The 105,894-nt window shown below is 46.8% G+C and overlaps 1 protein-coding gene and 1 pseudogene across 4 annotated transcripts; both read left to right on the top strand.

The window, feature by feature from the left end:
* Positions 1-5,807: 5,807 nt before the first annotated feature.
* LOC114890796 lies at positions 5,808-7,620 on the top strand (annotated as a pseudogene).
* Positions 7,621-18,090: 10,470 nt separating this feature from the next.
* EVA1C (eva-1 homolog C) lies at positions 18,091-102,559 on the top strand. 4 transcript variants are annotated; one of them, XM_029215522.1, is made up of 9 exons: positions 18,182-18,661; positions 53,927-54,123; positions 57,929-58,052; positions 66,250-66,402; positions 82,241-82,384; positions 91,298-91,378; positions 93,096-93,185; positions 93,735-93,853; positions 101,972-102,446. In XM_029215522.1, exons 1-9 carry the CDS (start codon positions 18,502-18,504, stop codon positions 102,233-102,235), a joined length of 1,332 nt encoding a protein of 443 aa, XP_029071355.1. In that variant the 5' UTR covers positions 18,182-18,501; the 3' UTR covers positions 102,236-102,446. The 4 variants fall into 4 exon arrangements, with proteins under 4 accessions (XP_029071356.1, XP_029071355.1, XP_029071353.1 ...); XM_029215520.1 differs by having other exon boundaries at positions 18,182-18,712; XM_029215523.1 differs by lacking the exon at positions 93,735-93,853 and having other exon boundaries at positions 18,091-18,661; positions 101,972-102,540.
* The last annotated feature ends 3,335 nt before the right edge of the window (positions 102,560-105,894 follow it).

Here is a 105,894-nt window from a genome sequence, read left to right as displayed (position 1 = left end):
TGTGAAAACCCTTCGTGGACAGCACGGCGGCCTCGACATCTAAGCCACCATCATTAAAATGGAGACAGCAAAGCCAGCTGTCCTGAGCGGAGAAAATGATGCAATGCATGAAAAACTGCTCTGATGGGAAAAAAAGTACTGTGTGTTTTTGTAAGATGTTATTAATTGGCTTGAGAGTCACATTAAATGTTCTGAAATAAAATGGAGGCATAAATAAATAAGTAAAAACAGGCTGGTGCATTTCTTAATACAACTTCATCAATACTTGGTTATGTGTTCAAATAAATCATGATCCATTAGATGAGTAATTTGGTGATTGCAGGAATTGGCTGTCAGCTTGTCCTTTAGTTTCAGGAAGTACCCTCCTGTGTTCTGTAAGCAGATCTGTAGTGAGCATGTGAGAACGTGGTTTTTTTGTGGCCTGTTGGAGTTTCAGTCTCTTATAGAAAACGTCCATGGGGTTGACCCTGAGTCCCTCACCTGACAAGACTGTTGTGCTTGTGGAAATGTCTACCTTGTAGGCAGGTCAGAAGGAGTGACCTGAAAAGATCTGAGCTCTTGCAGCGGTACTAAAAGAAAGGGATATGCCCAAAATTCAGGCTGTAAAGGGCAATACTCTTGTTAGCAAAGACAAACTTAATTCTGACTAATTGTCCACATGGGTTCTCTTCTGTGGTTAATTGCCAACCACCAAGTTTGTTTTCAACCAGGGTGGACCTGACCAAAGAGACAGCAGGGAGAGGTAGGAAACACTCAAAAACTATTCAGTTTCTGCCTGTGTGGCCTTGGGCAAACAAAGACAGAGAGAGTGGGAGAACTTGGCAGTACTACCCAGATGATAAGTAGTGGACCACTCACCCCGTGTGTCCTAACCCCAATTTAAAAACCAAGAAACAGGGGCCTTCCCTGGTGGCAAAGTGGTTAAGAATCCGCCTGCCAATGCAGGGGACACGGGTTTGAGCCCGGGAAGATCCCGCGTGGCGTGGAGCAACTAAGCCTGTGCACCACAACTACTGAACCCGTGCGCCTAGAGCCCGTGCTCCACAAGAGAAGCCACCACAATGAGAAGCCTGTGCACTACAATGAAGAGTGGCTCCCGCTTGCCGCAACTAGAGAAAGCCCACGTGCAGCAATGAAGACCCAACGCAGTCAAAAAAAATAAGTGTCTATATAAATGAATATAGAGACCTGGGTCTTGAGCTTGGTTATCCGAAAAGGCAAGTTGACTAAGTATGCTGTCAAAAAGCCTCAGGATGCAGGTTTTCAAATCTACAAGCTTATGAACTGGTCCTTGGACTGTGGTGAATTAACCAAGGGAAGAGTCCAGCCTGTAATAGACAACCAGTTCATCTCCACTGGCCATATTTCTCATTCACATCTGTTAAGTGAGTGTGTTTATTTATTCCCATTTCAATCTTACAAGGTTAAGTTCAAGTTCTGGAAATGGATAAAAGGAGAGAAGCTCAATCAAAGACTGTACCAAGTTCATATTAAAGCATGTTTATCGCGGACTCTCAGGATGTGAGAATGATATATTGTTGTACACAAGCTGAGAGTTTACCCTGCATTATTTCATCTGGTTAAACGCTTGTTAATGCAATCACATTATAGAGAGGAGAGGAATGGAATTCCTTTCTCTATTCTGATACAAGTTTTAGTCTCTTTAGTGACGAATGTTTTAATATGACACTTACCTGCGATCAAAACTGTCCATTATCTGCTTGTTTAGCAGTGGGAAGAATGAAGCATTCTTTCAAAAACAGTCACTATGAACTCCAGTGAAAGATAGTGTCCATAGGCTAGAAGAGATAAGTAAACCTACAGCAATATTTGCTATGTGTATTGCATTATACAACCAGCCATAATAGATTCCAAAAAGTATTACATGGTAGACTTACCCTCAAGAGATTTACAGTATCACTGGGATGATAAGTATCATTGTGATAACCTGATAAGTTCAATCACAGTAAAGAATGTAACCAAGAACCCAAGATGATATGAGATGCTACAAGGCCATGTAATAATTATCAAATGAATTATTTGAGCAATAGATACATCACATTAGTATGATCCAGGCTAGGTTGTTGTGAGTTTCTTACCGAAATGATAGTAAAGCAGAGAAGAAAATGGAAGCATCATATTTGTCTTTTTTTTCTCCTCTGAGACAAAGTTGAAGAAAAGCAGAAAATGTTCCCCTCTTGTCCAGTATGGAACTAGCCAAAGTGTGAGGCCAGTCGATAAAAATCATGACATAGATGATGCTTGTCTTCTTAAATTTCCCCAAGTCCACTCTCTGCTCACCTCCCCACACATGAACACACAGCACCTTCTTGCTGCCCCCATCTTCCCAAAGCCCCAGTTGTTGCAGCTTTCCCAGAACTTATATCCCAGGACAATGCTTCCTCCAGAATTATTCATTTTTCTTCCTCCCTCCCTATGCTAAGTCCCCCTTCTTCCCCACACTTTCTCCTTAACCTGTTTCCTTACGAAAGCTGTTTTTAGCTAGCTATCAGAAGAGAGAGAAATTTGGTGAATTTACCATAAGATGTTGGAGAATAATATCAACTTGCAGCCAACCCATGAATATTTTTACACTTTAAAAGAGGGCATTTGGAGATCACAACTTCCCCAGTGAATTTCTAGTAGTTGCATTTTAGTCACTGTGACATTGAATGGGGGCTGGAGCTGGGGTACGAACAGGCAGGTCATGAGCCAGGAGGCAAAGAGCTTCTGAACATTCTGCGTGAATCTGCCTGTGAATTCCAGCCATTATCCCATATTCTATAGTTGGGGGGGTATGCCCCCGTGTTTAAAAATATACTTTCAAATCCATTCAGGAAGTATGCACTCATCCTACTAGGACAATTCCCATAAGAGTCATAGCCACAATAAATACGTATTGTGTTGATGACCAGGGTTTCAGATCAGACTGCTCAAAAATACTAGGTTATTGAGTTGATGGCCCTAATCTTTGAACAGTGAAATGTAGCAAAATCCATACCCAATTAAGAGATTAAAATATCAACGATAAATTTCAAAGCTATTGTGAAAACTGGTCTAACATCTTAGTCATTGGACAGAAATATGAGAAAATATAGAAAATTTAAATAACAATGTATTCAAACTAATACCTGGTATGAGAACTTTATACACACAAACAGAATACATGTTCTTAAATAACAGGGAACAGTCATAAAAATTGACTACCTCCTAGGCCACAAAGGAGGCCCTAATAAATTTCAAAAAAAAAAAAAAAAATCAACATCATGCAGACCATGTTCTCTGACCATCAGGCAATAAAATTTGACTTGATAATAAGAGGATAGGTTTTTAAAAATCACATAAGGGGCTTCCCTGGTGGCGCAGTGGTTAAGAATCCACCTGCCAATGCGGGGGACACAGTTTCAAGCCCTGGTCTGGGAAGATCCCACATGCTGCAGAGCAACTAAGCCCGTGCACCACAACTACTGAGCCTGCACTCTAGAGCCCACGAGCCACAACTACTGAACCCACGTGCCACAACTACTGAAGCCCTTGCACCTAGAGCCTGTGCTCCACATCAAGAGAAGCCACCGCAATGAGACGCTCGCGCACCGCAACGAAGAGTAACCCCCGGGCTCGCCACAACTAGAGAAAGCCCGTGTGCAGCAGTGAAGACCCAACACAGCCAAAAAAAAAAAAAAAAAAATCATGTAATTAAAAAAAAAAAAAATCCCATAAGCCTAGGAGAGGGAAAACAAAAACAAAAACAAAACTTCTAAGTAATCCTTGGGAAGCATTAGGGAAATTATGAAAGACTTGGAATGCAATAAAACGAACACTTTACATTGCTTAGTCTGTGGGACACAGGTCTTAGAGGAAAATTTATAGCTTTAAGTACATTTATCAGAAAGCAAGAAAGGTTGAAAACAAATGAACTGATAATACATATTCAAATCAAGAAATTGGAAAAGGTACGATAGAATCAACCCAAAGAAGTAAGAAGAAAAAAGTAGCAAAGATAAGGAGAGAAACCAGTTATAAAGAAATTGAGAAAAACAATAAAGAATATTCACAAACCAAAAGCTGATTGTTTTTGTTTTTTAGATTAAGTAAACAAACCTGTGGCAAGATAAATGAGGAAGGAAAAAGAAAAACTGCAGAACAACAAGACACAGGAGTAAAGGGGGAAAACAGTACACAAACATAGGTTTTTAATAGTAAATATTTAAATGTATTTAGAAACAACTATTCACAAAAACTTTCAAAACTCAAAGAAGTTAACAAATCACCCTTCTGGAAAAGGATAAGAATCCCAAAACTGACACAAAAAAACACTAGAAAATTTGGATAGACCAATAATTGTTAAATAAAATGATATGATAACCAAACCTTTCCCAAGGTACAGGTGATTTTCAGACCAGTTCTTGCAATCTTTTAAGAAACAGATAATCCCTACCTTATTCAGTTTGCTTCATAAAACAAAAAAGAAGGAAAGATTCCCAACATCTTTTATGAGGCTAATATAACCTTAAATAGAAAACTAACCATAGATAATACAAAGTAAGAAAATGATGGGCTTATTTCACTTATGGACATAGATGTGTGTAAAGAAAATATTAACTAACCTAATCCAACACTGCACTTAAAAAAAAAAGACACAAAATACAAGGATGGTTTGATGTCATGTCTATGTAATGCACCACATTAATGGATTAAAGGAGAAAAATAAATTATCTCAATAGATGGAAAATGCATTTGAAAAAATACCTAGTCATGATTTTTAAAATTCATATGAAACTAGGAATAGAAGGAACTTCTTTAACTTAATAAAGATTCTATGTACCTAAAACCTACAGTCACCATTTTACATAATGGAAAGATTTTCGATGCATTTGAATTATGACTGGGAACAATAGGAAAGACACAGATGAATTCATACTATGCTGCTCTCTATTACTAGAGGTCCTGGTTAACGAAATAAGGTAAGACAAAGAAACAAGATATGGAAGAATTAGAACAGGCAAAACTGTCATCTACTTAAAATTCAACAGAAATACAAACTAAATAAAAGTTTAGCCAGGTTGTCAGATATAGGATCAAGTTACCAAAATTGGTATCATTACCTCTACACTAGCAATAACTAATTTAAAAATGAAGGAGAAACATGACAAACACTACCTTAACCAAGGTTAACATCACCAGTGGTAAGTGCTGTTGCTATCAGGTACCCTTGACATGATGTGATGAGAAGGGCATTTCACGTCTATAGCATCCTTCCCCAAACCCATAACCCCAGCCCAATCATGTGAAAGACATCAGACAAATCTAAATTGAGGGAGTCTAAAAAATACATCACCTGTACCCTTTAAAACTGTCAAGATCATGAAAAACAAGGAAAAACTGGAAAACTGTCAAAGATCAGATGAGACTGGGGAGACATGACAACTAAATGCAGTGTGATGCCCTGGACTCTATCCTGCGACAGGGGAAGGACACTAGGGGAAAACTTGGTAAAATACGAATAAAGTTAGGAGTTTAGTTAACAGCAATGTACCAAAGTTGGTTTCTTAGTTTTAACAAAAGTACCAAATAAGCATGAAAAATATGGATATTAGGTGAAACTGGATGAGGGTGTATGGAATTCCTCTTTTCAACTTTTCTGCAAATCTAGCATTATTCCAAAATTAAAACTTTATTCAAAAGAAAACAAAGACCTTTGCATATACAGGAGCTTGATATATGATAAAGGTAGCACTACATTTTTCACAACGGGTTTTCCACCAGAACACAGCTGTCATGAAACCCACGGCTGAATCTAAGCCAAAATGGGAAAGGAAAAGAGTCATATCAACATTGTAATCACTGGACACTTAGATTCAAGCAAGTCTACCATTAATGGCCATCTGATCTACAAATATGGTGGGACTGACCAAAAAAACATCGAAAAATTTGAGAAGGAGGCTGTTGAGATGGGACGGGGCTCATTCAAGGATGCCTGGGTCTTGGACAAAGTGAAAGATGAACGTAAGTGTGGCATCACCATTGATATGTTGTATCACCATCAATATCTCCCTGTGGAAATTCAAGACCACCAAGTATTATGTGACCATCATTGATGCCAGAGGACACAGAGACTTTATCAAAAACATGATCACAGGCACCTCTCAGCCAGACTGTGCTGTCTTTTTTTTTTTTTTTTTTTTTTTCTGGTATGCAGGCCTCTCACTGCTGTGGCCTCTCCCGCTGCGGAGCACAGGCTCCAGACGCGCAGGCTCAGCGGCCATGGCTTATGGGCCCAGCCGCTCTGCGGCATGTGGGATCTTCCGGGACCGGGGCATGAACCCACGTCCCCTGCATCGGCAGGCGGACTCTCAACCGCTGCGCCACCAGGGAAGCCCTGTGCTGTCTTGAATGTTGCCGGTGGTGTTGGTGAATTTGCAGCAAGTGTTCCAAGAACAAGCAGACCCATGAGTGTGCCCTTCTGGCTTACACACTGGGTGTGAAGCAATTAATTGTTGGTGTTAACAAAAGGGATTCCTACAACAGGAAAGAGATACAAGGAAATCATTCAGGAAGTCAGGACCTACATTAAGAAAATTGGCTATAACACTGACACAGTAGCATTTTTGCCATTTCTGGTTGGAATGGTGACAACATGCTGGAGCCATGGAAAGTCGTCCATAAAGAAGACAATGCCCGGCACTTCCCTGGTGGTGCAGTGGTTGAGAGTCCGCCTGCCGATGCAGGGGACACGGGTTTGTGCCCCGGTCCGGGAAGATCCCACATGCCGCGGAGCGGCTAGGCCCGTGAGCCATGGCCGCTGAGCCTGCGCGTCCGGAGCCTGTGCTCCGCAACGGGAGAGGCCACAACAGTGAGAGGCCCGCGTACCACACACACACACACACACACACACACACACACAAAAAGAAGGCAATGCCAGTGGAACCACACCGCCTGAAGCTCTGGATTGCATTCTGCCACCAACTCATCCAACTGACAAACTCATTTGTCTACCCCTCCAGAACATCTACAAAATTGACGGAATTGATACTGTCCCCGTGGAGCCGGGTGTTCTCAAACCCAGCACGGTGGTCACCTTGGCTCCAGTCAACGTTATAATTGAAGCCAAGTCTGATGAAATGCACCATGAAGCTCTGAGTGAAACTCTTCCGGGGGATTATGTGGGCTTCAACATCGAAAAGGTGTCTGTCAAAGATACTCACCATGGCAATGTGGGTGGTGTCAGCAAAAATGACCCCCCAATGGAAGCAGCTGACTTCTGGACTGTCCTAAACTATCCAGGCCTAATCAGTGCTGGCTATGCACCTGTGTGGGACTGTCACCCAGCTCACATTGCTTGCAAATTTGCTGAGCTGAAGGAGGTTGATTGCCGTTCTGAGAAGAAGCCAGAAGATGGCCCCAGATTCTTGAAATCTTGTGAGGCTGCCATGGTTGATACGGTTCCTGTAAGCGCATGTGTGTTGAGAGCTTCTCTGATCTCCCTTTGGGTCATTTACTGTTTGTGACATGAGACACACAGTTGCTATGGATGTCATCAAAACAGTGACCAAGAAGGCTGCTGGAGCTAGCAAGGTCACCAAGTCTGCCCAGAAAGCTCAGAAGGCTAAATTAATATGATCCCCAATACCTGCCACCCCCATCTTAACCGGTGGTAAGAGAATGATCTCAGCCCTGTTTGTCTCAATTGGCCATTTAAACTGGTTACTAATATCAGTGTATCATAAAAACCTTCAGAAGGAAAGAGAATGAATGGCACGTGCGCATGTGTGTGTGTGTGTGTGTCAGTTTTAAGTTATTAGTTTTTAAAATCAGTACTTTTTAATGGAAACAACTTGACCAAAAATCTGGCACAGAATTTTGAGACCCCTTAAAACAAAGTTTAATGAGAAAAAAGAAAAAAAAAACACCAAAAACGATGGCACAAAAGATCAATGGGAAAGAGATGGTGTGGTACATTGCAGAGCTCATCCACAAATCTCTCCCAGCCTGGAGTGCAAGCCTCTTGGCAGTGAGACTTTGCAGTTCCTTCCTCCGGAGGGGGAGGTGTTTCTTCACCCATCCAGGAACAGTTTGGAGTTAGAGGTTTCAGCAGCCAAGTACCACTGCCACCGTAGCGTATTCCTGGCTTTGCTAGTTTAAGTTATGACAGTTCTGTGCATTTTCATTATTTCCTTTACTATCTTTAGTCTTTATTCTTCAGTTTACTTTTTTTGGTGTTTGTTAACATTTTCACTACATCAACACTGCAATTTTACTTTGCTGCTGTTGAAGCAATCCTGGACCACTAATTCCAAATGTAATTATATTTTCAAAGAGGTTTTGTGTGGGGCAAATCACCCCTGAAAGTGCAGAATGGTAGGCAGGTCAACTTGAGCGTTCTGGAGATGAGTAAAGCCTTGGGGTGGGGGGATGGTGACTGGTGTACACAGGGACCAGCGGACAGCCCTGAGTGAGCGAGGGTGGCAACCCATGGGGGAAGAGCATTCCAAGTAGGAGCTACAGCAAATGCAAAGGCACCGAGGGGACTTCCCTGGTGGTCCAGTGGTTAAGAATACCCCTTCCAAAGCAGAGGACAAGGGTTCGATCCCTGGTTGTGTAACTAAGATCCCAAAGATCCCATGTGCCACAGGGCAACTAAGCCCGAGCCGCAACTACTGAGCCCAGGCTCTCTGGAGCCTGTGCGCCACTAGAGAGATGCCTATGTGCTGCAACGAAAAGATCCGCATGCCACAACGCATGACCCAACGCAACCAAATAAATAAATATATATATATATTTTTTTTTAAATGCAAAGGCACTGAGGTAGCAAGGTAATCAGAGAGTTCAGGAAACAGCAAAAGGGCCATTGTGTCTGCAAGGGAGGGAGGGCCAGAGTGGTAAAAATGAGGTCAATTGGAGAGTCAGCCAGACACAGTTTATGCAGTTCTTGTTGACAAAGTAAGGTCTTCATAATATTTGGATTCTCTAGATTTGCAGTTCCCAAACTGGGCACCAAACTGCCCAGAGTGCCGCAAGAAACTCACACATTGGAAGGTTTTTATAAGTTGAGGGAAATACAACAATTCCTGACATCTATTGCAAACCATGAACTCAAGGTAGTTCATAACTTCAACATTAGATTGTGCTACTTTTCTTTTTTTTTTTCTGCCTCTGCAGTCACATTGTTTTCTCTTTTTAAATTTTTATTTATTTATTTACTTATTTTTGGCTGTGTTGGGTCTTCGATGCTGCATGCGGGCTTTCTCTCGTTGCAGCGAGCGGGGGCTACTCTTTGCTGCAGTGCACGGGCTTCTCATTGCGGTGGCTTCTCTTGTTGTGGAGCACGGTCTCTAGGTGCAAGGGCTTCAGTAGTTGTGGCACGCAGACTCAGTATTTGTGGCTCGCAGGCTCTACAGCGCAGGCTCAGTAGTTGTGGCACACGGGCTTAGCTGCTCCGTGGCATGTGGGATCTTCCCGGACCAGGGATCAGACCCATGTCCCCCTGCATTGGCAGGCGGATTCTTAACCACTGTGCCACTGGGAAGTCCCTGTGCTACTTTTTTTTCTTCTTCTCTTCTTCTTCTATTTTTTTGTGTGCTATTTTTCTATCAAAGATGTCAGAGCTTCACAAAGCTGGGATTTCAGTGGTTACTGTAATAAAAAGCAAGTACCAAGCAAAATCTACATGAAACAGAAAATAAGGGTGGCAGTGTCCAATCTGATTTCAAGGTTGGAGAGATAGCAATGTGCCTAATGGGTGTGCATACCCCCTTAGTAAATAACTGCGGTTATTTAAGAATAAAATAAAAAATATTTTTTCTTTTACATAATATACATTTTCCCCAAATAGCTACTTAATTAATTGTTAGAACATAAATACTTGCTAAGTTGTTTGGATCTAGCTATTTAATAAATTTTTAACAGTTCAATAATTTTTTTTGCCCTAGGGGCCCTGCAAAAAATCACTGGGACAATAAGGGCACCATGAACTGAGAAACTCTGGGAACCTCTGCTCTATACCCTTAAATGGAATTCAGCTTCATTGGTTCTGAATTCCTGTTAATGGACATTAATTTGTTTTTTTTTTTTTGGTTTTTGGTTTTTGTTTTTTTTGGTAGCTTTAAGCTTCCCCTTGGGAATGATCATTCAAATTAAAAAAAAATTTTTTTTGGTAGCTTTAAGCTACCCCTTGGGAATGATCATTTAAATTAAAATTTTCTTTTCTTTGTTTACCCAGGTTTCTAGCTGTATCATTCACAATAGCCAAGACGTGGACGCAACCCAAGTGTCCATCCAAAGATAAATGGATAAACAAAATGTGGTGTATACATGCAATGCAATATTATCTAGCCTTAAACAGGAAGGAAATTCTGTGACATGCTACAACATGGATGAAACTTGGAGACATCAGGCTCCGTGAAAGAAGCCAGACACAAAAGGACAAATGCTGTATGATTACACTTAGGTGAGGGACCTAGAGTAGTTAGATTCATAGAGACAGAAGGTAGAATGCTGGTTACCAGGGTCTAGAGAAAGAGGAGGATGGCTTGTTTCATGGGAACAGAGTTGCAGTTTTTGAAGATGAAGAATGTTCTGGAGATGGACGGAAGTAATGATTGTACAACGATGTGAATGTACTGAATACCATTAAACTGTACACTTAAAATGGTAAATATTAGGTTATGTGTGTTTCACCACAATAAAAAAAAATGATATATGAAATTCATGGACCGCAGTTATTATTCCTAAGGCAAATTAAGATTCTCACCTACAGAGGGCGCCCTTGTCAGTTCCTAGTACCTTTCCTTGGTGGGTTGCAGAAACTGTACTGTCTGAAGCTGCAGGTTTCTCCTCTCCCAGCACCTGTGCAGCAGTCCTCTCCCTTCCAGCCTCTCCCTCACCCTTCTGAGGCTTTTGCTAAAGGATTTTTACTGCTGTTGACCAAAGGGAAACAGACTTGGCTTATACATGACCACCCTTCTCTTTTCTTCCTTCTCGGAGAGACACAGTTACAGGAGGCGCCAATATGGTCTATATATTCACCACTTAAAAATGGTGAAGATGCACCAGTCAGAATGGCCATCATCAAAAAGTCTACAAACAATAAATGCTGGAGAGGGTGTGGAGAAAAGGGAGCCCTCTTGCACCGTTGGTGGGAATGTAAATTGATACAGCCACTATGGAGGACAGTATGGAGGTTTCTTCAAAAACGAAAAATAGAAGTACCATACGACCCAGCAATCCCACTACTGGGCATATACCCTGAGAAAACCATAATTCAAAAAGAGTCATGTACCACAATGTTCATTGCAGCTCTATTTACAATAGCCAGGACATGGAAGCAACCTAAGTGTCCATCGACAGATGAATGGATAAAGAAGATGTGGCACATATATACAATGGAATATTACTCAGCCATAACAGGGAACGAAACTGAGTTATCTGTAGTGAGGTGGATGGACCTAGAGTCTGTCATACAGAGTGAAGTAAGTCAGAAAGAGAAAAATACCGTATGCTAACACATATATATGGAATCTAAAAAAAAATGGTCACGAAGAACCTAGGGGCAAGACGGGAATAAAGACACAGACCTACTAGAGAATGGACTTGAGGATACGGGGAGGGGGAAGGGTAAGCTGGGACAAAGTGAGAGAGTGGCATGGACATATATACACTACCAAACGTAAAATAGATAGCTAGTGGGAAGCAGCTGCATAGCACAGGGAGATCAGCTCCGTGCTTTGTGACCACCTGGAGGGATGGGATAGGGAGGGTGGGAGGGAGTGAGACGCAAGAGGGAAGAGATATGGGGATATATGTATACATATGGCTGATTCACTTTGTTATACAGCAGAAACTAACACACCATTGTAAAGCAATTATACTCCAATAAAGATGTTTAAAAAAAATGGTGAAGATGCTACATTGTATGCTATGTATATTTTACCACAGTAAAAACTAATTTTAAAAGAAAAGAAAGGTTATATAGTGTCAGGCCTTTGAGGATTGGAAGAACTGATGTCAGATTCAACCAGTATTTTGTAGGGAAACGAGATCCCAAGAGCTCAGATATGTCACAGAGGGCTGGGAGACAGGGATGCTTCCGGGCAGAGGAAGAGCATGGAGGCTGACAGAGTGGGCCAGAGGTGGGGAGAAAAGGGGGCATTCAGAAACCAGAGTCAGGGAGAATTCACAGAAAGAAAAAAAATTCTGGTGAAAAAGCCCAGCCCGGTTTCCTGACAGGGGACCAGGGCCACTGTCGTCCAGAGGCACAAGTCGGAAACTATTACATTTCCATCATTACCTAACAAGGCAAAGGGCATTTGATCACAGAGGCATCCCTAGGGGTTTGAATGGAAAGCAAACACTGTCTTATGCTCAAGCAATAATAATACACTAAGGCCATGAGATGGTTACGTTTATTACCGTGTATGGGGCTTCTGCTCTGACTTGCCTCTCATCTAGGTCCGCTCGAAACTGTACCACCATCCACAACTCAAGTACCAACAGTGGCAGAGCTGGGATCCGAACCCTTGAGCTCTGATCATGGAGGCCATACAATTACCCACTTCCACACGCTGTGTCATCTGGCAGGGCAAGCTTGGTAGTTCAGAGCTAGATGTGCTTCTCCCAAACCAACTATGGAACATCCTTCCATCAGCACACTTTCCCTTCTGATGGCACAGAACGAGGTAGGAGTAGTAGGGAGTTGTGATCTCTGGAGAAAACTTCCCTGCTCTCAGGTGCGGTCCAGGCAGGCTGGATTCCCCGCAGCATTTGCTGTGTCACTGGCAACAGGAAGCAGCCTCAGGGCTTCTGTGGGAAGAGCGCTTTCCAGCCTCAGAGGGGAAAATGGTGTCTGCTCCTTCCAGGATGGAGACATGCTCTCCTCCAGAAACTGAGTTTACCACCTTGAATACTTGGGAATGTTTACGCTGAAAACTCCCAAGAATCAGAATTCAATCATTCACAATGCTTCAGGAATCCCCCCCAAGTTTGCTCATGCTACATTCTTCTTCTATAAAGAGAAAAATATGAACAACATAAAAATAAACTGAGAGCAAAAAAGAAATGAAAATGTGTATTTAAGAAAACATTAAGGAATGTCTTGGAACCAGTATCGATTTAGCCCAATTTCCTGAAATCCTACATCTAATTTAAATAGGCTGTGGGCTTTTAGAGCCAAAATGGACTTTTTGAGTCCACCATTTTCATTTTGCAGACGAAAGTCAGGGAGGTCCAACGCCTCCGTCAGTGGCTGTCTGTCAAGGGCAGAGTACAGGCTATTGCACTTGAAGCCTTTGACCTTGGACGGACACCAGTTTTGAGCCCACATTGTTAAAGGTTTCCTTCCATAGGCTTTTGGGCCAAACATTCCCCCCACAGCCTCTCAAGTGCATCCCCAGCTTTCACAAACTTCAGCAAGCAGCCCTTTGCTATCGATGTGGCTCTTTGGTGCCAGCTCTATGAACAAACCACCGTTTGTTGCTTTTTAAAAATAAGCCTTTTTAGCTCTGGACAACATTCGGCCTCAGTATCCTGAGCTGAAAGGTTGGTTTCTTTGCAGCTGACAAATGATGGCTTATGTCTTCTCAGAACGGCTGCAGCCCATCTTTGTTGAAAGCCCCAAAGCCTTACTTTGATAGCCCAGTGAGAGCACAGGTTCAGGCTGGAGTTTAAGTGCCCAGCACACAAACATCCTCCAAATCAGGTTTGGCTATGTGGGGAGGGAAGTAGCCAGGATCTCAAGGAAGGAGGAAAATAGAGATGTAACTTAGAGCTGGAAAGAAGGCACAGAGTTGCTTCAAAAGGAAGGGGAAAAAAGGCAGGAATCAAGGTGTGTAATTTACAGTATCCTGCAAGGATGCCTCTTACACACAGAATGAACGCTCCAGGTACAGAGGCACTTCTCAAACTCACATGCGAGAAGGGGCAAGATAGTCAATGGTGCCATCACATAGAAAGGAACGCTTTTAGTTAACTCCATGTTGACATTCATCCCCTAATTTCTGTACCTTTGCAGTTTAAGAGGACTTCAAATTTTGCCACAGATGATCTGTGAGGGTCGTGACGTCGGTTTCCATGTCTAAGACAGGAGATACTGGTAGTGCCTGGGCCAGCTTCATGGGTATGTGGCCTGTGTAGTAACTCAGGACCCTGTGCTCAGAGCCCACGCTGGGTTTAATGCCCTGCTATCACTATCTTGAAATTTGGGATAATTTTTCTACAAGGAGCTATGCGTTTTCATTTTGCACTGGGCCAGTGAATTCTGGAGCTGGTCCTGGTTAGTACCCCATTGTTTAGGTATTTGATTGTATAATATTTTCAGAGAGGGAAATGGGGGCGGGGAGTAACTGGCTTCCACTTTGTTGGGGGCACACAAAATATGAGGACCAGAGAGGAAAATAAACGGAATTCTTTAATTTTCTTGCAAGATTCCAAAATTCTTAAAGACATCAGGTTAGGAGTAAGACGATTTAACAGGGCGCAGCTGAGGGGCACAGCAGAGGGCAGGGAGGGACTTGTCCTCCAGCCTCGTCACTCACATCCCACAAGCACCCAGGCACACTGCGCTCTCCATCCTTCCCGAACACCTTTCCAATCTGGCCACTCCTCCCTTCTCTCTGGACCTGTAAAGCGCCAGCCCAATGCTCAGTCACAGCCTCCAGGCTCCCCTCCCCTCCAGACCATCTCCCTGGACCCACTTTGCAGTCTTTGATCTTTTAAAAAAAATGGCTTTATAAACAACAAGGTTCTATTGTATAGCACAGGGAACTATATTCAAGAGCCTGTAATAGGGCTTCCCTGGTGGCGCAGTGGTTGAGAGTCCGCCTGCCGATGCAGGGGACGCGGGTTCGTGCCCCGGTCTGGGAAGATCCCACATGCCGCGGAGCAGCTAGGCCCGTGAGCCATGGCCGCTGAGCCTGCACGTCCAGAGCCTGTGCTCTGCAACGGGAGAGGCCACAACAGTGAGAGGCCTGCATACCACAAAAAAGAACCTGTAATAAACCATAATGGAAAAGTATATGAAAAAGAAAAGAATTTTTTAAAAGAATATATATAGTATATATACATATAACTGAGTCACTTTGTTGTACAGCAGTAATTAACACAACATTGTAAATCAACTATACTTCAATAAAAAAATTAAACGAAAAAACAGTTTTATGGGGGAATTCCCTGGTGGTCCAGGGGTTAAGATTCTGCGCTTCCGCTGCAGGGGGCACGGGTTCGATCCTTGGTTAAGGAGCTAAGATCCCGCATGCCGCTCTGTGAAGCCAAAGAAACAAACAAAACCACCCCAGCTTTACGGAGATATAATCCACACACCACACAACTCACCCATTTACGGTTCAGCGGGCTTTGGCCTATTACATTATTAATTTTTTTTGAAGTTGTGGTAACTACATGACATAAAAATTGCCATTTTAAGTGTACAATCAAGTGGCCCTAATTACATCCACAGTGTTATACAGCCATCACCACCATCTATTTCTCAACTCTTGGAAACCTCTAATCTATTTTCTGTTTCTACAAATTTGTGTATTCTAGATATTTCATGTAAGTGGAACTATGCAATATTTATCATTTTCTTATTTCACCTAGCATAATGTTTTTAAGGTGCATCCATGCTGTAGCATGTATCAGAAGTTCATTCCTTTCTATGACTGGATAACAGTCCACGTTTTGTTTATCCGTTCATCCATCGATGGACCCTTGGGTTGCTTCCACCTTTTGGCTATTATGAATAATGCTGCTATGAACATGAGTGTACAAATATCTCTTGGAGTCCCTGCTTCCAACTCTTAGGAGTATAATCCCTGGACCCACTGTTGACCCCTCCAGTCCAGTTGCATTCAGAAGCCAGAGTCATCTTTTACCAACACACACCTGATTGCATCACTCATCTGCTTACAACCCTTTGCTGGCTTAAGACGGAAGGGCTCACAAGGGCTTAGGATAAAGATGGAAGTGTTCTGGGGCTTCCCTGGCGTTCCAGTGGGTAGGACTCCTCGCTTTCACTGCCAAGGGCCCGGGTTCAATCCCTGGTTGGGGAACTAAAATCCCACAAGCTGTGCAGTGTGGCCAAAAAAAAGAGATGGAAGCGTTCACCAAGGTCTCTGGGTCCCTGAGCTCTGGCAGCTGACCTCTCCACGTCACCCTGCCCTGCCCTTTTCTCTCTGCTCCATGTCCTGCATGCATTTCTGGAGCCATGCTTCTTTGGGATTTCACATATGCTGATCCCTTTTCCTAAGATGTTCATCCTCCCCAAATATTGATACCTAGCTTTTGCTTGGCCAACTCTTCCCGTCTTTCTCACCCATCTTGTCTTAAAAAGGTCCCTAACACCTCCTTCCCTTCCTCCTTCCCTCCCTGGGTCTCGTTCCCATGGCCCCTTGGCATTACCTGTTCGATGTCTGTCTTCCTCACTGTACCAATGACTAATACTAACTGAGTACTTACTCGTTCCAGGCCTTGTCCTACCCATGTCACCTGTTTCAACTCATTCAGTTCTCACAATAAGCCTGATGCCTTTACAGGTAAGGAGATCTGGGGATGCCGTCACACCTAGTAGCAGTGTCCACACTGGCAACTGGAAACGAGCGCATCCCTACGGGACAGTGGTGGCAGCCACCAGCCCTGAGGGAGCATGGTTCCCTTCCTGTGTTAGGAGTGTCCCCAGCTCCTAGCAGAGGATCCGGTATACGTAGGTACCTAATTCATATCTAAAGTAGATGGATGAATGGAATGGAAAGAACATCAGGGAACCGAGTTTTAAGCAAACGTCTCTTACTGAATGGCTGCTAAGTGCTGGGCATCCTTACCCACCCTCCCTGCCTCAGTTTCCCCAGCCTAGAAGTGCACAAGAATACTTAGGTCCAAGGGTTATTGAGAAGGTTGAATAGTCTAATGTAAATTTTAAAAATCATTGTGCCTGGTAGACTGGGTCCCACTAACAAATACTGATGTTTGCATTTGCCCCTCTCACCCCTAGCCCAAGACAGGGAGGTAATGGCCGGAATCCGAGTTCTCCTGGCCCTGCCCCTGCCCCTGCCCCTGCCGGAGCACGGTGGGAGACGCAGTGACATCCAGCTCGCCGGGATCCTTGTAGCCCACCTCTAAGAGGTTCCCCCAGGTAGGCCAGCGAGTCTCGGTTTTCTCTGTCCAGGCCTCCCCGCCGCACTCTGCGGCGTGCGCGGTGCAGTTCAGAGCCGGCCGGCGCAGGGCGCCCGGGCCCGCCCTTGGGCCTCATGATCTACATTTCCGCGTCAGTCCCGCCGCGAACTTGGCATGCCCTCCCGCGGTGTTCGGGAACACTTTGTGCCGAGAGCCCGCCCGCCCTGCCCTCCTCCTTCCCGCCGGCGCCGCCTGGCCCGGACGCCCAGCGCAGTCCGCGGGGTTTGGGTTCCTGGACCCCAGGTACCCCACCCGGCGCGCGGCCACGGAGCCCCCAAGTACTTGTCCTCGGTTCCCCCGAGCCCGAGCCGTGCAGCCCGCTCCTCGCGCACGGGCTGGGCGTCCAAACGTAGGTTGCACCGCGCGTAATCGAGAGGTTCAGAAAGATGCTGTGGCCCATTTTAAAACAAAGCCCATTTATTGCGTTCGGCGGCTGTTTGTGCCGGTCCAGTGTCAGATCCTCTGAGCGCGGCGGACAACCAGGACCCAAAGGAAACGTAGTCGCAGCGAAAAGAAACCGGCTCTGGAGCCATCTGATCCGTTTTCAGCACAATGCACATCCCTCCCCCCCCTCCACTCCCCCCAGCCCCGCGATGGTTCCCCTCCTGGCTGCGTAAGCTTTGGCGTCGGGCAATGCTCCGGGTCTCGGTCTTCTCTTCCGTGAAATGGGGAAAACTGTGCGAGCTTGGTGATTCTGCACGTGGAGCGCGCTGGGTCGCAGAGACGTCAGTGTTGCGGTCCCACACCTCCAGTACCCCACCTTCCCGCGGCCCCCACCCCGGGGCTCCCGGGCTCCAAGCGCGGCCCTGGCTCCTAAGTGCGTCACGGGTACCGGCCGCACTCCACAGGCGGCCAGGGCGAGGCTGGCACGGGGCCAGCGCGGGCCAGGCCAGGGGCGCTGAGCCGTCTCCGGGGCGGGGACCCGGGCGTGGAAGGCGCTAAAGTTGAGCGGCCCTCGGCGCGCTGTTGGGGGCGCCCTCCGCGGCGGGCAGCGCGCCAGGGACCGGCCTCCGCAGCTCTGGGCGCGAGAGGCTACACTTTCCCTTCGCCCTCCGCCCTCGTTTCCTCCCGCGCGGCCGCAGCGGAGATTTCCTCTCGGGGAAACCACGCGGACTCTTCCCGGGGCTCCTCGCCCCGCCCCAGTTCTCCGCCCCCTCCTCTTTGCTGGGGAGCCGGTGCTAGCCCGCGGCGGGGAGGAAGCTCTGGCAGCCTGGGCCAGGAGGTGGCAGGGGGCCGCGGAGCCGCTGGCTACCAACTCGCCCTGCCATGTGACGCCGCCCTCCGCCCAGCGACCCCCCGCGCGCCCCGGGCCCGCGCCCGCGCTCTGTGGCGCCGCGCACCATGCTCCTGCCGGGACACGCGCGCCCACCGCCAGCGCCCCAGCCAGCACAGCATCCCGGCCTCCGCAGGCAGGCAGAGCCTCCCGGGCAGCTCCTGCGACTCTTCTACTGCACCGTCCTGGTTTGCTCCAAAGAGATCGCAGCTCTCACGGACTTCTCCGGTAAGAAGCGACCTCCCTCGCTGTGCGCCCCCGGCGCCGCGGGGCGCCCAGGTGAGCCCTCGGTTGGGGGCAGGCGCCCGAGGGGGCAAGGCCGGGTTGGTTTAAAGTTGGAGCGCGCTCAGAGCCAGTTTTCTTGCCTGATAATAGGAGCCCTTAGCATATTAAGTAGCTGCGCATGTGGGATGGTGGCAGGGGAGCCCCCCCCCCCGAGAAGGAAGGGTGGGTAGGGTATTTGGAGTTTTTCCCTCAATGAGTTGACCTCCTCGTCAATTTCCCAGGGTCAGGGACCCGACTCCGATGGATGCGGGTCGGCTTAAAATACCTTAAACTGAGTCCTGTGCCGCGCTCAGCGCTGTTGGAACACGTGTTGTGGCCCACGCTGCACTTGGTTTGCTCTCTGCATAGGCCGGGTGTGCCCCAGCCAGCCTCTCAGGTGCCCACGTAAGGAATCCAGCCCAGAGGACACTTGACCTGAAGTCTGCGCCGACAGGCACGAGGGAAGCCCAAGGGGATGGGAGGTCTGGTGGAGATGCAGTAAGAAGATGAGTAGAAGCTTACAGAACAGAGAGGAGACTGAGGGGTAGGACTTGACCGCCAAAAGGCACCAGCGTCCCCCACCTCCATCCCCCATTGCGCGTCCCCTATCGCCTTAACAAAAAAATAACGACTTCCCCCTCCCAGTAAAGGATGAGGGTTTTCTTTGGGGGGATTGCGACCAAGGGTTCCGCAGCTGATCTCAGATAGTTCTGGCGCTGTAGGTGTGGCGCAGCAAGGTGAGAGAAGTTTCTGGGTTGACGAGGGCTATAGGAGCCGCATTCTTACGTTACGGCCGCGCTTGCTTAGAGTAACAACGTCCTTGCAATTGTATCGGACCTGGGTCTCCGTCTGGCGAGGTTGGAGGCCTTTCACCCTTTCCTCGCCCCTGCCCTGCCCAGGAAGCAGCTCTGAATCCTACTCTTCCCCTTCTCCAGCATCTTCTGCCAAGTCCAGGCTTCCCGCATCCCTGCCTGAGGGTCTTTTGCGGTATAATCATGGCAAACAGGAGTCGTTCCTCAGCCCTATTTGTGCAGTAGACTAGTACATGGCAGGGGACACTGGCAAATCAGAAGCTGAGTTGGGTTTCTAGTTTACTTACAGAGAATGTCATTGTTAGCTGAGAGCCCTGGGTCAGAGTTTCTTTGCTTTGAATATTTAATATCAAGGCAGTGTTTCCACCTAGCAAAGGAAGCCAAGATATGTCTATTTGGCAAGGAAACTGTGGTCCTTAAAATCCAGCACCACAGGATCAGAGCGCTATGGTAAATGTGCTGGGAAACTGCTGAATATCAAGTGCTATTGACTTTTTTTTTTTTGGTAATAGAACTTTCTTGGCTGCTAGAAAAGTTCTCTCTTTGCTGGTTTAAGCTATGGAAAGCAGTTCTGAATTCAGCCACCATCAAGCTCTGAATATTGTTAAGGAAAGAACTGAAAGCCAACAAGCCCTTCTTTTGTGACATCATCGTAACTGAACAAATATTGCTTTAGGTAAATTGCGGTGTAACCATTAGATTGTTTTCATAGATTAAAGACACTTAGAGTTTGTTTCTTTAGTGGAGCAGTTGCAACCCTTGAAGCAGTCTATAGGTTACCACCCAGGTTTGGAATTGTCTGTACGGAGCAACTGTTCCAGAGGGTGAACTTGAGCTCTCAAACAGGGATGCTCTGCCCTGGGAAATGGATGTTTTCATACATGTTTTTCTAAGTGACTAAACAATAAAAGGAATTTTCTCCTGCTTTGGATGGGAACCTAAATTCCAGGGTGTAAAACTCCCTGAGCCAGTGTTGGGTCGGCGGTGATATTTCCAGGTGCACCCACAAGGAGTTCCCATGTTTCCTCTGGGCAGCCTTGCTCTTCAGTGATGTGAAGACCAGGGAGAAAGAGCCCAGGAGCCTTTTGGGAAGAAGAAAAGAAAAATAAGCTTCTCTGAAACCACAGACACACTCAGGTTTAGACCTAAATTCTGTCTTGTGTGGCGTCGGGGAAATACTAGAAAAGGCTCAGGGAGAAAGATGAAGTCTTCAAAGTTGATTCATTTGATTTGAAACTTGATGAACCTTTAGGGACCCCCTAACCATGTGACATACGGCATCGAGGAAAACTCCTAAGCTCCAAAGATGACAGTCTGAGGGTTCAGTTGAATGTCTTCATTGAAGCAGTGCCTCCTGATCACGTGACTCCAACACACACCTCCGCCCCTGCCACCCCCCACTGTGGCCTCAAAGCCTGATGCCTGCTTTCCTGGGGACAGGAGGTCCTATTCCTGCACTTGGAGGGGTGTGTAGAAACCAGTGCCTGAAAAAAGACAGTGGACCGTCCCTGTCGGAGCCGGACAGCAATAGCTGAGGGCTGGAGAGCACCATTTGACAATGTAGTTACTTGCTTGTTTTTCTAAACAAGGAAACATCAAAAAGCCAGACAGAGGGAGGGTGGAGGGAACTTGGGACCCCCTTCAACCTTTGTGAAGAAGGGGATGGAAGAAGGATGGTGAATCCAGGTGAAAGAAAGTGCCAAAATGAGAGGGGTCCCAGCTATGGTTTGTACAGTACAGGGCCTCCAGGGAGATGAACGGTGCAGAGTTTTGGAAAGTTACTTAAGCCTTTCTCTTCTTTGCAGCTCTTCCTTGAGCTTTTTACCGAGGCCGTCAGCTGCTGTAGTTTTCCTGGGTCATTGATTTTTTTGGCCCCAGGGATTCCAGCATCGGATCTCACTCTTAATAAGCCAGAGGCTGCATCAGGGCCTGCTTCTCCCCCTCCATGCTCGTGACTTGTGCTAATCACCTCCAAGCCTGCTAGGAAACAGGCTCCCTAAACACCCCCTTCCCTCTCCTCCCTGAAGATGTTGAGATGCTGCCAGTGGCCGCTGAAAGGCTATCATCACGGCATTAAAAACACATCCCAGGAAGGCAAGAACAGTTCATGCAAAATCACTGCCTCTGATCCTTAAGCCCGAACTCAAATGTGCTTGGCTTTCATCCATTTTCCTCTGGGATGGTCTTCGGTTCTTTTGACTGCATTCCCAAATTGAGGATTTAGCCTGAGAGGTCCAAACTGATCACTGATTTTTTTTTTTTTAATAGAAATATCATGTCAGTGTCATCTTTGTTCAAAGAACAAGGCAGGATGAGGGCAGAGGGGAGGGAGGGGTGCCATTTTGGTTCCAGCCATAAAACGCTAAGGACCCTCTACATTTGGTCCTGCTTTAAAGTGGGATGTTTCAGTGCATCCCTGAACTTAGTTTGCCGTGTCCCTCAGGTCTTGTTCATGTTTTTGGTGGTTTTACTCTTTGCCGAGAGCAGGCACCGTCTTCTCCATCTGCTTTTCCCTTTCTCCCTCTTCTGTTTTGTTTTGTGTTTTTTTCTTTTTTTTCTTTCTTTTCTTTCTTCTCAAAGAAGTTCAAAGTGATGGATGGGCTGATGGGCAGAGAGGGAAGGAAAGGATAGAAAATTCATCAAGTTCCCACTTGGATTCCTAGAAAACTCTTGACTTTTGACAAAGTCATCATGACCATATGTTTACACGTTTGGTTTTACCCTAGGGCACGTAGTGGTAAATGTGGAAAGCAGAAAGGAAAGGAGGTGAGAAACAAGGGGAGCAGAGCAGCTTTTAAGGCCTTCCTTGTACCCAAATGTCCTCAGACCTTAAAGAAAGGGCACTGCACGAGAGAAGTGGGTCTCTGGGCTGACGTCCTACCTCCCGCCCCCGGCAATCAGGAGCCCAAGCAAACAAGATGTGGGGCTTGTTATCAGATGATTTGCAGCCCAGCAAATAAGCCCCATCCTAGCTCCTATTTCATTGGTCAGGAATTTCAGAATGTAGAAAAATGGTCATTCAGTTGATCTTGGGGGCTCGGGGGTGGGAACTTGGTCGTGATGGAGTTGTCCATTTAGCAGAGGTTGAACCTTCCTGTTCTGTTCAGAGAGGCAGTGGATCTCAACCCCGGCTGCACACTAGAACTGCTTGAGTCTAAACAACTGTACGGATGCTCTAGCAGCAACTCAAGGCATCTGATTTAATTGATCTGGGAGATCCAGGCATTGGTCTCTTTTTCAAAGCCCCCAGGCAATTCTAGTGCACAGCCAGAGTTGAGAACCATTGCTCTGGTGTCAGAGGGCAGGGCTACCTCCTGTCTTTGTGTCAGTTCATCCAGGGGGACACGGGCATGACGGGATCTCCCTTCACCCACCCCCCGCACCCCAGGGCTCACCACCAGGGAGACCAGGATGTATTTTCCCAGCTCTCAGTTTGCCACTGCATTCCAGCACACACGTATGCACACACTTATACATACATGCACGTGTGCCTATGTGCACACGCACAGCTCTTCTTTTTAGTATGCCTTGGTCACAGCATCCTTTAATTCAGGATTGCCTTCGTTTTCAAAACTTTTATGGAGCGAAAAGCCAGCTCGTAATGAAAGAAAAAACAAAGCAAATGTCTGCAGGAGTTGTCCAGCTGTCACAGAAGAAGAGGGATGAAGAGTAAGTGTCTCAAAGGGCTCGTCTGTTTCCATGGAAAGTAACAACGTTTGAAAAGTGTTCTCCCAGCTCTTTCTGTAGCCGAGAAGAGGAGTCTGGGTAAGGGAGTGGTCCTGTTATTAATGGCTTTGGTCTCCCAGGCGCTTTATTGGAAAGGGCAGCCTAGTAGCCATTTCAAAGAAGGAACAGAAAGGAAGGGAGTAAAAATTAATTGAGCACAGGGTTATCTGATTTCATCCTCATAGCAACACTGTGAGGTAAGTAGTAGTCTCACTTTACCCAGCCTCAGAGAGGTTAAGTGACTTGCCCAAGACCTCCCAGCTAGGAAGCAGACCAGAGGCAGACCCTAGCTCCAGCCCAGGAGTAGGGCCAGGCTGGGGGGCTTGGCCCGTGTGGGTGCTGAGTGGGGGACAAAGCCAGAGAAAAAGTGCCACAATTTGCTTAACCTTTCTGTATAGTCCTTGGATTGGCCGTGGTGGTTTCAGTTGCCCTCTGAGTAGACTGGCCTCTTCCCATTCCTTCCTTCCACATCTTCTCATCACAATTCATCCATAGTAGGTACAGGCACAAGGCGATTAGTGGATACAGGGGAAAAAATGTTAGAACTTCTGTTCTTTTCTATTTGTTTCTTTTCTATCTTTAAAAAAGAAGTTACGTTTTGCTTATAATTAACATAAAGTTGAGGGAGTTCCCTGGCTGTCCAGTGGTTAGGACTTGGTGCTTTCACTGCCGTGACCCATGTTCAACCCCTGGTCAGGGAACTAAGATCCCATAAGCCATGCCATGTGGCCAAAAACAAAAACAAAAAAACCCCATACAAGTCGACAGTAGAACGGTACATAATCTCTTTTTTTAAAATTTTATTTTATTGAAGTATAGCTGATTTATAACATAATTTCTAAATGTAATATAGGGGAGAAATGTTCTCAAAATATTTTTACTGATGGGGTTCATGATCTAAAAAATTTGGAGACCACTGGCCTTCTCAGCCATCCCGTCAGCACCTTTAAAATTCTTGAAAAGGCGCCACTTTGGAAATAGCATACACTGAAAGAACACCTGCTCCCATGTGACCCAGCCCTACCCCTGCCATGCTCACTACCCCAGTTAACAACTGCTAGTAAAATTTAGAGGCAGGATGTGAATCCCGTAACTGTCTTGTTTCAAAAATCCATACTCTTGTCATTCAAGCTAAGTAATGGACGTGGAAGCTAGGGACGAGGCATTCTGAACTTTTATGATACTTGGCCACTATTTTATTTTATTTTTATTTATTTTTAAAATTTATTTATTTATTTATGGCTGTGTTGGGTCTTCATTGCTGTGCACGAGCTTTCTTTAGTTGCGGCGAGCGGGGGCTACTCTTCGTTGCAGTGCGCGGGCTTCTCATTGTCGTGGCTTCTCTTCTTGCGGAGCACGGGCTCTAGGCACGCAGGCTTCAGTAGCTGTGGCACTTGGGCTCAGTAGTTGTGGCTTGCGGGTTCGAGAGCTCAGGCTCAGTATTTGTGGTGCACAGGCTTAGTTGCTCCACAGCATGTGAGATCTTCCCAGGCCAGGGCTCGAACCCACGTCCCTTGCATTGGCAGGTAGATTCTTAACCACTGTGCCACCAGGGAAGCCCTCAGCCACTATTTTAATGAGGCTGATGTGTTTGTATCTTTCTGGAAGGAAATAGCTTCCCTGAATAACATCAGTCCTAGAGTCACCTAGATTTTAACGATAGAAGGAGACTCTCAGATGGGAGGGTGGCCGACCAAGTGATTCTAATCTGTTTTCTCTGAGCTTCTCTCTTTCCCTGTGGGGTCTCTAATTCTGCTACCCCTTAGCTGACCCCTATGTGTGCACCATCTCAGTTTAAACGCTGACCCATCGTAAGGGGTATATTCTTTACTTGGTTCCCTTAGCACAAGTAAGAGAAGTTAGTTAAAAATACTATAGCGTATCAAGAACATAGAGCACTGTGTGCCACACAGTGCTTTCAGCACTTCGTGTTTATTAACTCATTTAATCCTCACAACGCTATGAAGGGAACACTGCTATGATAAGTTGAAGAAATAGCATCAAGAGAGGCTAAGTAACTTTTGGGGATTTGAATGCAGGGGGCTTCTCTAATGCTAAAACAAATAAATTACAAGTTGTTTAAAGCAGTGCCACTTCTGTAATGTTTATCTCTTAATATACCAGATCCAAAGCTTTCCCAGGACTTACAGGTATTGTCCGTTCCATGTCGTGTCTAGAGATAGCACCGTCCAGCCCCAACTAACTGATTACAGGATAGGATCTATAATTCATTTCTGGAAATATGGTGGCACTGGTGTTCTGGAATTGTTTCCCCAACAAAACACTTAGGGCTGGTGAATAAAACATAACAAACATCCTTTAAATGCATGAGTGAGTGACTAAATGCAAGCCAGGGAACAAAAATGAAGAGGGATCAGAGAACTGAAGAAGTTTGCTGGCACCAACCCCTATGGCTACACTGAGGCCTTTGATGAGCTTTACAACCAGGATTTAATAGGTACATGAGGGCAAGAGACAAGGCATTAGACCAATGTCAAGTGAGAAATTGGAATAAAGATCTCCTTATAAGGCCAGGACATGGAAGGGCTAAACACTCGTAAAAAGATGCATGAAAAACAAATCAGCCTTCTTGCAAAGAAAGATGACAAGGAAACATCTCAGCTTAGGTTCAGGATTGGAGGAAAACATAATCTCTGTTGAGACTATGTAACCACAGGTCTGCCTTTTCAAGAGTCTGGGTTTTGAATTCACATTGCCTTTACCAGGAAACCCAAGCTGAGAAACTAAAAAAGTTGTCCCAGGTTAGTAGTGCCCCAGGGTGCCTGGGAAAAACACACAAATACTCCCTGCATAGAAACATCAACACAGGCCCCACAGATTCTGATAGATAAAATTCTGCTGATCATGAACACAGTATCCAGAATTACACTATATGAATGATAATTAGCAAAAACAACAGAGTTTTTAATAAATAAAATAGGGAATATAAAACATAAAATAATAAAAGAGAATCTAAAACATGAAGAAAGAATGAAAGGCTATCAGGAAAGATCAGGCGTATTTTTTTAACAAATCAAATGTATGTACTAACATGAAAAATATATTCATTGATGTTCAAAGCTTGATGGGTAAGTTAGATGCAGCTGAAGAGAGAAATAGTGAACTGGAAAATAAAGCTGGGAAAATTATCCAGAATGCCGCAAAAGAGATAAAGACACGGAAAAAAGTTTATAAGACATGGACAATGGAATGAAGGTTCAACATACAGCTGATCAGTATTCCAGAAAGGGAGAATAGGGAAAATGAGGGAGAGGCAACACTCAAAGTGATAATACCTTAGAGTCAATTTTCAAGAGTTGATGAATGATTCAGATTCAAGCATCTCAAGCAAGATAAATAAAAATAAATTTATGCTTATCATATTAAAACTACAAAATGCTAAAACAAAGTGACAGTTTTAAAATGATCATAGAGAAAAAAATTTTCATCTATAAAGGCTTGCCCATAACAGTGAGAGCCAGAAGCCAGTCAAATATTTTCCAGGTTCTGGGGGAAAAAAAACTGTCAGTGCAGAGCTATATACCCAGCTAAACTATCTTCAAGAGTGAGTGTGAAATAAGGGCACGTTTACCACTAATAAATCCTTACTGAAAGAACTACTAAAGAATATACTTCCTGAAGAAGGACACTGAGTCTAGAAGGAAGGCTTGAGATATAAAGAAAAGAAATGATGAGCAAAGAAATGGTATAACTTCTAATGCACTTTACCTATATTTTTTGCTGTCTGCCTGCTTAGAGAGTGTCATTTCCTTGCCTTGATAGAGATGTTCTCTAAGATATCTTGTCTTTTTGGCAGCTAAAATCAAGAGATAGCTTTTTGACCCAGTTGAACTCTTCCACTGACTTATGACTTTCATCCTGAGGGTACCCAGTACTCCTTACCAGGTGGGCATCAGTTCCCTTGTGAGTACACAGTGGAAGGTCTGTATGAAAGAACAAGAAATGTTCTCAGGTCTTTCAGGTATCAGATGCTGTGCTAGGTATCATATAGGCCTACTCTAAAGAGTCAGTTCTGTCCTGAGAAAGCTTCTTTCTCAGTGGTTTCATAGTCACACAGATAACCAGCAGTTTGAGGGATGAAGAATAGATTTGGCAGGTCACATTCTCAAAATGGTATCCAAAGCACAGAGCTTGGAATTGAGGGTTTAGTAGTGTATCCATAGACCTACCAGATGACACTGCCCATGTATAGGTTTTACATTTTCACACCTGCACTTCAGGACACCTGTATCACTTGCTCACTCAGGCTCCTGGAGATGAATTTCTCCTGCATTAACAAATTAGGGAATGAAGTGATGCTTGGGGTTAGTTTCGACCTGAGAGTCAAGTTTTCTATACACAGAGAAGCAGGCAACATTAAAATTCAAAACTCAGGCCACTGACTCTGAAATGTATGTTTGCAAACTGTCTGATTTCATGTCTGCCTCAGATGTCCCATGAATACAAATCACCTCATTTGGGGTTGGAGGAGCAGGGAGGAAGAAACCTAAGAATGATCTCCAAGACAAATCTTTAATTCGGATGAAGATAATAGAATGTAATCCCATTTCAAGTCTGTCAGCATTCCTTTGATGATTACAAATGAGTCCCTTTTCCCCTGCAATGTGGGGGAATAATCTGGATAAAATAACCCTTTTTGTCTGTGAGGGCCTGAGCGATGCATACTCATGACAGCTTTCAGAGTAGTGTTTCAGAGTCTGAGAGGGGCGCTCTGCTACCAAGTCCTTCCCTTTCTACTCTTGACTTAGAAGATTTTTCCCTCTTTTCATGTTTGGCGGCTTCCGAAGGTCTCAGGCTTAGCACTCATAAATCAATCATAGTACTGTACTCTGGAACGAGAGAGACCTGGGTCACGGAGCCCTTTCTCTTCTCTGTTTGTTCAGCGGGAGACAGGTGGAGATGAGAACGCACGATCTTATCTAGAAGGCCAATTTGTACAGCTTTTGAGGGATACACTTCAAGGAGTGCGTGCAATTATAGTCTCCTTTCTATTAAAAAAATGTACACTGACTCACGTTCAGGCTCACACACCTCTTTTCTGTCCATTTGATGGTGAAATTAAGGGACAGTCGTTTTTAAACACCTTCTTCTATTTTGTGAGGCCTAAACACACCTTCCAAAGCTAACAATGCCAAATGCTTTGTGGACAAGTCAGACCGGATATAAAGACTCAGGTACCATCTGCAGCCCCAGCATGAAAAGGGGCCTCAAGGCCCCGGTGCTGCAGGACCTGCTGTGTGGAGTCTGTCCTTCAGGCTGTGGAGAATTCTGCAGAACAGAGCCTGTGGTCTTCTCTGTTTTGCCTCTTTAAACCTCAGTTTAAGTGTGAAGGTCCCTTTCTTCTGATTTCCTTTTTTTTTTTTTTTTTTTAAGCAAAGGGCTCCAAGACTTTTGTCCCCAGGATTATGTGTAAATAGTGTTATGGATCCCTAAAACCATAAACCAGTGCTTTGAGGAAAAAGGTCTCCTCTTGTCTCAGACTTCTGCGTTTCTTTCTGGCTCTTCAAGGCAGGTTATTTGGGTTGTCAGTCTTCACCAAAAATGCCATGTGGTCCCTTATAGTAGATGGCTGTCTTCACTCAAGGAAAATTTAGCTTGTCCTAATGTTTAATCTAAACCAGTGATTCTCAATGCTTAGTGAAATAAGACAGAGAAAGACAAATGCTGTATGATATTTACTTATACATGGAATCTAAAAAATAATACAAATGAACGTATATACAGAACAGAAACAGACTCACAGACTTAGAAAACAAACTAATGGTTACCAAAGAGCAGAGGGAAACGGGGGAGGGATAAGTTAGGGGCATGGGATTAATAGATGCAAACTACTATACATAAAATAGATAAGCAACAGTTACTGTACAGCACTGGGAATTATACCCATTATCTTGTAATGAGTTGTAACGGATTCTAGTCGGCAAAAATACTGAAGCATCGTGTGCTGCACACCTGAAGCTAACACAATACCGTACATCAGCTATATCTCAGTAAAAACAGAAAGAAAGAAGCCAATGATTCTCAACCCAGGGAGACTTTGTCCCCCCAGGAATATTTGGCAATGTCTGGAGGCAGTTTGATTCTTCACAACTAGGGGTGCTATTGGCATCTAGTGAGTAGAAGCCAGAGATGCTGCGAAACATCCTACAAGGCACAGGACAGCCACTACAGCAGGGAATGATCAGGTCCTCAGTCCTCATGCTGAGGTTGAGGAATGCTGGGCCAGACAAGACAACACGCCATGGCTTTATGTTCTACAAGTGTGGAAGCTCAAAAAAGTGGGAACGTTTTTTAAAAACCAAGGTTGAGTCTGGAAAACCTAGAGGTGGCTCCACGATGCTCTTTTCAAGGCCAGCTTGCCTTCTGCAGCCACCCAAAAGGGTTCAGTTCCTCAAAGCCAAGGACGTGGCAATCCAGGCACTGCTCTCATCCAGATTTTTCTTCAGGCTCCCCTCAGCCCCAGCTTCCTCTCTGGAACTTGCCTATGTCTTTGGCCCTTTTGTCCTCCTCCTTTCAAGCTCAAATACTAGCCATCGTTAATGTCAATCTAAGATAGCCCTCTGGACGCAGAGGTGTTTAGACTTGAAGTCGCTTGCTCGCTCGCAGTGCGAGGATGTGTTTGCAACACCTCTCAATTATTTCACAACTTCACTGAAACAGTCCTAGGCGCGGGGCAGGATGGGGGGGCAATTTGATTTGAATTTTTAAAAGGAAGAGAGCAAGTCTTGAAAACCATGCTCAGATCTGCTTTTCCCTGGCTCCTCTCACTGCCTCCCCCTACTTTCCTCCTCCTCTGTTCCTGCTTCCCTTCGTCCTGCACCCTGTCTAACCGCCCCCCACCGTTGCATCCACAGACTGACAGCACATATACCCGCTGACATTTCTGTGCAACATTGTGTCCCCATCTGTGCCGCCTGTTATATACTCTGTAAAGAGACCTGTTCAGAGATGGTTCTAAGAGTGTTAATTGCATGGATGAATCATCTATTACTATTTCAGTGCAACCGTGCCCACCCCTCTGTGCTGAATGTTATCACCTTATCAGGCCACATTTGAAGCTTCTGTGGCCATGGGACCGGGCATCATTGTAGGGCCCACACTGAGTAGAAGGAGAATCAAACAGATTCCTCTGAAATGATAGCTACAACCCCTGCCCAGAGGCCACCAGACCGGCGGACAGCCAACCACTGTCAGAGCTTGCCTTTCTCTGTCACCCTTCTTTCAAACAGGTTGCAACACTAATTAAAATATTTCTTTCTTTCTGCCAAACATAGAGAAAATATAGTATTGTTTCCAAAAGAGCAGGCAGGGGCACCAGCAGGAATGGGTGTGCAATATTTGTAAAGTTTCGTGACTCAGTAACTCTGAATCTCCAAGCATTTTAAGAGCTTTGTCCAAAAAAAGGTCTATTGTGTGGCTCTTGGCACTGAAGAAAATAGCAGGCCTGTCAGAACTCTGTTTCAGATTTAATTTTAAAGTGGGTGATGTAAGAATGCCGTCCAATGGGAGGGCTTTGCTGCTGCTTCTCATTTCCGCCCATTCTGGTGTGACAGAACTTGAGTGTTCAGAATCCATTTATATTAAGAAATTGAAGCATCTTCCCTTGACACCATGTTAATAAAAAGGTACCACATTCCTAAGCAAAGTACAGTATGTCTTTAAAATGAATATGACTTCCTGCAATAAAAGTAAAAACATATTTGACTGTATATGTATATTTGATTATTTGACTGTCTCTCTGTGTGTGTATATATATTTATGCACATATACAGAGCATCTTCTTGCCAGATCTTCTCTTTTTCTCAATACACTTTTTAAAAATTATAACTTTTTTCTTTTTTAATTGAAGTATAGTTGATTTACACTGTTTCAGGTGTACAGCAAAATGATTCAGTTACGTATATATATGTATATATGTGTGTGTATATATATATATTCTTTCTCAGATTCTTTTCCATTATAGGTTATTACAAGATATTGAATACAGTTCCCTGTGCTATATAGTAGGTCCTTGTTGTTTATCTATTTTATATATAGTAGTGTGTATCTGTTCATCCCAAATTCCCAATTTATCCCTCCCCTTCCCTTTCCCCTTTGGTAACCATAAGTTTGTTTTCTGTGTCTGTGAGTCTCTGTTTTAACAATACACTTTTGAAAATGTAGGCCTAGAGACATTATTGATTTTCCCAAATGCTCCAAGCATTTGTTATTTACTTCCGGATACAGATGTTATAAAAATAAGCAGAAAAAAACATTTTATGAAGATGCTCTTTCCTAGTTGTTTTCTTCCCAGGATATTAAACAGTGAACAGTGATTTTTTTCATCATATAGACATGTTAATGTAGAGTACACATTTATCCTCTATGTCTCTGTGTTAATAAAGATTATATACTGTGTTTTTAAACAAAGAACCAAGGGATTCTATTCAACCATTGGATTCAGCTGAACCAGGTTGTAAGCTTCTAGGCTGGGAAAATTTCTCACAGTGTTACCAAGCATCAGTCCATGTTATGGGAGTGACTTTCCCTGCTTCCAACGCCACTGGTCCTCAGCAAAACAGACTCTATTTCCTTCTTCCTGGTTTCTAGAAAACTCCCTTAAAGACCTGGACAGTCACTGAATTTAAGGTGGTTTCTTTTTTTTTTTTTTATAATGGGAAATTTAACGTGTAGACCCCATACGCAACATGGATCTCCCCAGGCTGGGTCCAAAATAAAATCAGACCATGTCCTGGGAAACTGAACACAGATAAACCCACCATGACTCTCCACAGCCCCAGGTTGTTACTGTGAGAAAGGTCTGGCCAAAGGGAATGTCTTAGTTATTTGCTCCTGTGTGTGTAGCTAAACGCGTGTGTGCGTGTGCGCGCACACACACACACACACACACACAAGTGAGGGGCCTTTCATCCTCAGAATGCAGTCAGACAGTGACATGTGAACCAAACTCAAACTACAGTCTTCCATGGAACCTTCTGGAACCTTCTGGAATGTGACTTGCTACTGCCTCAGGGTCTTTCATGAGAGTCTGCACCATTCATCTTCATTACCCACTTATGTATTCTCTTTCTTTGGCAAGGTAAATTATTAGGTGGAGTATACGCAGTCTGATATACTGAGGGTCTTACGTTAAGAATGTCAAATGTTTGTGATTCAGTCTCACAGATTGGGTTAAAATTGCAGGGCTAAGTACTAGTTTTAAATTACATCATCATCATCATTATTATTCGAGCAAGCTGTGAGGTATGGACTTTACCTGACCATATCTGCACTTCCGCTGGCTTTGGGGAAGAGTGAATTTGCTGGAATCACCGAAGCCTGAGAACCAGGGGAAAGGGTTAAGCATTTCTCACTGCAGGGCATCCGGGGCCCAGGGCTGATGCCATTGCATACTAAATCCTTCCTTGATTGGATTTTAATACAATTATCACCAAGGAATTAAGTCACGAAAGGATAATATGCAGACTTCAGAAACAGAGCTGTCCAATAGAAATATGACGTAATCCATGTAGGTAATATTAAATATCCCAGTAGCCACATTAGAAGAAGTTAAAGAGGTGAAATGAATTTCCATAGGAAATTTTATTTAACCCAATGTACCCAAAGTATCATTTCCACCCTAATAAGTATTTTTAAAATTATTAATGAGATAGTTTATGTTCTTTTTTGCTTATGAAGACTTGGAAATGCTGTATGTATTTTACACTTGCAGCACACCTCAATTCAGGCTGGCTGCATCTCAAGTCCCCAGTAGCCACGTGTGGCCCGGGGCCGCCGTACTGAGCGCGGCAGTGGTAGAAGGTTGAGCAGGGCACGAAAGTCTATAGGTGTCTAGAGCTGGGCAGAGTTGAGGTAGGGGATCAGCGCGGAGCCTCAGGCCTCAGCTCTTGGTGAGGGCATCTTCTTCTCTCAGAGCCCCCGTCAGGCCGCCTCATGAAGGGGCCAGTGCCAGCTGCCCCAGTTCCTCCCTGGGAGCTTGGCCTCCCCAGCTTGCCTCCTTGCCACGTGTAGGAGGATTGGTGTCCTCATGCTTCCTCCAAGCCCTTTGCCGAGAACCCTCCTAGATTTCTGTCCTTGGACAGGGAGAGGGCTGCCGGGAGTCACCAAACTCTAACAGAACCTTCCAGCAATACCAGAAATTGATCAGCCCTACTCGCCTTAATCCCTTTCTGCCACGTGGACATCACAAGGATTTCAGGCTGTCGTCCTGTGCAAACCCACCACGGGGCATCGGGGCTCAGGGGTGCAAGAGTTTTTGAACTTTGCATCCTCCTACTGGAAAGCTTATTTCCCCCAGAGGCTGCTCTTGGTTAACCTTAGCCCACAGCGGAGAGAACACAGGCTGGGTACCAGTAAGGGATCTGCCAGGATGTCTCCCAGCTTATTAGAGGCAGGACCAAGATTGGACTCAGGACTCTGCTCCTGTTCGGAGTCACTGTGCTGCCTGCAGGATCAGCTCTCAGAAGGAACAGATGAGGGCTTCCCTGGTGGCGCAGTGGTTAAGGGTCCGCCTGCCGATGCAGGGGACACGGGTTTGTGCCCCGGTCCGGGAAGATCCCACATGCCACGGAGCGGCTGGGCCCGTGAGCCATGGCCACTGAGCCTGCGCATCCGGAGCCTGTGCTCCGCAACGGGAGAGGCCACAGCGGTGAGAGGCCCGCGTACTGCAAAAAAAAAAAAAAAAAAAAGGAGCAGATGTGAGGGGTTCAGAAAGACCCCAATCCAGAACTCTCCCCTTTCCTGATAATACCACAGGCTGACCTGGCTGTTTATTATTCCTCTGGGCTCACGCTAGAATCACTTTGGGGGTGCGTTCAAATATACTGATGTCTGGAGCTCCTCCCCAGGCTAATTGAATTGGAATCTCTGGGCTGGGGCCTGGACATTGATATTTTTAAATCTCCCGAGGTGGTTCTGACATTCAGTCAAGGTTGGCATTTGCTGGAAAGCATTGCACGCTTTTAAATCTGTCCATATATTTATTCAATATTAAATATTTATTATTATTTTTCCAGACACAGAAAATTTGTAATACTAGTCCAAAGGCTTCCTTTATACTCTTCACCCAGATTCCTTAAATGTTTCCATTTTATCACATTCGCCTTATTCCTTTTTTTTTTTTTTTTTTTTTGCGCTACGCGGGCCTCTCACTGCTGTGGCCTCTCCCGTTGCAGAGCACAGGCTCCGGATGCACAGGCTCAGCGGCCATGGCTCACGGGCCCAGCCGCTCCATGGCATGTGGGATCTTCCCGGACCGGGGCACGAACCCGTGTCCCCTGCATCGGCAGGCAGACTCTCAACCACTGTGCCACCAGGGAAGCCTCGCCTTATTCTTTTCTAAGTTGCAGGTAAGACGTCCTTTACTCCCAAGTACTCCCATGTGTTCCTTAAGAACAAGGAAGGACAGTCTCTTACATAACCAAGAACAATGATCAAAATCAGGAAATGAACCTGCCACAATACTGTTTTCTAATCTACAGACCTCATTCAGATTTCACCAGTTGTCCCAATAATGTGCTTTAGAGCGAAAGAAAACCTCAGCTCATGCAGTATTTTCAGTTGTCATGTCTCTTTAGTCTCCTTGCAAACTAGAATGGCTCCCAGTCTGTATCTTTCATGACGGTGACATTTTTGAAGATTATGAGGTGGTCATTTTATAGCCTGTCCCTTAGTTTGCATTTGTCTGATGTTTTATTCTTATGCATTTGGGCAGGACGTTACAGCAATGAAGCTGTGTTCTTTTCTGTGCATTGCATGGGGAGGAATGGGATGTCGGTCACCCCGTTACTCTGAAGTGACTTTGATGTTTGGTGAAGGTGTCTTTTGGATGACAGATGCCATCATCAGCCATCCTCACACAAATTGAGTCACTGTAGGTAGCAATCTATGTAGCAAAGCTGTTAGGGTCTTGAACTCAGGAGAAGCAAGTCTTAAAGCAGAAGAGGGGAAAGAATAAAAAGGTTCTGGAACCTGGAGCTTTGGCAAAGGGAACTGGTCCAGGAAAGGCACTGCCAATGTTGCTCCTGGCGTTGGGATGAAGTGACAGGACAGCATTTGTCCTGGAAGGGGCTTCGGATTAGGGAGAGGGGCAAGAAGAGAGACTGCTTACGTGTGGCTTTGGTGAGGACTGAAATGTTCCTTTTTAATCCTCCATCTAAATCAGAGCAACTCAGTCTTTCTAAGCTTTGGTGCACCTCGCAGCTCCATCTGTCTTTTCCTTTGGGATCGATAGCTTCCAGTTTAGCCCCAGATATAATTCCTGTTAAGATCATGACCAGCTTGACACTTCCGGTAACTCAACCTGTTTATTATCTGTTGCACATCTTCAGATCAGATGTGGTTTTTACCACTTCAAAGAGCGCTAGAACTTCAACTGATGGAATGCATCCGTTTTGCTTCTGGCTCAGAAGACTTTCTTATTCCACAGACGAAGCCTATTACTTGTTTTAATAAATTATCAAAGCTTGGTTTGCCTTGTGTGTGCCTGTAGGGGACAGTGTATTGACTGAGGTGGAGTCGGAGATGGTGTTTATTTCTGTCCATCTGGTATACCAGGCCTCCCGAGGGCCCCTGAGTAGCAAGCAGTTTCCCTCCTGCACTGCTGTCGGTATTTCTGCTCATGGCTGTCTTTGGCTCATTATAAGAACGTGTCATTCCCTCTTCTTTGTTCCTTCTCCTTACTTCATGTATTTACCTTCACCTGGGCTGTTGGAGAAACATCGCATTGTCATGGAGATAGTGGCCACAACAAATTTAAGTTCCCCAAACTCACGCTGTCCCTCGGTCACTTCCTCATACCGCGGAGCCAAACAACAACTAATGGAGATAATAATGATAAAGATGAATGTTTATGCACAGCTGACTCTGGATGTCCCCCCCACGCACAAAAGATATTGGAGTCTTAACCTGGTACCTGTGACGTTATTTGGAGATAGAGTCTATATAGAAGTAATCAAGTTAAGATGAGGTCATTACAGTGGCCCCTAATCCAATATGACTGCTGTCCTTCAAAAAAGGGGAAATTTGGACACAGAGAGACCCACAGGGAGAAGGCCATGTGAAGAGTAAAGTTATGCTGCCACAAGTCAAGGAACTGCCGTAGCGAGGGGAGAGGCCTGGAACACAGCCTTCCCCAGAGCCTTCGGAGGGAGCGTGGCCCTGTCGACACCTTGATTTTGGATCTCTGGCCTCTAGAACTGTGAGGCAATACATTTCTGTTCTTCTAAGGCACCGAATTTGTGGTACCTTGTTACAGAAGCCACAGGAAATTAATACAGCAGAGTTCTGAGCACCGTGCATATAATAACTCAGTTAATCTTGACAACGGTCCCCTGAGATAAGAGTTATTATCGTTACCTTCAGTTTATAGATGCCTGTCTGAGGCTCAGAGAGGTGGGGCAGTTTGCTCAAGGTCCCTTGAGCTGATAAAACCCCGCTTTACTCAACCCTATAATATCCACCTCTGGCCGTCATCTTACGTCTCACCTCTCCTTCACAGCCGCCCTGTGCCTCTTCCTCCCTCCCGTCCTCCTTCCCTCTCGGTCTCCTCTAAGGGGCCTTCTCTGTTGTTCTACCTCTTGAAGGTCTGCATTCCCCGGTGTCCCTGCCCTCGGCTCTTCCCACACTAGCCGTTCCCTCAAGTTTCACTTGTGTGCCGATCACTTCCTGGTTTCCCTCCTCCCAGGTCCCTCTCTGGAGCTTCTGACTCCGGACCCTCCGCTGGGATGCCCCACGGGCGCTCAGAACAGGGTCACAAACCCTGCTTTTGATGCTAGATTTCCCAAGAGGACAGCATCACCGGTTCAAAACCTGGGAGGCATCCCTAAGTCTCCCTTGTCCCTGTGCCCCTCATCCCCATCCCCCGTTCCCACCGATCCTAGGGCTAAATCGCTGTCATTTCAGTCTGGACCCAGCTGCATAATCAGGACCCAAATGCCAAATGAAAATAGGGACCCCCTTGTTCAAAAATCAGGGGGAAAGAGCTGTTTAAGGCACTAAAATATGAAGTTTTCTTGTCACGCTGGTTTTTATTTGCTCTTCGGTGTTGTTCTAAGAGAAAAAAAATGGACACTTTAAATTATTAGCACGGATTTTATTGATCATCTTCGTATTAGGCTGTGCTAGTTTTAAATACAAATACAAGAGCGTTGAGCGGGTACATGGAATTACAGAAGTGACACATTCTTATTTTGTGCATATACTGCCCGTTCTGCTGCTGCTCTCTACCTTGTCTCTTACTGAGGTGTAAGGAATGATGGAAAGGAAAAGAAGCCGTGGGTTCCTCTGTCTTTCCCTTTCCTTCTGTGTCATCATGTTCAACATAAGTATCTGGCTAATGTAAACACAAGTAAAAAAAGATAACGGTGGGTTTCTTGGTTGTCCTTATTTCTTACAATGCCCTTGCCATCCTTCCTCATTCAAAGCAGATTCCTATTCTAACAGAGACTGTGGCCTCTCAGTGCTGTCAGCATCTCTGCTTACCCAGTTGGAGATGTAACACGCTTTCCTGATGCTCACTTTGAGTTTTGCTGGTCAGATCGCACTTCTGCCGGAATTCGATGCTCGGGGCATGTCAAACAGTTCATGGCAACGCGGTAGGAAACAACAGTGGAAACCTAGGTTATGGGGGTCTCCTCTGCTCGAGCACATGCCCCGTTGGCCTATGGGGCTTCGTTTACAAAACATAAGTTCAAAGATGAAATTATTGAAGAGTTTCAAGGTGGTCACAGCAGAGCATTAAACCAAGAGCTGGGCTCTTCTGAGCGTGGGGCTGGCTCTGTGCACCAGCGCGGGGCGTAGACCCACGAGGTCGACTCTTGATCTCCAGCCCTCCCTCCCCGTCCCTCTGCCCCTGTCTTAGCTCAAGCCTTCATCCTTGCCCCCCAGAGGACTGCAGCCACCCTAATTTCTTCATAGGTCTCTGCAGTCCATCTAACACAGGCCACTGGATTCAGAATTTCTCGGAATTGCCAATCTGACCAGCATCACTTGCCTGCCTTCGAGCCTGCAGTGGCTCCCATCTGACTTCAGGTTAAATGCAAACTCTGTAGGAAGACCTCGCTAACTTCGTCAGCCTTCCCTCCTGACTTCATACCCGGTGCACTGGCCACGCCGAACGTCTAGCTAGCTCCCTTTGAGCCTTTGCACATCTGCCCCTGCTGCCTGAGGCTCATTTTCACCTGGTTACCTCCTGCTCTTTCTTCAGGCATCACCTCCCACCTGGAAGCGCTCCTCGCCGCCTCCTCGGGTGGGTCAGATGTCTCTTGTTATTGCACCCTGCCCACCAGACACCCATTGTGCTCCTCTACCACAGCATTTAAAATCACTCAGCACAATACAATGACAAGGTGTGGAGAGAGAAGTGGTGAGCAGTTCCTCCTTTATTCGGCATCCTGGACTCAGGCAGGGGTAATGAGGGGCCCTTGAACCTGGAGTAGAGACCCAGGCCCAGAGTCGGAGCAGGGACTCACCCTGGTCCCCATCACCAGTGGGGCGTGAGATCTTTTGTGCCGCCGAAAGTGGAATACTTCCCTGACATCACAGCGGGCTGTCGTGGGTATCATCGTGAGCTAGGAGATGACAAGGCTTTTGTTAAAGGTTGAACATTTTATAAAAAGGAAGAATGAATACTTATATATATTTTTTGAAGCAAAGATCGAGTTCTGCCACATGGAGACTTGTTCTGAAGGTAGTCCCAGTTCTGCATGTTTGAATTACCTACAAAGGCTAGCGCTTTTGTGGCTGTGTAAATCCCACTCTATCCTTAATATAGAAATACACTGGGTTCTCATTAGTTGAGGTGGTATGTTCTGTAGAGTCCTGCTGTATAGCACTGAATTAGCAAATATTGAGACCTTGTTCCTATGAGAATGCACAGCCTAATTTTATACATGTTTCTGCTTAATGACACCTTATTTTATAAAAATTTTTATTGGAGTATAGTTGACTTACAATGTTGCATTAGTTTCAGGTGTACAGCAAAGTGAATCAGTTATACATATACATATATCCACTCTTTTTAGCTTCTTTTCCCATGTAGGCCATTACAGAGTATTGAGAAGAGTTCCCTGTGCTATACAGTAGGTCCTTATTAGTTATCTATTTTATATATATTAGTGTGTATATGTCGATCCCAATCTCCCGATTTATCCCTCCCCTCCCTTTTCTACATCTGTGGCTCTGTTTTGTAGATAAGTTCATTTGTACCCTTTTTTTAGATTCCACATATAAGCGATACCATATGATATTTGTCTTTCTCTGACTTCATTCTGTATGACAATTTCTAGGTCCATCCATGTTACTGCAAATGGCATTATTTTGTTCTTTTTCATGGCTGAGTAATATTCCATTGAATGCGTGTACCACATCTTCTTTATCCATTCCTCTATTGATGGGCATTCAGGTTGCTTCCATGAAAGACACCTTATTTAATAATACCCATTGTTGATTCATTAATGTTGAACTCACGGCCAACAGCACTGTGATTCGTGCCTGGACACAGCCCCTCTAACACGTATATTTTCTCCGTAAGGCCCATCCCAGCTTCTTGCGCTTGAGAACGTGAGACAGTGGTGCACCACCGTGCTTGGGGCTGTTCGACACAGCAGAATCACCAGCACGAAGCACAAAAATGTGACAAGCCTGGCACTAGGTAGACTATGAAAAGGACCCACGTTTATCATATGGGAGCTGAAACCGGAAGGCAGAGCGTCACCTGGTTCCACTACGGCTGGGACCACACACACTGGCTGACTCAAATTTTCCCAAGAATGGCTAGGAAAGCCCTGGGAGGATTGATTTTGGGGGTCTCAAATAAATATTAGTAGGCGAGTTTGCAAGAAACATTGCAAATTATCATGAGGGTCAGCTGTATATACCAATGAACCAGGGTTGGATTTTCCTCTACTTAGCCATCCAGAAGATGGCCAGAAGCCAGTCGGTAGAATAAGACTCCAGCACGGTGGTGAATAAAGTAGACATAACGGGATGTAATCGCTCAACTGTCACCCAAACAGTTGTGTATAAAAGAAGGCAACAGACCCAGAATAGCCAGTGTAAGCTGAGGGCCGTCAGAAGTAACAGGTGTCAGCCGGGGAAGGATACAGAAAAGTAAATAAAGAGCTCATAGGAGAATGAAGAAAGCGTGGGTCCCTGGGGCCATTGAGTGAAGCTGAGTTCACTGGAGAAGGTTTACACCAGGGGCCAGCATGCCAGGGACTCAATTAAGGATGAATATAATGATTAAGGCCAGGCCGGCCTGATTACCGTGCGGGCGCCCGTATTTCTTTACATTTGCCAGCCTCCCCTGTTTCTGCAAAATACAAAAGAAGAAATGCTGCTACTTCCCCTAATTCTAAGGTGAAACCAAAGAAGGGGGCAGCGAAATGACCTGCCCAAAATCCTGTTAAACCCAGGAGGAGGCTGTAACAGATACAGTAGGTCACCTGGCCTGTTCAGCACAGCCTCTTGGATACGAAGTTTACACCTGTCGCAAGTTTTAGAAACTTCCCTGCTCTGGTTTTGTTTAACTGCCTAGGGAACAAAGCGTGTTTAGTCAGAAGTACAGCAAATCTGTCCTGCCCCTAAATCCAATCATTTTAACCTTCCAAATAGCTTTCTGAGGTTTACAGCGCTGCTCACCAGTCATCATCTTCGAGGAAAAAGTTTTATTATTATGAGTAGTGAAATCACTATATAATTTTCCAGTTAACTGAATAAAGCTCGAAATGCATGCCCTGAAGTCTTTCTACCTTGAGCGCATCAAGCCACCTTGATCATCGTACACATCCTGAGAGTGGGCTGTCGGGGAAATTAACAGTCTGGAGTTGAAAGGCTGTTTCAGGGGCTCCTTGGAGAGGCAGCACCTCTCTGCCCCCGCATCCATGTGTTGGGCCCTCTGGTTGGTCGGCTTCCCTGAGTGTTTCTGAGAGCCTTTTGTTGTACGTGGGGATAGAGCCACTAATTTGGCCAATTCCAAGGCAGGAAAGATCAAGTGTAGATTTCACATCTGAGTTTTAAGTGCGGATTAAAAGTTGCATTAAGTTATCAAATGCACCTCCATCCTGCCTTAATCGCCAAGTGGCTCTGTAGTTTGGGGGTGACTCTGCATCCCAAAGAAAAGAAGAAGTATTCCGTGTAAAGGCTTCGGGCAAATGGGGATTGATCCAGTTACTTTTAAACAGCTCTAATCCAGATGGTGTTGGCTGAATAACTTTCTAGGGTGGGTACCTGATTACCGAATAAGGTGTTCATTCTTATAGGATGTGAAATCTTTGGTTGAAAAGGCACAAAGGAGCTCCTACCAGACTGTTCAAACATAAAATAGTGAGTGTAATCATACAGTTGTAATTCCAGTCCAACACAGCTCATTTAGAATAATTTGTGATCAATTGATTCCTATCTTTCTCTCTCTCTTTCTCTCTGTATATGTTTATATACATATGCTCATATATATAACGTATGTATGTACATATATATACATTATATTATTGTGTTGTAAATGGTGGAGAAAGTCCTCCTCTTGGGCTCTTTAAGGATCACACCAACACAGCATGTTGGAAATTACACTCAGAGAGGCATGTGAAATTAAAGGATTGATTATACTCACAGGTCCTATAGGAGGAAGGCGTGGCACACCACGCAGGGTGCCATATGGGAGAAGCACCCAGGGAGCAGCTCAGCCAAGCAGGTAGGGAGCCGAGAAAGAGAGAGGACCCATGGGCAAGTACCTTTACTGGGGGTCAGGGTGGAGTACGTAGCAGAAGTCATGAGGGGTTTTATTGGTGTGTTTGAATGTCACTGGGTCATAGTCAGAGGAGCACGTGGCAGGGACCAGCCTTATCACACCAGTGCAACTGATTGCCTGGGTGGGATGCTCACAGCCTGTTTGTGGGGATGTTGAGGCATTAGGAATATAGGTTTAAAAAACTGACAGTACCGGGGGGCTTCCCTGGTGGCGCAGTGGTTAGGAATCTGCCTGCCAATGTAGGGGACATGGGTTCAAGCCCTGGTCCGGGAAGAACCCACGTGCCACGGAGCAACTAAGCTGGTGTGCCACAACTACTGAGCCTGAGCTCTAGAGCCTGCAAGCCGCAACTACTGAGCCCGTGCGCCACAGATACTGAAGCCCTCACACCTAGAGCCCGTGCTCCGCAACAAGAGAAGCCACTGCAATGAGAAGCCCGCGCACCACAACGAAGAGTAGCCCCCGCTTGCTGCAACTAGAGAAATCCCGCACACAGCAATGAAGACCCAACGCAGCCAAAAATAAAAAATAAACACATAACTTTATAAAAAGAAAAAATTGACAGTACAATTCCCTAGCAAGATCTATAAGTACTAGGTGACGTTGGTGCCATGAGGGTTAATCAGAATCTACTACTCACCCATTCACTTCTGGTCTTCCCTTTCTCTGCCAGTCTTACTCATTTAAAAACTATTCATTGCCTTCCTACTATATGTCAGACTCTTTCTAGGTTCTGGGGATAGAGCAATAAATAAAACAACATCCCTGCTTATATTCAGAAGAGGAGAAACTGACAGTATCTCAGTGTAGTGAAATACAGCAGAATCAGGGGTAGTGGGGCAGGAAGTGCATGTTTTTCAGAGCAGCTAGGGAAAGCCTGTCTGATAAGGTTACATTTGAACAAAGGTCAGGATGAAGGGAGGGAGGGAGAAAGTACACACTCGAAGGAAGAAGCTTTCTGGTGAACAGAACAGCCAAAGCAAAGGTCCTGAGGTGGGAGTATGTGTGTGTGTGTTTTTTTTAATGAATTAATTTATTTTTGGCTGCATTGGGTCTTCATCATTGGGTCTTCGTTGCTGTGCTCGGGCTTTCTCTAGTTGCACGAAGTGGGGGCTACTCTTCGTTGCGGTGCACAGGCTTCTCATTGCGGTGGCTTCTCTTGTTGTGGAGCACGGGCTCTAGGCGCGCGGGCTTCAGTAGTTGTGGCACGCAGGCTCAGTAGTTGTGGCTCGCGGGCTCTAGAGCTCAGGTGCAGTAGTTGTGGCACAGGGGCTTAGTTGCTCCGCGGCATGTGGGATCTTCCCAGACCAGGGCTCGAACCTGTGTCCCCTGCATTGGCAGGCGGATTCTTAACCACTGCGCCACCAGGGCAGTCCCTGTGTGGCATTTTTGAGAAACAAGATCACTATGGCTGGAGCTAAAGAGGAGAGTTATAAGGATGAGGTCAGGTAGGTAGTGGAAGGGGGCTTGATCTCATAAAGACTTCAGATTTTTTTGTTTGAATGAGTCGAAAGCCAAATAATGGATTGACACGTGTAAACAAATGCTTAGACAGGCACAAGGATCTGATCCATACGTATAAATACACACCTGGTCATCCACACAGAAAAATCCGCTTAATATATATGAATATATAGGGGAAAGTATGGGGTTTGGTGAATCAGAGGGTCAGTGTGCAGAAAGGGAGAAGAAGGAGATATTGGGAGAAAAACTAACAAGATAAGAGATCATTGACTAAGTGATTGTCAGGAACCAGAGTTAAATACAAGAATTCAAAGCCCGGGGGAAGTGGAAAAATGGGACCTGGGTGCCATGTGGCACTCAAGAAAGATGAAAAAATGTTCATTCTTTAGGCAGAAAAGTCACAGAGAAGAACCGGGCAGCTGTCACTTTTCTTGTCAAATGTTAGCAGCCAACTTCCAGGGTTATTTTTTCCATTATTGTTGATCAGAAATTTGAAAGTATTTTAATCACATACACTTTGGGGTTCCTTTAAATGCTCTTGAAACAATGGCAGGCATGGAAAGTTTTGCAGGTTTTGTGCCTTTAGCAATAGTATTCTTATTTGGCTTTAAGAAAATCAAGCAGCTTTATTGTCAAAGAGCATAGCTTGAGTTTGTTGAGAAAAAGGGGTCAGAAACTGGATTTTTGGAATTTGTAGGTTCAAAAGTAACGCATCAGAAGCCAGCAGACTTTTCCAAATTTGCACTCAGCTGGTTCTTTTTGGGGAGTGTTGTGCTCATTTCTGTAAAAAAATGCTTCCATGGCACCCTCAAACCTGGGGACAAATGATCAATGGTATAATCCCCATCGTGAATATGAGCCTGTCCTTGGGGCATTTTTATAGACTGTAAAAGCAAATATCATCTACTGTTTTACCAGATGTCTTAATCCTGAATCCAAACCGAGGCTGAGCTAGGAAGCAGTGGATTTGGGGCTGCTTGTCCTTGCTTGTTTGGGGGCTCCCTTTTCCATAGAGCTTGGACTCCCAATCTCTTTTCCTCTTAGCACACTCATGCAGTCCTTAAGGAAGGAAGCTGACATGCCGAGCCACTGAGTAAGCTGCTCTACTTACGCTATCTTACGGCCTGCACAACAGCTCTGTAAAGTAGGTATGTCTTCGATATTACAGATGAGACAACTGAGATCTAAAGGGGTTATATTTAACGTGCCTGAAAAGCATCTGATCTGAGGGGTTTCAAAGCCTGAATTCCCTGCATCATAACCTGTGGGCCCCACATCTGTGCGTTGGCACTTTTTATCCTGGGCCAGCACCTTCTGGGGCACCACACCAGTCTGCCCACAGCCCCAAACCCTTCCCACACTCATCAGGACATGGAAACTTGCCTACCTGTGAGCATTCCATAAAAGCCCACTTAGTCTATGCTTTCCTCTTTTGCTGGTGCAGCTTTTTAAAGTTTTAAAAAGTCAGTGGCATTGTGAAGAGTGGTGACTAGCAGGCTAAGTCATGAGACCTCTAATTCTTTTTATCTCCTTAGTAATTCAATGGCAGCAAGGTCTCAGCTCAAAGAAAGGATTATCCCAATGAGGATTGAAGGTCATGTGAAATGGTGTCAACACCACCATCATAAATCAGTGAGATGTGTTTGGTGAAAGTTTTTGGTACTCCTCGAAGACCTACCAGCTTCCTACTTAACACAAGTACCCGTTGACAGAATGCTGGAGTATTAGTCAGGGTAGGCTATCTGCTGAAACCAACAACTCCCAAATCTTGCTGGGATAACGAGGCTGTGCTCCATGAGGTCACTCAGGGACCCAGGTTCCTTCTGTCTTGTGCCTCCCCCATCTTCTGGGTGCTCAGAATCTGTCCTTGTCCCTTCTCTCTTCCACATGTGACAGCAGATGGGGAGACAGAGGGAGTAGAGAGTCACACTGGGTCTCAAGGGCCAGACCTGCAGGAGGCAAGCATCACTTCTGCCCTTTTTCTATTGGCCAGAACTTTCCACTGGTCCACTATATTGTCAGGAGGCCTGGAAAAACTGCTCCTCCATGGACTGAGGGAGAAATGTATTGTCTCTGCCCCATCTGGACTCTCACTTTACCTCTGTCCTCGGCTGGTTTGTTTTGGGACCAGGATCTGAATTGCATCATTTAAGAGCAGCACAGCTACCTTGGTCATCCCTGTCATTGTGATTCCCCCCACCCACCCCGCAAACATCTAAGAAACAGTCCGATGGCTCTAGTTCTGCTCTTAATTAACCTCCAGAGTCAACGTTTTCATGCCAAACCTGGGACTAGAGAAGAGACTTAAAGTCTAATAGACTTTTTGATCTTAATGCTCTTGGGTGTGTGGTTCCCAGTCTGGAGCCCTTTATCCATTGTAGGGCCTTTCCTGCATCCTTAGACTCACTGACTCATTGCTCTAAAGCCGCGTGGGCTGCCCCTCCTCGAGCTTTAGCCAGTTTTCCAAACACACTCACAAACACAAAAGAAAAAATACCCTTTTCTGGAAGAGAACTTCAGACATGTAGAAACACCTTTGAGTATTTGTGAATAAAAGGGTGTGATCTCTTATCTAAAGCATTAACCGACTGGAGGGAGCTGCCTTCTTTTAAGAAAATGGGGGTGTGGGGTAGCAAGAACAGTACAATTGAATTCCATTCTCTTCCCAGAAGAAAGGTTGTGAAATTGGCCCCAGGTGATAGGGGCCTTGAGCACACGGATGTGGGACCGGGGACTGAGGTACTTACATCCTGCACTCGGGGTGACTCTGGGGACTGAGGTACTTACATCCTGCACTCGGGGTGACTCCGGGGACTGAGGTACTTACATCCTGCACTCGGCGTGACTCTGGGGACTGAGGTACTTACATCCTGCACTCGGGGTGACTCCCGCAACCTCAGGCCTTGGGAAACTTGGACTTTTGTGGATGGCTTCTGGCTTCAGAAAAGAAAGAGGAAGAATTTGCAGCCCGTTTGGCATCTTCTAAATATTAGTAGTTTTTAAACCTTACTGATTAATATTAGTAGTTTTTAAACCTTATTGATTTAAAAACTGGAGCGAGAGAGAGAGAAGGAAAGAGAGAAGGGAAGGGAGGAAAGAAGGAAGGAAGGGAAGGAGGGAGAGGGAAGGGGGGAGAAAGGAAGGGAGAAAAATTTTCTTTTCCCTCCAAGCTCAGCAGTGACATTTCTGGACCGTGACGGCAGCTACTGGGCTGTGTGCTTGTCTCTGAGTTGACCGTCTCTGAGTTGACCGTCTAACCATTGATGCTCAGAGCAGAGAGGGGCGACTGGGGGTGTTATTTACATTGCATCAATGAGTAAGTTCATGTCCTTCAAGATTTACCATATAGTAGCAATACCTTAGTGTTGTGCAATGGTTTATGATTGATAGAAGATGCTCTGCCCATTAACGTCATTTGATCCTCACAGTAAAACATGAGGACATCAGTTCTGAGAGGTGATGGTCACAGTCACACACTTTAACCCCAGGTTGAACCCTGGTCTCAGGGCTTTTAATCTTCTGCTCCCCCCACTTCTTCCCTGTCCGTCCGCCTGTGTCAGGATGAGGATTCCTCAGCAGTATGGGATTCTGAAACGCCTTCTGAAATCACCCAAGTTACACGCAGCTCTTACCACTGACCGTGCTTTACAGACTCACGGAACGTTCCCTTCAGAATGATGTGCTTAACAGTAACCCTCAGATACTTCATGCAAAAAAAAAAAACCAGGGGGTCTGGTCAAATATGTGCGAGAGATTCTACCTCCTATGTCCCTCTTCACGCCCCAGTGCACAGTGGCTTCTCTGTGGCTCTGTGGAGTCCTGCAGGGCAAGCACTGTTTGCCTTGGTTGAACCCATACATTCCAGGCTTATTTCGGATAGACTCTTCTTTTTCCCTGCACAATACCTGTTCCTCCCATAGAACTCTTTACCTCCTCCCCATTCTTGAATGGGGATTCAAGAATCCCTATTCTTTGAAAATCAGTCATTTCCATTCTGGTCCTTCAGTGGTCCCTGGATTATTTGTGTATAAATGGGTTTTCCTTGTAAATGCGATGGGGTTTATTATCCCAAGGATATCTTTCTGAAGACAGAGAAGAGCTTCTGCCCCTCTTAGGGGTTCATTTCCCATGAACTTTTCACCTACCTTTAGAAACAGGGAAACATAAAAGCCTTCATCTAAATTACTCTAAGGGCTTCCCTGGTGGCGCAGCGGTTGAGAGTCCGCCTGCCGATGCAGGGGACGCGGGTTCGTGCCCCGGTCCGGGAAGATCCCACATGCTGCAGAGCGGCTGGGCCCGTGAGCCATGGCCGCTGAGCCTGCGCTCCGCGACGGGAGAGGCCACAACAGTGAGAGGCCCGCGTAAAGCTAAATAAATAAACAAATAAATAAATAACTCTAAGATTTGCCCAACCCAAGCCTCCCGGGATGTGCCTTTGAGGAAGGTTTGAGCCACAGCAGTGGCTGCAGGAGTTTCTGCTGATACACAGCGGAGGGTTCACCAGGGAAGAGAGTATCCTGGAGTTAAACAGAAGCTCTTCCAAGGCCTCTGTGCTGTGTGCAGCTGAAGAAGCATCTACACCCTCCCACTCCTCCTCTCCCCCAGTTTAAACAAGGATCAGTGGAGCATTTACAGGCTATACCAGATTCTGAGGAGTGATTTCTTTTTCTTTTTCTTTTTTTTTTTTTGCGGTACGCGGGCCTCTCAGTGTTGTGGCCTCTCCTGTTGCGGAGCACAGGCTCCGGACGTGCAGGCTCAGCGGCCATGGCTCACGGGCCCAGCCGCTACGCGGCATGTGGGATCTTCCCGGACCGGGGCACGAACCCACGTTCCCTGCATCGGCAGGCGGACTCTCAACCACTGCGCCACCAGGGAAGCCCCTGAGGAGTGATTTCTTAACAGAGTGTGTACTTCTGCCTTCTTTCAGGGTAGTAAGTATTTGCACCCAAATGTACAGCTGGACTGTGAAAATGCTGGCAGAGAATATTAACACATAAAGCATTTTTGACTGATGGGGCATTTGATCCAGAGAGAACTGTGAACAAAAAGCTACATCTTTAAAAACGATCCCATTTGAAAGTTGGTGAGGGCATAAATGACATAAAATTGGCCGTATGTTGATTAAAAAAAAAACAAAAAGATCCCATTTGAACCAGCCAAGAAACCAAGGTGTGGGGAAGCTAAGTGCTGCGGTCTGAATGTATCTGTGCAACTAAATTTATGTATTGACATCCTAACTCCCAAAGGGAAGAGGTAGGGCCTTTGGCAGGTGCTGACGTCATGAGGGTTGAGCCGTCATGAATGGGATTCACTAATCCCATTAATCTCTTACAAAAGAGACCCGACGGAGTTCCCCTGCCCCTTCCACCATATGAGGACACAGTGAGCAGAGGCCAGCTATGAAGCAGGAAGATGGCTCTCAGCAGAACCTGACCATGCTGGTGCCTTGATCTTGGACTTCCTGCCCCCAGAACCCTGAGAAACGAATTTCCATTGTTTATTAGCCACCCGTCTGTGGTGTTCTGTTAGAGCAGCCTGAATGGACTGAGACACTAAGTAACGTGTTGACTCTACGCAACACATTGGAAAGAGTGCACGTGTTCGTTGGGGAAGCCGGGTAGCACGCTGGAAGGGGCTTTGGACTGGGAGCGGGTCATCTGTCATCTGCCCTTTGTTCAAGGTCAACCTTGGCGGAAGGCTCTTGCTGCACCCCAGTTCCTTCCTTCATCTTGGGAGATGCCTGATCCAGAGGGCATCTTCCCAGCTCCTGGCATCCTCGTTTCCAAGAACCTTCTCCTCCACTGACCTCTTGCACACTTCCGTGGCCACTTCATCACCGGCAACTGCTCTGTCTTGAAATCTGTTCAAACAAATTTTGGGCACGAGTTCCTCCCTCCCCAGCTTGCTGGTGTGCTTGCCTCCACTCTGACCTTGCTGGATCTCAGCAGGACCTCTCTGTTCCCTTGGGCCTCTCCCGTGATCATCTCCTTCCCTATATTTAGCTTGGAGCCCACAGTCCATCATTTCAAGCTCTCTCTTGCTAGCATCCGCTTTCAAATGTTTTGAACCTTAATCTACAGTAAGGAATATAATTTACATACGACCTCTGACTCATATGTACATATATTTTTACACATACGTACAAACCTGCATAGACCTCTCCCAACTTTAAAACAATCATAATTATTTTAAAATCTCTCCCTGGACATCAGTTCTTATGACTGTAGCCGTATGTCTCTCCTTATCTTCACCAAGTTGTAAGGGTCATCTGTATAAGCTCTTAGTTTCCTATGGTGCTTTAACAAATGATTACCCAGCACAGGCTTATTCTCTTACAGTTCTGGAGGTCAGAAGTCTAAAATCAAGGTGTTGGCAGGCCTGCATTCCTTCTGGAGGCTTCAGGGCACAATCTGTTTCCTTGTCTTTTCTAGTTTCTAGAAACCGCCTACATTTTTTGGCTCATGGCTGCCCCATTCCAACCTCTGGTTCTGTTGCCACACCTCCTTCTTCTGACTTTGACCTTCTTGCCTCCCTCGTATAAGGACCCTTGGAATGACACTGGTCCCTCCCAGATCAGCCAGGATCATCTTGCCACCTCAAGATCTTTAACTTAATTATAATTGCAAAGTCCCTTTTATAATGTAAAGCAACATATTTATAGGTTCTGGGGACTGGTCCCTGTGGACATTTGGGGGGGTGGGCATTATTCCGTCTACCAGATGAACCATCTTAGATTTCCTTAACTTCCACTCCCTTTCAGCCTTTTCTAAACAGGCTTCTGTTCCCCACTCACCATACCAAATGCCTCTCCAAATGGTCCTTGATGCCCTCCATGTTGCTGAAAGCAGTGGGCAGTTCTAACTGTCCTTCTTTGGACCTCTTAGCAGCTTCTGACATAGTCGGCCAATCAGAATGGGGCATGGAAAGCACCTATGGGGGCCATAAGGTGGGCGGGCCAATGGCTTGTCCTCATGAGGGTTTCCTGCTGTCACTGTGGAGGAGGATCTAGTGCGGATGGGATGGGGTCAGCTGCAGAAAACGGGGTTCCATGGCTCTCCATGCCCTATACATCAGCCACAGACTCCACAGTATCTAGACTTTCTTTATTAGTGTAGAGTATTGGTCACGAAACTGCAGGTAAAGGTTTTTTAAACAAACATTTATCTACCAACAAAAAAGTACACAGATCCTAAGTGCGTAGCTCGGTGAACTTTCACAGAGTAAAGCATGTATCCCCCCTTCAGGTCAAGAAACAAAACTTTGCCAGCACACACGCGCTCCCTGTCACGTCCCCTCCCTGTCACCTAACCCCTCTCTTCCCAAAGGTCACGCTCTCCTGGGGAGGCATGGGTGGTTTTTAAATTTTTGCCCTTTTATATAGACTTTCTTTCTGAGAAGTTTTAGGTTCACAGCAAAATTGAGCAGAAAGTTCAGAGACGTCCCGTATATCCCTTTCCCCCCCGACCCCACACACACAGCCTTCCCCACTGTCAGCATCCCACACCAGCAGTGCATCTGTTACAATCAGTGAACCTACTTTGACACCTGTTATCACCCAGAGTCCATAGTTTACACTAGGGTTCACTCTTGATGTTATACATTCTTTGGGTTTTGACAAACGTATAATGATATGTATCCCCCAGTATAGTATCAGACAGAATGGTTTCATTGCCCTAAAATTCCCCTGTGCTTCACCTATTCATCCCTCTCTCCCCCCACACCTCTGGCAACCACTGATGTTTTCACTGTCTCCACAGTTGCGCCTTCTCCTGAACACCATATAGTTGGAATCACACAGTGTGGAGCCTTTTCAAATTGGCTTGTTTCACTTAGTCATATGCGTTTGTTTCCTCTGTGTCTTTTGTGGCTTCATAGCTCATTTCATTTAGTGCTGAATAATATTTCATTGTTGGACCTAGGCGTAGGTTTTCGAAGAAGGAATTGGACCGCGTCTAGAGCAAGCTTTACTGCTGAAGTATCTTCCTTGAACTTGTATTAGTGTTAGGACTGACGTACCGGGAAGGAGGCTCCCCTCCCCCCTCAAAGTGCAGAAGGGCCTAAAAGACCTGGAGTTAGTCAATTCTATGCATTGAGCTTCTGCCTCTAGAATATCACTCAAAATGTGAATACGGTATGCAGGGGGGCTCGGGCCCCTGTGCTGCATCGTGCTGTGTTTTGATGTAAATGGTCCCACGGAGATCAAGTTTGTTTACTGGGCACAGAGTACATGACACATAGGGTGAAGAAAGGTGATGGCCCGAACACAGCAGAAGTTTCTTTCTCACTCATGTGACAGTCTGTGGAGCAGGCAGCAATTCCCTCCGTGAATCCAGGACCCAGGCCCCTTCCGTCTTGTGGCTCCACCTGCCCCAGGGCCTTATCATCACCTTCATTTAGCCAGAGTAACACATGGCCTTTTGCACAAACCATAAACATGAAGCTGAAGCCATGCTCCCAGAATTAATTTAACATTTCAGTCAGCCGATCATCTCCATGAGTGCTGCGTGATGGACAAGAAAGTTTTAATGACGAAGCTAAAGCGCGGGGGTACCCGTCTGGGAAGCCTCAGGGTGGGTGCTGGCCTGGGGGCAGCCTAAGGGCCACCGTGAGTTCCCTGGTGTGGCTCAGCTCAGCTCATAATGCTGAGATCCCACAAATGATCTTGTACAAATCAAATCATGGCTTAATCAGGGCTCACCTGTGTATCCTACAGGATGACACTGACCTGGGGCCCTAGGACCACCAAGGGGCCTCTTCCTGGCCCCTCTTGGTGCCCTGAGGGGTTTGAGTGACCTTATGAGTGACAGCATTTCGCCAAGCAGGACCTTGACTCACATGCCTGCTGCCTGATGGCAGTTTTGCTGCTCAAGCTAGACTTTGCTTCTCTAAGCAAAGTTAAATCAGGGTAGCTGATGTCTTGGCCTTTCTTATGATGATTGTCATGGGCGGGAAGGAAAAAAAGGAGTCGCAGTGAAAGACCTACGGTCTGGATGCAGTGTGCTGTCAAGGGCGCCCGGTCTCCATCTTCAGGTGGGCAGGTGTGGATTGGCTGGTGTGCCCACCGTACGGCAGAGCATCTCAGTCCCTTTTCTGTGACTGTCAGGGAAGCCCAGGGAGCTGGACTGGGTGCCTTTTGCAGAGCATTACGGCCCGGAGAGGATTTTGAAAGCCAAGCAGGACTAGCTGGAACACGGCCTGGCCGTGTGGGAACTGGGGAGCTCTAAGGCTGCCTTCCTACACTCTCCCTCTTCCCCCTCAGAGGCCGAAGGCTGCCAGACCGTCTCCCACACACCTCACCAGAAAGTCCCTGGCTTCCCTCCCAGCCGCCTTGCGACTGACCTCGTGAGGTGTGAGAAGGAGGAAAGGAATCTATGTTTCAGATGAACCTTCCCTCCTCCTTCCTGAGAAAACATCCAGGCCACCAGCGCTCCTCCGAGCCCAAGGCCCAGCTCAGCTCAGCCAGCCAGCTGGAGACGCAGGGATCGGGAGCCTGTATGAGTTTGCCGGGGCTGCTGTAACAAATGACCACTAACTTGAGTGACTGAAAACAACAGAAATACATTCTCTCAGAGTTCCAGAGGCCCGAAGTCTGAGATCAAGGTGTCCGGAGGGCCGTGCTGTCTCTGAAGTTTCTAAGGAAGAGTCTTTCCTCGCCTCTTCCAGCTCCTGGTGGCTCCCAGCAATCCTTGGTGTTCTTGGCTTGTAGAAACATGGCTGTCTGCCTCTGTGTCTCTTCTCTTCTCATCAGGACACGGGTCATACAGGATTAAGGGCCTTTCTTACTCCAGTCTGACCTCATCTTAACTAATTATGTCTGCAACGACCCTATGTCCAAATAAGGTCACATTCTGAGGTTCCGGGTGAACATGAATTTGGGGGGATGGGACACTATTCAACCCATAACAGAGCCCCACCATCCTCCCCTTCCCTTCCCTTCAGAGAAGGCCCTTATCCCATGCAGGGGGCCTGCCTTGCTTTCTTCTCCAGGACTGAGGCAGGCCCAGGAGTGGTTTCCTAAAAGAAAACGGCATCCCCTCGCCCCAGGAAGGCCTGGCCCAGCTAGTGGGAGATCAGAGAACCCGAGTCTCCCCCAGGACAGGCATCTACATGCCCAAGGGACACCTACTCGCATTTTTTTCCTGCTTTATAGAGATGCTTCGGGACTTCATGGCTCCTGACCCGTCCTTTAGTGCTTCCTGGAGGGAAGGAGCCCTTGGAGGCTTGCAATGTGCCATTCCAGACCAAGGTTTCAGGCCCAGATGGAAAAACGAGCATCCGCTCCCTCCGCCCCAGCTCCGGGCCTGTCTGGTGTCCTGTCCAGGCAGCAGCTGAGGAGGCCCCGCCCACACCTTCCTCACTGACCAGCTCCTCCCTCCGGGGAGCCGAGGTCCTCCTGCCCCAAAATCCATGAAGGAGTGGTGAACTCCTGGGCCTCTTGTAACCCGGCTGCATATTTTCTAGGCTACCTAACCAAACTCCTGCAAAACCACACCGCCTATGCCTGTGATGGGGACCATCTGGATCTGCACTGCCCTCGGCATTCGACGATAAGTGTCCAGTCGGCATTTTATGGGCAAGATTACCAAACATGTAGCGCGCAGCAACCTGCCTCTCGGAGAGAAGACAGCTTAACCTGTGTGGCGCCCACCACACTGCAGGTATTGCCTTTCCTAGATGGTTTAAGATGACAAAATGGGTTTCTCTCTCTCTCCCTCTCTATCTCTCTCTCTGTGTATATACTTGTGATTCTATAGTGTACTCAAAGCAAACCCGCTCCATGAAAATCTCAATGTAGACAAATCACGGATTTTGCAGGCGAGCTAGTCTTTGCTTCTCAAAAGGATTCTTTACCAAACAAGTCTAAATAGAATTCCTGCTTCTTGCAGAGCTCCCTTAATACACTTGCAGAATGAAGTTATTCACAGGCACACGCCTCCCTGCAATAAAGTATCATCATGTTGGGCTTTAACCTCCAGGCCTACGTTGCCTATCAGTACCCCGGGAGAGAGGAAAGGCTGTGCATTCTTTAGTGGAAACCACAAGGCAGACATCAGAAGTAATGATCAAATTCTTAGAGAATGCACTCAAGGAAGGGGAATATCACTAATTATCTTTTTTTTTTTTTTTTTTTTTATGGTTTGCTTCTCTAGTTGTAGATAATCATGTTATTCTTGTTTGGAGCTATTTTGGGCAGTCTCTGCTGGTCCGTCCTTGATAGTACCAGGAATTAGGGGTGGGGGGTGGCTGACTCATTCTTTTTTCAGTCGGCATTGGGGAAATATGTGGTCTACGGGGAGGTCAAAACTAATATAACAATGATGATTTTAGACTATTCTGGCTTTCAATTATCCAGACAACCTCTATTCTGCTCTCCCAGGCCCCTCCACGTTTATAACTAGTTGGCTAAGATTATGGAGTCACTTGGCCTTGGATTTTTTTAATGCCTCCAAAGTTCCCTATGAATCCATTGGAGTCATGGTGGTTAGAGCAGATAGGTGGCAAATTAGATGTCAGCTTGATTTTGTCAGTTGTGGGAAATGTGGGTGGTGGTAAATTTCCTCGGCGGACTGAGGAGAAATGGAATTAGCTCTGATGCTGTGCAGCTCTCCCTAAGGCCGGAAGAGGAGAAGCAAACATAAAATGATCATGTAAGGATTTTTCTATTTTGTCTACTGTGTATTACTTCCAAGCTAAGCATTGTAGTACCTGGGTGGTCATGTGATTGGTAAAGACACCAACTGAGGAGCCAGAAGAATGTGTTTGAATGAATCCCCTGGTTTCCACACCCTGAGGAGAGACAACGTGTGTCTTCTGGAGACAAGCAATTACTTTACTTGTGTGCCCCACCCTACCCCCAATCCTTCCCTGTACCTTGAGAATGTTCCCTTTCCTCCCCCCAACACTCTTGCCCACCTATCCTGGGTACCCAGGCTTTCTGCTGCCCTCCTAGGGGCATAAAAAGAACGTGGCCAGTGCCACCAGGGCGGCAGTGCCTGCTTTGTGAACGTATGAACTCCTGGCATCCTGCGGTTCCAAAACATGGGCACCTCGCCCTCCAACACGGGCGCCTGCCCCTGCCGGGCATCCCCGAGGGAAGAGGATGTTGCCATAACCGGGCAGACAAGTCAGAATTTGTGAACACGATTCTGATGCTGTGCAGAGGGTTTGTTTGCCAGAAACATCCCCGCGCGCTAGGAGATCCTTTACTTTGTCTTTTAACCTGTGTTTGGGAGCTGAGGCAAGGTGCTTCCTCAGGGGGCAGTTGCTTAACGTAGGAGAGAACAGGTTGATGTCCACACAGGAGCACCTCACCTGATCTAGCCCACGACTGAATGGCTATAGGAAGTCCCCTCTCTGCAACTTCCAGCTGTAATACAGTTTGGAAAGAGCTCTGCCCTTGGGTCCCATTCCATGGCTGTAACATGAAGAGCCATCCAAGGGCTGAGTTATTTCACGATACCCCTCGGCCGTGGAATATGCACCATCATCTGGGGGTCCTTGGGGTTTCCCTGGGCATTTTTCCTGATTTTACGCACATCCACGGGGCCCCTGAGGTGACGGGGGATACCTGGTAGGGCCAGCATCCTTCACGGAGATATTCCATGAGCCACTATGAGAACATGGCGACTCAGACAGGCCCGTGAATCTGCACTAAATTCAGTCCAATAGTAATAAGTAGATTCTTGGGGACATTTTTACTGTACTTGGTGTGGATGACCTCTGTGTTTGTCGTCGGCAGGGCCTGATCCATTTGGGAGCTGGAAGGGCAGCAGTGTGACGCTGGCCCATCTGCGACCCAGTATTGGGCGTTCCCCAAGCTTCCGCAGAGCAGACTCACTCACAAAGGTGTGATCTGCTTGGAAAAGGTCGGGAGAGATTTGAAGGAAAGCTTTTTTTAAAATTTATTTTTATAAAGGAAAAATTTTAAGCCAAATGCTCAACAGAAAGCCTGCATATTCCACCCAGAAAATTGCTCCACCAGGAAAAGTGGGTCCCACGTCCTTGAGGTTAGCGAAGGTGGGAATCAGCTTTTTTTTTTTTTTTAACATCTTTATTGGAGTATAATTGCTTTACAATGGTGTGTTAGTTTCCACTTTATATCAAAGTGAATCAGTTATACATATGTTCCCATATCTCTTCCCTCTTGCGTCTCCCTCCCTCCCTGCCTCCCTATCCCATCCCTCCAGACGGTCACAAAGCACCGAGCTGATCTCCCTGTGCTATGCAGCTGCTTCCCACTAGCTATCTATTTTACGTTTGGTAGTGTATATATGTCCATGCCACTCTCCCACTTTGTCACAGCTTACCCTTCCCCCTCCCTATATCCTCAAGTCCATTCTCTAGTAGGTCTGTGTCTTTATTCCTGTCTTACCCCTAGGTTCTTCATGACCTTTTTTTTTTTTTTCTTAGATTCCATATATATGTGTTAGCATATGGTATTTGTTTTTCTCTTTCTGACTTACTTCACTCTGTATGACAGACTCTAGGAGAAATCAGGCTCCCTGACTTCAGACTATACTACAAAGCTACAGTAATCAAGACAGTATGGTACTGGCACAAAAACAGAAATATAGATCAATGGAACAGGATAGAAAGCCCAGAGATAAATCCACGCACATATGGCCACCTTATCTTTGATAAAGGAGGCAAGAATATACAGTGGAGAAAAGACAGCCTCTTCAATAAGTGGTGCTGGGAAAACTGGACAGGTACATGTAAAAATATGAGATTAGAACACTCCCTAACACCATACACAAAAATAAGCTCAAAATGGATTAAAGACCTAAATGTAAGGCCAGAAACTATCAAACTCTTAGAGGAAAACATAGGCAGAACACTCTATGACATACATCACAGCAAGATCCCTTTTGACCCACCTCCTAGGGAATCAGCTTTTTAATTTTCATTAGTTGGCCTGTGTTTGGGTTGGGGTCTCCCAAGGCGTCCCCCAGATGCTGAGCTCCCCTGCGGCCAGCATCAGGTGTTTCTAAGGATGAAGAGCTGTGATTACGGTTCCCGCTCCCCATAGCCCTCTGTCAGCTTTAAAACCAGGGATCCCTCCCAGAAGGGGGCCTCCGAGTCCCCTCCAGTCCACACTCCGCAGTACCCTGATTTTGCTCCCATCCCTGGGAGCCTCCGTGATGCAGCACTCTTGCCAAAACTGTCAGCAGTGGTGCCAGGTGAGCCAAATAGGAGCTGGTTTTCTGAGGGAGGCCTGGCACTCTTGAAGCAGGTTTCATTTTGGGGGAGACATGGGGAGACAGGCAGCCGACCTGGTCAGCCGCGTGCGGGTGCTTCCATCTTAGACACAGCTGGTACCAGCGAGAAGGTTTTAAAACGGGAGCCCCAGGCCAGGCAGGCAGGTGCCCTTCCTCCTGAGAGCCCAGAGCAGCCCAGGTGTGGAGTCTCGCAGACACTGTGTGTGGTTCTCAAGCCTGTCCCTTTTCTACCCCCTCATTTTAGAAGGTGCTGGACGAATGCCAGAACCAGCGGACCTGCCACCTCCTGGTCAATAGCCGTGTTTTTGGACCTGACCTTTGTCCAGGAAGCAGTAAATACCTCCTGGTCTCCTTTAAATGCCAACCTAGTAAGTAACTTGCGAGGGGCACAGCATGCGCAGGGGGTGGGTTCCCTGACGACAATGCTCCTCCAGCTGACGTTCGTCCAGCTTCGAAACTCTTGTTCATAGGAACATCGGGGCCCCATCCCACCTGCTTTTTTAGTTTGTGTGTATTTGTGTGCGTGTTGTGTGCGCACGCGCACCGATCTTTGTGAATTCTTGCAAATCCCTGAATTTTAAAAAATCCTTCCTAATATGTAAAACTTGGTTGTCCTGATGCTAAAGATGCCAGGTGACAAGAGACTGCAATGGCTTTTCCCCAACATGAGGAGCTGGTTCTCCTTTGCAGAGGAAGGCTTGTTATGAGGCTCCCCCTCCCCCGGCTGCAGGGCGACTTATTCTTCTGAGGGGGCTGGTGGCACAGCTGCCACCTGAGACCCGGATTCCAGATCTTTACAGACTGGCTTCTTCCCACTTTCACCTTCAGCGGGGGCTCCTGAAGCAGCATGTTTCCTAAGGAGAAAGAAAGAGGAAGAGGACTTGGCAGGAGCAAGCTCTTCTATTCTGATTCTTGCACTTCTCTCCACTGACTTCCGCCATTTCTAACGCACACCAGTTTTGTGGTTAACCCATTGCAGGCTAAAAATAATTGCTGTTCCATGAAGAGGTCACACCTCCAGGCGTGGAGGGTCTGCCTGAGAGAAGCCATAGGTAATTACGGGTTCCTGGTAATACTTGGAAAACTTGTTGAAAGACAGCAGTGTTCTAGCAACAACATTTAGCCAAACATCAGGGAAAATAATTTGTAAAATTCTGTACCGCCACAGCAGTGCAACCGTTCTCATTGTTTTGCATCTTGTTCTGTGTTGGTTTCTGCCTCTGGAGCCCAGCATCTCCCAAGACACTGGTGGCCTGGGTTCCTGTGGCGGGTGAGGCATCAGCCATACGCATGGAACGGTCTCAGGCACACGTCTTCAGAGAAAGCCCTGGATGCTTTGGCAAATATCCAGGCTTCTGTCTCAGATCCTTTCCTTGCTGGGACCCAGATACCTTAGACCAGCCCTATGGCTCAGCGCCCCTACTCTGCATCCAAACATACACTCAAACTCACTCATACTCACACGTGCACCCATGTACACACTATCACACACTCACAATGCACACGCTATCACACACGATGCACGCACCTGGACTCTCACACGTATACACTATCACACCCATACACACTATTATACACATACGCACTGTCACACATGTAGTCATACCACATACACACACTCACTCACAAGTACACACAATCACAAGCTCTCACAAGCAGGCCCAAAGTTTGCAGAACAGCCGAAACTCCCCTGCTCCCCACCCAGGGGTTCTCAGCAACTCCTGCCCTACCTCGCAGACTCAGGAAAATCACTTCTAGATGCCCACGTTTTTAGTAGCATCCTCCCTCTGCTGAATCTCAAAAAATGACCACACCCCCTAGGGCTTCCCTGGTGGCGCAGTGGTTGAGAGTCCGCCTGCCAATGCAGGGGACACGGGTTCGTGCCCCGGTCCGGGAAGGTCCCACATGCCGCGGAGCGGCTGGGCCCTTGAGCCATGGCTGCTGGGCCTGCGCATCCGCAACGGGAGAGGCCACAACAGGGAGAGGCCCGCGTACCGCAAAAACAAACAAACAAACAAACAAAAAATGACCACGCCCTGGCCATGGTTTTGGCCACGCCCTTGGCCTCACCCTTGACTGTCTTAGCTTTCCCTTCTTTTTCTCTTCTGCCCATTTATTGTGATATTCTCTCACATTTTCTATATGTTGGAAATAGTTCATAATAAAAAGTTGGACAGGACCAGCCTTTAGAAGAAGTGAAAAGACCCTTATGAAATTGGCAGGACCCTGGATAAGCCAGTGCTGGGCCACAGTCTTGTTTCTACAGTGGGCAGTTAGGTCTGTTTGCTAATTTCATTTCCTCAAACACTTATTAAGCACCTGCTGTGCACAGGTGTGGGCCACGTTTTGGTTATGAAGAGAACTCACATCTCACAGAGGATTCCTGGATGGTGGTTCTGTCTTGGGTGATTTCCAATGTCCCTTCATAAAGCGAGCATTTATTGAGATCTTCACATAGCCAGTTGCTTCTCATTCTTTAGATTCTAGGCCAAAGACCTCCTTTCTCCAGAAGGACCTTCTCTGTCCAAAAAAATATCTAAAGAAGATCCCTGCACCCTTGGTACTGTGCAAGAAGCTCACAGGAGGAGTTGACCTCGGCAGGAACTCAGGGAAGGCTTTCCCGGCAGACGGTGACAACCTTCTGGGGTAGAGTCAGGGCACAGAAAGCTGACTCCTTACAGAGGCCTGTGGCAGGGGTGGCACAGGGTGGTGCGGGGGCCGGAAGGAGCAAAAGGAGCCCTAGGCAGAGAGCTGGAGCATGATCCAGGGCCCTGATGGCCAGGGAAGTGGGTGGAGTCTTCCTGTAGGGCAGCATTGAAGCAGGGAGGCTACTCGGCTGGGGTGGTAGAGGCCCCTCTGGCTGCCCTGTGTGTAACAGATTTGAGGGGCAGAGCCCTTGCATCTTAGTCTGTTTGAATTGCTACAACAAAATGCCATAATTTAAGTGGCTTATAATCAACAGAAATTCATTTCTGTCAATTCTGGAGTGCTGGGAAGGCCAGGATCAAGGTGCAGATTTGGTACCTGCTGAGGGCCTGCTTCCTCATAGGCGGCTGTCCTTTTTGCTCTAACCACACGGCGGAGGGGCGAGGAATCTCACTGGGGTCTCGTGTACCAGAGCACGGATCCCATTCATGGGGGCTGCGTACTCATGACCTCATCACCTCCCCAAAGCCCCACCTCCTGATACCATCACATGGGCATCAGGATTTCAGCATATGAATTGTACGAGGACACAAACATTCAGACCAGAGCCCCTGGGCTTCGCTGGTGGTGCAGTGGTTAAGAATCCGCCTGCCAATACAGGGGACATGGGTTCGAGCCCTGGTCCGGGAAGATTCTACATGCTGTGGAGCAACTAAGCCCATGCGCAACAACTACTGAGCCTGCGCTCTAGAGCCCGTGAGCCACAACTACTGAGCCGCGTGCCACAACTACTGAGCCCACGTGCCACAACTACTGAGCCCACGTGCCACAACTACTGAGCCCGCGAGCCACAACTACTGTGCCCGTGAACCTAGAACCCACCGCAATGAGAAGTCCGCGCACCACAACAAAGAGTAGCCCCCACTCACCACGACTAGAGAAAGCCTGCGCACAGCAACGAAGACCCAATGCAGCCAAAAATAAATGAATAAAAGAAACCAGAGCCCCTCGTGTGACCTGGACTTTGGTGGCCTAAAGCACTGCCGTTTAGGTGGCAGCACCTATTGCTGCTATGAAGTAGGGGTGGAAGTGAGGTCCCCGCACCCTCCTGTCTCTTTTTCTGCAACCCTGTCACCTCCTGAGGCTCTTCTCCATGGCCCCAGTTCCAGCCCCTGCATAACACTCTAATGGTCCAAAGGCCCCACGGCTGCACCCAGGTACGCGTGGAGCCAGCCGTTACCGTGAGAGCCAGTTATTCCCATCTCTTCCCAGCCGTGCCTGTGTGCAGTGAAACCTGCCCTGATGGAAGTTCTTACACCAGGGAGATTGGCTAAGGCTACAAATCAGGGCTTACTTGTATGTTTGTTTTTTTGGAGAGTATTTTACCAACAATCCTCACTAGAATCTTCTTTTCCCCGATCGCGCGCCGTGCTTCACTTCCTCCCTAAATGTCATCCCTTCAGAGAATTCTGGTTTCAGTGAGTCTTTGAATTTAGGGTTCATGTTCCTGTCTGCCGTGGAGCTGCTGTGTGACCTTGGGCAGTGGAGGGAAACTTTCTGAGGCTCCATAACTCAATTATAAAATGAAGATAAAGCGCCCTCTACCTAGGGCTGTTGTACAGACTAAAATTACAGTGCTGTACGTAAAATGCTTAGCACGGCACCTGGCATGGACTTGAGCTCAGCGCCTGGTAGCTATTATTCCAAGAGGCAGATCAAGGTAGTTCTTGCTAAAGATGTGAATGACTGAAAGGCAGTGATATACCAATGGCTGGGGGTGCAGGGGGGTGCGGTCTGCCCTGAGTGCAGGCAATAGCAGGGTGCACTGTCTACTGAGAATTTAAAAAGACAATAGAAGAGACCAAGTATCTGTCTGCATGTTAACATTGCCATGCCCTGGCAGTCATAAATAATGTCAATAATAACATGTTCCCGTCATGGCAGATCACTCCACATGCCCATCTTTGAAAGGCCACTGCTGATATGCAGATGTGTCTATGCATTGTTTTTTGTTTGTTCGTTTGTTTTTATAAATTTATTTATTTTTGGCTGCTTTGGGTCTTCGTTGCTGTGCACGCGGGCTTTCTCTAGTTGCGGCGAGCGGGGGCTACTCTTCGTTGCGGTGCGCGGACTTCTCATTGCGGTGGCTTCTCTTGTTGCGGAGCATGGGCTCTAGAGCACAGGCTCAGTAGTTGCGGCACAGGGGCTTAATTGTACCGCGGCATGTGGGATCTTCCCAGATCAGGGCTCGAACCTGTGTCCCCTGTGTTGGCAGGGGGATTCTTAACCATATGCATTGTTAAAGAGGAATGCATCGCACACAAAGACCTCTAATTAGGCGAGAGAATTTGTTGCTGTTGTCCTTTAAGCAGAGTCGTGGTTCTACCTCTACCCAGACTCCTGGGTCAACCATCCGAACCCACAGAGATGTTGGCAACCCGTTTCTGGAAGGCTGCCCACACTCTAACCCAGCTCTAACACAAATTCTAGTTCTCTAAGAAAAGCAGCAATTATGTTAATGGTCCCATTGTTTTTAGAACCCAGAAATGTCACTCTTAGGTGACAGTGAATTAGTACGCTCCCAAGGAACCAAAGGACTCAACATCTTACAGCGCTAACCTCCAAGCACATAACGTGACACTCCCAGGCCCCTCCATTCCAGGAGATGATTTGCCCATATTCTGGGGACAGAAATCACTGGAGGCCTTACATGGGAGTGTCATGTTACTCTGGGTGAGTTTGGCTGGTACCGAGGCTGGAACCTTTCATGAACGTGTCTTAATAAATCAGAGAGTTGGGGGCTACTAAATGCGTTTCATGACATGCCTTAAAAAAGCTCATCTGACTTTTTAAAAATTCTGATAAAAAAAGAAAGAAACCATTCCTGTTGAAAAGTTTCCGGGTTACGGAGATAAGGCTTGCTTTCTGTCCTGTTTTCTCCCTCCTCCTTCTTGGCAAGCCCTGCCAATGGAAGGCAGTTCACCAAAAATTCTTAGCATTTTTGGTATTCCCCTAGTTGGAAGGGTACTTGAGCTCTTTTGGTGTGTCTACTAGGCCCTCTGTTCTGCATCAAAGGCTGTTGCTCACGCTGGACCTTTGAAGTCAGGCAATATTTCGGAGTTGGTGGGATTTAGTGTTTACTCATGAAAAGCACTGAAAAACTCATACCAGTGCGGATATGACTCACCGAAATCAAGCCCTCCAATGTCAAGGTCAGACACAGTGTTCTTTTTATTTAGAAAAAGGAAACAAAACTTTTCTTGGCTCTAAGTTTAAACTGTTACATTAAGATTCCAGTGAGTGGGTAAAGGGCCTCCTAGACATTTGCTTAGTCATCACCTGACTTTTCCCTCCTCTGGTGGGTCCTCAACTCTGTTCACATACTAAAAAGGACGATGATTCTGTGAGCATCTGTAACCTGGTTTCTGCTCTGCACCTTTCATTCATGAATCTTCCCATCATCATGTTTTAAAGAACCATTGCCCAAGCTTTCCAGCGCCAGAGCTGATGGTAATCTTGAGATCCTAAAATGTTTCCTTCAAGCAGTTCAAAACTTTGGCCTCACTGCTACGTCTCTGTTTTCAGGAGAGAGGCATGGGAATTTACAAGTTACCGAAAGGCGGCATTTCTATTAGGAAGTTATTTTCTGTCATGTTTTAAGTTTGGGACTTAAGCATCAGTGATTCCAGGATGTGAAGGTCCCACCAGCCACCGTTGCGCTGTTGTTTACTGCTCCTGCCTTCTTCTGCAGGGAATTTCAGATTGGTTTGATCACAACCCCGAGTGAGAAAAACATTTTACGTTTTGGCCCTACATAACGCACACTCAACTGAAAAAATCTTTTATAAACTACTGTTTATCCTTACTTTGCGTGATGCACTTTGATGTTTTCTGAGCTATTCTTTATTTTTTTTTAATTTCTAATCACAACTCAGCAAATTAATTTTATGACCTATTAATGGGCCTCAAATGACAATTGGAAAACTTTGGTTTCAGGGGATCAGGCTATACCTCCCATCCAGGAACGAAAAGTGGAACAAAAACATGAATGGGAGAGAGAAGTGAAAGACAGGTTGACTGTGAGGGTGATGGAGGGTGTGGGCTAGTTTTCCTTCCTCCTTCTTCCCATCCTAGGCAGCCCGTGACACCCTGAGCAGCTCCTGGAATTTAGCTCTCGTTTGCTGTTGACACCAATGCTTGTCTGGCTGAAAGATGTGCCTCAAAGTAGAAAAAACTAGGACTGGGGTGATAGATTGGGGCTAGCATTTTTTCATGATTTTTCTTATACAAACGTTTGGGTGAGGGAGGGAGAGAACCCCACATGCAAAGAAATAACCATGGTCCCCTTTATGTTTTGCTTTGCTTTTATCTTGCAAGGTGTAAAATAAGTGGGAGGCTAGGAAAAGACATTTATAACATGAAAGAGACAAAAGTTCAAAAGTTAGCATCCAGCATCTATGAATCACTCCTACAAGTGATTTCTAAAGATCTGAAACACAACATGCAAAGGATGTAAAGAGGGGGCTCACGGAAGGGCTGTTTTGAGTAGTAAATTCACTGATACATTTAAAGATCCTAGAACAAGGCCTAAGTTCAGAGAAGGTGCAAACATCAGCTATTGTTATTTTTAAAATACCTTTGTTGAGGTGTAATTTACATAGCAAAACATTCACCCATTTTAACTGTACAATTCAATGATTTTTAGTAGATGTACTGAGTGTACAGCCTCAACCGTCCAGCAGTAGAACATTTCCATCATCTGAGGATGTTTCCTTGTGTCCATTTGCCATTGTCACTTCGTGTCCCCAGCTCTCAGCCTCAGGAGACCGCTAATCTTCATTCTGTCTCTAGAGGTTTGCCTTTGCTGGATAGCTCACAGAAATAGAATCACACGTTAGGTAGTCTGCTGTGTCTGCAGTGTTAACTATTATTACTTTAAAAAATCAAATCATTATTAAAACATTTCAGTCAATTGAATGGTTTTGGGGGACACTCTTTTAAAAAAAAAACCAGTGAACTGTATTTTCTCCAGGGCGCATTTATAATGTCAACTCTGTATGACGTTGCAAAGGGAAGTTTCACTGTGGTACACGGAATAAACAAATAAACTTTTCCTAAACTCTTTGGGAACAGACTATAAGCTGGAATCGTCCTCTCCTAGGACCCACGCCAGCCCAAGGGCCCGTTGTTCCTGGATCACCAGACTTGGGGCCAACTTTTCACACCTCTTCAAAGAGGGATTCTTTTTTTTTTTTTAATATTCTTTTTCACGTTCTTTTGCATTCTGGTTTATTACATGATATTGAATATAGTTCCCTGTGCTCTACAGTAGGACCTTGTTGTTTCAAAGAGCGATCCTTCACAGACACTGTGCCTTGCTTTTTTTCCTTTGCTAGACAAGGACATAATTTACTTTCCTATCATTTCTCTTTCTCTTTGTAAATACACAAACGGAATACTAGAATGTTATGAAGTTGGGTGGTGCGGTTTAGCTGGACTCTCTCCTGAACTTAATCTTCCATCAGGTAATTCCTGGTCTTTACCTGTGTGAGTCCCAGTATGGCATTTGAGAAGAGGCTCCCTTCGATTAAGGAATGTGGGACCTCAAGTGGGGAGAGAGAGAAACTCCCTTTATGGCCTGGCCCAGGACCTGGCCCAGGGAACCCTGCTGTCTTCACCCTGGCATCTCTCCTCCTCCGTTTGGTCCTTAGCGTAATTCCTGGGTCTTTGCACTTGTTGACCCTCTTCCTGCAGAGGATTTTGCAGGGTCAGGGAGCCCATGGCAGGCAGGACCATCCCGACTCTCCCCTTCCTGGGGTGCAGCCCCACGAGGAATGGGACCTGGCCAGGACGCGGGCAGTGCTTACTGATTCCTTCTGAGGAAGCTGATGGTGCCACCGATTTTTGTTTCTGCTTCAGATGAATTAAAAAACAAAACTGTGTGTGAAGACCATGAGCTGAAACTGCACTGCCACGAATCCAAGTTTCTCAACATCTACTCAGCGACCTATGGCAGGAAGACCCAGGAGAGGGACGTCTGCTCCTCGGAAGCCACGTGGCTCCCCCCCTTTGGTATGTGTCTTTATGTGGCTGTTCTCAGGGTGCTGTTGGAGGAGATTAGGGCTCCAGTCCCTAAGGAAGGAGGCCACGCGCTGGCTGGTACCTGGACTAGAGGGAAAGTCAAGGGCAGGGGGAAACCACCCCCCAGGGTCCTGTCTCCCTCTGCCCCACATTCTGGAATCCGTCTGTTGTTCAGTTAGTCTACACCGAGTATTTACTGAGCACCTGCTGTATGCAGGGCCTGTTCTAGGCATGGGGGAGTCATCAGTGACCAGCACAGAGTCTCCCTGGAGCTGACCTTCCAGCAGTGGATGAGGAGGCAATGAGAAAGCAGATAATAAATGAGCTAATGGGTCGCGCTTCCGGTGCACATAAGCATTAAAGGGAAAAGCACATGAGGGAGGGAGGGAGGGAGGGAAGGCCGGAGAGCACGCGGAGGATGCTGCAGGGAGGTGCAGTGCTGTGGACTGATGGGTGTGCTGAGCAGAGACTCCGAGGGGCAGAGCCTGCAGGTCCTGGGGACGGCGTCCAGGCGGGGAGAAGAGCCCATGCTAAGGCCCTGAGGCTATGTTCAGGGTGGAGAAGAGCTCAGCGAGTCATTCTTAGAAGTCCGCAGTTTGGAGCTAAGAGATGGCCTGACACGCCTGAGAGCTCCACCCTTCAAAGTCACCCTCTATTATTATTAGGGTTCTCCAGAGAAACGGAACCAATAGGAGATAGATGGATAGATAGATAGATAGATGCTAGGTAGATTGATAGATAATAGATAGATAGATAGATGATAGATAGATAGATAGACTGATTTTAAAGAACTGGCTCACACATTTGTGGAGGTTGGCAAGTTTGAAACCTGCAGGGCAGGCTGGCAGTCTGAAAACTCAGGTAAGAGTTGATGTTCAGTCTTGAGTTTGAATTCCGCAGGACCGCAGGCTGGAAACCCTGGCAGAAGTTCTATGTTGCGGCCTGGAGAAGAACTCCCTTTTCAGATGACCCCAGTCTTTGCTCTTAAGGCCTTCCGTGGATTGGTTGAGGTCCACCCACGTTATGGAGGGTGATCTGCACTTACTCAAAGTCTGCTGATTTACTGTTAGTCATATCTTTTTTTTTAAATTGAAGTATAGTTGATTTACAATGTTTCAGGTGTACAGCAAAGTGATTCAGTTATACATGTATGTATGTGTGTGTGTGTGTGTGTGTGTATTCTTTTTCAAATTCTTTTCCATTATAGGTTATTACAAGATATTGAATAGTTCCCTGTGCTATACAGTAGGTCTTTGATGTTTGTCTATTTTATATATAGTAGTGTGTACCTGTTAATCGCAAGCTCCTAATTTATCCCTCCCCCCCTTTCCCCTTTAGTAACCATAAGTTTATTTTCTATGTCTAACGTTAGTCATAACTTAAAAATACCTTCCCAATAACATCTAGACTGGTGTCTGACCAAACCACTGGGCACTGTAGCCTAGGCAAAATGACACATGAAATTAACCATCACACGCCCCAATCTGTGGTGGTGAAACGGCCTCAGCTCCACCCGCCGTGTTACCAGAGAGAACAGACCAGTTGTGAAACGGCCCAAGAAGTTGCACTTTATTCATCAAACCTGAAATGAGCTCTTTAATGTGTTAAATTGCTGCAATCGATTCCTGGATCACATGTGAAATTAAACATTAATTTAAAAAAGAAGTTTATACATAACTAATATCTTGGATCTGAAAAAAAAAAAAAAAAAAGAAGAAGAAGAATGTAAAGTGACCTAGCTACACAGGCACACTCTCAGGCAAGGCTGGAGAGAGAACCAAAAAGCAATTCACAAGGAACACACGTCACACGTGTCTCCGAGGCCCCTCGCCCAGCGTTCAGGGAAGGAAGGCCCTTGCGTCGGGAAGGTAGAAGGTCGTCTGAAGGACAGCCGAGGCAGACAGCAGAAGCAGGCCGAAGTGGGCATCCGGCCGCTCTTAATTAGCTCCCGTCTTAACAGGCTTGCCTGCCACGTGGGCAGAGAGACCCTTGTGAGGGTGGCTCCTGCTGTCTGTCCATAGTGCCCGGTGCTCCAGCAAGTGACTTGTGAGCTTGGAAACTCCATTCTCCCTCCCATATAACATCTCCCCGTGTTCACAATGTCTCCACCCCTCCTCTCCCTTGTTCCTGCTGCTGCGTTAGGTCAAAGGACCATTGCCTGGTCATCGCAGGAGTCCCCCTGTCCCTAGGCGTGGCCTTCTCCCCTGGGTGGCCAGAGGTACCTTCTAAAAGGCAAATCTGATCACTGCCCTCCTGAGCATCCTGCAGGGGCTCCCTGTATCATCTGGTTTGCTTAGCTGGACAAGGCACCCTTGGTGATCTGATCTCTTTCGACAGAAAGCGACTCCACTTCTTAATATCAGTGTGGGACATCCCATTTCTCGGGCTCACTGAGTCTAGCTTAGCCATGTGTGTTTTGGGAGACAGCAATAAGTAACATCTATCTTAGGAGTTCTTTTGAGCAGAAGTTGGTCAGCCAGGTAGGTAGATCTGTGTGCAGGCTGAATGACTGACGTTCCGTACGTCACTGCCTTAGGTTCCTGGGAGGTTGGATGGGAGTTGGGTTTACAGGGAAAAGTCATCAGCCAAAGAAAACGTTAGCAGACCCCGTGGTTAAAAGACAGGTTTCCATAGAGAGTTCAGGGAATCCTCAGGTCAGCTGTGAATAAGCCTTGTTGACTCAGGAAAGGTCTGTGAATGGGAGACTGTGCCCCTTGCTTGGCTGTTCAGTTATTAAATCCTGAGCCCTGGCCAAGTCACATGGCAAAAACAGCCTGCCAGGGCTTCCCTGGTGGCGCAGTGGTTGAGAGTCCGCCTGCCGATGCAGGGGATGCGGGTTCGTGCCCCGGTCCGGGAAGATCCCACATGCCGCGGAGCGGCTGGGCCCGTGAGCCATGGCCGCTGAGCCTGCGCGTCCGGAGCCTGTGCTCTGCGACGGGAGAGGCCACAACAGTGAGAGGCCCGCGTACCGCAAAAAAATAAATAAACAGCCTGCCCATCCCTCTGCCCCTTCCCACCCTCCCCTCACAGTTGCATGCTTCTGCCCATGGCCCCTTGAGTGCCCGTGAGGCTGAGGGTCAAGCTCTTCACTGCATTCATGAACCACCACCCAAATGCCAGAGATCCTCTGGCCCTAGGCTCTGCAGTGCGAAGGGGTCCAAGGGAAAGTGAAAGGGTCCTTGCGGGTCCCCCTTCAGCTCACTGTCTCGGGTCCCCCTTCATCTCACCATCTCGTGTGCCCTTCACCTCACCGTCTCGGGTCCCCGTTCATCTTGTCCCACAGCCTTACGTGGAGGCCTCTGGTTTCACCTTTCGGGTTAGCACTTAAGGGCAGAAGCGTGCATGTGTGCAGAAACATGAACCCCTGTCTGCCTGTGCTGATGGAGTTTCTTGATCTAACTGAATGCTAAGAAATACTCCACTCCTTGGCCCAGGTAAACTGTACGTAGGGTTTTAAACTGAATTTGGCGTGTTCGCCCCACAAAAATCATCAGTTTTCCCTCTGATATAAACACACTTTAATATCACCCACTTTAAAAAGCCCCCTCTTTTGACCCCCTGCCTCCCATCCACTGCATCTGCAAGTCCTGTGGGCTCTCCCCGTACCCAGTATCCAGACTGTTTGCTCCCAGCCCACTCAGGGCTTCTCTCACCTGGACCATCTGGGCTGCCTCTTGACTGGTCTCCGGCCTCGCTTCTTGATTCCATACCCTCCCTTAGCCCCTTCTTCACTTAGCAGTCAGAGGGATTCTATTTAAATCAAATCAGATCACATCCCCCCACCCCACTTAAAGCCCTTCACTCTGTCTACTGTAGAATAAACCCAGTATCCCAGCTGTGGTGCGCATCTCTCTCTCCTTCCTTCACTACCTCTGGAGCACTCCACACTCCTTCATACCCCAGGGCCTTTGCACAAGCTCTTCCTTTGGCCTGGAATCTTACGCCACATCTTTGCATGGCCAGCTCCGTCTCGTCATTCGGGAATCAACCCAGACGTCATTTCAGAGAGGTTTTCCGAGGCAGTCTGCCAGCACGGCACCTTGTCCCTGCCATCCCACTCGAGCTGTCCCCATTTGATTGTCTTCATAACATGGAAGTAGTCACTTATGTGCATATGGTCTCTCTCACCTGGAGAAGGCCAGCACTGCAGAGGATATGTCTCTTTTTTCCTGTGGAATTCCCAGCAAGCAGAGCATAGCCTGGCACAGAGCAGGTGCCCGTGTGAATCTCGAGCCCTGTGAATGAATCAGAGCCCCCCTTCCTAAGTGAGGCACCCACACTGGCCTCTGGCGGGCGGATGGTTGCCGGCCTGGAATGTGGGCCTGGTGTTGTCACAGCTTCCAACCTCTCATGAGATGCTGGGAATCTGAATTTTTTTTTAATGTGAAATTTTCCAACTTTTAAAACACCGTGCGAGCCAAACAAAACATGCCTACGGGCCACATCCGGTCCATGGGCCACCGGTGTGTGATCTCTGCTCTCAGTTCTAAGTTATTACTGCAGCTGGGCCTCAGCACTTTGAAGAAGGAGAAAGGGCTGTTTATTTTTAACCCCGGAACCTGGTATGAACTTGGGAGGATGGTTGCCTAAAGGCCAAGTGGTCAGGTCTCACCTTGGGCCTCTGAAAGGGGATGTGTGTGCTTTTACTCTTGCATATAAGCTAAAGTCTGGTGCAGCCCCACAAGCTCAGGGTCTGGGTACCCAGGGCAGCCCCGCATACTCGGTCAGAAGGCAGGGCGGAGCGGGGCTTTAGCACTCAGATACCCAGCGAGAGCATTTCCACTTCTTTCTAAAAGATAATTGTTCATTGTATTGAACAGAAATAAGAAGAAGATTCAGCCACAGATTTTTCCCATCAAATGAAAAGATTTTTCTTTTCAGGATCTCTTCCAAGTCCTGGTGTATGATGAGCAGAGAACAACTTTTACATAATGGCAATTCTGAAGTAGATACATTTGAATTCCGCTTTGAAATTTAACTTTATATCACGGGTGGTTTTCCACGTGACCAGCGAATTCCTGACAAAGTCAATCACTCTCTTGTTAAAGGGATACAGTATATACGTTACTGACCCATTCCCTGGTGGCTGTTTCATTGCTTTTTTTTTTTAATTAATTAATTTATTTTTTGGCTGCATTGGGTCTTCGTTGCTACGTGAGGGCTTTCTCTAGTTGGGGAGAACAGGGGCTACTCTTCATTGGGGTGTGAGGGCTTCTCACTGCGGTGGCTTCTCTTGTTGCGGAGCACGGGCTCTAGAGTGCCGGCTCAGTAGTTGTGGCGCTCGGGCTTAGCTGCTCCGCGGCATGTGGGATCTTCCCTGACCAGGGCTCGAACCTGGGTCCCCTGCATTGGCAGGCGGACTCTTAACCACTGCACCACCAGGGAAGTCCCTATTTCATTGTTTCTGATTTTTAAATATCATAAACAATGTGTAAGGAACCTGTGCTTGTAGCTTTTTCTTTCCTCTGGTTTATTTCCTTGGGATAAATTCCCAGAAGTTTTATTCCAAAGGAGGGCATGGGCATGTTTACAGCTCTTCCCATGTACCGCCAGAGGTCTTTCCAAAACCTTTCGTACCAGTTTATGTGCGTAAACAGTGACGTAGAACTGTGGGTTTCCCTGCCATTTGGGCAGCATTCTGTATGATTTTTCTTCATGTTTCCAAGTTAATAGGTATAAAGTGACCTTTCTGTATATTTTTTATTTGCTTTTCTTTGTTTATGAATGACCTTGAACCTTTCCCCTTGTGTTCGTGGTTATTGTATTTGTGCTTTGCACACACTGTGTCTCTAGCCTTTGGCCTTTTGTGGTTGTTGTTGAGATCTTTATTTTTTCCATTAATTTTTATGAGCTCAAGACAGAGTAAAGATATGAACCCTTTATACATTTTTTTCTGCTGGAAGTTTCCCATGCCACGGTATATTTTTTTCTGAACTAGTAGTCCGGGTTTGCTATATAGGGCTGGTTGCGTCTGTGTACTTCATACGTAGGATAAGTTCAAAGGGAATGGGTTGAGTGGTGGTGGAGAGGGGGACGCCCCTGGTGGGAGTCGGGCAGGTACATGTGGTCCCCAAATCATGGTGTGACGCTATCATGTTCCCACAAGCATCCTCAGGGCTGCCCAAGGCCTGGCTGTCAGTACCTCCCATAGTGGGACCCAGGCTTCTACTGGACATTCCCAAGGATATGAGGGTACTCATGCTGTCCTCGGCAAGGCCTCCGGGTCTGGGCTGGGAGGAGGGCGGACAGAGTCTCCATGTTCTATGGGTGATACTCTAAGCTGGTCCCATCTGGAAAGTATCAGGGCAGGCGCAACCATGGTGAGGCACTGGTCACACACCACACCCTGGCCTTGAACAGGACTTCCCAGTCTTCCCACGTTATCACACACAGAAAATTATATTTGCATGGCACAGAGGGGTAAAGGGAGGCACTGCCCATTCCCAAAATCAAGAGTCCAAGGGAAGCCTGGAGGCCTGAGGAGATACATTCAGTGTACCTGTGTGCATTCACTGGTTTTGTTTTTTTTATAATTTATTTATTTTTGGCTGCGTTGGGTCTTCATTGCTGCATGCAGACTTTCTCTAGTTGCGGCCAGTGGGGGGCTACTCTTCGTTGCAGTGCACGTGCTTCTCATTGCGGTGGCTTCTCTTGTTGTGGAGCACGGGCTCTAGGTGCACAGGCTTCAGTAGTTGTGGCACGTGGGCTCAGTAGTTGCGGCTCGCGGGCTCTAGAGCACAGGCTCAGTAGTTGTGGTGCACGGGCTTAGTTGCTCCGCGGCATGTGCGATCGTCCCGGACCAGGGCTCGAACCCGTGTCCCCTGCATTGGCAGGTGGATTCTTATCCACTGCGCCACCAGGGAAGTCCCTGCATTCACTGTTGAAGTTGGGAAGCTCTGCCTTGAAGATGCACTTGGCTCAGGGCACAAAGGTTACTGACGCTGGGCTTCTCTTCAAGGCCCTTGGACTTTAACCATCTCCTCAAGGTCCTCCCAACTATGCCCACTGCCCAGTCTCAAAGCTACTTCTGTAGTTTTAGGATTTTCTTTCCCCAGCAATGTGTGTTTGTTTTCTTTTTTCTTTTATTTTTTTAAATTGAAGTGTAGTTGATTTACGGCGTTGTGCCAGTCTCTGCCTTACAGCAAAGTGACTCAGTTACACACATGTAGACACTCTTTTTTATATTCTTTTTTTTTTTTTTTGCGGTACGCAGGCCTCTCACTGTTGTGGCCTCTCCCGTTGCGGAGCACAGGCTCCGGACGCGCAGGCTCAGCGGCCATGGCTCACGGGCCCAGCCGCTCCGCGGCATGTGGGATCTTGGCGGACCGGGGCACGAACCCGCGTCCCCTGCATCGGCAGGCGGACTCTCAACCACTGCGCCACCAGGGAAGCCCCTCTTTTTTATATTCTTTTCCATTATGGTTTAGCACAGAATATACTTTTGTGTGCTATACAGTAGGACCTTGTTGTTTACCCATTCTAAATGTAATAGTTTGCATCTACTATATTTGTTTTCTGTTGCAGAGTAATGAAATATTCCCAAATTTAATGGCTTAAAACAAAAATGAACACTTATTACTACACAGTTTCTGTGGGGCAGGGATTCTGGGGTACCCTAGTTGGGAAGTTCTTGCTTAGGGCCTCATGGTGTCTCATGGTTGCAGCCGGCATGTCGGCTTGGGCTGCAGTCATCTGAGGGCTGGACTTCCAAGGTGACTCACTCATATGGCGGGAAAGTTGGTGCAGGTTGTTGGTGGGAGACCTTGGTTCTCCCCACATAGGTCTCGAGCGTCCTTGAGACATGACAGCTGGCTTTTCCCAAAGCCCAAGATACAGAAGAGCAAATGGAAGCCACACACCGTCACCTCCACCCAACTCTATGGGTCTCACAGACCAGCTGATTCTTTGAGGGAGGAGGCTACACAAGGGTATGAATTCCAGGAGGTTGAGACCATTGGGGGCCATCTTGAAGGCTGCTACGGGCTGAACTGTGTCCTCATAAAATTCCCGTGTTGACATCCTAACCTCCAGTACCTCAGAATTGTGACTGTTTGGGAAGATGGAGCCTTTAAAGAGGTGACTAAGTTAAACCGAGGTCATATGGGAGAGCCTTAATCCAACGTGACTGCTTGTAAGAAGGGGAGATCAGGACACGGACACACACAGAGGGAAGACCATGTGAGGACGCAGGGAGAGGTCAGCCATTTGCAAGCTAAGGAGAGAAACCTCAGAAGGAGCCAACCCTCCTGACATCTTGGACTTCCGGCCTCCAGAACCAAGAGGAGACAAAATTCTGTTGTTTAAGCCACCCAGTTTGTGGTACTCATTACCACAGCCCTATAAACTACTACAAAGGCTGACTGACCATCACAGCGGTCAAAAAGTGACATTTTACCATTACACAGGTTCAAACACAGATAGATCTGGTGTCTCTTCTTGAGGGTGGTGACCCAAAAGACATTTCTGAAAGATCTTAAAGCAAGTCACACCCCTCAGAACTTATGGCTCCTCTTGGGACTTCCCTGGAGGCCCAGTGGTTAAGACTCCCCGTGCTTCCAATGAAGGGGGCGTGGGTTCAACCCCTGGTTGGAGAACCAAGATCCCACATGCCGCGCGGCATGGCCAAAAAATTTGGAAAAAAAAAAAAAAACCCGAAAACTTACAGCTCCTCTAGTGGAAGAGAAACTGAAAAAAAGGTATGGAAGTGATTGATCCGCGTTGGTTCCAGAGAAACACCAGTGAAGCAGCGTCCTAACGCAGAAAGGACTGAACCTTCCCACAGACCCGGGCATGAACTTAGGAAAGCGGGCCTCCAGAAAGTTCCCTTGGCTGGGCCTCCACTATGGGACGTCATTTCCTGCTGCAGCTACATTTTCTGGGTGGGCTCCAGGGATTCTGTTTCCTTAAGAAGTGAATGAAAAAAACGACACAATGGACGTCAAAGGCTGGGCTAAGGCCACCCCAAGGCCAAGTGTGGGCAGGCCTGGACTTTTCAGCCAAAGATCAAGGTGCCAGGGATTCCCACTGCCAAGAAAGTCTCTTAAGAGCAACCAGCCTAATTATCTGAATAAACACAGGTTGTAAAGAGCGATTAACTTCAGTTTCTGTTAAACAGTAGCCTCCCCCCCCCCAAAAAAGTTGAATATCTTGTTATCACATGTATTGGGGTGGAGGGTAGTTTGCCAGGCAGAGAGGAGCAAACAGAATCAGCCTGGGAGGGAAATAACCACTTTAAAAAAAGAATCCTGCCAATGGTTCAGAGCTCAGCATCAACAAGGAAATGGTCAGACCTGAAGTGGACCTGAATTACCTTGGGCCTCTTCCTAAAAACACACTGTGGCTTCTTTCCTTCTCACCAAGATAAATTCTTTCACTCCCAGGGTAGCTATGAGTGCAGAAGCCTGCCTCTGTAAATCACGCTGGTCACAAGACCTCCTGGGTTCAAGAGGATTGTAGTCTTATAAATGGGAGTCTCTTCCCCCCGCCCTTCCTCTGTTAGCCTTAAAGAATATGGTCAGGCACATGTCCTAAGAAAATATAAAGTTTCCAGGGCTCTAATACAATTCTGGCAAGAGCATGAATTGGTACAACTCTTCTGGATAATGGGTTGGCGGTGTGTGTCAAAAACTTTAACATTTTGAATGCCCTCTGACAAAGCAATCTACTTCCAAGAATTAGAAACTATCATGCCTGTGTGCAAATATTTACCTCTAAGGATGTTTCACATAGAATTCTTTATAGCATTAAACAATGGAACTCATCAGAATGTCTACCAATAGAGCTGATACATCCATAAAGTGAGAATCTCTACAGCTCTTTAAAATGATGCTTATGTTAAAATTTTCACAAATATATTAATAAATGAGAAAAAATAGCATACAGAGTAATATGTACATGATCCCATTGAGGGGGAAGGACATTTAAACATAGAAAACATAGAAAAGTGACTACAAGGATGTTCTTTAAAGGTTAACCTTTTTTTTCTTATTAGTGGGATTTACTGGGGATTTTTATTTTCCTGGTTTAGGCATATTTGTGATTTTCAAGTTTTCAACTACAAACATGTTTTTATTTTGAAACAGAAAAAAATAATAGCTTACAGACAAAAACAATAATAGTTATTATAGGACTTCTAAGAATAACTTCATCATTCATACGGTTACTTCTTCCCAATGTCGGTGGCTTATACAGAAATCATACAGTGCATTCTCAAATCTCTTGAGATTTAAGGTTTCTGTTTTTCAACTGATAAATGTGCTCAGAGAAGAACCCCAAATAATAATGAGGCTCCTAAAGACAGCAAAAATATCCACAATCAACCCTGTGCATCCACAAAGCAATGAAAAATAATAATAAAAATAAACTGCAAGGGACTGGGGAGAGATAAATTAAGAGTTTGGGATTAACAGATACACACTACTATATATAAAGTAAGGAAACAACAAGGACCTACTGTATAGCACAGGGAACTATACTCAATATCTTGTATTATAGTAACGGATAATGGAAAACAATCTGAAAAAGAATATATATGTATATATGTATAACTGAATCACTTTGCTATACACTTAAAACTAACACAACATTGTAAATTAATCATACTTCAATAAAAAACTTTTTAAATAAACTGGAAGAAAATTCAAAGGATACATCTTTACTCCTAGGTAAACTTTTCATGGCTTCTGGGGCAAACTGGGTTATGCAAAAGAATAGTTTATCATTACATATGCAGAAAAATTTACATTTCTGAAAATTATCGCCCCAGAGACCCTCGTATTCAAAAGCTGTTTTCTATCCAGACATGAATTTTATTTTTCTTTTTAAGAAAGTTCATTTTGTACGCTTTCATTTCAAAGCAATGTAAACTCAGAAACTTGGAAAGTATCTTAAAATCGATAGGGGAAAAAAAAAAAACTTTCCCATCAGCCAGAAATATCCCCTGTTACCATCTTGGTGATTCTCCTTACAGTGTTTTTAAATTTTTGCTTATTTGCAGGTTAAACTTTAGTATTTAGGTCTGATTGTACCATATGCTTGTTTTCACTTTCTGGACTCTTAACCATCGGAGGTATTCCATTCGACCTTAGAGACAGCTGGTGAGAACAGCTCACGTTTATGTGGGCTTTGACTTCCGCAGTTGCTTCATACAGACCTCACATAGAGGCAGTGAAAAAGATGTTCCTCGTGCTACGCAGGAGGGACACAGAGTCTCAGTGAGTTGAGCAGATACCAGGTGCTGGGCAAACAGCAGAGGAGCTCCCATGCCCTCCAGGAGCTCTCATCCAATGAGAGATCCAGGCACCAAAGCAGCTAACCTAACGCAACACAACGGACCGTAAGCAGCACGACTGCCCACCGCAGACCCCAGCTCCGTGCAGCAGCCCTCTCCATGGGGCATCCCCCTTTGTGCTCTGGAAGCCATTGCCCTTGCCCCTTAGGCTTGGGGTGGTAGCATCTCACTGCTGTTCCTTGCCCCGGGGTCCTGCACCATCCTTCGAGGTGTTCACATCCCATCCACACCTTTGTAAAGTCTCTTTATCAAGCTTGCTTTACATTGTGCGATTTGAGCGCTGGGTGGCCTGCCGGAACCCTGATGATACCCACTGCTCACGTTACTATTCTTTACTCTTCACAAAGACGTCCTTGATGCTCAGGCACTTAAAACATTTCATTCCTTCTTCATTGGCTGCTTGACTTGCTCTGTTTACTTTTCTTTCATTCATAAGAACGCACCAAATTAGGTCCAGCAAGATGCCTCCTTTAGACTGGAGTATTCAGAAGCAGTCAGAAAAAAGATGGATCTATTCCAAGCCAGAGCGAGTTGCAGAGAACTGACCCAGCGACCAACAGGAGGCTGACAGCTTCCTGAAGCCCCTCCAGGCAGCTCTTCTCAGCACAGATTTGAACTCACGGATCACACCCCGCCCCTCCCCCCACACACATAGCAAACACATTCTAAAGCCAGATATATGGGATGTTTGCATTCCCTGGTGTCCATGCCAGTCCACTAATTCATTCATTAAATATATCATTGTTGGGTGCCTGCTGTGAGCCCAACACTCCAGGGATCAGGCATCATGGAATTGGACTTAGCAAAATAAATCAGAACCTTCATGAATATATTCAGATCAAGTGCTTTTATAATAATGTTCCTCACCATTTGTTGAGCTATACATATTACATACATTTAGATATATCACAAAAATATATACATATATATTCACACATACACACATACGTATATACATATATGTTTATAGGGTCCATATATTTTTATATGTGTGAATATATAATACACACATATTACATAAATATATAATCTATATATTTTATATATGTGTGTGTGCATATATGTGTGTGTGTGTGTATTTATTTAATTTAATTGTCCTTTCCTCAAGATCATTGTCTTTCCAGCTTTGTGGTGTTTACCACAGATCCTTCCTTTCTTTTTTTTTCTTCCTTTTTTTTGGTTTAGCCAAACCGTGCTGCTTATGGGACCCTAGTTCCCCAATCAGGGATTGAACCCACGCCCTCAACAGTGAAAGTGCAGAGTCCTAACCACTGGACCTCCAGGGAATTTCCAAACAGATCCTTCCTTTCAACTGGACTCTTTCACGGATCTCTAGTTAACATAAGAGATGGAGTTGGAGGGCTTCCCTGGTGGCGCAGTGGTTGAGAGTCCGCCTGCCGATGCAGGGGACACGGGTTCGTGCCCCGGTCCGGGAAGATCCCACATGCCGCGGAGCGGCTGGGCCCGTGAGCCATGGCCGCTGAGCCTGCGCGTCCGGAGCCTGTGCTCCGCAACGGGAGAGGCCGCAACAGTGAGAGGCCCGCGTACCGCAAAAAAAAAAAAAATTTCCTGCAAAAGTGACAGGGTTGAAGCTGAAGCTGCAGCGGGGAACTGAGGAGGGATGATTCTAGGACCGAGCATCAGACCTCGGAGGAGGGAGCCGGGGCTTCTGGCCGGGCTGCCTAGAGGATGTCACAGCGTGACTGAGAGCAGCATGTGGGGGAAGAGCAAGCTCAGGCTGCTTCGCTTGGGTGTTGGTGGGGGAGGGGAACATGATGAATGTTGAGTGAGGAGTGAGAGGTTCCTGAGGGAACAGTGAAGGCGATCCATTATGGGAGCTGGAAGCGGTCGGGTCCTCAGTTTTCCGATGGTCCAGGTGGACGTGGGCCCAGATGGCGTGTGCAGGTGCAAGAAGAGAGCCCAGGCTGAGGAAGGACCTCCTGTGGGGCGAGCAGGCCTGCAGGGGGCTCTGGGATGGAGCAGTCAGACAGATGGGGGAGAAGGGCACCAGGCAGCCAAGGTCAGGGAGGAACCCTCCAGCAAGAGTGTTCAGGCACCCAGAGTTCCGGAGATGGGCGAGGATTAGGGCCAGCCACATCTCTCTGCTAGGACAGTAGTAGGTCCCTGTGATCTGAGGGAAGGGACCCTTGTCCCTGGTGTGTGGAGGGCAGAGACACATTGAGGAATGGCTGGGACGTGGGTGGAGGGGGACACAGCGGAGGTGGCCGGCATGGAGGACCTTTGCAGAATCCTGACTGTGAAGGAAGGCGATAAGGCTGGAGACAGGTTCCGGGATTGGACTGCAGGGGTTTTGTTTTTACAGGGTAGAGGAGTTTGTCGTCTGTAAGACATGAACAGACAGCACAAGAAAAGTCCTGTGAGGGGACTTCCCTGGCTCTCCAGTGGTTAGGACTCCACGCTTTCACTGCCACGGCCCGGGTTCAGTCCCTGGTCGGGGAACTAAGATCCCGCAAGCTACGTGGTGTAGCCAAGAAAAGAAAAGTCCTGTGACTGGGGGCCCCTGTGCTCTCCCTGAGACCAGCTTCATAGCAGCAGCCCTCGGGCTCTGCGGGCATGCACATCCCACGGGCATCTCAGGATCTGAAAACTTTCCTGAATGGTCCTTCCCCTTTGAAAGGCTGAATAGTTTTTTATTTTGTTTTATTTTAATGAATTTACCTTCTCGTCCTCCAAACTGCCTACTGCTACTGATCTCCCCTGTCCACGGCAATGGCACCGCCATCTCCTCTGTCCCCAGGCTGAAGGTCTGACTCATCCTCAGTGGGGCCCTCACCCCGCCCCGCATTGGAGACCTGAAGAGTGGAGCTCAGAGGTTAAAAGGTTAAACCTGCAGACTTGGGGGCCTTTCCCCGGTGTTCACGTCCAGACCCTGCTGCCCTCATTCTTTAGCTGTATGAGGTTCCGTAACCTGTCACACATCTGTGTCCCCATTCACAAAATTGATATTTTATATGTATATATACACCCACCCACACACTCTCTCTCTGTCTCTCTCTCTATATATATAAACATATATGTAATATAAACAACCTATTAGATATTAACTAACCTATTATAGATTATAAATCTCTAAAATATAAGATATTATAATAAACAACCTATCTTATGGAGTTGTTGAAACATTGTATCAGTTCACATACAAGTGCTGAGAGCAGAGCCTGGCAGAATGTTAGCTGTTATAGTGAGCTGAACTTTGCAAGGTGTCTAGAATTCTCTTCTCCATTCCCTTCTCTTCAAGCTCTTAACTTCTCCCAACGTGTATTATTAAAATTGCTTCCAAACTAGTCTCCCTGCCTTTGGTTCCTTTTCTCTCCCAGGGCATCCCATACACTGTCACCAAAGGAAGTAGCATCAAGGCATTTTTTAGGCTCCCTGTTGCTTGCAGAATAAAGTTCAAAATCTTTAGCTCAGCGTTCAGAGGTAGCTTGGTCCTGCTCCATTTTGCTTTTCCGGCTCATCTACTGCATCCTCCTTGCCGATGCCCGCTATTCCAGCTCACGCTGAGCCCCTAGAATCCCACGAAGTGCTTCTGGCCCACTTGCCTTGGTGTTTCTTGCCTTCCTCTGTCCAATTCATGCTGCTTCTCCCATGACCAAGCCCCTCTGCCTCCATAAAGCCTGTCTCGACCACTCCAGTCCCCAGCAACCTGTCCTGCCTCCAGCCCCATCACCTCTTGTCTGAACCAATCACTGCTGACATTCACTCCATGTTTCACGTTATTAGCCGTCAGGTTAATGTGGGTTTTGTCTCTCCAGCCCCATCCGACATCCTGCGAATGCAAGGCAGGCTTCTTCTGACTTGTTTTTCAGACGGTACCTAGCCCAGTGCCTTGTCCTCCATACGTGTTCAATGAATATTTACTAATTGTGATGGCATCGTGCCAGGGTGCTGAAAACCATGTCCTTATGTTTATTCATCCATCTATCCTTTTGTTCATTCATTCATTCGTTATTATTGGATTTCCACAGTGGACCAGGCTGTGGGAATTAGATAAGGAACACAATAGAAATAGTCCCCGTCCTCATGGAGCTTATGCTCACACAGGGAGAAGGATTCTCAAAATTAACCAATAACTAAAATATTTCAGAGAGATAATGCTCATAAAAGAAATACGAATCTTTATTCAGTGTTCTGCGTGTGTTTTGCCTCTTCTGTATGTGAGGCCCGTTACCTGACTGGGGAGACAGGGGCAGTGCCCAGTGCAAGATGCAAATACAGGGCCCCTTGTTCAAAAATACATAAGGATCTCCGACCAGTGACAGCAGAGCGTTAGAGCAGTCTGATTAAAGTAAGCCCTTCCAGGGGGGGGTGCTTTGTGTATTATTGTATTATTAGTGTAGTATTGACACTTTGCCCATGCGGGGTGCTTTGATGAGACAGAAAATAATCAGAGAAACAATCTCCGTGAGATGTGAGATCCAGCTCAGTATCCTTATTTACAGAAAATAACAGAAGTTACATGGTGGCCGTACATGGAATCCAGCTAACATGAAGTTCTTGATGTTTTTTGCCTCTCAGATTGCTTGTCTTACTCGGCTTTGCAAGTATTATCCAGGAGGTGTTATGGGAAGCAGAGATGCAAAATCCTTGTCAACAATCACCATTTCGGAAGCCCCTGTCTTCCAGGAGTGAAGAAATACCTCACCGTCACCTACGCATGTGGTAAGAACCCACCCTCCACAAGCTGCTTGGAGACCCTGCCTCTTGGGGAGGTGGTGAGCATGTGAACAGAAGGAGTTTTCCAGCAACAAACCATTGCATTCACTCTACCCTGAAACTGTGCTGTCATCCCAGATATTGGCGAGCCTTTTCTCCTATCCCTTAGCCTTGTTTATGACATTCGCCTCAGATAAGCTATCGAATTGTCTCTGGTCCACATTTGTTTTAAAAGTGCTTTTAGCAGTCAGATTGGCAGCAAGCGGGGTGGGCAGGAAAAGAACAAGCAAATGGGATAAAATGGATGTCACTGAGGAGAATGATTTTAAGCTGGGTTCTTAGGAGGCTCTGAAATTTATGGGTACATCACACAAGTTCACTCAGTATTGCTGGACTCCTAGTTAATCTTCCATCCCAGCCTTTAGGCTGTAAAATGACTAATTCTCTGTGCTGCCGACAGCCGTTTTATCGACGTACCTCCGGGGTTAAACCAACAGATCAAGTGCTTACCCCACAGCCATTAAATATGTTACATGACAGCATCACTTTGTTTTCCTAGTGTCTTCAAATAATAAAATGAAATCGCTCATTCATTCGATTCTAATTTTATAAAGCTGCCTTTAAAAATCAGGTGTTAATTACCCTCAGAGGGTGCCGTGGATTTCTGGTTTGTAATCCTGACATGTGAACTGGTTTTTAGAGGTGTTTTTTGTTTTTGTTTTGAAATAAGTATAGAAGCAAAGGGAAAGCAAAGAACGTCATAACTGAAGAACCCAATATTTTTGCTCATGGAAACCCCTTTCCCCTGCCAGATACCCCTAGCCTTTCTTTTTTTTTTTTGGTAACAGCTTTATTGAGCTATAAATCACAAACTATACAGTTCACCCATTAATCATACAAATCAGTGATCTTAGTAGAGTCACAGAATTGTACGACTCCCACCATAATTCATTTAAGAACATTCTCATCACTCCCCCAGAGAAACCCTGGACCCTTCAGCCGTCACTTCCCGACCCACCCCTCACCCTCCAGTCCCACCCTAAGCAACCACCGCTCTCTGTCTTTACTGATTTGCCTCTTCTGGACATTTCATATAAATGGAATCGGACAATACGTGGTTCTTTGTGACTGATTTCTTTACCTAGTATATGTTTTCAAGGTTCATCTCTTTGGAGTACGTGTCAGTACTTCATTCCTTTTTATGGCCCAATAATATTTCGTTACATCCCCAGCCTTTTCTGTCCCGAGCTCAAACCGTCGTCCTCTGCAATATCAAAGCTGTAGAAGTCACAGCGCGGCGACTACAGGATTGCATTCCCAAAGTAACAGCGCCCACACTCACATTCCAGGAAGCACGGTTTTATTTGCTCTCCAGTCTATATTCTGGCTCCCACGTAAAGCAGCTCTGGGTAGCATGGAGCCCATTCTGGCTGAGTTTCCCCAAGATACCAGACAGATCACTCTGAAGTTCTAGTACCTCCAGGCCTCTCCAGCTGAGCGTTGAGGGAAGGGCAGGACATTAACCTGCAAATAAGGTGGATTTCCTGGTGCGCCTTCACAGGCGAGGCCAGAGCAGTTCCCAGGCTGAGGCTGCTCTTCGCGAAGAGAAGGTGGACTTTCAGAGCCTAGGGGTCACGTGTTCCAGTCCAAGCTTCCTCTCCCTCATTCACTCGTTCAGCACGCTGTGGGCGTGTTGTAGTTAAAAAAGAAAAGAAGACGTTGTCCGTGTCCTCATGGAATTATCAGCTGGGGGAGAGAGATGGGCATTAAACAAATAACCAGAGAAATGTGTCGTTACCCACTGTGATAAATGATGCTTCTGAAAAGGACAGGATGCCATGTGGAAGGATAACAGTGGAGGGGCCCTTTTAGCTGGTGGGAGTTGGGGAACGGAGAAGTTTTCCAAAGAGAACTTTCCTCTGGGGCGAATTTGCCCCTGTCCTCTGAGGGGTGGGCAGGTGTGAGCTGGCAGGTGCTGAGTGGGGGAGACGAGGGCAGCGGGTGAGGTGGAAGGTGGATGAGGTGGCACGGGAGGGGCCAGGACCAGATCCCACAGGGTCCTGGGAGGAGGTGCCACTGGAGAGTTTTAAGTAAGGGAGTCACTTGGTGATGATTAGACCCTTAGAGGACCACTCCGGCTATAGGGTGGAGGGGGCTAGAGCGGGATGGAAACAGAGATCAGTCAGACAGCAGCAGGCAATGACTCGGACCCGAATGGCGCTAGAGGACGTGGTCAAAACTGCGTGGATTTGAGGGGTTTGGGAAAGTAGGAAGACATTCGAGATGCTGGAGAGACCTGGCCTATTTGGGCAAGATTGGGGTCCAGAGAAGGTGACAAGGGCGGGAAAAATTTGTCCCTTGTCCCAACGGGGTGGGGCAGAGGCTCTGGGAATGGACGGAGGGAGGGCTTGGGGTTCCAACCGCATGGCCCCTGTCTTCCCAACCTTCTCAAGATAAGTGCGAGCTGAGGTGGTCCGCTGTGAGGACTTGCGGGAGGAGAGAGGGGTTTGAGGAGATGGGAGAAGGTCTGAAGTAAGGGCCGTGGGGACAGGCTGACTTCGGAAAGGGCGGTGGTGACGGTGCTGCGTGTGTTGAGAGCCCAGGGGGTTAGCGGTCAGCGTTCTGGGGGACCCTGGTCTGCCCGGTGGTGGGTCCCTCCCTCAGGGCCAGCTGCTTGAGGGCCGGCACGGAGCAGAGGGCTGCTCCAGCCTCACTGGGCAACGGGGAAGGGTCTGGACGAGGTCGAAGGATGGCAGAGGGAGGCATCCAAGTGAGTCCGCTTGAGGGTGGGAAGCCGAGGTCAGAGAGGGGGCTTTGCATCTTGGTTTCGGACGTGGGACCGTGGACAGTGGCCCCCTGTCGTCGGCGTGGTTCCCCAGGAGTTATCCCAAAGGGAGGTGGTGACCCTCAGCCTGAGGTCACTTAATGTTCCCAGTGCAGCCCCGACTGTCCAAGCAGACACCTTCTAAGGCAACTTCTAACCACCTTCTGAGTGGTTGACGTTTTTTTTTTCTTTTTTAAGTGGTTGACATTTTAAAATTATTTCTCCCCCCGACTGATGGCCCTTCACTGTGAAACCTGAATCATTAAAACATAATTTGCAATGTCTGCATATTTTGTAGATTACCAAATGAGCATGAAAGGTTTTACATTTTAAAAACATGAGTTCTACTGATGTGGGAGTTGATACAAAAACAGAGGATGTCGGGAATTAATTTCTAAGAGAATCTGTCTTACTTGGCACTCTCTGGATATGAATGAAGAAACCAAGTTGAGCTGGTTTAAGCCGAAAGGGGGTTGAGGTTGGGGAGGTACCCTAAGGCTAGAAGGCCGTCTCCAGAAACCAGGGCCGGAAAGCAAGGCCTCAGGGTGGGCCGCAGCTGGAGACTTCACGGCGATGGCAGCCGTCCCTCACCTCTCTCCCTCTCCCTCTCTCTCTCTCTCCCTCCCTCTCTCCCTCTCTCTCTCTCTCTCTCTGTCTCTCTGTCTCTCTGTCTCTCCTCCCTCCCTCTCTCTCTGTCTCTCTCTCCCTCCCTCTCTCTCTGTCTCGCTCTGTCTCTGTCTCTGTCTCTCCCTCCCTCTCTCCCTCTCTCTCTCTGTCTCTCTCCCTCTCTGTCTGTCTCTCTCTCCCTCCCTCTCTGTCTGTCTCGCTCTGTCTCTGTCTCTGTCTCTCCCTCCCTCTCTCCCTCTCTCTCTCTGTCTGTCTCTGTCTGTCTGTCTCTCTCCTCCCTCCCTCTCTCTCTCTCTCTCTCTCTCTCTCTGTCTCTCTCTGTCTCTGTCTCTCTCTCTCTCTCTCTCTCCCTCCCTCTCTCTGTCTCTGTCTCTGTCTCTCTCTGTCTCTGTCTCTGTCTCTCTCTCTCTCCCCCCCGCACCTCTGCAGACAGCCCTCTGACCCTGGGCTGGATGCCATACAGCTATCCCCACAGCCCGAGTGATTCTTCTGTTAGATTTTTATGTTCGAACAACATGAAGACTGGCAATCTGGCAACTTAATTCCAAATTTCTAACAGAGAGCTATTTAGTTGTCTGGGCTGGGGTCCAGTAGCCCCCTCCTTTGATCTGCCTTGGCCAGAGACCATGTGATGTGATTATAAACATGGCTGCTAGAGAGGGGCCCAGCCAACCCCCTACTCAAATCAAGATGCTCTTACCTAAGAGGCTCATGGAAGATCCACCCCAATAGACATCTGTTCCACTACCTGGCTTCTGACTGCAGTGTCCAACCGGGCTTTGCTGTTCTGCCCAGCAATCTTGCTGCGCCCACCCAGGAAATACCCCGCCCCTTGGGTTGGGGAGAGGTTGCCTCAGTGCTGTGAGCAATGTGGTCCCTGCCCTCTTGAGCTATAGGATGGAATGTGGTGATTCCAGGCCCTGGTGACTTGGGGGACCAGGAGGGCTTCCCAGGGGAGTGGCGTCTGAGGCAAGTGAGACCAGGCGTGTAAGGAGTCAGCAAGGTGACGGGCAGGCAAAGCCTGGGAAGTGAGCACAGGAGCAGGACGGAGGGACCTTGGGGGATGGGTGACTAAGGATTGGCTTGTACCTAAGGGCAGCAGGGAGTCCTTGGAGGGTGTTCTCTGGGGACATAAGTAATTTGCATTTTGATAGGGACACTCCTCCCTATTTTATAGCTTCTTTTAATCCTGTCTTCCCCTCCCTCATTGCTCGTAGCCTGCGTGGAGAATTTCAGCGTCTTGGTGTACCCTCGGGGGAATGATTCAGGCTGTGGGCCTTTTGCCTTTTGAACTGTAGGCAGTGCATCCGGTTGATGTCAAACCCCTCGGAGAGCAGAGCAATCGGTCTTTGATTGGGCTGGGAGATGCATCGCTGGAGCTCCCTTCTTTAATGCATGGCTAGACGAGGTCCTCGCTCTCAATTTTTATCCATGTTTTATTATTAGCCACATCTCTTGGACAGGATAGGTTTCAGACTTTCCTCCTATTAGGAGGAGGCAGACCTGGAGAACGGCCTGCTTTCCCCTCACCCCGACGGGGACGGCTTCTCCCTGGGTCCACAGCCACTGGTCCTTGAGGGTCACCAAGACAGAGGCACAGCCAGCATCCCCGCCCTGACAGCCAGCATCCCCGCCCTGACAGTTCCTGAGAGGGACAGGAAACACATGGACCTCAGCCGGGGGCCTGCAGCTCCTCCCAGGAGATGGGTGCCAGGATATGGGGGCAGGAGGGATGGTGGTACTGTAACCGAAAGTGGGGTCCAGCTGCTTGCTGCTTAAAAGCCAATAAAGAGGCCAGGTTGGTGGAAAGGGAAGTGTGCTTTCTTTTGGATGCCGGCAACCTACGCGGGGTGGGAGGGAGGGGATGCCTGTCCAAAGGCCGACTCCCCCCACTGACATCCAGTGGGCAAGAGCTTTTATAGGCTGAGGGAGGGGCTACGTGCAGAAACAGCACAGTCAGCTCTGACGGTCATCTTGAAATTGGTCATCGGTGGTCTGACCAGCGTCATCTTGATTGTTTTAGGTACAGTTAATCTTCAGTTCCAGGGCCGGTTTGTTCCCATTTCCTTGAGGCCAGTTCTTGGAATTGTGACACCTTACGTCATGGCTACAGTCTGGTCAACACGTAGTTAACTTCTTCCGCCTGGGGGGGGGGGTTTCAGTATCTATAAGACAGCTCACAGGATATAGCTCAGAATATCATCTATAGCCCTTGAGAAGGAACTAAAGGTCCTTGACTATGCTTAATGACTAAACTATTATTATTTGGTCTCCTTTGACTGTTTTCCTTTCTTTCTGCATTTTCTCACTTCTCTGATTAAACTTATGCTTTGGCTGAAGTTTTTCCACAGGCAAAAGGCAGGCAGAGGACATAGGGGAGAAAGACCGTAAGGTCCTGCTCTGTTTCAGTACCAGGGTTGTGTGTAAAAGGAATGGATGCCAGGATCTGGGGACAAGAGGGATGGTGGTACCAGAATTTGGGGTACCCCCTTCTGTAGGTGCTAGGATTGGGGACAGGAGGAATAGAAGGTTCCAGAAGTGGGGACAGGAGGAATAGGTGCTGCAGGTTTGGGACAGGCGGGATGGGGGGAATGACAGGATTCAGAGGTGCTCATGCAATCTGGGTACATATTGAGAGTGTAAGCAGAGATCTTTTTTGTCTCTGATGTGAAAAATTATGTGGGGCTCTAATTTCAACCTGTGGAGGCTTCTTTCTTAAAGTCTACCCGGATCCAGGCTTGACACAGATTTACTCAGGAAAAAAAAAATCAGGAAGGGAGCCTGCCTAAATTTAGCGAACCACTGGAGCCCATTAGAATCATCATCTCTGGTTTCACCTAAGAGGCTTGAGGGGGACTATCTGAGTGGGAATTGCTTTGCCATCTTTATAATCCTTTAAAACAATCCAGTATCCAGTTCCCAAAGGCTGAACGTCCCAGCATCACAGAAAAGAGTAAGGGCATATATGAGTGAGACCAGGAGTTGAAGCTTCGCCCTTTGCTAGGTGAATGGCTCATCTCTGAGCCTCAGTTTTCCCATCTGCGGGAATGGGAATGACACGCATCTTCATGGGGTCACTAAGAGGACTGCACAAGAGGCACTGTTTAAACGCTGAGCACAGGGTTCGGCTCGTGGTGGGAGCTCCATGCAAAGGGGTTTGCTGGCACTTTCACAAATGGACCTCAAGTGGAGAGGGACAGGTTTAGGGGTGGTAGTAAATGACACACAGTCCCTGTCCTCATTCAGAATCAGTTTGAAACAGGAGATGCGAGAATCTGACAGGTGTGTTGACACCTGTTGTTACCTTAAAGATCCTAAAAGATTCTCCCAGTACGAGAGCCATTTTCACACAGTAAATCAGCAAGTTCCCTGACGTGAGCCTACGGCATACACAGGCGATTTAATGTTTTATTCTGCAAAGCTCATTCCTCTCCAAGCAATTCCTCCTCGCGCTGGAAAGCCTCTGGCATTTGTAGGGAGCCCAGCCCTCCTGCGGCTGTATCTCGACTACAAGCCAAGAGGCAGACGTGGGGAAGAAACACCACTCCTGCAGAGAGGACTTAACTCCTGCCGAGGAATCAGGGCGCAGAAGTGATGGAGAGGTTGTTCATCAGAAAGCATCTGGGGCAGCCCAGCCCAGCTGTCTGGGGCACCGCCGGTGTGCCAGGATCAGCAGTGTGCCTGCCCCTTGGTCGGCCAAGGAGCGTTCCCGGGGGGAGGGGTGGACAGCTTACACCGCCTCTGTCCCCATCACTGTGCCGCCCAGGAAAGTGACCCTTGCTGCTGACGGTCACAAAGGCGCCAGGGCCTCCTGCACGTGGAAAATTCACAATTTAGGAACGTCCTCTGGTTGTTGATCCTGGGACATCCCCAAAAGACTTTTGTTAAGCACTTTGAGAAAGGAAATGAGGTTTTCTTGTTGCTGAAGATGGCTTACCAGCTCTTTTCCAAAAAATCAGTGCAGTTGAACTTGCCCGGTTTGTATTGGCTTCACTTCTATTTCCTGTTGCCACTTCTCCCAGATACCAGCTGAGCCGAAGAACAAACAAAAATAATTTTCTGCAGCGAAAACATTTGGTTTCCTCTCCCTCCTCCCAGCTGGCTGCAGTGCACTGGCTCTTCAGAATTCTTGCTTTGCCCCCCTGCTCAGCTCCTGCTACCGTCTTGTCCGCTTTGCCTGGGGGGTCTTGAGATCTGGATGGTTTATTCTTAAGGTCAGTTTGGAAGAATCTTTAACCATCTTCCAAGGCAGTCTATTTCACGGCCCTCTCTCTTCATCCTTCTGTCATCCTTTCTTATAATACTGAGAGCTGCATTCTAGCACAGAGACTTCGAATTCTTTCAGGGTTATTAAGGAAGGAGTGAATTAAAGAGAGTGAACAAAAAGTGGAATCGCAGCTGGGAGAGGTCGGTGATGAGTTTTGAGTTGGTCCCATTCATTTTGTTTCACTGTGTCTCAGGGAAGTTGATGTTCAGAGTGAACAGTGTTATTGAGGTGTGATTTACATACCTTAAAATTCATCCGTTGTAAGTAAAAATGATCCAGTGATTTCTGGTAGATTTACAGAGCTGTGCAGCCTTCACCACACTCCGATATTAAAATATTTCCAAGATCCCCAGAGTTCTCTCACGCCCATTTGCGGTCAGTCCCCATCCCCACCCCTGTCCTCGGCAACCACAAATTTACTTTCTGTCTCTATAAAGTTACCTTTTTCTGGAGATTTCATATGAATGGAATCATACCATATGTGGTCTTCTGTGTCTGGCTTCTTTCACTGAGCATAATGTTTTTGAAGTTCATCCGTGTTGTAGCAAGTGTCAGTGCAGTCGGTCCTCTGTATCTGTGGGTTGCACATCTGTGGAGTCAACCAACCACAGACTGAAAACATTCGGAAAAAAAATTCCAGAATGTTGTAAAAAGCACAACTTGAATTTCCTGCACTCTGACAACTATTTACATAGCATTTACACTGTATTTACAACTATTTACATAACATTTACAGGATATTAGGTATTGTAAGGAATCTAGAGATGATTTAAAGTACACGGGAGGATGTGCATAGGTTACGTGCAAATCATATGCTATGTATATTAGGGACTTTAGTGTCTGTGGATTTTGGTATCCAAGGTGGGTCCTGGAACCAATCCCCCAAGGATACCAAAAAATGATTATACTTCATTCCTTGTTATTGCTAAATATCATTGAATTGGATAGATATGCCACATCTTGTTTATTTGTTCTCTATGTTGTTTTTTTTTAAATACTGCAAGATAGACCTAAAGTTTAACCTTTCTGGGACATTTGATGATCACATGGGTACCGTTGGTGTATGTATGTGAGTGTATTGGACAAGCAGTGTGATTTATGTACTGATTTGAAAATTGATCTCTTTTTGTCTTATCTACATTGCATTTTAAAGTTGTATTATGGGTACAAAGTATTTAAAATATTTCTTTTTGGTTTTTAGTTCCCAAGAATATACTCACAGCGATCGATCCATCCGTTGCTAATCTAAAACCTTCTGTGAAACAGAAAGACGGTGACTATGGTAAGGTTTATGGCTTACTAGCAGCATTTCTCTTTAAGTAAAGGTGAACAGCCCCATGTGACCGCAAGTGGGTGCACACTGGTTAGGATGGAAGGTGTGTGAGCTCCCAGCTCTGAGAATGGCAGTGCTGTGGCAGCTGGTTGCAAATGGTGGCCAACATTTTGTGTTTTAAATTATAAGTAGGATAAATCCCCCTTCCATTCCCTCGCTTATTTCCTAAAAGAAAAATCACCTTGAAAAAAGATCTGCTCAGAAATAAACCTGGGGTTCCTGGATTATCCGATGAGCTTGTTGGAAAGAGGATCACATAGGGCAGCGGTCCCCAACCTTTTTTTGGCAGCTGGGAACAATTTCGTGGAAGACAATTTTTCCACAGACCGGGGCTTGTGGGGTGGGGGGGATGGTTTCGGGATGGTTCAAGCGCATTGCATTTATTGTGCACTTTATTTCTATTATTATTACATTGTAATATATAATACAATAAGTATACAACTCACCATAATGCTGACAGGAGGCGGAGCTCAGGCGGTAATGCAAACGATGGGGAGCCGCTGTAAATACAGATGAAGCTTCACTTGCTCACCTCTACTCATCACCTGCTGTGCGGTCCAGTTCCTAACAGGACACAGACTGATACCAGTCTGTGGCCCGGGGATGGGGACCTCTGCCATAGGGAACCTGGGTGGGCCACACCCAGGCTGGACCTGTGTGCCTCCATCCACATGTGCCCTTCTTCCTGAGGTTTTCACCGGACTTTTGTAAATAAGGGGATGAACGTTTTGGTCTTCTTATCAAATCTAGAATGGAGTTCAGACCCTTGGGGCTCTTGATGAAATTACAGAGCGCCCCCCCAAGACAATCTATGTAAGATATTGCACTTTGCAGGTTGAGAATTGGTCTTGTGTTACTTTGATTACATTTATGAATTTTTTCCCCCTAAGAATAAAACTAAAGTGTGCTTGTTATGGAGCACACAGGAAAGCACCAAGAAATAGAACTCACCCTTAGTCTCAAAGCTTAGAGATAACTATTGTTAGTATCCTATGTTCTTCTAGTTCCAGCCCTCCAGCTCTCCACCAGGCTCTGCTTCTCCCAGCCTCTCCCAGCCCCTCTGCTCTTTCTAAGAGGGCTCCCACCCAGATCCCATGAATATCCTGGTCCCCCTGGAGTGGAGGCCTGAGAGCCGTGTCTGACATTCCCAGGGGTCCCCAGGGCCCTTAGGCTACCCCATCAGGGGCTCCCTAAGCTCCATCACAGCAACTTAACCAGGCTTCCAAAGCCAGATCCGCCCTGTATTTTGCTTCATTTCCAAAAAAGTAGCCCAACACAACCTCCCTCCATAATTCCAGGCCTTCTTATCTGTGGTGAACAGAGCAGACAGCAGCTCTGTGGTTAAGTGGGACATTATTAAATCTCCCAGAGGCATGATGAATGCCATTGCCTTAAAATGGGAAAATAAATGTGTTCCCTTCTGCAGTAGAGTAGATGAGTGAAGTTGGAACTAACACATTTTAGAATTTCTGAATCCCTTTTATCACTTAATATTTTCAGAAACTGCTTACTAAATGCTCTTCCTGGCTTAGTCTTCCCTAATTTTGTCAAAGGCCCACTTATTGGATCTCTATGACTTTTTATTTATTATGGCAGTCCTGGATTAGGAAAAAACGCATACGGTGAACAGTTGTGATTAATCGGTCTTGCATTTTTTACGAAACAGGTATAAACTTTGACCCAAGGAAACCAAGAGTTCTGAGGAAAGATGGAGCTATTGTCAGCCACTCCCTGGCAGCATTTGCTTACCTGCGAGGTAGGTCAGTGAATTAATAACGGATTTACTGAATTCTTACTCACAAATGCTCTGTTTAATTACAACACTTGGTTGGCTAAAGAAAAAGGACTTTAAGTTTGACACTTAAAGTGACAACTGCAATCTTCTACAATCCAGAAACACAGAGGCCTGAATTTAGGTATGCTTGCCACTGGCAACCAACAAGAGAACCACACAGGGAAGTAGCAAAGGCTAAAGTCGCACTATGTAGCAGTTGGGCTCCATGGAAATTTTCCACTTTGCAAAGTAGGAAGCTGAGGAATGCATTTTCCAGCTCTAAAATTCGGGAAGGGCATAGGATTATTGAATTCCACCCTTGGCTGGAAGAAAATTGGGCTGAAAAATGACTTGGTGAACAAAACAGGTCATGCTCTGTGAAAGGAGAGCCCCTTTCTGAGTCACCAGCATTACTTCTCACGGTTCCAAGGTTTCCCTTGATAATCTTCCCCTTAAGGATCAGTCAGACTCAGCCCTCCTTAATTAGCAGAGCCCAAATTGCTCATGGTGCATGCTACCTTTCCTCACCAGCCTCACTGCTCACCTCTGGAGAGACCGTATTTTGGAATGTCAACTCTGCAAGTTTCAACAACGCCTGCCTGACTCTGTTCAGAGAGCCAGAACCTCAGAAGACTTTTGTAAAATACATGGTAATACAATGCATTACGGCATTACTTACTCAAGGCCTGCCAGAGCTGGGGCTGTTTGGAGTAAGCCTCCCTCAGAAGAAAATAAAGGCTTAAGGAAACATCTCAACACAGGAGATAGAACAGTCTTGGGACCTCCTTACCAATGTCCTCCCTGTGTGGTAGTTGTGTGGTTGTTGAGAATCTTCTCTTTTCTAACCACCCTTCCCTTTCTGTTTCTTGCTGTTTCGGACAATTGTCATAGTTAAGAGATATAAGGATTTTGATTGTTGAAAATATCACATATTTTCAAAGTCCCCAGAGAGCCCCTTGGAGGAAAGACATCATGAAAATCCTTCACTCAGAGGAACAACTAGGAGGCTGCTTATGTGATGCGGCCATTCTGGACCCTATCAGTTCCTCTCAACAACTGTCTTGGTCAGCTCAGGCAACCATAACAAGATACCATGGGCCTGGTGGTTTAAACAACAGAACTGTATTTTCTTCCAGGCTGGAAGGCCATGATCAAGGAGCTGGCAGGCTTGGTTTCTGGTGAGGGCTCTCTTCACAGCTTGTAAACAACTGCCTTCCCCCTATGTCTTCACACAGCAGGGAGGGAAAGAGAGAGAGAGAGAGCTCTAGGTGTCTCTCTCTTTTTTTTTTTAAATTGAATTATAGTTGATTTACAATGTTGTGTTAATTTCTGCTGTACAGCAAAGTGATTTAGTTCTACATATATATACATACTTTTTCATATTATTTTCCACTATGGTTTATCACAGGCTACTGAATATAGTTCCCTGTGCTATACAGTAGGACCTTGTTGTTTATCCATTCTATATATAATAGTTTGCATCTGCTAATCCCAAACTCCCAGTCCATCCCTTCCCCACCCTCCCTCACCCTTGGCAACTACAAGTCTGTTCTCTATGCCTATGAGTCTGTTGCTGTTTCATAGATATGTTCATTTATGTCATATTTTAGGTCCCCCTTGGTGTCTCTCCTTATAAGGACACTAATCCTGTTGGATCAGGGCCCCACCCGTATGACCCCATTGAACTGTAATTACCTCCTTATAGGTTCTATCTCCAAATATAATCACATTCATTCAACATATGAATCTGGGGGGGGACACAATAAAGTCCATAGTAGTGACCTTGAGAGAGGGACTCTTATCCCCTATTCTGCATACAGGGAAGCTGAGGCTCAGAGGAGTTGAGCCAGGTGCCTGAGGACACCAAGTGGCTGGCGACAGGGCAGGATTCAGACTCAGCAGATATAAAACCTGCCCTCCAGCTTCTCCAAGAGAGATGTGTGCCTTTCAGAACTTTGAAGGATGGAAACCTCATGACCTCGAGTGATCTAACTTAGACTGCCTCCATCCCTGTCTAACCTTTTACACACTCATCGCTCCCAGAAGTCGTTGGAGAGATTTATTTGTTAAACACCCATCTCTCCACTAGACATTAACTATTTCAAGTACAGATGTTTGTCACCTTAGTCATTGTCATATCCTACTGCCTGGGACAGAGCTGGCACAGAGTAGATGCACACGAAGTAGTTAGTAAGTGACCATGTGAAGAGTCCTCCTTTGGTGTCATGAGCTGTCCTGCACCTAATCATCACCCTGTATTTGCTGTTTGTAGGTATTAAATTTTTAAGGAATGTAAGGACTTGGTGGGTTGTTATTTGGTTTTATAGAGGGATGTTTAGGCACGTTGAACTCAGCAAGCTGCAACCAAGCCGAAATTTCATGACAAAGAGAAAGAGGCTCTGAATGTGTGGTGTCAGGTGTTAGTGAAATGAAGTTGCTATAGAAGTTCATTTGTCAAATCACAGAGGCTCACAAAGTCTTAGGGACACAGGGACATCTGCACTTGCTGGTGAATTTCCTGGGCATGTCACCCTCTGGGTGGTCACTCTAAAGGTCCCCAGCCCACCTCGTCCTCCTCACGAGGCAGGCCAGCGCACTGCAGCGAAGGGCAGGACGTCAGGCTGAGCTGTTTCAACACGAGCGTCACACAATGAGAGCGTCACCCTCGTCGTCGTTAGAAAGCAGCTCCCCAGCCCACTCTCAGTAGCATCCTTACCCTTGTTGCAGGGATATGATCTGAAGGCTGGACTGGGGTCCCTGGGCACCCACCAAAGGGAGGAGACCCTCCTACAGGAGGGACCCCAACAGGAGCCACCAAGAGTGAGCTGGGAAGATTCTGGCAAAATCAGCTAAATCAGTAGATTGAGCAAATCCAGAAGGACGTTTCCCCAGGTCAGGCTGTAGGTAGCTTTGCTGCATTAGCGCAGCCAAGTTCACATGAAGGACCAACAGACTAGAACCCAGAATCAAGGGGCCTGTCCTGGGATGTTGAGACACAGAGGCTGGTGGAACGGACACAAGGATATCCAAGGGTCCCTGATGAATGATTTTGCTTTGGGCCATTTAAATGATCTGTGAGACATTTTCTTAGGAGTGTTAGAATTTACCCTCCTCTCAGTAATATAGACCTACTCCTTGAATTCATTCTAGAATATTGATCATGGGTCTGAAGAAACTCATAGAGAAGTTTTGATATTAGGGAAATGGAAAGAGGTGCGTGTGTGTGTGTGTGTGTGTGTGTGTGTGTTGGAGGCTTGCAGAAGGCAGTTAGCTGGCTCAGCCATTGTACCTCTGCAGGTTGTTCTGAAGGAGACTTATTTAGACAGCCTGGCTCAGAACTTGATGTCCTCCATTCCACCTAGTGAATGTTTTATTGTGTGCCCTCGTGGCCCAATATTTCAGCCCCGGCCTTGGGCTTGGGCCTGTGTGTGTCTTCGGCCTCTGGAAGCACTCACTGTGTACTTGCGGGGTGCATGGGGTAACTGGGGCCATGGGTGAGAAAGCAGTGCTTCTCCTGAGTTGGGAGGGCGTCATTGTTTCATATGAAAGGAACTCCAGGCTATCAGGCAAACCCCCATTGAAATAGAAGTATCATAACACATTCCAGAGTTGAAGTTACACGATCCCCTGTCAGGGAGGAAGATGGGAAATCAGTGCCGCCTTGTCACATAGGTGTGGATTCTGAAGTGTTCCCACGGCCTCTAATCTTTGGTTCCATGACAGAAAGTTATTATCACATCCCTAAGTGCTGTCAGACCAGGCCCAATACTCTTTGTGCTTTCACCCGACGGTAGCAGGGCCCCAAGGGGTGGAACCCTCGCCCCAGCCTCTCGGTGTCTTATTTGGACACAAATAAGTTTGAGCTGGAGCTTGTGTTGGCTCCAGACCAGGGATCTAAGGGTCAAGGGGCCTTAAAGGCCACGGGCCACCATGGTGAGATTCCCGAGGGCTTGCTACCGCTGATGAAATTAAAGCCATTCGCTTGAGCCTGTGATGAACTAAGGCTAAAATGAGGAATAAGACCAACAATAGCACAGTGTGAAGATTCTGTCTGACAAGGAGACTAATGCCTTTATTTTAACAGAACGCATTCAGTATAATAGGAAAAGGGTTCACAAAAGCCTAAAGTGGTCCAATTGATTTTAGAAAACAGACGGTATCCCCTTAGTTTAAAGCCTGGGGCTTTGGAGAGAACCCTGGCCCCGAGCTTGGGGTCCCAGCCAAAGCAGTGGCTATGGACAAATTAAATGGCTGTGACAGGAAGAGTTGAGCCAGTTCACCACCAGGGCTCCATCTAACTAAGAGCTGGTGATTCTATGACTCCAGACTAGTTGGTTCAGGTGACTAGGAAGCCTTATTTCCAACGGGCTTTCCAAGAGTTGCCATATTCTCCATCTTTGTTTATTGGATATTAGCAGACTTGGTGTAAACATGGCCTGAAGAGTGATGACTTGGCAGGAGGTACACCTGAGCCAAGAGGCACCTAGGGTCTGATGAGTGAGAAGCGCTCCTGGCAATAGAACCCACACCCTCCCTCTCCGGGAGCAGAGGGAGAGAGGAAGAAAGGCAACTAACGTTATGGAGCCCCCAACCCACAGGGCACCAAGCCTAGTGCCGTAGACCCACGACGCCTCCCTTCAAGCACTCAGCAGAGAGCTGTGTCACCCCTGCTTTGGGCCAGGCACTGGGGATTTGGTGAAGAGCAAGGTTGTTCAGTCCCAGTCTGCACGGAGCTTGCATTCTATGGCGGCAAAGGGCGGGGGGGAGGACAAAACACACTCAGCAACTTAGTGCCATTCCAGAGGCTATGAGACCTAATGACAGGGGAGACCTGGTCCAGACTGGGGGTGGGGTCACGGAGGGCTGGATGAAGAGGGGAGAAAGAACATTCCGGACAGAAGGAACAGCACGTGCAAAAGCGCCAAGGTGCGAAGCCGTCTGGCCCCTGCGAGGGATGGAGAGAGGCCAGTGGGTGGGAAAGCAGAAAGCAGAGGGATGAGTCTTTGGAGTTGAACTTGGGGAGGGTAGTTCCATGGACCAGGTCCTAGCAAGCTTCGTAGGCAGTGGTCTGGGTTTGATTTTTACCTTACGGGAGGAGGGGGACCGTTTATAGGTTTTAAGTAGGGGAGTGATGTGGTCTGATGTGCGTTTTTAAAAAGATTACAGTGGCCACGGTGGGGAAGATGGATGAGAGGGGCAAGAGAGGAGAGAGGAGACCAGCTGGGGGTGGGGAGGATGGAGAAGAGAAGTGTTATCATTCCTGTTTTTCAGATAAATTCACTAGATCAGAAGACACCTTAATGAAAGGAAAATACAAGCCACTTACCCAGAGATATTCACAATGTGTATACTGTCTAATGATCAATATCAAGAATATATAGAAACTGTAGCTAGATACAGATATATTTTACGTGTAAGAAGAAAAGCACACACAACCCCATTTAAAAAGTGGGCACATGACCTGAGACAGCATTTTGAGACGAGGGATAGGTAAGTATCTGAAGAGATGTGTACATAACTGGGGATCAGGGAAATACAAGTCAAGCCATAGTGAGATGCAATTTTATACTCCTATGATTGGAAAAATGTTAGAAGCCCGTCCATACTCAGTGCTGGAGAAGTTGAGGATTTGCAGGATTCCTCATGCATTGCAGCCACTTTGCAAACCACGTTGGCAGTATTTCCCCAATTCACATGCCTTACAGCTCATCCAATTGCCCTCAGTAGCCGAGACAGACACTTGCAGGTATTCACCAGGGACATGTACAGGAATGGTCACAGCTACAAGGCCCACATACAGAAACCTGGCAGCCCCCCAGATGCCCATCAGCAGGAGAGCGAGTGAATAAACCACAGTGTAGTCAAGATAGCGGAATAACATGCAGCGATATACTGTTCAGTTAAAAACCAACACCAAACCCCCAACGCTGCAACGTTACACCTTTTTCATGAAGTTTTTAGGAATACACAGAGGTGCCATAAGCTATGTAAAAAGGCAAGTGGGGGAGTAATGAGCGTGGAATGCAGGTGGTAGTTACCTTGATGGGAGGAGGCTGGGGGGAGGGGAACCCACAGGTTAGACATGGTTATTGTCAAGGCTCTAACTCCCACGTGGGGGACTTATTCACAGCACGGGTGCTGATTACAGAATTTTAAGTAAGTAATTAATTAAATAAACATAAAGGAAGGCCGCGTATTGACGGATAAAGAGAATGTGTCATATCCTGAGGATTATGGTGAGTTTAATTCTGTCCACCTGGAGTCTTTAAAAAGAAGTAGAGGGGCTTCCCTGGTGGCGCAGTGGTTGAGAGTCCGCCTGCCGATGCAGGGGACACGGGTTCGTGCCCCGGTCCGGGAAGATCCCACATGCCACGGAGCGGCTGGGCCCGTGAGCCATGGCCGCTGAGCCTGCGCGTCCGGAGCCTGTGCTCCGCAACGGGAGAGGCCACAACAGTGAGAGGCCCGCGTACTGCAAAAAAAAATAAAATAAAATAAAATAAAAAGAAGTAGAGATGGGAAAGGAGTGGGGGACAGTAACTAGCCCACAGTTACCCACCTGTCTGGGGCAGAGCCAGACCTTAAATCCTCCTTGATCCTGGCCTGAGTACCTGATTCACCCATGAGACCACCACTGGGAATGATGGTCTCGTGGGCGAGGAGAGAAGGGGGCTGTGGGTGATCATGGTCTTCCCAGAAGCTTGACCAGCATGGGATCTTTCTGCCTGGAGCTGGCCCTGTCCTGAACCAGGATGGCTGGAAAAGGTTACAAGTGGATGGGACTCCCTTCACCCATCGGCAGCGCTCCTTCCAGGCACTGCAGGAGGTGATGGCTACAGGCGTGGCTGTCAGTGGGCTCAAGGCTTACGCTTTCCCAGGAAGAGGAGATGAATTGTGGCTGCACAGAAAGCCCGTATCCGACTCCATGAGGACAGGAAGGACTGGAGAGGACAGTGGCCAGGAGGCTTGGGAAGGGGGGGCCGGAGACAGCGGGGAGAGGAAAGGAGGATTCAAAGGAAAGGGAGGTGAGAGTGAGGCTGGGGGTGATGAGTCCTCACCGAAGAGGCTTTGGTGAGCAGGGGGAGGAGAAACGATTTGCCCCATCAGATCAGGGCCTCGGGTCTTAGCATCATTTTGTGGTTTACGGTTTAATGATTGTGTCCCAAATGCCAGTCTTCCAATCCCTGTTCTACCACCACTCCCAGAAATGAACACGGCACAAAGGATGTGTGTCTCTATCTGACCAAATCTTCAAAATACCTTGACCCTTAGGAAAAATATAGTGTTATTAATAGTACTACAGACACAGCTCACTGCCCCTCCCCTGGCCAAAAGCAGTTTTGCATTCAGACTTCTGTGTCTTAGAGAAAGTGATGAGATGGTGCTCGTAGGGGCGACGGCAACAAAGGACATTTGAGTCCAGTGAATTGAGCTGCGAGTGAAGGAAGCCGAATAGGGAAGTTGCATGTTTCAAGGAGATAACGTGTCCCACTTAGATCTCTCCTGTCAGATCACAGCGGCTAGATCCCTTGACTGTACATGAAACTTAACAACTGTCAAGTTCTGAACCTCCATTCTGCACCTCTGGGGAGGGACCGAGGCAGTGAAGACAACAGTCATCATTATATTCGAGTCTAGTGAACGAGGAGGCCACGTGCCTGGCGGAGGCTGGTTCCATCGAGACGTAGGAGCAAACGGCCAGTGCACATCTCACAAGCTGCTTGCAGCTCAGGAGCTGGGTTCCTGTCCTGGCTCCAGCTAAAGAGGCCAGCTGAGCTCAGACGGTGGCTCCCCTACACCTCAGCTTGAGTCTCTGTATCAGTGATCCACAAAGTACGGCCCACGGGCTGATTTTGTAAATAAAGTTTTATTAGAACACAGCCACACCTGTATCATCTTTCGTGTTACAACAGCACAGTTGAGTAGTTGCAACACAGACTGTTTGGCCCACAAAGCCTTAAAATATGTACTGTCTGACCTTTTGACAGAAGGGTCAGAAAAATCTGTCAACTCCTGACCTATATTAGGAAGTTAGCTGGATCATTACTTCCCAAAATGGGAGTGCTAACACCTCAGGGGGTACACAGCTGAAAAGTAATAGTCCTTTCCACGCAGGGTTAATGTAAGGATTAAACATATGTAAAGATTTAGACCAGGGTACATAGTACAAATTAGCATTCTTTCTATTTCTATTGTACAGTTATTTGGAGGTTGAACTTTTACTACCAGAACTTTTATTTATATTTATTTTTTAATCTAAAATTAAGCTTTGTAACATTTACTATATTAGTACTTACATTCATATATATACTTTATATGTAAATTAATTTTTCAAAATTTACTACTATTAATAATAGCTAACAGTTTATTGAACATTTGTTATGTGTCATTGAGTGTTCTGAGAGCTTCACAGGAATTAACTCTGACAGAAAGAGGCTTCTGGCTCCATTTTACAGGTGAAGGAACTGAGGAACAGAGAGGTGAGGTAATTCGCCGAAAGTCACACTAGGGAATGACAGATCTGCATTTGAACTCAGGAGGGCCCAGCTTCTCAGGTCCTTTGCTATGTGTCCTCTCATAAACATACATATGTTGACTATATATGCTCCAAACCTTTTTTTTCTTTTTAATTAGTGGGGGTATAGGATCAGTTAGGTGTGGACGGTCTCAGAGATGCTGTCCAGGACTGCATGTATCTGCTTCTGTGGGACTTCGGCCTGGTGAAGACTGACAGCTCCCCCGCGTCCTGACGTGTTCTCTTTCCCTTACAGCCCACCCTGAAAGAGCTGCCCTGCTGTTTGTGTCCAGTGTTTGCATCGGTCTTGCACTCACGCTGTGTGCCTTGGTCATCAGAGTGTCCTGCACCAAGGACTTCCGGGAGCTGCAGCTGGCGAGGGAGCACCTGGTGCCAGGAAGCGACAAAGCCGAGGAGGACAGCCAGGATGAGGAGGGGGAGGAGGACTCCTCCGACTCCGATTTTCCAGGGGAACTGTCGGGGTTTCGTAGGACTACATATCCTGTCTACAGTTCCATAGAGGCTGCAGAGCTGGCAGAAAGGATTGAGCGCAGGGAGCAAATCATCCAGGAAATATGGATGAACAGTGGTTTGGACACTTCACTCCCAAGAAACATGAGCCAGTTCTACTGAAAACCAGATGCATCTTGATATGATCACACTTTCTGAAGAGGGAAGGGTTGAGAATGCCCCTCCAGTTCTGTTTCACTTGTACCTTCTATGAAGGAGAACTTGTCACGTCATCCAGTACTGAGGAAGCCAGAAAGCTGTTAAAGGGACATTTCAAACTGTTTACAGCACATTTCAAAATAAATATGGAGGGAAGAAGTCTTGGTTTTCTGTATTTATTTAAATTCATGTCTATATGCTAACAGAACTAGAGTTCACATTTATTGAGCACTTATAATGCCAGGCACTGTTCTAGCTGCTTTTCATGTATTAAGTCATTTAATGCTCACGACAACTTCGGGAGATGGTGCTGTCATTATCGTTTTACAGATGGGTAAACAGAAGATCCCTATCTATCCATAAAAGAATTATACTAATATTCACAATGGCAAGCGTGAGTTCAGTCACTCCACGTTCATTGGTGGTAGACTTTAATCACTAACATAATTTGTTTAGAGAAGGGATTGGCAAAGTTTGTTTTCTTTTTAAGGGAAAGATAATAAATATTTTAGGCATCGTAGGTCAGATAGGTCTGCCACAACTACTCACCTCTGACCCTGGAGCTCAAAAGCAGCCACAGCTAATAGGTAATGAATGAACACGGCTGTGTTTCAATAAAACTTTATTTGTGGGAACTGCAATCTGAAATTAACTTTCATATGTCACATATTTCTCTTTTTTTAATCAATTATTTTAAAATGTAAAAGCCATTCTTAGCTCATGGGCTGTCCAGTAGCCTACAGGCAGTAGACTAGATTTGGCCTGCGTCTTGCTTTTGTAAATAAAGTATGGTTTATAATGCCTAAAACATTTACCCTTGCAGGAAAAGCTTGCTGACCCCCGACTTAGATTAAAACTACAGAATTTCTAGTGGTAAAAAACAGTCGACCAGATTCCCCAGCAGCCTGTGGGCAAGGATCAAGTAGAGCTACCTTTCAAATTATTGCAAAAAAATAGGTCCTACCATATTAGGGGGAGGGGCAGGTGAAGAAGTAAAAGAAAAAGGAGTTAAGGAAACAGATTCCTGGTGGGAGAACTGGTGATGGTTTCTTTTAGAAGGCCCCCCCTGGTGGACAGGAGGCTTATAGCTGTGGAGTAGAATAAGAAAAGAATTTTTTTCTCTTTCTTGTCCTAGGGGGCTTAGAGCATTAAAATGATGGTGTTGACTATGAATGAGGTCTCCCTGCCTTATCTTACTTCATCATCACATCAGCCCTGCAAGCAGGCATATGTAGATGAGGGAGCTGAAGGCTGACAGTACTGGGGCCAAGTCACACGGTACAAAGTGCTGGAGCTGGCTCAGCTGTAAGGTGATCAGGAAATACTAGCTGTTCCCTCAGGAACCCCAGTAACGACAGGTAGGACAGGAGCCATTTCTCTTTCAGCCTCCAGATCCTGAGGGCGAAGGGCCCATCTGAGGAATCCAGAGGAGGGGGTGGTGTGGAGGGAGGGGCCTGTCTCTCATCAACTAGCCCAGCTGCCTGGAGGGCAGAGGGGCTGCAGTTTTGTTTGTTTTTTAAAATTCAGTTTGTCTTAGTTCATTCATTCTGCTGTAACAAAAACACCATAGACTGAGTGGCTTATAAAACCACAGAAATTTATTTCTCACGGTTTTGGAGGCTGGAAGTCCAAGATCAAGGGGCCAGGGTCTGGTGAGAGCCTGGCTTCCTGGCTCGTAGCTGGCGGTCTCACTGGGTGCCCACGTGGCAGAAAGGCCGGGAGCTCTCTGGGGTCTTCTTTATAAGGGCACTAATCCTATCCAGGGAGGCTCTGCCCTCATGACCTGATCACCTCCCAAAGGCCCCACCTCCAAATACAATGGGCGTTAGGATTTACTCTGAGTTTGGGGGGAACACAAACATTTGGTCTACGCCAGACATGAAATTCACATGAAGTAAGATTAACCATTTTAAAGCACACAATTCAGTGGCTTTTAGTACATTCACAGTGTCGTGGGACCACCACTTCTGTCTAGTTCCAAAACATTTTCAACATCAGAAAATAAAACCCCCTACCCATTAAGCAGTCACTCCCCATTCCCCCTTCCCTCCAGCCCCTGGCAACTACCTCTCTACTTTCTGTCTCTATGCATTCACTTATTCTGGAGGGTTCATATAAAGGGAATCACACATATAAATGTAATCTTTTGTCACTGGCTTCTTTCATGTAGCATAATGTCCTCAAGGTCATCCATGTTGTAGCATGAATCAGTACTTTCTTCCTTTTTATGGCTGAATGATATTCCACTATATGTATAGGGCACATTGAGTTCATTAATTCATCCATTGCTAGACATCTGGGTTGCTTCCACTTTAGGCTACTGTGAATAGTGCTTTTGTAAACATTCATGTGTGGTTTCTTTTTTATCCTTTGGCCACACTGCACAGCGTGTGGGATCTTAGTTCCCTGACCAGGGATCGAACCTGTGCCCCCTGCATTGGCAGCACAGAGTCTTAACCACTGGACCTCCAGGGCAGTCCCTCGTGTGGTATTTTAACAGCAGTGAAACCACATAAAACGGCAACCGCAGATAAAGTTGATGAGATATCTCACGGATTCCATTCAACAGAGGGAAGGGGGAGTGAAGGTGAGTCAGAGTGAAACCCCCTTTCTCACCCCCGCTTCTGCCAATTTCAGAGTGTGCTTCCCTTAAACTTACCTGCGAAGGTGGGAGAGTAGAGACTGGTCCAGAGAGGTGCCATACGGACAGGCTGGGGTCGTGTGGGCAGAGCTGAAATGCCTCAGCACCTCCAGGAACCCGAGTCCTCCATCTATAATGTAGGGAATTGGGAGAAGTTGACAGGGCGAAGATGACTCGCCTTCAATCTGTCATTAGAGATAAATCTGTTCTAGGTCATAGCAGAGAATGAACATATGGCTCCATTGTCTAACTTCTTCATGAGGATTTTGTTCTAATCAAAGAGAATCCTTGTCCTTTTATTTCCTGAGCTCAGCAAGAAGCACTTTGAAACTGTCTCGGGTCCCAGAACAGCCTCCGCCATGGTCTCTAGTTCTAATTCCCAAGCAGCATCTTCTCTGGCTCCGTGAACATAACCACTGTCCTTCCGATGACCTTGTGCAGCTGAAGAGAGAACACGCGCCAGCTGAAGGTTTTCACTTTTCCAGTTGGAGGAAGAGCTGTGCCCACACTGACCTCAGTCTCAAAGCTCTTGTTGAATGCCGCGATGGGTCTTCCCTTATCTGCGTCTCCCCCCAACACCCACCCACGTGCACACTCCTCCCAGGACCCCCGAGGAGGCAGCTGGAAGACAGGCCGGCCAAAGCGAGGGGCAGTCTTTGGCCTGATCAAAAGCAACGAGTTGTTTATTTGCATTTTCTGAGCCCAAGAGAAGAATGTCACGTTCTTCTCATGGAAGGAGCCTGAGAGGTCCTGCTGAGAATGTGTTTGGACGGGCACCACGCCCAGGAGGAAAAGGACCAAACCAGATTTGGATGAAGGATTTCTGATGGAGCATGGTGGCTGGTGGAAGCTCCCAGGTGGAATTCCAC

Source organism: Monodon monoceros, unplaced genomic scaffold (genome assembly GCF_005190385.1).
Source record: "Monodon monoceros isolate NGI ecotype Baffin Bay Population unplaced genomic scaffold, NGI_Narwhal_1 Super_Scaffold_11, whole genome shotgun sequence".
Classification (NCBI taxonomy): Eukaryota; Metazoa; Chordata; class Mammalia; order Artiodactyla; family Monodontidae; genus Monodon; species Monodon monoceros.
This window is presented reverse-complemented; position numbering and strand designations above follow the sequence as displayed.

Excerpts from the sequence above, each read along its gene's own strand:
- EVA1C (XM_029215520.1), top strand. The coding sequence starts at position 18,502 with ATGCTCCTGCCGGGACACGCGCGCCCACCGCCAGCGCCCCAGCCAGCA. Across the intron at positions 82,385-91,297 it reads CACCGTCACCTACGCATGTG|TTCCCAAGAATATACTCACA; the intron begins GTAAGAACCCAC and ends TTTGGTTTTTAG. Across the intron at positions 93,854-101,971 it reads AGACTTTTGTAAAATACATG|CCCACCCTGAAAGAGCTGCC; the intron begins GTAATACAATGC and ends TTTCCCTTACAG.